Source organism: Chaetodon auriga, chromosome 3 (genome assembly GCF_051107435.1).
Source record: "Chaetodon auriga isolate fChaAug3 chromosome 3, fChaAug3.hap1, whole genome shotgun sequence".
Taxonomy (NCBI): domain Eukaryota; kingdom Metazoa; phylum Chordata; class Actinopteri; order Chaetodontiformes; family Chaetodontidae; genus Chaetodon; species Chaetodon auriga.
Genome location: NC_135076.1, coordinates 14620480 through 14739258, shown reverse-complemented (window position 1 = coordinate 14739258; position 118779 = coordinate 14620480). Strand labels below are relative to the sequence as shown.

Here is a 118779-nt window from a genome sequence, read left to right as displayed (position 1 = left end):
TGGACCTTGGGTTTAAGACTAAACTTTAACATTCAAGTATAGCAAAATAATGGCATCACAGACTGATTAATACACTACCTGATCTATTTCTTTAACCTTCAGACATTAAATTTGTTTCTCCTGGCCCCTTAAGCTGATCATGTACCCCAACTATCATGGTCAATATAATAGACAATGTAATTTAAAGCAGTAGTATTTTTTTGGACCTCAGCCTTTAATAAAGACACCACAGTGCACCACAGCAGTGATTAAAGAAAAGACTGTCCTTCAGCTGGACGGCATGGGTTGAAGACTGTGGACAATTCCTATATGTAAAGAAATTGTCTTAGATTCACAAGAAGATCATTCAGAATGCATCAAAGCTACATTTATTCCATAAACAATATAAAAACTTTACTGTATACAAACCAAACTAGAAGTTAGTTGCGCCAGCACAGGTATGTTCAAAAAATCCCACTGTGTTACTTTTTGCGACGGTCGTGTTTCCTTATGATGTCTAATAGATTGTTCTTAGTGACCAGCACGTCATCAGGCCCGTGCTTAGCTTTCTGCCTTTGCCTCCTCTGCTGCTCATGGAGGTGGGGTGAGTTGAGGAGCTGAGGGGGCAGGATGGACCCTGTGGGTTTGACCCTGTTCACCACCTCCAGGAACAGCCGCTTGTTGTTGTTGTTGAGAAAAGTGATGGCTGTCCCTCTGTGTCCCAGCCGGCCTGCCCTGCCCACCTGGATGGGAAGAAATGAGGAAAAAATATAGTCATTTGCTTTCTTAAAAAACATCCATTTGTATACAATATATTCTGATTTAGCTGTGAGTGCCAAATTATTAGATAATGGAAAATGGGATTCAATCTTGCTCTTTATTAATATGCTAATTAGTAAGAAGCTTCATTATTGCAAAGTGAAAATGAGGTTGAACTTAACCACTTCATCCCTCTCTACTTTGGGTATGACTAACCTGATGGACATACTCATCCATTGTGTTTGGCATGTCAAAGTTAACCACCAATCTGACGTTGACGAGGTCCAGTCCTCTGCCTAGCACACCTGTACTGATCACCACTTCAAAGTCTCCGTCCAGAAGACCCTGAGGAGGCAACAGAGCAAAGGTTACGCTGTCAGACATGTTTAGCAAACACTATGAATGACCTAATTTTCACCAAAACAAAACTCGGTTTTGGGGTTGTGGTCTTCAAGCTACAAGTTATTCAGGAGCAACACTCCTGGACACCAAACATGGGAGAGCTGCTATTCATCCACTTGACTGTGCATGTTGTGGCTGCCGCTGGCCTCACCCTGAGGATGCGGTTGCGTTCCCACTGGCTCTTGTCAGAGTGGATTGCCACAGTCTTTAGGCCTGTCACCTTGGCGACCGCCTCGCACAGCAGATCAGCCCCCAGTTTACAGTCTACAAACACCACCACTGGAGGCTGGTACAGCTTACTGTCCTGAAGAGCCACACAGAAAAACATAGGAGCGAGGTGAGATATCCTTTTTTTTTTTTTTTTTTACATTTTACAACATTTTTATTAACAGATAATAACACTGCATAGATTGAGCTACCATGTACATTGACTGTGTGATTTTTATTTCTGATTATGTTCTCAAGCTGCAAGTAAAGTTAAAATTGCTTTTGCTTTAAAGTAGGCTGTTTGCATCTGTCCTTTAATCTCAAACTGAAATAGTTATTTTCCACACTGACTAATGAAGGAAAGTAAAGGATGGGGCTTCTCTCAGCTCTTGGTCTATCGCTCTTTTTCTTATTCATACACCATGCACCTCATGAAAAGACTGTTTCAGATGATTTTCTGAGTCATGTCCACTACAAAGGTTTGGTTTTCTTACGGGAGGCCCATCCAAATCCCAGTATAATAGCCCTCCAATTCCACAGGCCTCCTGCTGGAGCCACCACTTCTCCCTGTTCACAGACAGTAGCCTTATTCTCTGAGCTGCATTAAATAACAACAGTCATGACTAACCTGGCTTATAAACAATCATCATCACAACCATCCTCTACACAGAGAAGTAGCCCCTGTTATTCACACAGTGGTCTAATGACACTTCTTCATCAGGTTAACTAAAGCAGACCCTTCCCGTCCTGCCCTGTATTAATGGTGTAAGCCATAGCTGGGATTCCTGGAGTGGAGCCATGGCTCAGGGCCCACCCATTTCCTCCAGACAGGGGCCGGGTCTGCAGCAGTGGCTATCTAAATATGGTCTAGAGAGGAGAATTGTCTTTGGAGCTTAAAGAACTGCCCAGTTAATGAAATAGCGAGCTGGTACCAGTGCGTATCAACTGTAAGCGATAAATCTACTATGAATTAAAACTGAGTTCATATCCCACTTTCTGGTTCTGCAGAGGACAATTAGACTTGGTCTCACACAGAAAAAAAACTGCTGACCTCTTAAAGAAAGCCTATGTTGGCAGTGGAAGTGAGCTTAAAGTGATACTCCACCCAAAATATATCTTTCAAGACTTTAAGTGAGAACCAGACGTCCTGAGAAAAAGGAGACTGTGTGCTATTTAAATACACACCTACAAGTCACTGTTCAAAGATCAAAACCTTAAGTCTATAACCCACATTGAGAATCTCAAACAGCTTCTTCTTCTTCGAGGGTTCCTCTACCCACAGCAGGATCTGCCTCACGTTGGCACAGGGCTGGTTCTTCTCCCCAATAGCGATACGGACAGGGTCACGTACCAATCGGCCGGCCAGCTCCTCCGTCCCTTTTGGGATGGTGGCTGACGTCAGCAGAGTCTGGCGTTCTTCGGGGACTTGCTCCAAAACCTCCAGTACCTGCTGCTGGAAGCCCATCTTCAACATAGTGTCGACCTACAGGATACAGCACAAATACAGGTGGACTTTTCAAAAGTGTAACATTTCCAAACAGTAACCCTGAACAGCACAGAGCTGCATACTTGATCCCACTTAGAGACAAAATTCAAGGATTTCTCACAACTACTATTATGTTGTTTGGTAAAATCCTCAATTTTACAGCATGTTTAGGGATATGACATAACTTAAGTTGATATTAGCTATTATAAAAACCCCTTTGTTTGCTCATCATAAATGTCAAATTTAAATCATGGGGAAATTATTTCAGAACTTCTGCTGCATCACCATGAATAAAGCTTTTCCAGAGGGTGTTGAATGCTGCCGTCTTTGGTTGATACATTCTAATTTGCTTAAAAAAAAATAAAGCTAGTTTTAATGAATGCATTAATTTGACCCGTTTTTCCCTCAAAGCCACAACATTACAGTTTTTTTTAACATTGGAAAAACTTTAAGGGCTGAACTTAAAGGGAACTGTCTGTCATACCTCATCAACCACCACAACCTTCACTTTGTCCAGCTGCACTGCCTTCTGCTTCAGGATCTCAAGGAGTCGCCCAGGGGTGGCAATGACAATCTTAAAGGGGATTAACAGAAGAAGAACATGATGATGTGGAAAGCTGTAGACTCAGAGAGATGATTTGATTGGGAGAAGGAGGAGGAAGCGACTGTAAAAACAGAGAGTGTACTTTGATGCTGCTTTTGAGGCGATGGAGTTGTGGTGGAAGCGGCATGCCGCCCACCAGCAGAGCGGTTCTCATGTTGGGGAGGCCCATCACCAGCTCTTGGGCCTGTCTCTCTATCTGAATGGCCAGCTCCCTGGTGGGGGTCAGGACGAGAGCCACAGGGCTACACGCACTGTGTGCTGGTTTCTAAAGAAGAAAACATACAGCATCTCAAGACATGTGCAAGCCAAACAGCCATTATATGAAGCAAGTGAGTCCATGGCCAGAGATGTTTTGTGAACAGTGAAATACTACTAATGTGTTTTAGTGATACTAAGTTGTTCCCCTTGAGAAGAAATTCATTCTTTTGAGTTGCTACAAAAGCAGTCTGAATACAATCTTTCAGTTTACCTACTTAAAATGCAAACACTCTCCTGCAGAACAATAATGATGATCATTCTCTAGACTTGTAGGGTCCCTTTTGACTTTGCCCCCCCAATTCTGAAATTGTCCTTTCCCAGGACAGATGTTTAAAAAGTAGCTTTCTCTGGGTATGAATGGGCAGTTTCATGGTGTAAATTTGAATGAATCAATCTGGTGTTTGCTGCATTACTATACCTCCAGTGCCCTCACTACCACTGGCAGCAGGAAGGCAACAGTCTTGCCCGAGCCTGTGTCAGCGCTGGCAATCACATCCCTGCCGGTGAGACCAACAGGCACCATTTGCATCTGGACCGGCGTGGGCGCCTCATAACCGGCTTTTTTCAGGTTGCCGCTCAGCGTGGCAGGGAAGCCGCAGTGTTCAAACTCAACGATGGGCCTCCTGACATCGCTCCCCTGGGTTTCAATGCCCAGCTCCTGTTTAATCCGCTTCACCTGCTCATCTGTCAGGCCTGATATGAACCCATCTTCCCTGTAGGAATAGCCTGCCTCATTTTCACACACTCCCCCAGTGTCAGCTGCCGGCTGCTGAGTCCTTTCATCTCCATTTTTGTCCTTGTGGTCAAACACATCTGCCCCTGTCCCCATTCCCATTTGGACCAAATGTTTGGCTTTGCACTCAAGACTGCAAACGTCGTTGTCCGTGCTGTCACAAATGTATTCCCCATAGCGACCACACATGACACAGACAGGCTCTCCTGGCTCCGGCCATCTCTGGTTCTTTTTGAATGATTTGACAGGCTCCTCCTCCTCCTCCTCCTCCTCCTCATCATCATCATCATCACTTGAAGCAGACTTATGTCCATCTTCACTCACTGACCGCTCTGTCAAATCAGCAGAGTCTGCACCTGCTTGTACTGTCTCATCCTGAGTTCTGGTGTCTTCACCTGCTCTCTCCTTCTGAAGAGGTGTCGCTGAACTGCCTTCATCTTTTCTCTCCTCTTCATCTACTTTGCGTTTCTTATTCAAAACTTGGCTGGAGCCCTGGACAGGTCTCTTCACTTTCAGGGCTCTTGGCATAAACATCTTTGATGGATTGTTTGTTAACCTGTGAGCATCAAAAAGGCGGATGTAAACGTCAAGTCAATGCCAAGGAGGGTTCGTCGCTTTAATGGTAATAGCAACTTTTTCAGAATGGTGAAACTCGTGCTTGTGCTTGTACAGCATAACGTCATTTCACAAAAATAAAATATTTCCACTTTAATTAACTGTTATTGGCTCAGAATAATATTCTCGGAGGTAAAAAGAACACGAATTCCTTCCGTAAACCGTCTTTTTTTGAACAGCAACGAAATTACACTCTCACAATGACAGATATAACGTTAATTCCTGGTTGCAACTGCGAACAAGTCAGGAACCTTCACATTTTCGTGTAGTTTGAAACATCACTTGTCAAACTACAGTTCGGCCATAACTGACTCATAAACGCAGGGACGTATCTTTGCCGAATGTGACAAAAATGAACACTTACCTCCACGAATCATCTTCCAACGGTTCAAAACAATCACCGACGCAGACTATTGACGCAACGTTGCGTTGCACGTCGGGATATGTGGTTCGTAGAACAGCCTTTTCCAGCTGTACCCCTTAGTAATTCGGCTTTATAACAGGTTTGCTTGAAGTATTTTTGACTAATCTGCTAAAAATTATTGTAAATTTTAGCTTTATATAAGTTATTCATCTGAGGCCATGTTTTACATCGTGGGTGTGGGGTGTGGCTGGAGAATTGAACAGGGCTGTCAATAATGTAACTACACTGCTGGAAGAAGTACGAGGACGTTCAAACATCAAACTAAGCTGTGCTGTGTTACGATTCTTCAAAATTAAATTAGACTGTTTTTATGGGATAAATATGTCACAGAGATACGATGCAGATCCCAATAATAAACCACTTGAAACACAGAAAAAAAATAAAATTAAATAAATACCAGACAGGGCCACAGCAACATACACCGTAAACAGAAGTGTTAACATTCCCGACAGCATTTGAAGGTACACTCCGCGCATGCGCATTGATAACAAAGGTGCAGGGCTTGGAGAGCCACAGTGCGGCACGAAAACCGCAGCACAGCACCGAGAGAGGGAATAGAGGGAGGGAATGCTATATACATAAGTTATCCATTCAAGAATAGATGGACATGAAAGAGAGAAGCCGTCTGCTTCCAGAGAACCAAAAGAATGGAAATATTTCTGTTTTCATTCCAGCTGAAGAGCACTTTTCCCCCTGAAACCCAAGGAAACCTTCCCAGCCTGGTCCGACGAAGCCCATTTCAACTGGTAACGTTAGACAGCAGAATGGATGAAAAACAGCAAGACTAGCGGCTCATTGTGTCAACGAGTCTGAATAAGACGAAGAAAAGAAACCAGCCTAACATTTTATGACTGAAAGAACCTGTAAATAGTCTCCGGAAAGACATCGCATCTCATCATTTTACAGCCGTGTATTGTTTTCCACGAAATTCCAGCACTGGGATGCTTTCGCGTTGCGTCGCTGCTTCGTAGGCTTGAAGAACACGATTGAGGGAGAAATATGGGTGAAGTTAAGGACGTCAGGGATGTGAAGAAGACCTTCGTTGCTCCAGCGATAAAGTCTTTTGAGCACTATGACTTCTCCCGAGCCAAAATCTGTTGCAGCCTCACATGGCTGGTGGCCAAAGCGTACGGGACAGGTAGGTGATCACTGTACCTGCACGGTTACCTGCACGCTGCATCAGTGTGATGACCCTGTTTTGTCAAAGACATACATGGATTATTACAGAACCTGATGTAATAAATGCATAATATACCAGTGGTTTAGAGAAACAAATATGACTCAAATCTGCCTTATACTGTGCAGACATCGTAAACTATACAGGTTCACTATGGAGTCATCATTGATTGATTGGCAGCGCTCTCTGCTAGGTTTCCTTGTAGAAATATCAGTGATTTTCCATCAGAGTAAAGCCTGTTTGGCTCACAAACGCCGTTGTGTTCTGTTGCCGTTGCCCTTTGCAGACCGTCTTAAATGAATTGCCTATTGGAAAGGCAGTAAATTGTATCCCAAGAGGGCAGATAAAACCAGTTTCTGGTGCTGGATCGCAGTGATCGATAAATGTGTCGCCCAGCTTAATGGAAAGGGAGTGTTGAGTGTAATAACACAGAGGTATGAAAGTGTCCCAAATGATGTCACCTTCAGGGCTGCTACTGCATCCAAATTTAGAAAGAGAGGCATCACATGTGAGGTTTTTTTATGCATTGCCAGCACATAAGGAGTAGGCCTACTGGTTCACAGTAATGTGGGGTAAATGAAAAGGTTTGTAGGCTTTTACCACTTGGTTCTTATATATGATGTGATATTTGATGGACTGGGTTTACCTCAGAGCATCATATCAAAGGGGGAAACCTGTTTTGTGATGCGAAAGTAGTCAGAAGTGGTTTCACGCTGCCTTTACTGTACATTATTTTCACGTTTGATGGAGCTTTCATCTTCAGGCGGGGTGTGCATGGATGTCGCCTGACTCGAAATTGCCACCCACGTTTTCAAGCTGTGCAGTGAAAGCAAAATGGCATTTCAGTCTGCTGATCTGGCCGGTATGGATAATACACAGACAGATGGGAGGGTTGGAACACAGCGGCTCCCCTCGCAGAAGATCTTCTGAGGGTCCAACAGGGCCGGTTTGTTCTATGGTTGTTTACCTGAGATGAATGATCCCGTTCTTGTCACCACATTAAGTTGTTATTGGCAGACTGTACTGCAAAGCACTGATGCCGAGAAAGCACGCAACATGCATTCATTGCACTGTGAATAATTGAAAATGATGCTGTTATTGCTCACAATTGATGGATTTGCAGGATTGGGAGGCTACACCTGCTGGAATTAAAGATGTTTTGTGTAATGAATAACATCTTATCACCCTCTGTTGTCCATCAGTCGGAATTACAACAACATGGATTTACATCGTCGGTGAATCGTCTCCTCATGCCGACATCTCTGTGACAAGCCCTCTCATGTCACGGGGACTTTGAGCTGTGGTGGTGTGTTACTGAAACACACCTTTAAGCCACATTTACACAACACAAACAGCAGGGATTCAACAGAACTGTCTGCTGAGGATTCTTAACCATCAGAGTGGAAATGTGCGAAATTGCGATGTCTGTCACCGTGTAATGGCTTCATTTTACACCTTTTATTAGCCTATTTGAGGGCGGTCTGGAAGTTTTTTGCATTTCCAGAAAGTGTGCAGACTCTTAAAAACTTGTGCACAACTTCACGCTATGCTGTGCGGTGGTATGTGACAGAACCGGGCCTGATAAGGTGACATCAGAGAACAGAGAAGCAGAGCAAGATCCCTTTACTTCCAGACCATCAATGTGGAAAAACTTGTATGATGCATGGCCGTAGAGCTGTAATTAAAGCTGCAATGCATGGCTGCTGGCCAAAAGTTAAAGAAAAAATGGCATATGCATACAAGCTGAATTAATCAAGCTGAAGCCTTAAAGCATGAAGTAGCTCAAAGAGAATATCTATGTGTGTCGCACTGAGGCCACTGTCACCGTGTACAAACTAAGGCTGAGCTTCCCAACACTGATTGTGTCCCAATTTTTCTTGTATTTCCCATGTGACATGTGAGATTCTGAGGCACGTGGCCCACACGACTGTATATGACCTTATTTCAATGCTGCCCTTAAAGTAAATGGAGTTATAATTTTCCTTTAATACAACAGAAATAAAATACGCTGCACTAAAAGTAATGAGAAATGAGCAGCAGTTTGGTCTTAAATGACAGCCTGCTCTATGGATTAGGCCAGTCTCCATTCACTTACAGTGAAAACGATTTTGGTTTAACGCTGAGTTTTAGAAAAGCTCGCCTCGGGAGTTTCTTGCTGAGGGAAACCACTGTGTGACAGCCCTCAGACGTGCAGTACAGTCAGTGCGCAAGAGCAATTATTAACCATGTTTCAGTGATACGCTTGGTTATTCACTTTCAGCGCCTGAATCATTCTAACGCCTTATTTGTCGTTTGCTATTAGAGTTTGTTGGCCCTCACTCAAAAGCCTGTTTCCCGCAGGTAGAGGGAGTATATTTGAGATGCATGGCCCTTGTGGCGAACTCCCGCTGTTTGGGAAAACAGCTTTACATTCACAAGCAGACTTCCGATCAGCGGGGTCAGTTTTCCAATCTGCCGGTTGTGATTGCATTCTGTGTGACTCGCATTTCCGACCAGACCTTTGAAAGGAAATACAGATAAAAGATCATCCAAAACACAGAACATCCCATTAAATCAGGGAGTCGCTGCACAAAGTGCACAAAGAATCAACAACAGGGAGACGTTCTTTTTCAGTTTGATTGCATTGGTGCAAACAGGCTCAACAGTCATAACTCAGTAACACAGCGAATCTGTTTTCATGAATGCAAAGCGCAAGATCTAAAATAAACCCAAGGCAGTCCGTCTATTAGATTCCTCTCATTTTGATCCTGTAAGGCTTTAAACACATCAGCACATTTAAGAAAATAACCCATGCAGCTCCGTTTGTCTGAGCGGAGCAGGCAAAATGATATTCCGGTGCTGTAGCCACAGAGCAGAGCACATTATTCCTTGTACTGTGTTGTAATAGCCCAGCAAACATGAGATTCCTCGCAGATCCTCTGTGTATTTTCAATCAGGACTGATAGAAGTGGGCTGATTCCAAAAATACAGCCCTCCAGAGAGAGAGAGAGAGAGAGAGCGAGTGAGCGAGCAAGCAGGCTCATCTCCAGATCCCTGCCTACGCTGCTCTGAATACTTCACATGCATCTGCCTCATTACACCAATGCAGGAGAGCATGAGGAATATGCAGTCTGGTAGATACAAGATGTAGCCTATTCGACAGATCATCTGCTGTTAGAGAACGCTATCAAACACTATCAGACAGCAAACTGATACCAGTGTTTAGTGTGTGCTACAACTCTGGTTTGTAAGCAAAGCTCAGAGGTGATTCATTGACTGCGTTTACATGCACACTGATGTTCTGCTGTTATTCCAATGGAAACAGCATATTCTGGATCATTTTTCTTATTAAGACATGTGGGATATGCAGACGTTATTCAGGTTTTGGGAGCATTATTAGGACGTGTGTACAGTCCATCCAGAAAATGGGTTTTTACCTCAGTTTGGGACGCACTGTCTCTCGCCTGTTAATGGTCAGCTCTGTGCATTGACTAGCCAGCAGTTTACAAGGCTGGGGTAGAGATGCATGTACAAAAGAAACCCCACCTCTCTGGTTTGGAAGGAGGAACACACCTAACATTATGAAGACTTGGGTGTCAGCAGGTTTTTGGATGTGCACAAATACCACAAAGCTGACGTTTTCAAGGAGATGGTTGATCGAATGTAATAGCGAGGTTGTGTTTGAGTACACACAGCTGCATGTAAACAGGAATATTGGTGGAATATTCATTTGCATTAGCCATGTAAACAGCTTTGTGGGAATAAGGGCAAAAACTGGAATATTTAGCACATGTAAACAGTCACTGTGACCAGAAACTGTCCAGTTTGAATACTGGGGAAATGGCTTTGGTGAGTCTCTCCACTTTCCCTTAACAAGTATTCAAGTAGTACTAGTAGTCAGCAGTTGAATACTGGAAAATTGTGAATGTGAAGCAGGATTTCACAGAATTCCCTCCACAGTTGGCTGCTGAAATACAGCAAGAATAAGTAATAAAATTCTAAGTTACCGGAGCAAATGCTGACCTGCTATCAGCGACAGGGATGTTGTTGTGTAGCTCAGCCTGACCTCTGACCACCCTGTGGAGAATGAGGGGGGAGGGCCGGAGAGAAGATTCATTTCTTTGTTGGGATCAATAATGTGAACATAGTATTTAGAGGAAAGGCATCGAACCCTGGATATCTGCTTCTGCTGCCGTCTGCACTCCTGCTCCGTAACAGCACAGAGTCAACCTGGAGATGACCTCGTTGATAGTGGGCAGCTAAGCAGGTGATTCATTGACTGTTTGGGGTGGTTGGTTGGGGTTGGGAGGGGGGGTCGGGGAGTGTAAACCCGTCCTCACACGCTGCATTTTCTCTGCATACACTCAGGCCGTTGTCAGAACTTCCATCTGTTCGCCTGCTGTGGACGCAGTGATGAGCTCTGCATCTGGAGTGTGTGTGCACATGTATTTTGATGCTTTCGCGCAGCAGCAGTGTCTCATTTGAAACTAATTAATCGCAATTTTTGTCGTTTAATCAGCGGCAGAATAAGAGGCTCGCTGATGTTTTCTGTACAACAGCGTGCTTTCTGTTTCAGGAAGTGCTTTCTAAAAACGCTTCCCACCTCAGCAAACACCGGCAAGAAAAGGTAGAAGACAAAAGCAATAAAAAAGCGCTGGTTTTGAATTATTCGTAGACTATCCCCGTGCAGTGGACTTGCTTGAGGTGATGCACACACACACACAAACACACACACACACACACACACACACACACACACACACACACACTCACTCTTTGATGAGGCAGGCAGTGAGAGGGGTGTTCCCAGGGAGCTGGAAGCTGCAGAGATACAGACTAGATGAATCGATCAGGCTCCGCTCCTCCTGCAGTTGCCATAGCAACGCTGAGGTCTATCCACACATATCCGTGTCAAGATATTGTCAAAGCGTGGCAGTGAAAGGAGGAGCAGGCTTGCCAAATAAAAGTAACGTCCCAGCTTCTGTGCACCGAGCGCCGCAGATCTGGAAGAAAGCCGTCGTCTCTGTGCACCAGCTCGCCTCAAGTTCACCCGGTTTTCACCTTTTTTCATCCCGTAGTTTTTCTGCAGAGTTCAAATCATCTTTCCTCGTGAGAAACGGGTGAAAAACATGACAAAGTTGCTCTGTTTTCCATATTTTAGCACAGGAATAGAAAGCCTTCATCCCGCTTCCCCTGCCTTTATCTTCAAGTTGCACCTGAACTTTTCTTATTTTCTTATATTACTGTATATTTTGTAGATGCTGACGGTGATTTGTTGATGCAGGAAATTCAAAACATGCTACTATGAAGGACTTTCATTTTAATATTTAAAGTGAAAAGGATTAAACACACTGCTGCCACGTAGGTGTGGGCGATGTGGCCCAAAAATAGCATTCAGGGTATTTCTGCAGGAATAAGATTCGAGATAATGTTACAACATCCTGAAAGATATTTTTGGTTTAGGATTTTTTAGCCAGATCTTTGGCTCTGCTCAGACTCAGCTTGCTTGAGGCGGTGAAATAAGTTTGTTGCATTGCCCCCTTCCCTCGTTACAGTCACTTCTTACACATTAGCGTGGTTTGTTGTGCATCGCAACAACAATTATCAAATTACAAATTCTAGCAGTATTATTGTGAATGATATGATATGGTGATGCTCTTCTTATTGAGCCAGTGTGGAAGTCAGTTGAATCTCTTACCCCAAATCCCACCCTCTCCCCTCCACCAAACAGACAGCATCCCGGCAGACTTAAAGGACCCCTTCTACACAGACCAGTACGAGCAGGAGCACCTGAAGCCCCCGGTGGCCAGCCTCCTGCTGTCCGCGGACCTCTACTGCCGGGCCGGCAGCCTCATCCTGAAGAGCGACTCCGCCAAGCCCCTGCTGGGCCACGATGCTGTCATCCAGGCGCTGGCTCAGCGTGGACTCTACGTCACCGACCAGGAGAGGCTGGTCACCGAGAGGGACCTTCGAAAGAGGCCTCTGCAAATGGTAAGAGAGGTTTTTGAATCCTTTTCTTGAATTTAAGGGACGCTGGTGAGATTGTGGTCGGGATATACCATAATAACTGTACACAAAAACTCTCAACTTCCTGCTTTGTGGGCATAAAGTTGTTCTCCTCCAACTCTCTTCTTTGAGTATTCCCAGCAGTCGAGTCCCGAGTCCTGAGGCCCTTAAGCGTATTTCATATGCACAGTCTCTTTCCTCATTCCTTCATTCCAGCAAGCGTGTCTTCTAAACTTTAGTTAACCAGGAAACAGAGGACATACTGGACTAGCAAGGCACAAGAACAGGAAGTGGTACCTGCATCCTAACTGGACAATATGCTCTGATTGCATGATGAACATACTGCTTATCTAAGTTTTACACAGTAAAGTCTTATCATCACAGGGATTTTATTTTGAAAAGTTAGCTCAGGTATCTGTAAATAGAAAATAGATGTCGAATTTAATCAGCTGTAATAAATGCACAGTCAGGCACACCGCTGACAGTGATCAATGCAGTTATTCTGCTGCTATGATTTGTAAAATATTTATCCCCGTGGTCACTCAGTTAAAAGAAAACAGTCACTGTAACAGTGTTTGAAATCACATTGTCTCTTAACGGCCCATAACTGCAGATAATATCAACAATTTTTATGTTACACGTGGAATTAAAAAAATAATACAAAACCAACAAACCAGCACAGCCACAGTGCTGAGACAGAAGGGGCGTTACTTGTTCAGCTCTCCCATACCAACCTAAAAAAAACAAACAGTACAAGCTGATTTAGACCTCCAGGCATCCTCTGCCCTGCGTGGATCTGTCATCTCTCACTGTCTTTATAGCTCGTCTGTCTCTCTGCACACATTGGAGTTCACTATAGAGATGGCTGTGCAGGAATCCTGTAGAGTGAGAATGACGGATCCTCATTATTTGGGCGCTCAGTCTCAATAGGAGGCTTTATTGCTTCAGTGAATTGCAATTGAGACACAATTAGCACACAGTTTGCCTGCAGTCTGTTTGTAGAGTCTCGCTGGTTTTAATTTCCCTTCTATGCTAATTCAGAAATTATTTAAGTTTTGTGGGGATTTACATTTCAAGCGCTTTGTTTTGTGAAGGCGACACGTATTTTAGCACAAGCCGACGGTATCTCACGAAGTACCGCTCGAACTCTGTCATTTAAAGCTGAACTAAGTGGGATTTGGTGTGGTCCTGTAGGTGTGCCTGCAGCCTGTGCTGTGAGTCTGAGGGACTCTCGTGTATTTCTGTCTGCAGGATTACCACTCGCTTATTTTTCGACTTTATTTTCCCGTCCAGGGCTGAATAAGGGTTTTACACTTGATTTTAACCCGGCACAGTTTATGACTGAATGGTTTGCCAGAGAGCGGCAGTGTGTGTGTGTGTGTGTGTGTGTGTGTGTGTGTGTGTGTACATGAGCAGGTTACTGTGAATGTGAAAATGAGCAGCCAGAGGAGTGTGAAGCTACCTTCTGCTATTTCCCTCTCCTTCTTCCCTCTGTCCTCCATTGTTCTTCCGTCTGACAGTCTTCTCACCGCCCTGACATCGTTTTCAGGTCACTCCTGATTTCTTGCTATTTGTTTCTCATTTATCAGGAGATGTACTTCATCGCGGTCTGAGAAAATGCTGAAGGCTTAATGAGCTGTAGGGAAAAGTGTGCAACATATTGTTTGCTATGAGGACATGACACGCTTGAGACAGTGCATGCAGATTACCTGCTGTACATTGGAATGACAGCTCAGGTAGGGGATCATTTATTATTTAGAAACTGCTTCAACATCAAGGGTTGACAAGGTGACCAGAAGCTGCCACAGTATGAGCTCTGTGGGGCCGTGGAGAGTCTGCGAGAGCGGAAACTTCCTCTGGAAGAGTTAAAGAGGGTTGTTTCATGGCTTGATAATCTGCCCCGTAAGCAAAACATCGCTGGTTTTACCCCCGAAGCAAAGAGACTGAGCACCTACCTGCCGTTCCAACTGTAAGCCGCTCTTGATAAGAGCCAGCGATGTCATTAAATGCTGCTTCATGGCATTTCAAGCTGAGCTTTTTTTTTTAAACTCAGCAGTTTGCATAAGGCACAGTGGAAGAATTTTCAGAATAAGCATCTTTAAGGGACGTCGGAGGGAGCTTTAGTAGGTCAGCGAGCAGCAGAGTTAGATGCGGCCGAACTTCTGTCTGACACGCGTCATGACGGAGCACACGCGCTGACATTTTCACAAGGCTGTCAAACTGACGCTCGCTCTTCCCGTCACTGTTCTGCCCACTCACCCCTCTGTCTTCAGCCATGTGACAGATCCCCACATGTGAAGACGCGGGATCGGACTCGCCCACTCAGTCGCCCACACCGCTCCGCATCGCTGACGCTCTCCTCCACCTGTGGCACTCACAGCGTGAGGGAGAGATGTGGATGTGGGCTGAGGAGCTGAAAGATGATTCCAGCATTACACATCACAGCCTACATGAAGCACAGCTGCTAGCATGATAATAGCTCAAATTCATTATCAGAAGGCTTTCAGTGCCAAGTTCCTCGATTTGTTCTTTCCCAAAGGCTGTGATCAGCTTTGTTCGCGGTGACTGACGCACACAAAGGAACAATCAGCTAAATGTGGACAGTGAACTCTCCCAGTGAACATGAATCGCATGGGAGAAAACCTAATATGAAAGTCAGACACCATAACCAGCAGATAAACGTTATTGAAGTAAAGGCTGAGATCTTTGCTTGATGAATCGACATCCTGATGTAAAGGTTAACCCTGCTGCTGCGGAGACGTTTAACTGAGTGGGACGAGAACGACGCCCAAGAAGCCAAGGTGTGTAGATGACCAATGAAGATATGTTCAGTCCTGTTATGCCTGCATGTGTTCAAGTATTTTGTTAAGTGCATCCTGAGTGTGTGTAGCTGTGGGATACGACCAAAACCTGGTTATTTCTTATCCAGATAGTGGTGCATACCATGGTATAGCACAGTTTCTGTAAATTCACTGAACCCTTTGTATGAACTAACAATGGAACGACCCATTTCTTATTACATTCTGAATGGTATCCTCTATAATATGTAAAAGAGTAATTTCTACTATAGAAAAACAGTTAAATACAAAACACTTTTCAGCTGAGGTATAATTTGCAAAGTGCAGTTTTCTTGCACGTTTTCTTGTAAGTACGAGTTCCTTGTTTTCTCTTGGCTGGTCGGAATCCGTCTCCTGTTCCGAACGACCCTTTTCTGGGGTTTTTTCACTCTCCTCCACGTTTGTTTGTGTTGCCTTCATGCAAAGCATCCTCCGCATGACGAGAAGTAAGGCCGTAAAGAGTGTGATTTGCGAGACAACAATGCAAACAATAGAGCGTAATATGAAACCACAGACGCTTTTCCATTGTCACGTAATATCATCTCATTGTGGAGCCATCCAAGGACCTACCTGCACCCTGTGGAGTGTGTTTAACACTTAGCATTTTGCTTTATTCATTCCGAGTACTTTCAATCAACATGAACACTTTGCAGCAACGCTCTGCTCCAGATTCATACAGAGCAGCCCTGCTGGTGCACTGATGCTTAATTGCCTTGCTCAAGGGCACCTCGGCAGTGATAATGAGAAGAGACAAGCCTTCCTCTTTATCTTCCCTGGCTTCATATAACGGTAATCGGCTTTGCAGAAATGCAGGATTATTGTTACAGATTTCAGTCGATGGTACAGGTGTTGATGGAATTTTGTCCGTCCCCTGAGCTTCAAGGACACGATGGTAAATCCAGCCTTTTCTTGGGACATCAGAGCAGGATTTCACACAGTGTTGTGCCACTTTGGAATAGAGACCACAACCACGGACATCATATAAGATTTAGAAAATACGTACAAGAACAGACGCCTTATTTCAGCCAACGACAACGTGTAGCTATTCTTTAGGCCTTCTTCTTCTGAATAAATAAAATCATGTGATGAAACGTGTCAAAATCAAACAGTTTCCTGGCGAAAAGCCTGCAGATCACCCACAGAATAGTAACTTGGGGGTGTATTAGATGCCGAAAATATGCCCGACTAGAATAACCTCAAACTCCATACTTCCTTAACCTCACCGTGGTGAAGGTCGAGGTTCCTCCAGGCTGCCGAACCCTGAATGTCATCGCTTTAATAATTAATAAAGCTGTAGTTAATAGCTCCTGTTGCTGCCAAGAGTTTTAATGTGGTGTATAAATCAGACTCCACCGTGGCTCTACGCTGCGAGCTGTACGCTGGGAATACTGAGAGCACAGCACCGAATAAGGCCAGTCGCTTTACTGGCTGTGTGGGTGCTGTGTCTGTGAGTGTGTGTCAGAAACGCCATAAAACAGACAGGCTTATAGTCACACTTATGTTAGAGAGTGCTTTTAAATCCGGCCTTAATGGCGAATGCTCTTCTAATGTGTACATGAACACAGATTTATTCTATGGATCCTGATGAAAGCATGCTGCTTTAGAGTGAACGCTCACCTCACTGTCAGTCTGAGGATTTCTCAGGTAAAGCACCATTGTAGCGTGGACGCAAGAAATCCCTGTTGCGTCTGATTATGAAGCAGTTATTACTTAACGGTGTTATTACTTGTCAGTGTGACATTTTAAGTATGTCAGAGCGATTAGTATACAATGAAATGAGAAGCCCTGAAGTGTGTAACACCATGAACATGCATCGTATTCTTCTGATAACACACACTAACGTCAGTGTGTATCAACAGGAAAAGAGACAGAAATAAATGTAAATTCACAGAAATATGAAGCATTGACGCTTCTCTTATGTGTTATTTTTACACACATTTTTACCAAGAATGTAATTAAAGCTCTAGTCTGCACTTTCCACCTCCATCAAGCTAAATGCACCAGTTTATATTCTTCAGACATTTCTAATATTTTCTGTTGCATATGTAAAAATGAGTCGGAGCAATCGCTACATAAACTTCTGAATAAATTATTACATGAATAAAAAAAATGTCTGTCGGTTCAGTTTTTGCCATGTGACAGGTTGATTCATCAGCTCCTGTACAGGATGGATGAATAGAGGTGAACACACTTCCTCCTCTCTTCTGCTGCCTCCATCACATCCCCTATTGGGCAGGCGCTCCGTTTCCATGGTTACACTCCAGTAGGCAGGGTGTTGCATGCATGTGTGTGTGTGTGTGTGTGTGTGTGTGTGTAGGTGGGTGCGAGAGTGGGGGGGTGCCTTTGCCTCTGTGTCCTATGCGCAGTGTGTGCTTGCATGTGCAGCGATGTGCTGTGAGAGCGCTCTGAGGCGCAGAATACTGAAATGCTGGATTCACACAAGCAGGCAGGCGGCATTTCTAACGCACAAAGACGCACACGCACGCAGACATAAGGTCAAGTACAGAAAGCTTAGCTGAGTGCCAGGCAGGAAAAAAAAAAAAAAAAAAAAAGACCTCTCAACATCAAACTGGCTTCTTCTGTCCTTCTTCTGTCCTTGATCTTCCGAACAAAGACGAGCTGAAGCAGCAGGGCGGAAGGGAGGCCCGTCCAAGCACTGTCTGTCCTCCTCGGCGAAGTCACAGCCAGCATGTTCTGCTCAGTGCCAGCGGCGACTCCCGGGCAGCACAGTATGGATGGGTAGGCAGCGAGCACATCATGGGATGTCACGTGATGTCCTGAGCGTCTTTCTGCGCTGTAGTTAGACAGTGTTTCAGGCTCATATGTTTCGCCTGTTTGTGCTTTTAATTAAAAATATAGAGGTTTTTTTTTTTATCTTCAAAGAAAAGCCAGTGGGGATGTTTCTCTGCTCTCAACCCTGAACACAGCAGCACATGTCTAGAGAGGAAAACATGCTTAGCCTTATGTTCCATATGATCGGATACAACACAGGTCAGTACCAGTGATTGTTTTGCGCTGAAAAAAGAGCATCCGTTTGTTTGGTATGCAGGAATATTTTCTCAAAAAGACAGTTCATGAAGAAGCCTGTTGTAATGAAAGAGAGTGTGTGAGCCTGGGAGCTTTGTTTTCAGAGGAGAGAGCTCCAAAACAAACTGACCCACAGGTGAGGAGCCAGTCTGAGAATGATTCACAAGACAGTTCCTGGAGGGATCCGTGCGTTCGGTTGCAGGTGAGCGCCTGGTGGCTCAGACTGAGGGCGTAACCGGCTCGTAAAGCACCTGACAGGACGTCTTCTTCAGTGCAAGAGACACAACGCTTTCAAAGTGCTCAGTTTCTGTGTCTCCGTCACACAGGAGAAAGGAACATATCTCTGGTGAACGTGCGGGTTTTGAACCTCGTCGGTATGAAATCCTACATCTTCTGATCTGGTCTAATGGCTCAGTAAGCTTATTATTCTAATAAAGAAATGTTCTCTTTAGAATTTAGAGCAGGGGATTTTGTGACAAATCATCCTCGCTGCAGATGTTAAAATATTCACCTGGTTTTCCCTTATTGCTGACATTAAGGATTGGTGAGGCTGTAATAGCACTTAATCTGTCATGAATTAATGCTGCCACAGATTTGGCCAGGTGCACAGCTTTAGATAGGAATCCCATTTTCTGAGATGAAATTAAGAAAGTGTAATTATTCATTATGCTATTATAGCATGTGTATTAATTTGAATAACTGCGAGTTAGTTCTCATAGGTACAATAAAACATGCAAAATCTGAAGCACAACACAATAATGCAGCAATAACAGATTCATGATTTAAATGACTCCCATCAGAGAACAGTACGTTCACTGCGTTAGCTTTGATTGTTGCATGTAATTGCTCATGAAAACACACCAAAACTAACAATATTGAATACATTTCTCTCTCTTTCTCCTCACATAAGTAGATGTTCAGCACAGTCAGTGTGCAGCCAGACTGAGAGCCATGATCCTGATCTGGTGACTGGCAAAATCTGGCAACGCTCTGCAGATAATCTGCAGCACTGTGCTCTGCTTTGTTGAAGACCCAGTTTCAGGGTTGGCTTGCAATGAGATCTCACATAGTGTGAAATGGAGACTATGACATAAATAGAAAAGCTGGGTTTTTTTTTTGGACAAAGACGGCGCCTAAGAGCTTTTTAGAAACAACGAGGAGTTGTAACACTGTAACATTATTGCAGCGATTCATTCTGAACAGCAGGTAGATGTCCGCCCTGTTTCTGTAAGATGAGCGGTATTTCCCTTTAAACGAAATGGAACGCTCTTTAATCACCGTCTACACATGAAACAGTTTCGACCCAGCGGGCCTTTTCAAACACCATGGACGGATTTGGAGTGCAGGCGTATCTCCAGGCTAGGTCAGCTCTGGCTGGTAGCCATGATCGTGTCCCCAGATAGCGTTCTAAGGTTAGCTTTGAGGTTTCCATATAATTGCTAGGTTGGGGTTGGGAGCATATGGAGGGGGAAGGTATACTGCTTAAAAGCTCCATTCCCACAACTGATGCCAGACCTCGCAGTTGGTATTTTGTGTGCACGGGCATGGTTACAACTGTGTGTGAGAGCGTTTTTTATTTCTGCTCACAATTGGGCAAGCTGTTAAAGGAGTTATGCCATGCCTCCGTTTGAAAAGGAAAGGCTGCAGAGGAAAAAGAGGTTTTTCATTTCCAAAAGATTTTGATCAATTGGGGGAGAATTCGCCCAAATTCAAAATGCTGTTCTTGGTATTGCAAAGATTTAAGCTTAAAGGGAAACGTTGCAGGTTTGAGTCATTACAGTGTTGGTATTATGTGCAGATACAGTGTTAAACTTCCCTCAAACTGTCAATGTGAGCAGTGCTCATCAATCAATCTGATCAAGATTTCTCACCTCACATGTTTCCAGAAACATGTTTCAGTGGACTGCTGGGCTGTAATAGGAGAATGTTTGTAACCAAACACCACCCAGCTCGCAGTACGCTGCCCACCAGCGTTCGTGGTCTGGTTCAGCGCAGTGCATTCTGGTCGTTGTAGGTTTTCCACCTTTTGTTCAAAAGGGAATACCACAGCCCTTTTTCTCTGCTTCCTCTGGTCATGTAGCTCCAGTTTCAAAAATGTTTGTGTCTGTCTGCTGCATAGACGGTCCAGTTTTATGAAAAGACCGTCTTTCCAGATGTGAAATGCCGCTTTAAGGATTTTCTGCTTTTCTGGAGCTGAGGCACGCGTCACCTTGCTGCAAAGTTGTGACCAAGTGAATTAACTGCAAGTGTCGCTGTTCAGCTGAACTGCTGTTTTAGCTTCCGTTCTGTTGAAAGAGGGTTACCTCAGTCTCTACGGAGCATCCTGGTCCAAAAAAGGTTGAATTACTGTCATTTTCACTAAAGCAAAGACTATATGTTTACGTGACAAAACGAGGTACTGCTTTTCCCTTTAACTTTGCAGTACTTGTGCTGACCTTCAGAAGAATCCAGAGAGAGAGGTACAGCTGAGAGCTTTTCCATGTCCAACTGAGTTGGCGTGAAGTTACCTGAAGCAAGACAGATTCAATTTTTAGACATATGCCCCAGCGTGGAGCCTGTGGGCCTGGACAGGAGAGCTGTAATACTAAAAGCAGACCGCCTTTCAATATTACATCACCCCTGAGTTAATGTTGAATCACTCTGTGTGTGTGTGTGTGTGTGTGTGTGTGTGTGTGTGTGTGTGTGTGTGTGTGTGTGTTTCCTCAGACCTGCGGAGGTCCAGGAGACTGCAGTGCAGAAGTTTGGTGATTTACTGTAGGTTTGTTCAGTTTATGGCCTTTTTCTCCTCCAATTTTTCTGGTGGAAGTTACTTAAGAAACTTTGCGGATTATCATAAATAATCAAGGAAGCCTCGCTCGCCAATGAAAACAGGCACAGACTGATCATTAGCCATCATCCGCTGAAGCCCCTCGAAGCGTTTTACTGTAAGTTGTGCTAAAGACATTACTGTAGCCATTACCTCAGGTCAGGTCGTTGTGCAGTGGAGTAAAGCCAGTGTGTTGATTCTGATGAATTCACAGGAAGGTTTTTTCAGAGATCCTTTATGGTGACGCAGTGAAGTGCTGTGCATCTTCCCCGACCTGGTTCGGGCCACAACAAGCATCTCAGAGCCCTGACAATAGAGATTTTAGTTTACCTACAGCAGACGCACAAAGCCGAGGTGAAACGCAGCACACGCCATCTTTTGTCGGTCGCCGCGGTTTGTGTTTTTCGCTTCCTTTGTGCGATGTTAAATCGGGCTTCTACGGTGGATTTTCATCTCTCCTCTTTCTCCAAGAAGCCGTATTAAAGATGAATGGTGTTGGTCTCTCTGCCCGGGTGGAAATACAGGGAGCCTGCAATGTAGCAGCACAATAAAAGCAGGATATTGACCATGAAGGAGCATCTTCTTACCTCTGGAGAAATCAAAACAAGATTTATAGACGTAATCAGCTTAGATGAGAAAGCAGAAAATGTGTGTGTGTGTGTGTGTGTGTGTCTTTGTGTCTACAGAATGGTCCATGACTGGATGAATGTGTGCATTTCTATCATCAAACGTTAGTATAGTTTTCATAGTCGGCATATAATAAAGGCAGTATCTCAGGGGAAGCAGGGACTAAAGGGACAGTGGTGGTAGAGAAGCGGTATCCATATCAGAAAGTCACCATTTTGAATCCTGGAAATAAGAAGTGAATTAGCAACAGTTTCCCCTGTTGCAGCAGTCTAGTTGAGGCATTCGATCCCTGAACGCTCCAGTGGAGCTGCTCCAAGCTATGGATATGTGCGACTGTGTGAATAAGAAGTACAACCACGCTGAAGGAAAGCAGCTCAGCAGCACCTGAAGGTTAGAAAACACGACGTCATGGGACATCATGGAGGAACCAGCCAATCAAACGGCAGGCAGGTCTGCACTGATGAGGCAAGCTAAACCTTTCTGTGGCCTCCTCCCTGCTCCCTGTTCTTCCTCCCTTCCTTCCTCCTCTCATTACTTCCGTCGAACTACCACTCAGCATCCATGCAGTTCCTGAAGCTGTTCTTCTTCCTCCCAGCTCTCCTCTGACATTTACACACGGTCAGCTGATCTGTCACCGACTGTCCATGTCTGTGTTATACAGTACAGCAGCTCTTACTCAGAATTAATTCACTTGCAGCACACTACTATTTATATATGCCTCTTGAGTGCTGAGTGCAGAGGACCTTTAAAAAGCCATTTTCCACATTTGTCTTGTTGAGAATTGTAGTGGAATAGCAGTGCTCATGTTAGTATAGTCAGTGTTGATCATATGATGCTGTGTATACTACTGCTATTAGTATGCAGCACTTTCAGTGTCCCAAGTGCCATTTTAGCCTTTGGACTTTCTACCCTGCCATAAAATCCAAGGTTCAAACGCTGAATATGTCAAGTTTAGTAAGTTTGGGGTTTAAAAATTAACACGCAGTAATATCAGCCTTCAGAAACTCTTGTCTGTTGCAGTATCTCTGCAGCGAGTCGTCACTTTGAAGTACAAGTCAGCAACTTGGGTGCAGCTCAAGCATTTTTCCTTTCTGATCTCAAGAGTCAGACTCATTAAACCCTTTAGTTTGATCCATAGATGCCTTTTGAGCTCTTTGGCACCTCTGTGATGCTTCTGTGAGGCTGAAAACGGCAAATCTGATGAAGTTTCGGCCCCTCAGGCTCAAGTGAGCGACACTCTTCTTACCCTCACACAGAAAATTGAAACAATACTTGCTTTTATGAATGATGCTCTGAATTGTACTTTGTTTCAGGATTTCTAGTAATTAAATGTAGCTGAGCATAATTAGACGTACCTCCTTTCGTCTGCAGCACTCTCCATCATCTTTGCTCTGCTCTCTTCATCCATTTAATTACATTTTTTTAAACCAGTGAAGTTTGCATGGAGGGAAGGAAACTGAGGGTGTCACACTTTAAGTGTTGTGTCAGAAAAATCTGGATTAAGTGCAGAAAGATGTTTGTGGCGTTATAAAGTATTCATGATCCCAGCGCCAGAAACACCAGAATCCTGGAGCGAGCATGTGGTCCGACGCTAACCTCTCCCCCCCCACACACTGGCCTGCTGTCGTTCAATATGGTAAGAGACTGCAGGTCTGCGGTCTAGTAAATACGGTTAGCTCCCCTTGTTGTCATTTTATCTCATCAGACCACAACAGATCCAAATCAATATCCTCAAATTGCTCAGCAGAGAGGAGGAAACAGGAGGGGGAAAGAGGCCTTTGAGAAATGACGCTGGTCCCTTGGCCTTTTTAAAATTGCTCTTGTCTGGAGTTGATCATTTGTTGTGGGGCTACAGAGCGGATTTGTTACCGTGCTCTGTGTGTATGTGTGTGCATTTGGTTGTTTAATGCTTTACAATGTTTGGACAGGCTAAATGAAGGCCAGTAGGAGACGTCTTGGCAGTGTATTATTAAATGGGATTGGTTTGTTGCTGGCTTGCCTCATCAGAGATAGTGGAAATTAAGCATTAAGCTAATGCAGTGTCACACAGCAAAGTATTCTCAGAGCTGCAGCTGCACTTACAGCGGCCAAGCAGAGCGACAGCACAGCTCTTCAACATCGTTCCCACCATAAAATCTTCAAGTGATGTTTGACTCCGGTGCATTGCAGCGGATCTTCGAGTGGTCACTTGAACTCAACTTTAACTTTGATTCATTGGGTTAGCTCATGGAAAAGCTGCCACCCAAGTATAAATATTTGGTGGTTTGATTCCTGGGTAGTGTGTGGTGGATACACAAGACAGTATAGACTAATAGGGAGCTAAAGGTAGGAGCCAAGAAGTAAGATACACATATGACCAGGGTGCCATGAAGACTTGATTAACCTGCTGATTATTTCATGATAAATGGACAGAAAAGCCACAATTTCCCACATTTAGGCAGCGAAACAGTGTCTTGCTTTAAATACGTTCATGTAAACAGTATGTGTGTAAACATGAGTACAGAGCTGATAGGACTGTTTCCTGACTATAGGGGTTTTAGGAGCTGTGTTCGTCTGGACTGGTCTGTTCTGGTCTGGAAAAATAATGTTTTTATGCTAATTCTAAATTATTCTGTTCCACTTTGAACTTCGTAACGCAGCATCTGTTTAATGATGTAACATAGCTAGTTAGCATGGGCTAATTGGGTATCAGTCCTCAAAAATAAACTTAAAAACTAAATATGAATTTAGATCCGCAAGCAGCAGAAGGGGTCCAAGCAGAAGCTCATCAGTTCTATTTTACACTGGTACAACAGGGACTAGCCCCGCCTCTGAGCCAGTCTAATTATGCATGTAGGAAACAGGCTGCGGTTGTGAAGGGAAGGAAGATCCCGGTCACAAAAGATGAGTCGTAGTTAAAAGAAGCAGTGGTTGACTGTTGGGATGAGTGAACACCTGTCTCAGGTGTCAGAGTCATGTGCACTGATCCAACACCACAGCCTCCTCCCTGTGACTTTCCACTGCAGTATGAGAACTATAATCTTCGGCATGAATGAACACAAAGGTTGTTTTCATCCATTTAAATGAACCCTGTTTGTCTCAGCCGTCGGCCTGTGGAGGGATGAACCTTTTGCATTCACACACTTGAACAAAAAGTGTTGCTTTCGTGTTCAGAAGTCGTGTGCGTGGGTAAGAGTTGAGGAAGTTTTCACCCAAAAACAGGTATCTGCCCTTTGAAGGGGAGGTGTGGAGTACGCCCTCATACGCTCACTGCTGTATTAGCTTTACATACTAAATAGTGAACGTGATTGTGTAAACATATTTGCATACTGCAGCATAGAACTGGTAACCACACCTTTCTTTGTTCCGCCCGTTCCCTTCCTTTGTTTCCTTTAAATGTCAGAAAAGAGATTGAGATGTGATTTTTCTAAGCAGTTCCTTGTGGGAGAGGAGCCAAAGTGCAGGAGTCCTCCTGCAGCAACATGCTGCAAATACAATAGTTTGAGTCTTAGATTATCTGACATGTTCTACTTACTGATTGATGCCGCAGAGCTCAGTTAACTGCGGTCTTACCTAATGACAAGCAGGAAACGCACAGTAAGTTAGTTAAAAATGTTCACGGTGGCATCCAGTTAATCATGATTATGTATCCAAAAACTGATTTATGTTTGTGGTTTTTCAAAATAAAACCCTCTAGTCTGTGATAGTGATTAGTAGAGCGGCTTATGAAGCATGCCAATTCTATTAACTAGACTATGTTGTCAGGAAGATGTCTTATTCGGGCTTCTCAAAGGCTAACAGTCTCCTAACAGTGGACGATCTGGAGGCCTGGTCCGGTCCTGTGAATCACTGCCCTTTCACTGCCTGAGTCCCTACTCATTGACAGTATCATACTGTTGCTGTGATACTTGTTTACTTCACTTTTTTCAGTGCCAGGCTGGGGTTATTGTCTCGTATGTCACTCTTCTATCATAGACCATTTTACACTCGGCCAGGGTGTTGACCCCTGTGGACAGCTTTGACCTTTGAAGCTGGTGATAACAGGACTGTAGGCTTATCTTGATGCATTTACTGTGCTGTGCAGCGCCAGTGACTGACAGCTTGGCTAAAAGATGCTAAATATACAATCTGCTGGAACTAACAGCAGTCAATGACAGCATCACCCACTGCCTCAAAGCTAGCCGTTAGCACCCTCTAATCTCTCTCTGCACTGTTTCTTCCAGAGCGCCCACCTGGCCATGATCGACACTCTGATGATGGCGTACACCGTGGAGACGGTGAGCATGGAGAAGGTGATGGCCTGCGTCCGTCACTATTCATCCTGCGACCCCGAGGTGGAAGCGCCTTACGACACAGAGGACGCAGTGACCACCTGGATCAACAAGGTGGGTGATGGTACACGTTGCCTGTTAGGGCGCGGCAGTTAGACAAATTTTAGCGGCAGTTATGATTTTGGCTTCCAACGCATAATGATGCTCTTATTTTGTTTTGTGTTAGAAATCCAGCACACACCTTTGCAGCCAAAAAGAAAAGCCACATATTTTTTAATATGACAGATACACTGTGACTGCAGGGGCATATTGTTAGCTGCTGGTCATTGGGTTTGTACCATATCATACAGTTGAAGTAAGTCACCTTGTTCAGTATCAGGCTGCTGCTCATACTGTACACAGGTTACTGCACATACACTGAGTCAGGGTCACTTCACCAGAGCTGGGCTCAAAGAGCATGGCCTCTGAAATTCCACAGTGCACAGTGGGGTTGCAAGATATTCCACTCAAAACCACTGACCTAAATACTATTTACACCACTTCATCCTCATGCCCTAAAGTTATACCATATGACATGTACAGGTGAACTCACAGCACACGAGAAAACATCCTCCAGGGTATAATAAAGGAGGGATTGTCCTTTTTTTTTTTACTCCTCTCACTGCCTTTATGACCTACATTGGAAAATGTGGCCTAATGCCCACCGAACCTACCTGCACTGTGTAAATCAGCCTTTTTACATTGATACATGGTTGCTGCATGACCTGCATGTGCAAACGGCTCTGGCTCCTCCGCACAATGCTACAGGGCCCAGTCTGTTTACATTCTTCTAGAAGGACCACTGGGCTGCTGCCAACTCTGGGCTACACACACACACACACACACACACACACAATAGCTAACAGGTGTGGTCATGGAGTCCCACTGATCGGACATATGGCTCTCCGTTGGAGTCCGTTAGTGTTCCAGTGGTCCAAAATTCACCATCTCACCAGCTGATTCCTGCTTTACCGTCATCCATATGAACTTGAGGAGACATGCTGCAAGTTGTCCAAAGTGCAGGATTGAGTGAGATTAGATTTGATTAAAATCAGTTCAACTTGCACTCAGCTTGACTTCAGGTGGATTAAATTTAAATTTCAGTTGATTCAGAAAATCCTTCGAACGCAGACTTGTATTGTGGTCCTTTATGGAGGCGACAGTAACAAAAGCACAATGAAAAAACAAAGGATTCCTATTGTCACTGTGCACTCGTGATTATTAGATAATTTATTAGCAAACTAAACTAAATGCATCATTATTGTCCACATGCTAATGTCCCACATTTTTCTACTGTGTAAATTTCAAATCCAGCTTTCACACGATGAAGCATGGAGCCTCACATTTTAAGTGACTAAACAAATTCGATTTTGAATGTGAGAATATTACTTTTTGTGTCGGGCAAAGTGACCTGAACATCATGGTTTTGTCAGTCCATTTATTCTGTTGCTGCCGCCGCCTCAGTGAGTTTTAGCCCCGTTTTTCTCTCTCTTTCAGGTAAATGAGTATCTGAAAGACATCGTGACCCAGGAGCAGAGGAAGAGGGAGACGCCGAGCGCCGAGCCTGCTGGGAGTCCTCGGGTGGGTGTCCTTTCCTTTCCTGGAAACTGCACATCAACTTACAGATGCCACCAGTGTGACAGACAGTCTCAAACAAGCTGAGTGTAAATCCTGGGCTTACCACAAACATTCTCCTTTTGACGGACAGATATTCGTCCCAGACCTCGGGCGTCACTGTAATATCCGGGTCCAAGTTTCCTCGACAGCTCTTAAGCCCTTAAGACCTCGCTGCCATCGAAGAAAGTCTCACTCGCATATGTCTGAACTGCGTTTGTTAAATGAGAAAGAGAGAGAATGCCAGGCTGCATCTTCAACATCATGATGAGTTTATTTACCCTGACAACTGGAACGAGCTTCACTCACTTCATTTGTGCCATAACCAGCAGATCAGGGCTCTCTGGTCTAATTAGAGTGCGAGGTCACCCATGTTCAGGGTGCTGCCAGGGGTCCCTATCTGTTATATAACTGACTGTAGTATCAGCAGTGATTTCTAATGCCGCAAGACAGGCTGCTGTGGCGTGTGTGTGTGTGCGTGTGTGTGTGGGTCTGTTTATTTGTGTGTGCATTATGTATTTGAGTAGCTGGTTAATCTGTGGCTGGATTTTGTAGTTTGACTCTGCATTTGCAATAAATCATTCACTTATCCGCTGAATAATGTATTCACTCACTGGTGGACATAAATCGATTTTAAATCTCACAAAATACCACATTAAAGCTATTTATCGCCACTTAGAAATTTCACAGTCATGTCCACGCTCGTGTGTCTGTGCAAGTGCGTGCGGGCTGCGCGAGCCTGAGGAAAAGCCTGTGTGTTATGCATGCTGTGAATGTTTTGTAATGCGGTAATAAGACATAAAACAAAGGTATAATTATACAATTTTACTGTGCGTTATGCTTGTATAGACCATAAGCATAAAGAGCTATGTGTTAGCATTCCAGGCTAATTCAAACAACTCCTGTGCTTTCATTAGATTAGCAGTGACTGGGAGGTTTTCACTGTGAATCAGCTGCACACACAGAGCATTGAAATGTTTGACTTAGCCTAAATGCCAGTTTACTGCTTGATTAAACTTGGTCTGAGTCTGCATCTGTCCATTTCAGTTAAAAGCCTCAGTTTTTTTGTGGAAGAATCAGTTTGAAACATCGTACATTCGTGCTGTAATTTGACAGCAGTACAGCAAAGAGGCAGGAGATACTGATGTCTTTATGGATCTTACTGGAGTCCTTCATGGTGTGTTTGTTGTGGAGAGTCATGTAACAATAGCAATACAAGTTTGACACCCTTTGCAACTCTAGCGTGTGTGTTTGTGAGAGAGAGAGAGAGAGAGAGAATATGAGTGTGTTTATGACTCCACTGTGAGCTACCACAGTCAAGCTACATTTGGTATTATGATCTGGCAGTGAGGGTCAGAGTGACACAGCAGAGTGATGATTGGGGGAGGGGGGGGCGCTCATGTCTCCAGCGTCATCCTTTATGCTTTGATTCTGCTGCTCACCTCCATATCAGTTACAACGGGCAGTTTGAGTGGTTTCCAAAGGACCCCTGAAAGTTATGAACCCCCTCAGAGCATACCAGACAAATTTCAGCTCAGATTCATCACAGCTCTGTCTCCTCTTTCTTCTCTCATTAATGTCTCTTTTTCTACATTTCAGTGTTGCCCTGCCCTTGATCCTCTGCTCCACCTCTCTAAACTCTCCATTCGTTTAAACCCGTCCTCCTCACCCCCGCTCCGGGGTCATCCCTCCTCTCCCCTCTGTCACAGGTTATGTCAGGTGACACCCTGTGACTCAACTCTGTCACTGATGCTGCTTTGTAGTCATTTTAGAGAACTTTAGTTAGTTAGAGACTTCCAATGTGTTTTCGCCTGCGGAGAATCGAAATGGAGCACTGTAGTGTGTGTGTGTGTGTGTGTGTGTGTGTGTGTGCGTGTGCGTGTGCGTGTGTCTCCCATCCCAGTCCCAGGGCTGTGCAGACTTGCACTGTCTGATGCTGATCTGACCAGTCAGTGTGCATACACAGCACTGCATGCCTCAGCTATCCCTCATTAACACGCACACACGCACTTCTGACTGGTGAAGTTGCATCATCATTTCATCATTACATTTGGTTTTTTTTTAAAGCTTCCAAAAATGAATGACTAAACTTCAGCGGTGTGGTCAACCTGTCAGTCACTGAGTGTCTCACATGTGGAGCCACACTTGCTCGTGATGTGGGTGTTAACACATCCGTTTGTTTGGCCCTCAAGCCTGAGAGCTGGCCCTTCAGGAGCATCATCCCTAAGGTCAGGGCAGCTCAGGCTGGTGAGTGTGTGTGTCTGCGTGCGTGTGTGTCCTCGTGACAACCATCTCTCTCTCGCTCATGGCCAACACTGTTCCGGTCATTGGAGGATGCATTTCTGTGCTTGTGGATGAGTTAAAGTACACGTCTGTCAGTCAGTAGGTCTGCCTGCAGCTGCTCAAACAGACTCTGCTTCAGTCTGTGTTTGTTTCTCTTTCTCACCTCAAGCTTCAGGTCATATTAAGGATATCAGAAAGAACCGTAATGTGCATTGTCCTGTAGTGTATTGTGTTGTTTTGGCCCACTCTGCATGTTGTGTGGGACAGTTTTTGCATCATACTTCAAGGTCTTGCAGCAGACAAAGGCTGTGTGTGAGCATGATTTCTACCGACTGGCCATAAAATCACCACAGTGTCCTGGTACTCCCTCTGTCCCTCCTCTGCCTCCACAGTCAGCCTCAGCATTGTCTCGGAGAAATAACAGCATATGTTGGCGTTCTGTGTTCCTTACGACTGCTCTGCGTCAGAGAAAATCACTTATTTATTCCCTTTTTCATTTAGACCAAACAAAGCCAAAGCATTAGTGTCCAAAGTGTTTGTCTGCTGCAAAACACTTCATTAGCCCCTCCCTCGCGATAACATTAGTTGATTGGCCCAGAAAGTGATGAAGTCATTGGGGTCTCAGCCACAACACTCAATCAGAGCAAGATGAGGGATTTGGCAGTAATTAGCAATAGCATTTGTATAATTCGCATAAGCAAAAATGAGCGCAGCACTATTTTTTAATCTGATGTCTAGCAGCTCCATCTATCCTCCCTCCATCATTCCCCACCTCCCCTCCTCCTCCTGTCTTTGCAGTGTGACTGCAGTGTGAGTCACGCAGGCAGCCTCTGTCTCAGGCAGACGCAGGACAACACCGTGGAGCTCACCGGGGCAGCTGTGTTTTCTTATTTTAACCTACTGTACTGCACCTACCCAGGGGTGAGGGTGGGTGGAGCGTAGGAGGCGGGGGGGGGGGGGGGACTGCAAAGGCAGCGTCAGGACAGAGAAGGGACAAGTAATCCTTTTAAGTTGCAAAAGCTGAACTGCAGCTCAACCGGACGTGTCTGGCTTCAGAGGATGAACTTTGTTGGGAAGAGGGAGAGTCGCAGGATGATTGAAGTGAAGATGGATGGAGTGTGTGTGTGTATACACGAGCCAAGTATGTGTGTGTGTGTGTGTGTGTGTGTGTGTGTGTGTGTGTGTGTGTGTGTGTGTGTGTGTGTGTGTGCGTGCTCTTCATTGAGGAGATGATGGATGAGGACCTTGCTTCTCCCCAGGGGTTTGATTGGTGGTTGTACCAGGCTTTGGACTCTGTTTGACCCTGCTTAGCCCACAGTCTTAGATCATCTCTTTAGATGCAGACAGTCTTCATCTCCACCGTCTTACTCTCTATGTGGGGCAGCAGGGTTTGGAGCTGTGCATTCAGTTTGACTAACCTAATGTATTGCAAGTGTGTCCAGATACCATATGTCATAGATGATACAATAAACATGATGGACATGGAAGGAAAAGATTAAAAACAATGTATCAGTACACGGTATGTATAATTCTTATAGTAATGTTTGAATCTGCTTCTTTGGAGCATGTATTTCTGTTTATACTGGATCTATAGAGGCAGAATTTCAATGGCAGCCAGAGAAATGATCAGAACCCAAAGCCTGATCCCCCCCCCCCGCTCCGTTTCCCTCCCGTCAACCAAATGTTCAGCTTGGCCTTTAAGTCTGCGTCGACTTTGTGTGGTCATGTTTTGGAGAGATCAGCTTTTTAGCCGCTTGGCCTGGAGAGCTGAAGCCAGAGCAGAGTTTCCTTCTCTGTCTGCCTCTCTGCCGACACACACCCCTCACAGCATCACAGGCATTCAGCAGGCTACAGCCGACGGTGTCAAGTCCTGTTTTGAAAGACGTGTATCAGAACAATCGTATTTGCAAAAGTCCAGATGTAATTACACCATGTGTGTAATTAGGACAAGATAAGTGATGAAACATATCTGATTGAGCACATACACAGCACAGTGATGAAAGACGCAGAGCAGATGATACACACAGGATCACTCAAGTTACACACTGCTGAGAGAAATACACAGATGTGACGTGTTTCTGCAGTCCACTCTGATCTGACCTGTCCCTGCTCATTAAGGTGATTTCCAGCCTTTGGCAGATCAGTTCACTGACGAATACACACAGCTGATTAACTAATATATTGTATATTACTTCATTACATCATTACATCATGGGTGCTCATCTGGTGCCATTAAACTCTTACTCTTGGCGACTCTATCACTATTCAGAGAGCTGCGATATTAATCGAATTAGGAAAACCCAAGAAAGCTACAGCTGATGGTCTCGTCCTCCTGCCGTCTTTGTTATTTATTTTGGGGCTTTCAGAACAAAGCAGCTGTATTCTCTCCTGAGTCGGGGCTCGCCTTTGAAGTTGAGCACTTGCCAGCCATTGAGTGGCACTCACGCTTGGTTCTTTGATGCCTCAAGGTAATGTGGGAATTAGCTGTTAACTGAGGCAAGCCTCTCCTCTTTTGGAATCAGCTTACATTGTCAGTGGATAGCTCACAGTTTGGCTGCATGTAGGTTATTGCTTTGCAGCTCAGTGACTTCATGTTGTTCTCACGAACATCAACCGCTTGTTGTTTACTTTTGATGTCCTGAAACCTCTCATCAAGTGTCTGAAGGAGTTTTCACACTCAGCAGCATGTTCAGATGTCACAGCAGCTTTTGTTCTTGCAGAGCAGGAAAATGGAGTGTTTCCTCTTTCCGGTTGCTCTTGCTGCAGTTTTAATTTCACTTCAAACGGTTTTACATTTGAAAGCAGAGAGCTGAGAAGCTGCTGCAGCTTGAGGTTCAGCTCTGAGAGGTGCTTCATGTCCACCATGAAGGCCAAGTCACACAGACACCTGCTATCCCTGATCGCCGTGATGTATAGACGTGACATCGTGTTGCATTCAGGGACCACTGTTCTTATTCTGATTTGCATACATTTCCTGAACACTGGATGAAGCCGGAGCCAAAATTCTTGTTTCATTTTGTTGACAGATAAGAGTCAAAGGTTTATTCAGAGGGAATTTTGGATATCTCTCTTTGTCACTCCATCAGTCAGAAAATACTGTCGACAGCCACAAAAAAATCCATTTTTGCCTTGTTTTTAGGAATAAATGAGTCAGGCTATTGAATGATATATGAACAAACCCCTCTGTAAAAACTTTAAGAATATAGAGGGGAATAAAACTGGACAGTTCGGTGTATTTAAGGATCACTGAAGTGGAGATTTCTGCCTTCTGAAACAGCCTTCAGAGATATGTGTTGTAAAAGTCCGTTCACTGTCAGACAAAAGCTAAGACACTACAGCTGAATAAGGTAAAAGTACTATGAAACTTCCCCAGTTTAATCACATTAAGAGAAATAGTTTCTTTTTGTTTTGGTTAAATAATGATGGATTATTAAGTATGTGCGAATTCACAGAAATATGAACTAAAATAAACACCTAAATGTGCATTTAGGACGTTTTCTTCCAACTAGTCTGAAAGAATTCATGTTATTGAAGCAAAATAGCCCAAAATCTCTAAATGTTTTCACCTGTATTCAGTCTGGCCACAGATAAACTCTAACTCTTCCAATATATGAGCAGCAAAAAGCCTAAGATCCACACTCAAAACTCAACACATTACACCAAACTCAATTTCAGGGTTATTTGGATTGTGTGGGCTGCTTTTCTCTCGCGCTCTCAATAACACAGAGGTTCCCTTCGTTTGATCTCACAGCTGTCATGTCTTTCCTTTTATTACTAATCGCATTACTAACTAATCTCACTAACAGGTATGTCTTTGTTGTTGTTTGTCTTTTTTTCCTTTGCCGTGCTGCTGCAGTCTCCAACCAAGTGGTACATGAAGCTTGTGCCTGTAAGTGAACTAATCAGTGCTTCGCTCTTTCATCTGTGTTTCCACAGTGACCGCCTCCACTCCCCCTTACCTCTGTGTCTTGATTGCCATCATCTTATCTTACATGTGTGCCAACCTGTGACTTCACTGTAACATTAGCACAGCTTTTCTCTCCCCTCCTGTGTCCCCTTGTTCCATATCCGCATGATTTACTGTACAGAAAGAAATTCTGAAAATGCATCTCAAATTATTTGCCATTAAGATAAAGCAGTAGAGTGTGAGTTACAGTATAAATCAGTTCTTCTTTAATCTCTGCAGTCTCTGTTTGACATAAGGTTGTGTTTATTGAAATCCCTGCCATGCAGACTTTAGTGGATTTGAACTCAGATTCTCTAACATACTTAATTGTACTTGCTAATAGAAAGGTTCCTGTCGGTGGAACTAGACACCCTTGGGGAGTCACTGAAGAGTTCCCGAGGGATTAGCCAAATATAATGAAAAAAAGATTAATTTTATTACAATTTCATTTCAAAGATGGGATGTCTGGGAGCATGTGGCATGAAATTATTTCCCTGTGCCAGTTTTCAGTAACGTTGTCTCTTTTCACCTCAAACATTGTGTGTGTTTTAATGGAAAGTCGTTTGTATATTCATGCCACATAAAAACTGAAAGTTTGACACTTTTCTATTTGCAACACCTCATGTAGAGAGTTATTATTTGGTATTATACCACTAGGGCTAACAAGGATTATAACATCTGCAAAGATAATCAGTGAGCCGCCTCCGCTGTACTTGTGCAGCGCTGATATTTACCGTAGCGGGGTTTGTTCCCTCTCAGTGGGCTCACTACAGCTGTGTCTTTTCAACAGTCAGAACATTTTACTGCACATGCTGGAAGGCTCCAGAACCATTCAGTGTCTTCATACTAATAAAGCCTTGATGTGTTCCAAAATTTTGCTGTTTTAAAAGGAGAATAGATATACAGCTGTTGTGATGGTAGCGCAATTATACAGGACTAATTTGTAGTTGTGATTCATTATTTAAAAAGACGTCTGGCCCGATATGAACTGTGGATGCATGCAGGGTAATTTTGCACAGCGGTCTCTGATTTATAGGTATGTGCTTTATGTAATGCAGGCTCGCTACAGGAAGGAGCAGGCCTCAACCCAGTCGGTTCCCTGGATCCCCCCAGTGGACAACCTGCTGAAAGACAGCACGGACGGCTCGGCCCTCTGTGCTCTGCTGCACTTCTACTGCCCTCAGCTGCTGCAGATGGACGGTAAGGAGCTTACAGTTAGTGTGAGCTGAGGTTAGTGTGTGTGTGTTGGTTTGGGGCAGGGCGTCTGCAGGTCCTGCATCGGAGCACAAGGTGACCGTAATTTATCAGCAGGAGTTTAAGAGCTCTGTTGATCATTAAGCTGTTTCTGCCTGTTGAAGCTGAAGTGGTAAACATCTGTTTTCAGAGCACATTTCAACTACATGCTAAAAAAATAATGCTCATTTTCAAACCAGAAGAAGCAAATTCTGTCTTTTGACACATATTACTTGTTTTTATTCCTCACACAAAACTGAAAAGATGTGAGCTTTTATTCTGAAAAGCCTGTAGTTACAGTGTTTAGGGACAGATTTGTGTCCTTTGTCGCCTCCTTATTCAAAGATCAAAGGTCAGTCACCAACCAACAAAGATGCAACATAGTCACATCACATTGCTGATGAAGTGTGTTGATAGTGCGCCCAACAAACACACACACACACACACACACACACACACACACACACACACACATAAAGAATGCATATCCACACACACAAGCTGTGTGAACTGAATGCATCACCGGGACAAAAGATCAATCACTCAACACTAAATCTATTAACACATAGCTCCGCCCACAGGTTGATGATATTCATGTCATGATTGGTCAGTCAACACACTGCAGTCATCTCTGCTCTCAAACCTAGAACCACTGTGTTAATAACCAGAACTTCTTCAGTCCTCACACTCACACTGACGCCGCTGTGACACTGACACCCGATGGCTCCCTCTCCCCTCTCAGATGTCTGTCTGAAGGAAAACATGACGCTGGCCGATCGGCTGTACAACCTACAGCTCCTACAGGACTTCTGCAAAGACAACCTGAACAGCTGCTGCCACTTCAGCCTGGAGGACATGCTCTACGCCTCCTCCACCATCAAGGTACTGCTCAAACACGGTATACGTCTTGAAATTTGCTTGATGAGAGCGTGCGTTTCTGAGAAGCAGCTTGGTTTTGGTCGGGTAAATTGAGCTCGAGGCTGATTTTAAAGTTTCAGTTCAACTTCTTTCTAGTCTGAAATGTGCGACATTGTTACAGAACAGAAATCTCTGGAGTGTGTTTAAAATGGGAGACGCTTGTGTTGTGATACCGATCCGGTTTGGTCAGTGTCCAAAGCTCCTCTCTGCAAACTGATTCTCCACTCTGAAATTGCTTTTACAGTTAGTGTGTAATAGCCATTACAGTCTTGGAGACGCATCTGTCAGAATATAAACTGCTGAACTACTGACTTCTTGAAGCGTACCCTTTAAAATGTGCCAACAGAAAGAGGAAATGCCAACAGAGGAAAAAAGCCACCATCTGAAAAAATGTGAAACGGCTGTTAACATAAAATCCAAAGAAGCGGTGGTTCTCTTTTAAAAGCCGCGGAGAGTAATGGCACAACGGACGAATCAGGCAGTCGGGTTACACTGAAGCTAACGGTCGTTCCCATGAACCGATACAAGTCCTGTATGTGTTAATTCATTCATGAGTTTTTGGACTAAACAGATTAGAAAGCCATATGGTGCGGTGTCCAGTGAGAAAGGCTCAATGAAACAGGAGAAACGAGCAGCTCTGTAAGCCAGTGTGGTGAGTCATGCCGTGGAAAAACCATTCAGTCCAAACTATCTCCACCAACCACAAGCCTGGAGAGCTGCACTCGCCCCGCCGTCCCAACATGTCTGCATTTGTTTCCTCGTTCCCTCCTCACACGCTCTTTCCTCGTCTTTCTCTATTAATCCTCTTCCTTTTCTCTCGTAATTACATTCTCTAACCTTCTGCCTCTCATTCTCTTTCTTCCTTTTTTCGTTTCATTGTGACAAATTTTCTTCATTTTCTGACCTTTCTCAATCCGTCATTTTCTTTCTCTCAACAAAAAGTCTGGTAAAAAATAGCCGAAGGTGGCGGCATGTTGTTCACAGAGAGAGTAATCTTAAGTAGTATACCCCCTTTTTCTGGTTCTGCTCTTCATGTAGTTTCAGCTTCATGCTTTTTCATTTGGTCAGGGCCACAAAACCAGTGTTGCACTGCAGGATTTATGGGAAACAAGGTCATAATTTTGAGAAACACATGCTACGTTTATGCATTGCATCGGAGTGCACGGCTGATATTTTCTCTCTGTAAAAGGTCTGCATTGGCTCTAAAACATATTGTTCTAGTTGTGTGTTCATGTGTTTTTTGTCTGTGCAGAGAACCTTTTCATCAAATAGCCACAATGGCGACTGGAGTCCACACTTCCCACAACATCACAAAATAGCAACTCCCACCACTCTGCCACACAAAAGGCAGGACGGCTACTGCCGAGACAGCTGCCGGTCTGGTCTAACTTTGCGTCAGTGCGCTCTGTGCTTGGCCCTGATGTGTCCATCTCACTGTGTTTTGCCTGAGAGCTGCATAAGCAGTGGAAAAAAAAAGTTGATGTCTCTGGCTGACATTGACTTTGCCTCAGCATGTCCTCTGACAGAGAACTGTTGTTCTCAGCACAGAGCGCACGCAGGTCGCTGAAAGGACAAACATCAGTGGACTGTCCAAAGGGACTAAACATCAACTTTCAAGTCACCATAAACTTAAAAACATGCTGTTTACAGTGCAGCAGTGGCTATTTTTTCCACACTAAATCAAATATAGTCGTCGTTGAATTGATTACGTGGACTTTCTAGACACTGATACAAGACTTGGAATAAACCTTCAATATAGAAAAAAATGGATTTTTCATATCCTGTGCTTCCATCTGAAGCTAAAAGAAAGAGAAAAAGTAGAAGAATTTCACAGAGATGTGGAGTACTGGAGCCTGGATGTGAAAATAGAGCAGTGCAGGTGCTCAGTAAAAGTAGCAGCCGCATTGATATTTGTACTAATAATATATGTATATGTATGTAATATGCATAAAACCTTATAAAAACAGTCATTTTCACATTATCCATCTCACACTCTCAGCAGCCCAAAGCTCACACGACTTAACGCGCCATCAAAAAGGAAATAATGGAGTCTTGTGAACCAGCCAGTAGTATTTTGCTGATGCTGATTTCACGAGGGATGAAAAAAAAAATCCCAGCAGGGCAGAGTTATTGCCTGAGAGCAGCAGTGCAGCCAGAACTGCACACAGAACCAGTTCGATTGAGTAACCTTGACCCAGTTTCCAGGCAGTCACGCCCTCAGTAGCTGCGCGGCGTGGGCCGTCATACTAATGGAGACCTTATTATGGAGACTGAGCTGAGACGTTTAACGGGGAGGGGGAGCGAGAGAGGTGTTGATGTGGAAGAAAATGGAAAGAGGAGAGGAGAGACGAGGAGGAGCGACACTGACGCGAGTGTGAGAGTGAGACGGTTAGAGGACATGGAAGAGACTGGATGACGTGTGTGAATGTGCCCATCACTGACGCCTGAACGCACCATGACAAATATCACAATCAGCTCAAAGTGTTCTGCGCTACTCACATTTAAATATTCCATTTAGGACAAAGAACATAAAACCAGACAGACACCAGTTTCTCTGTTATGATTGAACCACATGGATGAAACAAATAAAATGATTCATTATCGATTAATCTGCAGATTCATTCATCGATGAATTGTCAGAAAAGTGGCAATTGTAATGTCCCGGAACAGAAGATTACGTATTGAATTGTCTTGTTTTATCCAACCAAAAACCAAAAATACTCAGTTTACTAGATAAGCTGTTACATGTGAGAGAAAGGTGACACATAAGTATTAAATGAGACACCTCAGTCCAGGTCAAACATGGCGGTTGGACTGTAGCTGGTGTGAGTGAGATGAGATATTATCAGTCATCCAAAGACATCGCTCTGCATGTGCAGCTGAGTGAGTGTCTTCATGCGAGCACACACAGACGCACATTACATAGACTTACATTCATTTCCTTTAGACTTACCATCACCTTAACCTCAGTCTTCACCCAAAAATTTAATTATTTACACTACGGGGACCTGCATTTTTTCCCCACAAGTAAGGTGAGACCCCACAATGTGACTGTGTAACAGATTTATGCCCCCACAACGTGAGTAATACATGGACACGCACACACAAACACGCACACACACCAGTCTGTGTGACATCCTCGTGTCAGATTCCTCTCGCCTCTTTGTGGCTGAGTGTGCAGAGTGCTGCGCATAAAACCACCAGAATTAAGGGTCTGTTCTCCCCCCTCTCAAGGTACCACAAGATGTGGGATGCAAGTCGACATAAAACACAACATTTTGTGTGTTTGGCTGAGTCCACTTTGTATTCAGTAGGTCTGGATAAGAGACAATAGACCAGTCTTCAGCACCCAACCCCCAAAGCCATAGAAGACACACATTACTGAGGACCATTCTCCCCTAATGGACACCAGGCTAGTAAATCACGTCAGAAAAGTCCCATTTACTGGCTCTTCATTTAATTAATTTACACACATCTAAATTACCATCTGTGGATCCAAGAAGGAGAAATAGTGCTCCCCAGCCTTGGTCTTTTGCCAGCATTTGCTTCTTCTTTAAAAGGTTTGTAGCAGACATGCTGAGGTTGCCCTGAGGCAATTAACACACTTTCTGGAATTTAAGACGACTTTAAGTCCGTTGATCATTTCTCATCATTTAAAATCAGCAATGAAGGAGGTGAGTTTTTAACTGCATTAAACACAGACTGAGTGTTTCACTAGGTTAAGTCTCAGGTCCTTGACCAGCATCAGGTAAAGAGTGCAAGGATGATGTGACGTTCAGGTAAATATTGTTCTTTTCAGTGTCATGGTATCCTTTCATCGGTTTTCACGTTCTAAAGTGGAAGCGTTGGTGTCTTTGTGTCTATGCAGGAGGTGGATTCTTCTTCAGATTTTGTTTTCTCCTTTTAGCCAGTCTCAGGGTTTTCTGCGGGCAGCTCAGGGCAGCCTGATAAACTTGGCGGTAAATCAAGAGAGTGGGTTTTCCAGATTGGGGTGAATCTGTCTGTCTGGCTGCAGGACCTAGATCCTTTAATCAACCCTCCGGCCCAGTGATTGTTGACATTAATGCCCAGTGGATGCTCAGTGTGCGTCCAGGCCAAGTGTTCTGCTGAGTTAGATCGTGTAATTTGTGTACGTGTGACCTGCCGTGTGCATTTATATGCATGCTAACCTGAGACACTGCCAGGGCATTTTAATGTTGCACGGGCCATGTGTGAATGTGTGCATGTGTGGTACATGCAGGGCGGGCTGTTTGTGCCCATCCCTGTAGAGTGGATTAGCTCCGTCCACCCCCACCTCCCTCAACCCCGTGCTCTCTTCTAGTAATCACCAATCAGGTCCCTGTTTTCATCCTGAGAGTGACACACACTCAAATCTCCAAACAAACAGATCTGGCAACGCTGCAGACCTGGCAGAGGGAGTAATGCAAGCCAGTGGGGAGGTCGGCGGAGTGGTGGTGCGGTGGTTGGTGTTTGGGGATCTGTGTGAGTGCGTGTGACTGCTGACTGGTGGTATTAAGCGATAACACTCACACCTGGTGTGTCAGTGGTAGTCAGAAGGACAGATGGGAAGAGAGAAGTCGGGTTGGGCTTTGTGCCACCAATCCCGGCTGAGCGGACAACAGGAGATCTTTGTCTCTCTCTGTTTCTTTCTTTCTTTTTTTCTTTCCTTTTGGCTCTTTCTTCTTCTGTTCGTCTTAACCCATTGAGGAATGCTCCACATGCTGAACACACCTAAAGGTAACCAGCACTTTGTATTTATCTGTGGTTCTGTAGAAAAGAGCTATTCAGTGTCAGAGTTGTAAAAAGGGCAACACATGACCATTTTGACTGATTGATAAAAAACTAGAGTAAGCAAATGTTCAGTGTGTATGTAAAGATGATTTCTCTGCTTTAATTTGGTAGCTATGTGCAGTACAGATTGTCACACCTAGACTCACAGCAACACACATTTTCACACGTTTGCAGCTCTACATTTTATTTTGTGAGGTTAAAAGGGAAAAAAAAATGTAAAATGCTGCCGTAACAGCCCAGGGGAACCGCTGCTACTGGTGTTAATTGCCTCTGCCCCTCCTGTTGTGCTTTTGGGCTGCAGTCGGGGGGCTTAAGGGGTGTATGTGTGAGGTATGTGAGTTCGCTAGTGTGTGCTTGGCAGAGCAAAATGTTGCTGATGAGGTGAATCAGGTATCTTTAGAGCTGAGCCATGCAGCATTGTCTTTGTCTGGAGACCACGGACTGAGGGCGGGGAGGGGGCTTGTTTCCTCAAGGTCGTCCCTGCCTCACTGCACTCATTTTGCATATGTATGTGTGCGCACATGTGAGTGCCAGCATGCTCGCTTTAAAAAAACATCATTTATTAAATATTGATGCTTGAAATACGCAAACGTGGCAAAAATCTGTCTGCGTTGAGTTCACAATGCAAAATAACTTGTTTTTCATCAGAGGAGTTTGACTTATTCTTTCCTTTGTTTCGAGGGGATGACTGTGTTTAAAATGTGTTTAAAAAGTTTTTACTTCACTCATGATAGCGCAAATCTTGACTTGTTAAAAATGCAGTGTCTGGACTGAATATGAGACTGAATGGATGAATTTCAGCCTGACTGGTTGGACCATGTGGTGTTTTGAGAAGGTTATATGTTTTACCTCTGTTACACAGTGCAGCTCTAACAGATGCATTTGTTATTCGACACATTTATCCTTTGTGGAAAAGGGAAAAAATGGATTTTGGAAAACGTAACACTGAGTGAAATGACTTTATAAGAAGGATATTTTTGCAGTGTCCTCAAGCAGTTTGACCTCCCACTGTATGTTGACCTGATTCAGACGTGGACATGGTCCGATGCAGCAGTGTCAAAGATCCCTCCTACATTTATTACCCGATCTAATTCAGGTTGAATTGCATGCTGGTGATTGAGAACAGAAAAAAATAGCTGACCTCCATTTTACAAATCAGGTTAATACCTTAATCACTCCTGTTCACTACACAGGTACCATTGACATTATTATGTAAGTGGAAGATTAGCTCGTCAAGCATGTGAAAAGCCATGATGTTGGTTACACTAACATAAGTTCTTACAGTGTCAGAAGTCGCACTCTTAATGAGTGAGGAAAGCCGTTTCTTAATTTCACTTAAATGAGACTCATTTTTGAAATTCCTTGCTGAAAAGGAAGATGACTGTAGATCTCCTTGTAAATCACTCCTCTTTAGGTTCAACTATGAAGCGTCTTTCTCTTAAGAGGATACTCTGTGAAATGGAGTAAGATTAGTGAATTATTTATATGCAGACTGGAAGATACCAGTAATATTCATCGCCTCAGGTTCTCTGTAAGGGTTAACAGAGACGCCTGCTGGAGAACTTGGTACAGTGCAGTTGTATGGCAGGTGGTGTTCTGGATGAAGTGACAGCAGGACACAGAATTTGCTCACTGTAACAATCATGTTTCTCTTTGAAGCATCGCTGTGCTCTTTTTAATCTTTCCCCTTTTGAATGTTTCCACAGAATAACTACCTGGTGTTCATGGCAGAGCTGTTCTGGTGGTTTGAGGTGGTCAAGCCGTCTTTTGTGAAACCAAGAATGCTGGAAAACGAAGGCACAGGCAAGTCTTGAATTCGGTGCCGGAGGCAATGGTAGTTGTAAAGGTACCAGGAGGTGTATTTTATCTGAAACGTGCATAAAGCAAAGTAATTATGGTGAAATTGAAGTACACTGTAGTGTCGCTATCTGTTGTAAAAGCACTGTTTGGTCATTTTGTCTCTGTTGTGTCACCTCAGAGCCCTTGTCCTTGTTGAAGAATGTCCCGGCCATCCCCATCTCCAAGGCAACCAAGAGGAGCTTCATGGAGAGACCCCCAAGTCCTGAAAGACCCAGGTACGCTAGTCCAAATCATGGTATTCAGTGTGATATGTGCATTTCATGAGTACTTAAAAAAGTGCGTGAGCAAGGTTTTTCACTTCCATACAGCGTTTGGTGGGCAGTTTACAGGTGTGAATGTATGGGACTGATAATCCAGATCAGATCAGCTTGAACAGCAAAATCCTTATCTGGACAAATTAAAGCTAAAAGAGATAATGAAAATATAAATTTTAATGTATAACATTATGTTATCACATCTCAGATATAACATTTTCTCTCTTTCATTCTTCAGTTTGCCCCTCCGACCCCAACCTCGAAACTCAGGTGATTTATTTATTCATCATTCTTTATTTATTTATTCCCAAAATTGTAGTATTAGGTATGACTCACATCCTCTGTTTTGACTCTAAATTTGCTTACTTACGTCATCCAGGAGAGATCAAGAGGTCAACCTCAATGTCCTTTGTCGATGGCAACCTCGGCACTTGGCCCAAAGAGAAAAGGTTTGTAATACCGCAGTCTTGTTCGTGTGCTGCTCATTAAAAACATCCAATCCCAAAGAGAATTAATTATCCCACGGGGATTAAGAAAAGCATGTTGTGATGCTGCCAAAGCAGACTTTCCTCAAATAATCTTTTACAATTTCTTTGGAGTACAAAAAAGTGAAGTGAAAAAAAAAAGAAAGTGAAAAGTGAATCTGAAGTTTTAATGATAGTTTCTTTATTGTTTTTCTGGTAAGGTCTGGGCCCTATGGAGTGTCTTTTGACATCCCCTTCGATAAAGACGACTGCGCCCCTGGCCCTCTCTCCTCCACACGTGGCATGGTCAGGTCCGTCAGCACTGACGATGGATCTGGCTTCAAGGTCCAACACCTGCCCCGTGGAATGAGGCGTAACCTCTCCTTCCAGCCAGTGAATGGTCAGAGTGTTGGCATTGAGGAGGAGGGCTGCCCAGACAGCCTGGCTGGTATGGAGACCATCAGGCGCGCATACCCCAACGGACATGGAAGTGTTATGGCAACAACTCCCTCCATGGAGGAAGCCCTCCACATTATCCACAGCCCAAGTAGGCCCCCACTGGAGGGGATCAACAATGGGTTCTTTCTGCACAGTCAGGGCCACGGGGCCGGTGTTGGTGGACTGGAGCCAGTGTCAGAGTTGGACTCCAAAGGGCCTCTAAGCACCACAGACACCACCGAGGTGGACACTGGCATTCACATCCGAACAGAAGACATGCTGGATGAGGATTCCTCCCTGAAAGACTGCTCTGTGAACATGGACCTGGATATGGACACACCAAGCCCCTGCCCGAGCAGTCAGAGCAAGTCTCCCTCAGGAGTGAAGATGACCAGCTTTGCCGAACAGAAGTTGAAGAAGCACAATCCGTCAGCGCCAGACTCAGGGAGATGCAGCAGCAGCTCCCTCAAGACCACTCCTGAGGGTTCTGAGTTTGGCCTCCCATTGTCTGTGTCCTGGGCCCCCACCCCTGAGCACAGCCCCATCCATCACCAAACCACACCAACCTGCACTGCTCAAGCATCATCCACACCTGTACAGCTTCCACCCAACGACCCCGCTCAGGTCATGGCTACAGAGATGGTACAGTTGAGGATGAGGCTGGAGGAAAAACGCAAAGCCATCGAAGCTCAGAAGAAGAAAGTGGAGGCTGCTTTTACGAGGCATCGGCAAAAGATGGGTCACTCAGCATTTCTCAATGTGGTCAAGAGAAAAGGAGATGGGGCCACTGGAGAGGAAGGAGCAAAAATCGAGGGAGAAGGCAAAGTAGTAAGCACAAGTCCCATTGTCAAATTTGGGAGGAGCAAGGCAGACACACCTGATGGGGCAGAGCAAAGCATCACAGGTTCCTGTTGGACGAAGTCACCTGGTGCAGGAGAGGAGGGCGGGCAAAGTCACGCTCAGCTAACCGAGGTAGATCTCACCGAGTACACGCGTTCTATCGAGAAACTCAACCATTCATTAGCCTTCCTTCAGACTGAGATGCAGCGACTGGCTCAGCAGCAGGAAGTGATCATGGCCATGAGGGAGCAACAGCATCAGCAGGCCTGGGTCATCCCTCCTCCACATACAAACCCATCACCACAAAAACACAGTCGAGCCGGAGCTGTCACTCGATCCTCAGGACCCTCTTCTCCTGCCGACTCACCTCGTTCCACCCACCGCTCTCCAACCAGCATCAAACGCAAGTCAGCCTCCTTCCACTCACGTAATCCTCGCACCGCTCGGCCCAGCGAGCTAAAACTGGCCCCCTACAATCGAGTCCTAACTGCCCCGCAGTCTGTCGACAGCATCCCCAGACTACGGCGATTTTCTCCCTGTCAGCCTTTGGCAAGTTCCTTTGTTTACATGGGGGAGAAACCAGAACCTGCCAATCTAGCGACAGTAGCCTCAGATGGAGATAAAAACAAGGAGATGGAGTCAATCCTTTCCCCAGAGAGGGAGCTTGCCAGTATATGTGTAGCCAACTCGCCCCCCAGTTCCCCCAACCTGAAGAACAAAAGAGAGCAAAAATTTGAATGCCATACCCAGGAAACAGAACAAAACAGCCAGTCGAAAACAGCTGACATGGAAACAGATAACCAGAAAGTTCAGAAGTCGGTTGCGGATCTCAAACCTACCGTAGCGTCGTCATTTCCCGAGGTTCTTGCCCACCCTGTGGTCGAGACCTTCATGGTGACACCTACAGAGATTCCTCCCCAGCCAGAAGCCTCAGGTCAAGTCAAGAGCAGCTTGATCGAGGTTCCTCTGTCAGTCGTGAAGTCACGGGATGATCTGACACTGGATGATGCTTTGGAGGTGCAGCAGGTCAATGAGGAAAGCTCTGATTACGAACAGAAGATATGTCGTGGTTTTTTCTTCAAGGTAGGCTGTTGATTCAAAGAACTGTCACCGTATTACGCAAAGAAAAACAAGAGCTCCTTCACTCATTTTCAGTATCATTCATCTGACCTGTGTCTATATTTTTTAGCACTTTCTCTGGTCATAATCAGAAGAGTTCAACAAGATTTTGTATTTCTTTAGATGCCATAAGATAAGATGTACTGTATTTGTCCCCAATGGGAAATGTGTTTGGGACCCTGCACTGGGACTGAAGTACAGTGTCAACAAGCATCAGTCATAAAGACACATCAGAACAAAGAAACATACATCATTAAAATCACAGCATGCAGTGTCGAGGTCACAACCACGTGGCACCTCTGGAAGTCTTGAAATGCAGTGGCTCAGTTCTTGAGAAAACAGTGGTTGCATTTGAACCTGGGGCAGCCATTTTTGTTCCTAACATGAGATGATGAATGGTTCAGGAAACATGAGTACAGCATCCTCTTCCCCTCTGGAAGATAGCTTGCGAGCTGTAGTCTGGGCCTCGATGTAGGTCATAAAACTGGGGCTGTTGTGAATAATTCAGGCACAGCTGTGGAAATGCGGGGTTGGAGAGGGGTTGAATAGATAGTGAGGGGCGGATGCAGATGGATGAGCAAAGGATGCTCACATGAAAGAAAACTCTAAATGAAACCAGTTTGTACAGAAATTAGCAGCCTGGTGGAAGAAAATTCAAACTGAATTTGTTATTGTTGTGGTGCTGTAAAAGCACCATTTATAGCAATACATTCTGATTGTGTATAATGACCTCTGCCATTTGGCAAACCACATTTTCAATAGTCTCCTGCTCTCTTGTTATACTTGAGGTTTCATTCAAGTTATCATAACTGCAGTGACATGTGGATAAATATCTGTAACATACTCAGAAATAAGATTTTTTAAGGTGTCTTGCTGTCTCATAATGAATGTGGATAGAAACAGAATAATAGTATAGAATTGTATAATAAAAGTAGCTTATGTAGAACACAGAGGAATGTAGCCTTTCTGGCCCAGAAAAAAAATCCTCTTCATTGTCGCCTCTGCCAGCCTATTTACTGTCTCATTTAATCACACAAAGGAGAGCTGACCTTTCACATCAACAGCTCAGGTTCTGGATCATCTCATTCATTATATCAGAGTAGATGAATAGAAAGGTGTAAATAGTATCACACAAAAATAACACTCAGTATGCCTCTGCCTCTTGATCTGTGTCACAACAGTAAAAGGTCAACTTTGCTCAATGATCAGCGGCTACAAAACACTGATGAATGACATTCGCTGAATGTTCCTGGATTTTCATTTACCTCAGACAGTGTGAGGCGACTGACTCTGTTTCCTTCGTGACTCAGGCTGACGGAAAGGCTGAGGGGAACATGGCTCAGAAGAGGGCTGCCCTGTTGGAGAAGAGGATGAGGAGGGAGAAGGAGAGCCAGCAGAAGAAGATGCAGCAGGAGGCTGAGCTGGAGCAGAAGAAGGAGGAAGCTCGGTGCGTTGGCACATCTGGAAAATAAGTCATTACACATTCCCAGAGCGCACAGGTGTAGGACAGCAGCGCTCTTTACTTTAGTCTGGCAAATGTTAATTTATTCACAAACACTGTTATTAAATTAATATTCACCATTAGAATTACTGGACAAATATTCTAAAGGTCGCTTGAAATGATACCTTTATATTTGTCTTTTATGCTTCAAAACAAAGTGGGCATCTCCCTAACCAGAAACAGCCGCTATATTTCGCTATATTTATGAATTTAGTGAACACTATGTATTTTGTGCAGCGTATAATCACCTTTTCTGAACAGAAAACTCTAACAGTGTTTCTCTGCACTGACGACCTCTCACCCCTCTGTTGTCTGTTCAGACTAAAAGCAGAGGAAGAGCGCATCAGGAAGGAGGAGGACAAGGCCAGGAGGGAGTTCATCAAGCAGGAATATCTCAGAAGGAAGCAGCTAAAGCTGATGGAGGACATGGACACCGTCATTAAACCTCGATCAGCCGGTGGGGCCAAGCAGAGGCGGGGCCGCCCCAAGTCCATCCATCGCGACAGCATGGACTCCCCCAAAACCCCTGTCAGAGCTGCCACAGGTAACCATGGAGATGACCCCGACTCAGAGAGGTCAAGGTCATCCCATCCGTCTAAACTGATTCCTGCTGCCGCTTTGCTTTGTGCCACCTGTTTTACATAGTGAAGTAGAAAAATATTTATCTGATTCTGGAAATTTAAGCTTTGAACTGTGTGAATTGGGGTATTTGTATTATACTGGCGTTGATATTACCTTATATAAGTTAAAACATTCTATTCATAGCCTTATCAATACTATATCTAACAGGAAATAATAGTAATCAACATGTTTTTGTGTTGTGTTTAATGTCTAACAAGCCAGAACGATACACTCATACACTGAAGTTCATCTGACATCCTGAAGGAGCAATGCAGCACTCGTGTTTCTATGTGTTTTAATATTAAATTAAGCATCATATAATATATATTAACACATACGTATACATGTTTTTTTGGGTGCGTCCATATCATTTTGTCTGATTTTCTGCATGTCAGAGTTGTTTTTAGTCCTGACACTGAGGCTGCGTTGCTCTGTGACAGCGCTGGCACAAACACAGTGGACAGCCGGGTGTGGTTGTTTCTCGTGGTGTCGGTGTAACTGTGTCGTGCTGTGCTGCATCTCATCTCACATCCAGGTTCACGCCAACGTGTCTTTTCAGTCTCCAGCTTGTCCCTCGCGTCCCTCAACCTGGGAGACAGCGACAGCGTTCACTCTGAGAAGAGATCGCCAAGGTGAGGTGTTTTAAGTCTGTAAAATGTGAAATGCAGTATTTGGTGTAGCCTTTAATATGAACTTAGATGCTTTCAGGGGATTTCATACTATATTTAGCAATATGGCAGTGGGACATGTAAAACAAGTGTGAAAACCTCTGTGCATTCAGGCCAGTGTGTCGTTTGCTTTAAGAGCAAACATGGCATCATAATGCTAATGCTTATGTTGGGAATAATTCATCATTTTAACCCAGTACGCTTGCTCAAAGAATTACTGTTCCTAAGCCACTGTAAATGAGCCTTAAATCCATGTATAATATGTAGATCAAATGCACACTGAATTACACAGAGCACAAAATGAGTGCTGCTCTCTTCAGGCTGAATTCTCAAGACATTTTAACAGAAGCCTTTAACTGTCTGTCAAGTGCGGTAATTGTGATCATTTCTGACCTTTCTTTGTTTTCTTAAGGCCAACCTCGCCAGACTAACTCCAGCTCTCAGGTCTAACATTTGTCCTGTATTCTTCTATCTTCCTCCTTTTAATACTTTCCTTCCTGCCGTTTCACACGTGTCAGAAGTGCTAGCTTAGCCTCTGGCAGTCTGTTCTACTTTCTGAGGTCTCCTAAACTGAGAAGGAGAAGGTTAGTTTCTGCTTAAACCCTTAAGCTTCACGCTGCCCTACGCCCCGTCCTGCACTGAAACCCCGTCCCCACGCTGGATCCTCGAGCGCTTGAAGGAAAAGCAACGTCTTTCCTTAAGAGTCACTTCCAGGCACTTGAATACTGCTTCGCTTTTAGGAGCCTCACCACCACAAAACAGGCTTTCTCCACTTACCTCTCTGCTGTGCCTTCCTCACCAACGCACACTCACGCTCCGGCTTTGTCTCACTTTTCTTTTCTTTCTTTCTTTGAAAAGGAAATTGTTTGTTCTCAGATTCACAGTTCTGTAGATGCATAAAACATCCATCTTATCAAGTCATTTAAGCCTATATTGTGTCTTACAAACAGCCAGTGAAGTGTTGAAGGTAGACAGTTAATACCAGGCGTTATAGAAAGATATGAAGATATATTTAATCTAAATTAGACATTAATTAGAGTGAATTTCCTGTCGCTGAAATGACTTGCTAACATGGAAAGTTTACATTCACAAAAAAAGCACTAAAGTTTGGCTTTAGTTGCTCTCACTGTGCATATGCCCTGCTGGATGACTTTCACATAACTACAGAGGCAGAATAGTGTATTTTATAAATACATTATAATCCCCGTGGAATAAGCAGTATTCTTTCCGTATATATTTAGAAATTGCTTGTTTGCCAACGTATAGAGGGGACACGCACCACAGCTGCAGTCCAGAAAAAGAGCGAGTAAATGCCAAGTGCTGCACTGTAATTGATTGACCTCTTTTATTGACCTCAAATGCGTCAGACTGCTCCACATCACTGCACTCACTGCCTGTGCTTGCAAGCTTTGCTCCTTCACTCGTTACTGTAAGGATGCACAACAGACTCAAACTGCGTGCTGAAGTAGTGCACACGGCTTCGTCCGCAGTAAAGGATGAATCTATGCAAGCATGACGTAGACAGGATTGGAAAATGACACCAGCCGGCAGCCTCATACTGCGGGAAGGATTCATTTTTGGAGATTTACTTATTTCAGGATATCTGTATGGCTTGTATAATAATACAGTACTTCCCTGCTCTGCCTTTTGTATAATTTAAATGTTCAGGAGCTGCGCCTGTGCAGAAAGGTGATCTAACACACTTCTCATATGTGTGTGTGTGTGTGTGTGTGTGTGTGTGTGTGTGTGTGTGTGTGTGTGTGTTCTAGGCCAGATTCTGCAGATGGCTTCCTGTCCCCGAGTCGCTCCAGCAGCAGGAATGGAGAGAAGGACTGGGACAACGGATCCACAACCTCCTCTGTTACGTCTAACACCGAGTACACCGGTATGACAGCTCAGCACGCATCATCTGCAGCACAGGTTTTCAGATAGTTTGGAGAATAAACATCTCTTTGAATTTTTTTGATATCATAATTAGGCTAATGTGTAAAAGCTGTGTTCAGAGCTCACAGTCCTTTATCTGTCTACGCGCCAACACATGGATGTGCTACCAGTTTAAACCTTCATTCATGATTTATCAAAAGAAAGAGTAAAAATAGGGAGGGACGTCTTGTCTTTGACAATACTGGAGGGGTTGCCATGACGACAGTCTCAGCCTGACGTTCTCTCCTCTGTTCTCGTTCAGGACCAAAGCTGTACAAGGAGCCCAGTGCCAAGTCTAACAAGCACATCATCCAGAACGCTCTGGCCCACTGCTGCCTCGCAGGCAAGGTTAATGAGGGGCAAAAGAACAAGATCCTGGAGGTAACAGCGTGGAGCTTTCAACATATTGTTTTATACACTTGCAGGCGTCCGGAGTGTCCTGGTGGCTCTATTGATGATGCACGCCACATACTTCAACACTGTGGATTAACAGCTGACATGGGACTGCTTTTACTAAACAAAGATGAACACTTCCCAAAAAGTATATACTGTAATTGCTCATATAAAAGCAGGTATTCAAGTAATCAATTACATTCAACCATATTTTGAAAACCCATGTACTCACACTTCAGGCAGGAAGAACCTCAGAACCTCGTTAGCACCATGCTGTTCAAATCGTACTGCCTGTGCGCATTAAGAAGTGCATGACTGCATTTATCGACTTTATCGAGCATAGTCCACTATACTTCATACATACTGGCTATTAACAGCATATTTACCAAATAAGGATATGTACATAAGTGGCTCTGACAATACATGACCTTCATACTGTATCTCATGAGCTTTTCTCTCCTGACCTTAACAGGAAATGGAGAAATCTGAGGCCAACAACTTCCTGGTTTTGTTCCGAGACGCCGGCTGCCAGTTCCGCTCTCTCTACACTTACTGCCCCGAGACGGAGGAGATCAACAAGCTGGCGGGTATCGGCCCCAAGAGCATCACGCGCAAGATGATCGACGGCCTCTACAAGTACAACTCGGACAAGAAGCAGTTCAGTCAGATACCAGCTAAGACCATGTCGGCCAGCGTGGACGCGGTGACGATCCACAACCACCTCTGGCAGACCAAGAAGCCAGCCACCCCTAAAAAAGTAGTGCCTGCCCAGTCCTAATGGAACTCGACACCCCAAACATCACCATCTCAAAAGGAACACACCCCTTTCAATTTGCACTTCACTGTACATATCCATGAAGATTCAAGCACCTGCAATGCCAGTTAGATTGAATGCATATTTGTCTTTTTTTTTTACGTTTGTTCGTTTTCCCCTCTCATCGCATTCCTGTCCTTGTTTTTCCTTCTTACTCTGGACTGGACATGATAGGACTCAAAGATTATGAACAACTGGAATGTATGCCACTGTTAGAGAATGATGTAAATGCTTCTGGATTGTGTGTTTTTAGAGATTGTCATGTTGAGTCTGTTCACGAAGGCTTGTCTGAGTGTTTGTTTCCTATGTGCCAAACGTCAAAAAAGAGACAGTATGAATGCCCGGACAGTTTATTTGGGACACTGAAGCACTGAATGTTTTTAATTCATGTACAGATTGATTTGTGTTTGCATTCTCCTGTTGATGTGTGGCCTTACGCACACTTTGTTTTAGCGTGTGAGTGCCATGAGGTGATTGTAAAACAGCGTATTACAGATGGGAGTTTTTTTGTATTTGGAAGAACCCTGTTTTCTTCATCTCTGCGGGTGAAACAGTTTGTATATTAAGGTACGTAAAACTACAAAGGGCCAAAAAAAAAAAAAAACTCATTGCATACAGCTAGTGTCAGCCACACAGTACATGTGTGTTCAGCTCAACAAAGCCAAGCGGTTTCAGCTTTTTCAGAACCCTTTTTTTTTTTTTGAGGAAGTGATTTTAAAGAATGCAGGACGTTACTCTAGATCACTGGTTCTCAACCTGTGGCTCACCACACCTGCAGCTGTAATGTATAATGTGTGAAAAATATATTTCTAATGTACAAATATGCTGTCATGTTTGTAACAGTCGTGTCAAATTCCTGTGTCTTGTAATATACAGAAGTAGTTGCAGCCTCGAGACGTATTCCAATAGCTAAGCTAAATTGTGAAAATGAAAATCATCCCCCGGGGATCAAAGTTAGGTTTGTTAACATGGAGGCGTTGCTTCAGCCAAACAGGTCGAGAACCAGTGCTTTAGATCACTTTGCCGCTGGTTCACGGTAGATTTGTGAACAAATAAAACAGCTCAGTATTATTTTCTTTTTGTGTAGAAATGCTGCCAACTGCACCATGTAGGACCTCTGCAGTGTATTCATACAATGTACGATTACGCTCTCACCCACTGGTATCAGGAATAAGACTGAATTCCAAGACTAAGAAGTATTCATATTTATATCAGTATCAGGATTTAAAATTGTTGTTCTAGTATTATAAATTCTTCTAGGTTCACTCTGGGCCTACTCATCTGAACGAAGTCTGCACTTATAATACTGTTAAGACACTTTTGGTAAAAGCAAATGCCAAATGGTATAAACATAGTGCATATACAAAGTTCAGATTGAACTTGCTATTTAAAAAAAAAAAAGCCCGTCATTCATCACAGCAAGTATTGCCAATTGATTAAAGCGGCCACACCGTGTTGTCTGTTGCTCTTACATAACACAGATATATGTACACCCAAACTAAAGAACATGTTACGCATCAGCAACATATTTATCTATTTTTCTGTTATTAGGAGAATGAATTTCACTCAATGCGAGGCAGAAAGGGTCAGATCTTTGTCGCTGCATACGGGTAGAGACTCACCACAGAGTTTCATTGGTGTCAGTAAGTTTTGCCACCAAATGTCAAATCAACGCCATTCGCAGGTTCCAACAAAAACATCTGCTAACATGGTGCTTTGTTTTCAATCGGGGGGGATATTTATGACCAAAAGAGAGCATGTACATGTCTTTGAAAATGTAATCTAGTGTGACAGAGTGAAGAGGTGTTTTTTTTCCATTGTTTCTTGAAAGGATTTGTCCACAGAAGCTCTGTCCACATGCTTTTGGCTGCTATAGGCCAAGGTCAATGATAATTTAAACTGTAAAGATATTGTACAGTGTGTTCATGTGAGCTCATACCTATTCACTATGATGACTCTGTTTCGTTTGTCAGACGCTGTGCTGTCATTCAACATATTGCTGGACATGTAGTTTCATTTTTCTTTTTTTCTGTTTTGCATTTAATAAAACTCAGCATGGCCTCAGCATTTATGTGATTTTACTTATACAACAGCATGTATCTTAAAGGAGGAAATGGTCTGTCAATCACCACAGACCAACTGAAAGAAAAGTCAGGAGGCCTGATTTGGAGGGTTTTATTTTTATTGACTTACAGAAAAGAAACATGCAACATTATTTTATCCTATATCCTGAGAAAAGAGCGGGCTTTGGGTACACCTTGGGGTATACCTTAACAGTGTTTGGTAGAGCAGGAGATGAAGCTTCCTAATGTAGAGATGTAACTGGTCAAAAGCTATTCCAAGGTGCAGTAGTTCTTAATGTGGTTAATTGGGATCTACATTGACCATGGTGCTGCACTCAAGACTAGTTGGATTAAATGGTAATCTCTTTGCAAAAGCGTCACAGCGATCACCTCTTTATATTATGGGATTATTGTGGAGTATAGTGAGGTGTGAATCCACTCAAACTCAGTATGCATGTAGTTGAACCACTAGCAAGACTGGATTACCAATCAGCCAAAGTTTATAACTGACCCCAGATCTTCAGGGCCCCAAAAGTTCCAGGTTCAGTGGGAGTCAGTTGTATGCACAAATGTAGGCTACATTTTTGCTGAATTTGTACCACAAACATACAACATAAACTAAATGGGATCCTGCATTATTGCTAAATCTTGCTTTGAAGTGGGGCCCTGTGCCGGAACTAACCCACCTACAGAAAACCTGGGGCCAGCTGTTCCAGCACAAGGGCAGTTTGATTTCTGGGGCTATCGCCAAATCATGAGGCCTCCATTTCTGCTGTGTGTGCTGTACTTGATTGGAACATGGAGGAAACATGGTACATACAAAACAATAGGGGGTCAACAGGGGCCCATAACAACTTTTTGCCCCCTGCGGATGAACCAGCCATGTTTCTAAATGGCCAGAATTCAGTTTACCTTGGGAAACCAACCATTAGCTATATGCTAACGTTCAAGCTAAATGCTACTTGAAATAGCATAGCTTAACACATTTACCAAATCAAGTGACTAATGTAGTTAAATGTCTTGGGAGAAAACACAACACACATGCTACTTTTCCTTGTAATGTTTTTATTGTTATTTAGCCACGTTTTTTTCCTGTCTCCGGTTTAAAGTTTTTCCGTGGTGGTGTTGTAGGTGTGACCACGCGGCGTCATCACCGCAGCTGATTGGTGGTTGGCGGCTGCGTCCGCATGGCAACCGTGAGCTGTGTACAAGAAAGAAAGAAGGCAGGAGTGTCGCTGGCTGGGATTTCAGCATCCAAACACCGCTTCTTATCCACCTCTTCGCGGATACTGTCACGTCTGGGGGCTGCAGAGCCACTGGAGCGGCTTTAATGCGGCGTGCTGCCGGCGCAGACTGACAGGTGAGGACTTGGCACGGATTCACGGTGGCGGGTTAGCCTGTACCACCGGTGTCGCCTCGCGCGATGTCCTGCACGTCAGTGGCAAAATGAGCGACGTTGTTATCTCCTGTCTGTTGTACATGTCAGTTCCCCCGAGCGGCTGTGAGCGTGTGCGCAGTGTGCTGCCCCGCTCCACCAAACGAGGTGTGTCTGAGCGCGGACAAAGTGCTGAGGCTGTCAGGTTTGGGCCGCAGACCTGCTGTCACATCCAGGACCAGAGCTGTTGTTTGTGTGCACACGGTGGGCACAGGGCGGTGTCAGCGGCTGCTCTGCCTCCAGCACAGACCCCCGGAGGCATCGCTGCACTCTCAGCCTCTCAGGGCGAGTGGATCATGCAAAATGAAAGAGCCCTTTATGTCTTTGTGTAGCAGCCTGTGTGGTGCTGCTGTGATTAACCATTTGCAGCCCAACCCTAAAGAACTGCATCCTAAGATATAAATCATATAGATCAGGAGTATTAATGTGCAAAAGGTCATTTTAAAATGTTTACTGTAGCATAGACACTGCAAAGAGGCACACCAGAAGCTGCTGTAGAGGGGTTGACACTGAATGGCGTTTAAAGCATCAGGCCAGTGTTAGACGTCCCTGCAGGAATATATTGTAAATGGTCCTCAGTGTGTGAATCAGTGGGCGTCAGTGTGGAGCATTTGTCGGTGTTTACATCATTAACATTGTTTTTCTAAGCTGCCTGCGGCACCCTCTCCTCTCCTCTCACACACATCTCTGTACACACAGTGTCAGATGATGCTGTATATCTAAAAGATTAGCTTCACCTTTCATACCATTTGTCAGCAGAACATCTAAAAAAAAAAACATGTAAAAAACCAAATTGGTCTTTTGTTTTTTGGTTTAACCTCAAGATATTTAACAGAAGTAGGTTGCATTTCTCTAAAATGTACCATATATGTACGTTAATTTCAAAATGAACCAACAGCATAAGCATCTTTCTTTTTTGCTGCAACTTTGTCAACATGTCCATCTCCTCATCTCCCCCTCTGTCTGTATTCCAGCCAGCTGGAAGCTGCCACCACAGATCTGTAACAATGACGGCAGAGGAGACGATCGGCATCAAGGAGGCAGAGGTGATCAAGCTGATGTTGGACTTCCTGAACTCCAGGAAGCTGCACATCAGCATGCTGGCCTTAGAGAAGGAGAGCGGCGTCATCAATGGACTCTACTCTGATGACATGCTCTTCCTCAGGTAGGGCTGTGCAAGCAGACTCATGCGGCAGATGGAGAAGACCTGAGAGGGAGGATTAGACTTGTTAGGATCTGGGTTTGCACACGTCTCAGTCTCCACAGGTCCATGTTTCCATCTCTCTCCTGTCTTGTGTTACGTTACTTTTGACAGGCCTGATAGCAGCAGCTTTTCAGAGGCCTCTTAAATTGTTCATTTGCACCTTTCAACAGGCAGCTCATCCTGGATGGCCAGTGGGAGGAGGTGATGCAGTTCATACAACCTCTAGAAGGAATGGAGAAGTTTGACAAGAAAAGGTGAGAGAAATAATGTGTGTGCGTGTGTGTGTCAACTCTTCTTCATCTGCAGGACGTGCTGAAGAAGTGGCTTTTTGAGGGACAGCCAGAACGGTTTTGATGTATTCTTAAAGCATTATGAGGAGAACACAGGGCCTCACTGAAACTTTTTGAGACCAGCTGAAAAATTTCTTCATTTGAATGCAGTTGTATTGCTTGTTTGTTCATATTTCAAGTATAAAGTGCAGTATTCATGATGTTTCCCTGTACTGGTGACTGAGTTGGCCTTGCCAGTAAAGCAGGAGACTGGTAGCTTAACTAGGTCAGGTCCCAGTGCTGTAGTGGCATGATCATGTCATATTCCTGACAGGCTCTGTTTCCTACAGCCACCAAACACTCACCACAAATAACACATTTCCCAAACTGATTCAACCCAGGAAATGTCCCGTGAGAGTTAATCAATTCATGTCCCATAAAGTGTCTTTCCTAATATTGATATTTGTGTTTCCAGGTTCCGTTACATCGTTCTGAAGCAGAAGTTTCTTGAAGCTCTGTGTGTAAATAATGCCATGTCTGCAGCTGAAGACCCTCAGAATGTATGTAAAAGTTTCAGTAAGGAAATCAGTATGAGTGTTATAAAAATATTCTGACTAGATGAGATGGACAAAGGCAGCGTGATAGTTCTCTGCTCCAGTGGTCAGGAGAGGAAGCCTGTGATTGACATGAGATGCTAAAGCAGCGTGTGAATACGAAGTGTCTCCTAAAACGTCTTGAAAACATGAGGTTATCATAAAATTGTCAGGTATGGTGAAAGAAGAAGCGTCTTAACAGCCACATGCTCACCTGTCCTCTCTGAATGTTCTGCCAACCACAGCTGGAGCTCACCATGCAGGAGGCCGTCAAGTGCCTCCACAGTCTGGAGGAGTACTGCCCAACCAAGGAGGACTACAGCAAGCTGTGCCTCCTCCTCACCCTGCCACGCCTCACCCACCACGCAGAGTTCAAAGACTGGAACCCAAGCACGGCGCGTGTCCACTGCTTCGAGGAAGCCTGTGCTATGGTAGCTGAGTTCATCCCCGCGGACAGGAAGCTGAGCGAGGCCGGCTTCAGGGCGAGCGGGAACCGCCTCTTCCAGCTGCTCATCAAAGGCATCCTTTACGAGTGCTGCGTCGAGTTCTGTCAGGTAATGTGACCGCTGACTGCTTTAAAGGGTTACAAGAAAACTTTAGTGGCTGTTAAAAGGCTCAAACCTTATGCTGCCTCTCCAAAATCCTTTAAAAGACATTCTCATGCAAGGTGACCCATTGTTTGCTGTTACAAAACCCTGGCTGGTTTCATCTAATGTAATCTTCCTATTTTAGTTTTAAAACCTGGTAGGTAGGCCTGATTGCACTCTTACATTTATTTCAACAGTTTCAGTCATGATTGATGTTCTGTTTTCTAGAGTAAAGCCACCGGTGAGGAGATCACAGAGGGGGAGGTGTTGCTCGGCGTGGATTTGCTTTGCGGTAATGGCTGTGATGAACTGGACTTGTCACTGCTCTCCTGGCTGCAGAACCTCTCCCCGGGTGCTTTCTCCTGCGCCTTCCAGCAGAAGACCCTCAACATCCACGTGGACCGTCTGGTGAAGCCCAGCAAGGCCTGCCACGCCGACCTCCTCACTCCGTTAATCAACCGCCTGTCCCCCTGCCCTACCTCACCCTTCCGCCAGAGGCCTCATTCAGCGGACACCTACATGTCCAGATCCCTCAACCCGGCTTTGGACGGCCTGTCCCACGGTCTGGCGGCCCAGGACAAGAGAAGCATGGAGGCGAACATGAAGTCTGCCCTCAGTCGGAGCCTAGTGGAGAACAATGTGCATCAGCAGGATGATTCGCCTGAAAGGTAAATCGAGCCAGATGTTTAGCAGATGTTAACTTCTGTTTGAAACACTTGAACCAGGAGTTTGGTTTGATAATCATATCTAATATGTACATACTGTATATGTAGCATATTTTAATCAAATCAAATCAAAGGAGGTCCTTACAGAGAATTGAGCTGCATTTATGGAAAGCTAAAAACTGCTTTTAGTTCTATAAAAATATTGTGATATACAATATGTAATATAAACAATGACTGTCTTGAAAGATGGCATATTTCACCGACACCTGTATTAGTCATCTTGGTCCTGATGAGAGAACTAAATCCTAACCTTCAGTTTTCTATTGAAATCCCCACGGTGTAAAACGGATGCACTATTTTATTTATTTATTTATTTTTCGTTGTTTAAATCTTGCTGGAGCTTTCTTACCAATCCTGCCTTAGCAAGTGCAAGTGCATGTGGAACCTCAGGTATTAAACCCAGTGGTAGATCTTGTTGTATGACACAATCTGTAGCTCCATTAATCCCATTAGCCCTGCTTTAACAGAGACACACTGCCTGGTCTGTCATCTCCTACAGTGCTGCACAAACGCATATTAAACTGCAGCTGAGCGTTGATGGATGCAATATAATCTAAATCTTTCAACTAATGACTCATTATTGAAAACCATCATACTGATCCTTATGATAAGTTAAGGCTGTAAATTACAGTTGCTATTCCTTATGGGACCTCTGCCTCCTCCTTTTACACTTAAGTGGACTGAAGAGCAGATTTTTAGTGCTTGGATGTCGTTTCACTAGCGTCTCTCTGGCTCATTTGGCCATTGCTGCAGCCTCCGGGTTCATGCCACAGTGAGCTAAAATTACAAGCAAAACATACCCACTCTGCCCCAAATCTCCCTCTTATAACTGCATCAAGGCACCTAAAAGACTCTTTGCTCTTTTGTGTTTTAGCTCTGTTTCCTTGATCTGTCTGTGCTCCTCCTGCATAGACAGATCAGCACCAGCTACAGTAAATGATGCTAATACAGCACAGGCAGAGCGTAGTACTGTATGTGTGGTCAAAACAGACAAGAAGTAAGGCAAGATGTGTTTAAGTCCGTCTGGTTATTAGAGGTGAGCTGCCAGGTGTGCTACACAGGAAGTAAAATGCTCTACCACTAAGTGGAAGGTGGAGACAGGTTCCTGAGGCTTCAAAGCACGTCTGTAAACTGAGCGGTTTGTAAGGCTGCTGAATGTTGCCAAGTGCTCTTTGGCTCCACCTGCTGGAGGCAATTCATGTGCACAGCTGATACAAAGTGAGATTACTGTGATCTGGGAGAAAGTTAAAGAGCTTTTTTAAGCCTGGCAGCAGGGTTTGCAGCTTTATACATGATTACAATCAAGCAAATATGCAAAACAACAAAAGTATATTTAACTGAAAACCAAGAAAATTTTATGGCATTGGCACTTGTTACTGTTGTTTGCTAATAAGCAATAATCAAATCAGTTGCCCACACTAAAACTACTTCTCTTCTTTTTTCCTCTTTCCTTGAGTTTAATATACATTCATGGTTTAGCTTTTTCAATTTGCATTGTGTTATTTTACTTCCAACTTCACCACAAATCAGTTCAATTTCAATCAATTCAATCAATTTGAATACAGGAAACACCCACAAGGGCTGGATGGACCCACGCGCACACCTCTGACCCCTGGAAAAGATGGTGGGCCACCCTGCAGCACAGAAGCTAATGAGGTAATAAGAACTGCGGACTATGGGCAGAGACCTTACAAAGACCAATGAGCGACACAAAGACATCTCAGATGCACAGGGCTGGAGTGTCCCACCTTTGGCTGCTCAGGCTGAATTGGTTTCATGACTCGTAAAAAGAAATGGCCACGGCTGCCTGCCTGGTCACTCGAGTCAAAGTCACTGTGAGATTTTCAGTCTGTCTCCCCTCCACGGTCATTACTCCAGATTTAAAAGATTCAGAATAGATTCCCCCTGAACCCCTGAACCACCTCGTCTCCACACCTCCACTGCTTCATAAATTCTTCCCGAATGCTCTACTACACCTGTCCAAGAGGCACGAGCGCCCTGCTGCCCCCCGTCTCAGTGAAGAGGGTGGAGGTCATGGACGCTGGAGGCAGATAATCTGGTTTGATGTGCGGTCACACCCAAGATGGCCCGCTGTTTCCATCATCGCTCATCTTTATGCATCCCAGGTCCCATCGAGAGGAGCAAAGTGGCTTGAGATTGGATTGCTCGCGTGTGTCTGTGTGTGCGTGTGTGCGTGTGTGCGTGTGCGTGAAAAGTGGTGAGATAGATGAAGGGGAATATACTGTAGACCCGCTGGATATGATGAGGTCCTTGAAAACTTTTTATGGGATGGATGATGGAGGACGAGGCCTTGGCAGTTGAAGAGTTGTCAGTAGTGGCTCTTTGGAGAGAGTTTGCCTATTATAATCTAGAGTGTGTGCTCTTGCATGTGTGTGTGTGTGTAGTGGCAATGAGTGCTGCCAAGCACTGAAGCAGAGATCACTGAGAGCCCATAATAAATATTCTGTCATTCAGGTTACAGGGCCTCCTGTTGAAAACAGCACAGAGTTTGCTTGTGAACGATTGCATTTGTTTCTATTTCACGTTTTACGCAGCGCCCCAACTTTTTTGTCTGTCCAGCGCCTTGACTCCACAGAACACATCCAGGAGTATTACCGGCAGCGTCTGCGTGTGCAGCAGCATCTGGAGCAGAAGCAGCAGCAGCGACAGCTTTACCAGCAGATGCTGCTGGAGGGAGGCGTGAAGCCACAGGACGAAGCCCAAAACAACCTCACAGAGACCTTCCTGAGCAGGTGTGGAAGTCATATTGTGTGGTTCAGTGAATGGAGCACAGCCCTGGTGCTACGTGGGTGAGACAAAGAGATCTTGTTTTTGTCCAGGTCCATTCAGAAGCTGGAGGAAATGAACGTGGGCATCGACCACAGAGGAGATGAGGTGATGCCACACCTGGGCCACCACTGGAACGGACTGAAGGGGAACACCAGCACGTCCAGTCCCAGGACCACCGACACCCGCCACACCCCAGACACCGGGCCACCAAGGGACAAGCCAGGTGGGGGGGTCAGCAGCACCCCGTTAAAGACCGGGAGCCACGGCTTGCCTTCCTTCAGCGAGTCCCCTGTTCCTGGCAGTCAGAGGTAAGAGTCTGCAGACTTTCCAAACGCTGTAATGGGATATCAAAATCAGGCTTTAGTGGTTTAATGTTGATTAGCTGTCTTTGTTTTATATCGGTGACTGATGAAATGAAGACGAGAGATAATATGAAGAAGTAAAATAATAATACTGATATGAATTTACCTTTCTATCTGTGTGTGTCTCTGTGTGTGTGTGTTATCAGTGCTGAGAGGAGCAGAGGCCCCATCGTCCAAGATGACTGTGGCTCTGCAACACGGAACTCACAGGAAGTACAGCAAACTGCTCAAGTATTATTTTTATGTTATTTTAATTTCAGTATTATTATAGTGTCTGCTGTTATGCTGTTAGCCTGAAGTTTATGCTGATGTACATGCAGATTGTAGTTCAAAATCTTTTTTTTTTTTTTTTTTCTTCTTGAACAGCCGGGGAAGTCCAAAACACAGTTTATTAAAGCCAACCAGCTTGAGGACACGCAGGCGGTGCGTGCAGTGGCCTTCCATCCCTCTGGAGCGCTCTACGCTGTCGGCTCCAACTCCAAAACCCTGAGAGTCTGCGCCTACCCGGAAACACTGACCACCAGGTAGCAATCATGCAAATCCAAACGTGGGGATGTTTTTACGAGATGATTATTTATACACTCGACAAAATAGATGCTGGCTTCGTTCAGTCATGGTGGAAGTATGGAGGTCACGGTAAATGTGCACACAGGCATTTGGGTGTCCCCAACTAATTTGCCGTTTGTTCACTCATAAAAAATAGTAATTTTCATTATATGTCATTTTAGAATTCACGCTGTTCTTCCTCCACATTTCATAGTCTGCATGTCTTTGTTCATTCAGTGGTTCCGGTGCCGTCAAGCAGGCGGTGGTGCGCTTCAGGAGGAACAAACATCACAAGGGCTCAATCTACTGCGTCGCCTGGAGCCACTGTGGACAGCTGTTGGCTACTGGCTCCAACGATAAATATGTCAAAGTCCTGCCTTTCAACGCAGACAGCTGCAATGCCACAGGTACCGTTTCACATGTTTTAGTGTCATGTCCGTCTTCCCAGCAGTTTCCCATGAACAGGGAAGGCAATTGATATTTCTCGTGATATTGAAGTGTGTTTCCAAATGTGCGGCTCCGATTCAGGCCCAGACCTGGAGTTCAGCATGCATGACGGTACCATCAGGGACCTGGCCTTCATGGAGGGCCCTGAGAGTGGAGGATCCATCTTGATCAGTGCTGGGGCCGGAGACTGCAACATCTACACAACAGACTGTCAGAGGGGACAGGGCCTTCACGCCCTGAGCGGACACACCGGTACGTCAACAACAGCTCGTCCTCTGCAGTTGTGAAAGAGACTGTGGAGATTGTAGCTCATCTTTTAGAATTATTATTTCTAAATTTTTCCTAAATGAGAAACCAATGAACTCTCAGGACCAGTACCACAAGATCACTAAAATTACATAAACAGGGCTTGAAAATACAACTCGGTACAACAAGGTAAAGACATTTTAATACAGTATTTAACCGTTTTAGGACACATTCTGACTCTCTACACTTGGGGAGGGTGGATGATTGCCTCTGGCTCCCAGGACAAGACAGTCCGGTTCTGGGACCTGCGGGTGCCCAGTTGTGTCCGGGTTGTGGGCACAACTCTGCACGGCTCAGGTGAGTGGCATCAGAAGCAGATCCCCATACAGATCACTGAGATGACACTGCTGCAAAGCCAAATCATACTTAGACAGGCAGTTTTAAGCTGCAGCCAATCACATCAAACACCTCATTTATTACCACTCCGTCTCACATAGGAAGTGCCGTCGCCTCGGTGGCGGTGGATCCCAGCGGCCGCCTGCTGGCCACGGGTCAGGAGGACAGTACCTGCATGCTGTATGACATCAGAGGGGGCCGCATAGTCCAGACGTACCGCCCCCACAGCAGCGACATCCGCTCAGTGCGCTTCTCCCCCGGCGCCCATCACCTCCTCACCGGCTCTTATGACAACAAAATCATCATCAGTGACCTTCAAGGTAGCAACACTCCAAAATGACTGCAGTTTGTGTAATGAAAATACACATACTGTGCACAAAGGATTGAAAAGGATGAACCATGAATTATATTTTTTATCACTAAGTCTAATCTGAAAATGTTAAACTTACTTGTTAGAAGGTACAAATATAGATGCATTTGATTAAAAATGCTGCCTGCAGTTACAAGACAACAGTGTATTTCTTTCCAAATCATGAGAAATGTTATATAATATCTGATCATTTCTGTTAGTGGCTGGTGTTTGATCCCACTGTTTTTCCACACCTGTGTGATATATTTTTTTTTCTTTTCTCTGACCCCAGGTGACCTAACAAAGCCCCTCCCTCAGACAGTGGCAGGGGAGCACTGGGACAAAGTGATCCAGTGTAGGTGGCACCCCCATGACCGGACCTTCCTCTCCTCCTCTGCAGATCGAACTGTGGTCCTCTGGGCACCGGGCCCCTGCGCTGCTCACTAGAGAAACACAGGTTAACAGCAGCAGCAGCAGGAAGCACAAGAACACAGTTTCTGCATACATCCCAGCATGGGATCAGTAGCTGCTGCAGGCTGTGTGCGTGTGTGTGTGTGTGTGTGTGTGTGTGTTTGTCGCATACATCGTGTGAGCCTCAAGCTGTTGATGTGCTGCTCAGTTTAGAGTTAACTGTGTGTATGTGTGTTGTGTGTGCATATGTGCGTGTATATAAATTGTGAGACGTGATTTTGAGGTCACTTTGAATATGATAGTCTCGGTTGTGTGTGTGTGTGTGTTTGTGTGTGTGTGCGTGTTTGCATTCACTTGTTATGTCCTTGTGAGTGTGTGCCAGTGTGTGAGAGCAAACTGAGCAATCAGAAAATATGTGTGTGTATTTGGCTTTGCAGCTTGAGTGTAATTACAGTAAAACTAAGTAAAAGAAACTAAAGCAAACATTTTGCAAATGCTGTAAAAAGAGGAAACATTTAATTTTAGTGGTGATGTTTCTATTCAGATCACATGTGGGGCTCAGTACCTGTTTAGGGTGCTTCTGCATTTGCTTTTGTAAGTAGAGCATAAAGATTAACCCTAGAAAGATGTCGTTAGAATATAGAGATGACTGATAATGCCTGTATTGAAAGGCATGAAGAAGTTCACTCCAAGCACACCTTCACTTTAGTTTAGTTCCTTTCTCACAATGCCAAACTACATGTTAATCAGCTACAGTCAGAACTTGGCACAAAACATAAAGTTCACATCAGAAGGGATGTCGGTGCCGCTCTGTAGGAAGCAGTGAGCTGGACTCTTTACGTAGTGGAAAGAAGCCACGTGTGGTTATGCATATCATAATGTGCCTTTTCGGAGCATTTGTAGAGATGTGTGCATTGATCGAGAGATTGATTTATTCAATTGCAGCTTTACTTTGATGTTTTCTCACACACTTTGTCATCTGTAACTTTTTGTAATGTCACTGTAATGCAAAAAATGATCACCCATTGGGATTTGTGCACACTTGTACAAGTTCCCAAATTGTTTTTCTCCCTCTTCTATTAGTGTTCGTAAGTGTGTCCAAAAACTGTCATTGAACTGCAGCTGGAGTTTTAGAACCCTGTTTCTGTGGATTGTGACGGAAGCACATTTAATGTGTAACATCACAGTTTGTTCTCATTTGGTTATTAATGAGCAGATTTTGGTCATTTAAAAAAATGAGCTCAGTAAAAGCAAAGCTTAGTGCAGGAGAAATAAGAGTAGATGTGATAAGAGCTCAATCACTGATCAGCTCCTCATGTCACACCAATAATGAGGCATGTGGTTGTTGCCCCGAAAACAACCCAGATTTTGAATGCAATGAGGGAGAGTAAGGACTCATGAGAGCGAGAGATCCGGAGGAGGTTCAGGGATGCAAAGTGAACTTTAAAATGCAGCATCTGTCTGGTACACAAACTGACCAAAGAAACGACGGAGCGCTGCTGGACTGCACAATGTGAATCGACAAATCCGGTCACAACTTTTACAAATAAGGATCTGATTTTATCCTCACTTTTACTGAGCACCTATGCAGGCGTTTGATAGATGTGACAGAGAAGAAGGTATGGGAAAGAATGTATGTCATGAGTTATCCTATTATGCCTCATATTTTGCATTATCTGTGACTACGGCCTACCTTTGAAAACCTGTGTGGCTTTGAGTGTTGTCAAGGGGTCAGTGGTGTTCAAACTGTTAAAATACAAATAAAAAATCGTGGCTGTCTAATACTAGATGTCCTTGCTTGAGAATAAATGAAGGTATTTTTTGAGTTAAAGACTTTAGAGCTGTAAGGTAACTGATGGAATAAAGATACAAAGTGCCATCACACTCGTGTGTCTGTTGCTGTTTTTGCCAAATAAAATCCAGCAATTAAAATGAAAAATGTGTTTTTTATGTCCGTGTGAGGGCCACACACCACACACACACACACACACACACACACACACACACCCCTGCATGCACACAAGTCGATGCCAGATGCACACAACTGCATGAGTAGCATATATGAGGGTGCAGGGTGCACAAACACTTACTTCTTGCTCCAAGCAGTCACCTTCTATATGTAGTTTTTGCATTGGAAGACTGCTAGTGCCTGTCCTGCCTCACTTCACTGCCATGACTACACTATGGGGGTTGGGCATTGCTCACGGCTTTTGGCAGAAAAGAACTACTGCAGGTGCCAGATATGATCAGCTACTTTTGAGAAAGTGTGGAGAAATAACATAGAAGCAAAGGAGTGAGAAGAAGTCATGCAGGGCACGAAGAGGCAGACAAAGTGCAAGAGGTTAGAGAGACAGATGGGTGATGGAGGGATGGATGGAGGTAACTGCAGAGAAGAGAGCAAGGGGGGGGGGGGGGTTACCATAACTCACATGCTGCACTCGATCATTCCCTCTTTTGTGAGGTGGACAATGAGAGCCAGGGGTACAGGGCTTAAAAAGGATAGGCACACTGTTACAACCAGCAACCCTGGAGAGACACCGGCCAAGCCAGAGGTATCAGGAAAAAAAACGTGGAATTACACAGAATCTGTTTTTGCTATTCTTCCAGGAAGATGCTACTTTCTTTGAGGGCTTTAAGGGCAAATCAGCAACTACGGACCTGTTTTTGGAGAACAAGCAGAACAACAAAGACAGAGCAGCTGAAGTTTGGAGATCTCCGTGTAGGGAAAGGATCTTTACAGCTAACAAACTGGGCCTGCGTCCATGATGTTTGCTCATATGCTTGATAAAAATGAGCTGTATAATCAGGTGTATGGGTCTAATTTGGGTGCGATTTGGGGATTTGGGCTGTTTTTGATAGCTGCAGTGAGGAGCATGGGGGTTGAGATCCGTGTGTGAAATCACTGGTTCGCTGGCTGTGTGACAGAGAGCAACACTGCTGACAGTTCAGTTGCTCGGCGTTGAAAGGTTAGTTTGTGGCGCACGGAGGGGAATTAGTGGCGAACAATGGCTCTGAACTGCCTGATAGGCAAGCTTATTGTCATGCAGCGGTTTGGCTCAAGTGCTTTGCTGGCTGCAGTTCGACAGCATCACTGAAGAATGACTCGCTTTCTTGTCTGAAGTGAGGGGAACGTATGATTCTTTAGTTTTTTTTGTTTATTTTTTTAATTAAAAACGCTTAATAAGGACCATCTGGTAACATTTAAAAACCAGAAGAAAAATGACTCCTGCTATTGTTTTTAAACTGTTCTAAAGGGTAAGAAGCGGTTTCTTCTTGGTCATTGAGTTTTGAAGTGTTTGTCTGGCTCAGATTGTTGAGGGCAGGTGGCAGGTTTGCAGCAGGTCAGCTGACCTCTGATTTTGACTTGTGGCACATCCAGGAAGCTGAATAAACTGTCATGACCGCTCCGACCTACAATAATTGAGGTCCCTGATTTGCATAAGGTTGTGTGGGAGTAGCAGGGTAGTAGCAAGGAAACTTTGTTAAAGACGATCTGCAGGATTTTCCTGAAATTCTACTTCTAATTCCACTTCTGCTGTAGATGTTTCTTCCATATGAGGCCATTTCTGGCCTCATATGGAAGAAATCCCTCTAAATCATCATTTATGACCTACTAGAAGTGCGTGGCAGTGTATTTATCTGCTCAAGGTCTGTATTTTTTAAACTTTCTTGTCATTTTGATGTGGTCTGGACATTTGTGGGCGTCAACCTTTGGGCAGTGGGTGTGTCGCCCCTAGCCAATAACAGGGTGCAGGTGAGGTCTAGACTTGAAAAGGTAGCAACCAGGTGCGATCAGCAAGATGCATCCAAGAGGAAGCTACAAAAACGGCAAAACTGTTTGTTTACAGACATTTCCTGCATACTGTAGGCTACCTTTAACTATGATATCATGAGCAGGCATGTGTATTGAATTGACGTTTTTTGGCTAAAGTGCCAGATGCAGACTTCGACGGTCAATTCGTTTGATGAGCAAAATAAAACGCCTCTAAAACAAAAGTTGACAGTCAACATGGATAAACACTGAGGCGTCCGTTCAGGGCATCAGTGAGTGAATCGCTGAGTACGAGGTCTAAACGATGCACCTTTCTCCACCCTGTCCTCTCTTCCCTGAGCAGTTGCTGAATGTTTAGGAGGACAGTGCTTCCCCCGGCTGCTCCACGATGCTGTATACTCTGGCGGGAGGAGGCACGCTGTGCGGTGTGGCGGCCCTCGTGCTTCTCATCGTTTCTACAGCAACAGACTTCTGGATGCAGTATCGATACTCGGGTAGCTCGGCCAATCAGGGGCTTTGGAGGTTCTGCATCAACCACAAATGCCACGCTCACACTATAACTGTAGGTGAGTACTTCAGAATTGGATGTTTTGTTGGTCGCTTCAGCAAACCAAACCACCTAAGAGCTGTTTAAATAATGATGTGTAGATTTACTAGTGACATCAATGAGGCTGTGTAAAAACATGACAACCTCACTTTTTTTTATTGATGGAAAGAAGATTTAGGAGAATTGTACCAATGGAGTTTGAAAGGGAACAAAAAGGGAAAGAAGAGCAGATTGAAGGAAGAGACTGAAATCGCAGTATTTTTGGCAAATCCAAGCCTAAAGTAAGTGTAAGTGTGTGTTGATGCTCATGCCGTCCTGACCTTTTTGCGTCCAGCCTTCTGGGATGCCACACGGGCCTTTATGTTGCTGGCGGTGCTGAGCTGCTTCGCCGGCGTGGTGCTCGGCCTGAGCGCCTTCACCAATGGCACCAAGAACAGGAGGGTCCGCACAGGTGGCATCGCCCTGGTCCTGTCAGGTACCACACACACTTCATTACAGGCTGACATGGTGGTTAGAGAGACTGCTCAGCTCATTATAAAGCTCACTGAGTAATTATAGGATTAAAGAGCAACTGCAGTGAAGTGAATAGTCAGTTCCAAAAACATGCGGCTGTGGTGGCTTGTCCTCTGCTCTGGACCTGTCTGGGACCTTTCTGCTGTGGGTTTACAACAGCGGCTGGTCTTAGATCAGTTGATGCCCAGGCTTTGGGTCAACAAGCCGTGCCATGATCACCCTTTTTGCATGCACGTTAAATGTCTGCTGACAGGTTAGTTATAGTTGACGTGTATCTGGTCTGCTTATTTCCTTGTTGGATTTTGAAAGTTTGCTCTTACCCTCCGTTCTCAGGTTTTCTTGCTCTGCTGGCTTTGGCAATTTACACCGGAGTGACTGTCACTTTCTTTGGCAAGCGCTTCTTGGACTGGCGCTTTTCCTGGTCCTACATCATCGGCTGGGTGGCCATCATTTTGGCTTTTGCAGCAGGTATTAACTGGATTTATTTATTTCTTTATTTATGTGTCCTGTTTATTTTGTAAAAGAAAAAAAAGTAATAAAAGTATCCAAAGGTGTGCACTGCAACAATATAGATCTCTTAGTACACTCACAGTTTAAGTGGCTGTGCCAGATACTGAATTGTGCATTTGGGATATGTTGTGCAGTTGTAAAGTAGAACTAGAGTAGAACTTCTCTTGTTTCATACTAACTTGAGTATTTAAAGCCTCCATGTATGAAATCCACAGCAACGACCTGGATGTCATTGAGTTAAACTTTATCCATTACATTTGGAGATTCCTCGGTTACTGTACTTTCTGAGGAGAGTTTTTCTGTCTTTGGTTTCTTTCAGGTGTGTTTCAGCTCTGTGCTTACCAGCGGACCACTGCAGAACCTGCCCCCTCAAACAGCCCGGACAGCTGAACCAGATGAACGCACTGATTAGCTCGAAGACTGTCGCAATGGATGTCGCTGCTGCTTCCTGAGTAGCTAGAGTGAAATAAAGAGAAATCATAGACTCCTGTGTGGTTTGACTGCAGCTCTGACTCCCTGACAACAACATATTTTTTTCATCTCGACCCCTCAGCATCTAGAAAACGTTTGACCTGTTTTCAGGGGTAATTGTCAGATCAGCTAATTTAACACCACACATTACTGAGAACACCTTATCACACCATTGACCACCAGACCCTCGAACTCTAAAAAACATCGTGACAAATTTTGTTTTGAAGCTCTTTTTATTTGCTCTAGCTACAGATGAAACAGTGGAAAGTGAGAAACATTTCATTTTCCTATTACTTTTATTTTCCCTGAATGAAATAACACATCTATCATTGATTTTACTAAAACATCAAATGACTTCATGTTAAATTCCTTGGGCAGTGTGTCTTGGGATGGGGGGCGGGGCAGGGGGTCTCTGATCAGAATTAAAATGTCCATTGTGAATGTTCTGTTGCTTTCTACTAAAATGTCTGTGTCAGAGATTGTCCACTAGATGGCGGTGTCCTGCCGCAAGACACCTCTGCTGGAAATTAAGGCCTGTGTGAGAGTGACTCCACCTTTCTGCTGTCTGACTGATCTGACTTCAGTTGCTCGCTTCACAACGAAAACTCCTGCTTATTGGTTTTTAAAGCTGGTTACCAGTTGGCTCATCAGCTCAAGAGTTGCAAGACAAACTATTGATTCCTCTGAGAATCCAGATAATTGATAGAATTCAAGTGTCTCTTCTGAAGAAAAAAGGAGTGAGAAAAAAGGGTAACAATACAACACCTGGAAGAGCTGAGTCAAAGGTATCGGGACTTGCTGCAAACTCTTTCTTTGGCTCAAAATTGAAAAATATTTTTGCATTTATAGAAGTAATGTCTTAGGGAATCTACAGCCTTTGACTTTGTACTTCTAAATAGTCTGTGACATGGATAACAGAATTTTACAAACATAATCTAACAATAAAGAAGCAATAGAATATAAAATAGTTTGCTCCAAGTCTTTGTATGTGCTCAGTAGATGCAGGCAGGGGTAAATGAATATATTCACAGTCTCATTATCCAGATTATCTGATTTGCAGTTGAGTTTTAATGCTCCATAAATCCATCAAATCAGATATTCAAAACTCCAACAGGTTTCTGTCAAAACCATGAATGGTCTGCAGTGGAAACACTTTTTTCTTTGTCAAATTTCCAAAGCTAATTTCATTGCATATAAAGGTTTGAAGTTGCTTCCTGTATTACCTCACCAACACTGACGTGAAATGTAAACGTGAAAGTGTTTCGTGAATGTTTGCACCGCAGCAGGTTTATCTGTGCCACTCCCAAACTTTGCACCCGTTCATTCAAATCTTAGTTTTAAGTAACAGCAAGTACACAAAACACCATTTACTTCGCAACATTTGATTTATTTTGAACAATAACAAAGTCATCTCACAGAGACTACTTTGAATTACACAGAATGCAAATAAATATATATATAGGACCATGGTAGAATTAAGGACATTAACAATTGATACAAAATTATGTACAACACTTTGAATAGTGCAAAACCACACAAATACTGCCCTCATCATTGAGATTCTTGCATTAAGTCCATTAAAGGACAGTGGATGTGTGTGCTGCCCCCTGCTGGGGGATCATAAGAACTGACAGGATGGTATGTTGACAAAAAACCTTGGCTAAACTTGAGTACGTGACCATCTTGAAACAGGATGTAGGAAAAGCGAACTCACTCGCTACACCTGGTCAAGAAGAGTGTCCACAGTAAGGGTGATGGTTCAGTCATTGAGATGTGGATATGCATTGTCAGGTGAGTTTAAAAAGGGTCATAAGAGGGGGGAAAAAGAAAAAAAAAAAAAAAGCATTTGGAGAAGCTGAATGCAGTTACATCAGTTAGTAAAGTCAAATGAATGTCAATGGAAAGTAGTGTTCTTTCTCAAAGGGACATCTGAGAAACCACCAAAGCCAAGACGTACAGAACGTGAACCCCATCACAAGCACGAGACTTTGAAATGACAAAGGAAAAGACGATGACCTAAAACCACGTGGCAGGTAGTGCCCACCACCCCTGAGTGAAAACAATTAAAAGGAAAAAAAAAGAGAGAAGGTCTTAGCACCGTCAGATACCACAGAACACCATCTTTGCCATTTCCCCTCAATCCAAACCTACCGTGTCTTGGATTGCGACAGGCACGACACATTTTTTTTTTAAAGTGCGCTCGCTCGCTTGAGCCTACTCCCCCCCCCCACATCTTTTTTTTTTTTTTTAAATTGTGTTGTTTTCTTCCCCACAAACGTCAAGCTCCATTTAAAAACAGCACACAAAGATAAATTACTTTTTTTTGCCATGCATAATAATTCGTTGCATATTGAAATTTCTTCTTGGGACCACTTCTGCTGTTGAAAAACTTGGACCTGACATTCTCCTCTTCGGGTGACGAGAGCGAGAACGCGCATACAGTATCAGTCAAGTGTCCATATTGCAGACATGTGCGTGAGCAATAGAAATACATTATCGGTGCTACTTTAAATAACCTGAAAATATCTAGAGAGCCGCTTGGTCCTCAAGAGGCCTGTCGAAGAGAGAGGTCTGTACTTTTAACACAACGTGTCGTGGTGGACAGCACACCGATGGACACCTGGACCAGACCAGTTTAAAACCTACTCCTGAAGACCGAAGTCATAGAAAAGTACACGAAAACACATCTGAGACGACCTCCTCGTCTCCTATTGTACTAAACGTTTGTGCATTGATGATGCTTTCATCCAGCTGAGACCGCAGGGGGAAACAACCTCTGAGCGTTGATCATTAAACTGGTTTAAATCATGCCAAAGACGAGGGAAGTAATACTGCAATCGTTGCTGGTTGGCGAAAGAGAGAAAGGACGAGACCATCGGGAGAGCGTCGAGCCTCCGTGGGCTGATCTGATTTGGAGATTTCAGCGATCATCATGTCAACCCACAGAACCATTCTGAAGAGAAGTACCCGGCAGTAGCTCAGTTTGAGGGCAGAGACAGATCTGCGCATACCGCTGAGCGATGGAAGGGCGAAGGAGAGAAATCATTTAAAAGTCATCTCTGTGCACTCATGCAAAAGATGTGCGTCTTTGGCTATGCATAGCACTACGTCTCCGGTGTTGAGGTGCAATGATAAGCGCTACAGCAGGCTAATGCTGACTGGTATAGCCCTGTTCAGACTGCATGCACAGGGAGAAGGCTATGGATACGAAGGACAATGGATAACACAAGTTCACAGGTGTGGATCAGCTCCCGACAGGAAAGTGCCCGTCGACTTGGCCAGTGTGGCACACATAAGTCTGAACCGTTCGACTTTGGTTTCAACGACAAGACACGCTGCAACCAGGCAGCGTGCGTATGCATTTTGGCTCGGCTCTACGTGACTAAGTCGTGGCATGTCCATTTGTCTACTGCACTAAGAGGAAGTATAGCCCTTCAAGTTTACAAGTTGTCTCTGAAATTGCACAGGTTGGCCATTTTTCCTGTAGCTAACAGCAGAGGCCATGTGGGGAGCACAGTTGGAGTACATGAAACGTCCCCCCCCCCGCTGTGTTCTGTAGTAAGAGGCCGAAAGAATCCTCCAGTCATGAGTCAACCAATCTCTCCTTCAGTCACCGAGTGTTATGTGTCTTGGTGGTACCTGAAAAGACAAGAGGGAACCAGTTCAGAGCGGTTTATCACAACCAACAATGTAATACACACCTAACAAGACACAACTATTTCATTACTTGGCAGCTAAGTTACACTTATTAGAGGAATTTGTTCTCTTCCAAGGAAAAAAGGAGGACCTTTTTTCCTTGGAAGAGAACAAAGCAGAGTCAACGCCAGATAAAAGGAAATAACAACGTAGATAATATGCAAAAAAACCTGCCATTATAGTGGCCATGTATGCTTTTTTGTGCCATTCCTATTGGCATGAAAACTTCAAATTAAGCAGCTTCTATGCCAGGGTGATTTACCAAAAGACATTTATCTTTTTAGACTTGTGAAACCAGTTCGCTTTATTAATCACAGGGCTCTTGACCGCTGACTGGCAGGGCAGTGTAGGTGTTTTTCTGGCAACCATCCAGTAAGGTGTGTTCATGTCACGCAGAGAGAGACAGCCACGGAGAATGAGAGACTCAAATCGAAAGGAAAAGACTTCTTACCCGCTCTGTAAGGTGAACTCAGGCAGTGCCCCAAGCGATGTCAGCTGTTCCTCCAGGGCCACGATACGTAAACCGATGTACCCGGAAGACAGCAGCAGCAGCACGACCCTGTAACAGACAAAGCAAAAAGGTCACATTCACTGCCTATTTATTCACTGTGATAACTGTTAATGACATCAGCTTTTAGCAGGTACGTGAAATGCTGTACGTGACTTATGTTGGCAATCCAAAACTGGTTTGCGAGAGCCCATAAAAAGCTGGCAGGGTTGGATTCATGTAATGAGATCCTACAAGAAGTTTGATACTCCCAGAACAGGTTTCTGAAATTCCTCAGTCTTTCCTTTACGAAGTGTGACTTTGAGAGTGAGAATCAGATTTAGATTCGTCTGTGGGACGATACGGCGATGGATTAAAAGGAAGCGAGGACAAGACAGAACAAGCTGTGGAGGAAAAATGCTACTTACAAAATCAAGTAAATGAAGAGTAGAGTGTTGAGGGTGCTGGCCTCTCTCTGAACCAGCAGGGACTTGGCCTTTTCTTTCACATTCCAAACCCACGATCCACCTGACCCCGGAAAAGGAAATGTAAACATAGAATAACTCGTGAATAGGTCTTGTTGGTGCACTGCAATGCAAACATTAACATCTTCCAACTAACACTTTCTAAACTTTCATTTGCTAGCATCTGTTTCTCTGGGGATCAAACACAAGCCCCTTTTCATTTCAGAGCCCTGAAGTGCCTAAAATGACAGTTGGCCACTGTGACAGACAAACTAGCAAACCACAGTCATGAGTTTTCCAGGACTTAGCTGGTAACTAATCTTTGTCTTACCTGATACTGACAGCTCCTCTGAGGACGAGCTATCGCTCTGCTGCAGGTGTAGACTCCTGAAAGCGGAGCCATTCCCATTAGGCACTGCCTCTGAAGGGGAGAGAGAGAGGGGTGGGGGCAAAGAAATCAATGTTAGCTTGCTGTTAATCCTTTTTGCATGTCAACTGGCTAGACCAGAAATGAGAATGGCACCAAAACAAACTGTCACTTTTTTTTTTTTTATACATCTACTCTGAGGATTAGTGCTTCTTTGAACTCAAAAAAAAAAAAAACCTTGCAGACACTACAACACATTGACATATAGTTTACACTTCTCTATATCATGATAATTCTAGGTACAGGTAACATTTGTTGCATTAACTAGGTTTGCTGTTCAGCACGTAAACAGAGTGTAAAGGACTAAAGAAGTGGAGTTGACCTCTCACCTCTGTGTGGTCTGTGCACACGCTGCTCCTGCAAAGTCTGTGACTCGCAGCCATCCAACTGGTCGAAGCTGTCGTCCAGGCTGGACTGGCTGGTGTTCTGTGGAGAGAAGGGAGCCAGGAATCACAAACTGGTCTGTGCTGAGATAAAAATCCAAGAATGCTTGAAAATAGGGAAAATAAGTGCTCCTTGGGAAAAAAAAAACTCTCTTACCACAAGTTTGCTCTTATCGAAGCTGTTCTCAGCTGAGGAGAAGACAGGGCTACTGTTTGTGCTGCCATCCTGCAACACAGACAATAGGTTGTAGGTGTTGAAAAGAAACTTTCATTTTGGTAAGTCTTATCAGTTCTGATGAATGGATCTGATAAGTGTGCACGCTATGAATCAGTTTTACAACTTTCTTGCAACGTTAGTGTGATGTACCGTTTCTCCTACACTTTTATCACATTTACCATTGCAGAACTGCTGAAAAGCTAAAAACTCAGTAAGATCTGACGTGAGGAACTCACCTCTATCTGAGGACAGACTGAACGCAGCAGCTGAAAACAGGACTCTCTGTTGCGCAGCGACACAAACAGGTACTTAACAATGAGAGGGAATGAAAACAATATTAGCCACAAAATTGACTCAATCACTGATTAGATAACATCTACAGCAGAGTTATTTGATGTGTGGCTGGAGGTTAGAAACCAACCTTGTCTCCATCTGAGGTGCGGATCGACAAGGCGTTGGGAACCAGTAAAGCCATCTTCTGCTTTTTTACTATGTGTATGGAGGAAACTGGAATCACTACCTGCGAGAGGACATGGCAACAAACAGAAAACGTCAGCAAAAACTCAGATTATTTTTCATGGAAGCACATATGGTGAAATACCAAATCGCAAAAAGAGAGATTTAAAGTGACATATTACATCATTGTAGATTAGATTAAAAAAAAAAGTATGACATAACAATGGTGTAATAAGTAAAGATAAGCCAGGGCAGAGCGGCAGCCTACCCGAGTGTCCTTGAGCAGAACTGAGGAGTAGAAGCAGGCATGGGTGTCCGTGATGTACAGCCGACCATGGTAGGGCACTTCCTTCTGCAGGGCACAGATGTATGCTGGGAGAAGAGAGGAGCACAAAGACTTTTAGTTCTACGTGGTTCACTCATTACGTCGTTTGCTCTCTCTTTCAGTTGTGTTTACCTACCGTGTATCAAGTCTTCACTCTTAGGAATGTCTGGAAACAACTGGTGGAATGTCTTGTTGTGCTTCATGAAACTCTAAAGAGAGAAGAACAAAGAAGAGACAATGAAGTGGTGAGCGGACAATGAGCCGTCAAGAGCGGCTGCAAACAAATGTGCTCCTCTCGTCTGAGGCCGCGCAGCCGTTTACGGAGCATGTTTTATCACAGCGCACTCAAAGCACCACAGACATCTGTATGAGGACTTACACTTCGTGTTCCAGTGCCCTCGGTCCTCTCGAAGCCTCTGTTGTCAACATCGAACGTCTGCGACCTGCGGAGACAAAGAGCGCGGCTGTCAGTTTAAAGCAAGTCAGCGGGTTGAAGATGATGTGAGAAGACGTGGAGACGTGACGTGACTGCGCACTTTCATCACAGCTCGCTCTAATCCCCTCTGAATTGCCAAAGTAACCCGCTGCAGTTGCGAAACGGGATGAGTCAGAAAGTATGTTGACACCAGAAGTGACTGCAGCATCATAAAATTTAGACGCCTGATCCTTGAAAGTCATTCAAGATGGAGAACCAGAGACGAGCATTTGATGATAAAATCGTTGCATTCAATGACCAGAGTGGTCCCAGAGGCGGGGTGGCAGAGTTCTTGCAGGGAAAAAAAACGTGAAAAAATTCCATTCCTTTCTAAACATTTCTTCCTTAACTGAACCGTTGTGAGCGTTAATGTTCCTCATACCAAAATGTCATGTAGGCAGCAGTGGGGATGAAGAATGTTCTTCATGCCAGCAAATACCACGAATCCACCTCACACATCTGAATCATGTGACAGCAGCCAGCGTCCACCGGCGGTGCAGTCATGTGTGTGTCACGGCCGAACAGCAGCTGAGCGTTCGGTCAGGTCTTGTGATACACGTTCAGTACAGCTGGGAATCTCTGCTATTTGATTTGATGCATCTCAAGACTGAGAAATGAGATTCTCTCCACGCCTAACAACCGTAACAGTCTGCACGGTTCATCGCTTACAGTTCAGTTTTCAGACTTTCATACTGAAAGTAAGACCACCTCTGGGCCTATCAGGACATAGATCTGCGTTTTGTGGCTCATCATGAACCAGCACAAAGCCTTCTCAGGGTTACAAGAGACATCTTACAGCATTTTGTATAATTCCCACACTCTGCCCATCTGTCCTACCTGATGGCTACTTGTCTGGTGAGGGTTTTGTGCTGTTGCTGGATCTCGAGCTGGGCCGCCTCCAAGCTCAAGGCTTTCCTCGCCTCCACCTTCTTGATGCTGCCATTGCTTGAGCTGCTCCTGCTTTTCTTCACTTTGGCTGGGAGCCCGCCACCACTGCTCTCTACTGGGTAGCTGCTGGATATGGGAAAAAAAAAACATGGATTCAGCAAAATGCATGATATTGCTGTACAATCTTGTTCATGTACACATGGGCGTGTGAAACTTCTCTTGAAAGAGTTACAGCGCAACAACATTTCCCCACAATGGGAAGCACAAAATGTCACAGTTGAAGCACCCACTGATAAAGCTCTTCACCTCTGCACATACATACATTCAGAGATGTGACAACATGGCACATCCCCTGCGCTCTATAGGGTGTCATCATCAGCCACCAAAAAACCTAAAAATTAAATACTCTGCACGCTGACCGCACGAATAATGATGATTTGGTGAGCTATCAATGATTGTTCAGAGTCTTATTCTTATTCTAAGTCCCTTCGTTTCTATTCAGGTTAAAAGCTACATGATGACTTGACTGACATTTGTCAGGCAGTGAGTTTATCTTTATGATGTGCTGGGAGAGATTATGCTTTAGCAGAAGGCTTTATTGATATATGTCCACGTTTACGTCAGCGCTCTGCTTTACAAGCTGATCAACGCAGACTGATGCTCCAAAACGGACATTCACCTACCAACATGCCACTTCAGTAAACTGCAAAAAAACTGTGCTGTTTATGGACGCCGGCAGGGTTAATGTGCTCTTCAAAAGCCAGTCCTTCACCAGGAACCGAGCCACAAATTCATTAAAAAAACGATCCAGGACAAACATGAGACTACACGACACAAGCTGACTGTCTGAGTGAAGCCTCTGTCTTCAGCTTCAACTTCAATCTACTAAAGACAAACAACAACAACACAGACCACCTTACCTTGTAAACTTGAACCGCTTTGATGAACGAAAACTCATATACCTACTGACTGTAGGCATTTCCTTTTTTTGTAGAAAAACAACTAAAAACTATTTTCTGTCAGCTACACTCACTGGCCTCAAGCCATCAAAGCTGAGACGTTCAAAAATAGAACACCAAGATAATAAAATGCCAGAAAAAATAAAGATTTTTACAGTCCAAGAGTAGTTGTCCCAGTTAAGTCTTCACCACATCCTGCCAGAAAAAAAAAACTGTTGCTGTGTTGCAGTATGAATGTGCTAGTAAGAGGAAGCCACTTTGTGTTGAGAATGGTGTGACACTCCGTAGAAGGTGACGTCAAACTCGACCACTCCCCCTGAGCCAAACAAGCATATCTCTCTTTCTCTCACACACACACACACGCATGCGCAAAGAGTCAACGGAGTGCAACACAGGCACTGACATGTTTAAGAAAACAAGGCCCATCCCATGAAATCTTCCACTGACTCCAATATCAAAATCCTGTCTTGTTGGGATTTGTTCTGGCGGGGCGACGCAGGATCAGAGCATTTTTAAAAAACAGCTCAGTGTGTTTGAGTGAGTGAGAAAGTGAAATGCTCGTGAGGCGTGCAGACCGGCCCATCTGGCCCGAACTAGGAGTGGCGCATTACCCATGTCTCCCCTCAGGCAATCATACCGTACAACACAACCTCGACTTCCTGCGTGAGTTAAAGGAAGACTTGTAAAAACTTACTTAAAAGAAGTGGTGCCTTTGAAAAAACAAAGTGACAGACTCTTAACGATCAACAGCATGACAGCAAAACAAACAGTATTTGGACAAAAATACAATTTTGCCTGGATTCATGGGGTTTGTTCAGCTTTCTTTTGACCCCGTCTGTAAATTGTCTGCCTCTCACATCTGAGTAATTGGGGTAAAGGTCAGAGAGTAAAAGAAAAACATCAAGTGCAGCATCAGATGGATACCGGCCCTGTTATTAGTCTTGGCTATTAAACGGTGAGCAGCGTTTAACCTCATCAGTAACAAAGAGCTTTAAAACCACTCAAGAGCTGTTTTCTTGTTTGTCGAGTGTCTTAATTGTAGCTGCAGGGACTGAAAGAGGTTATCAACCATTATACGGATATCCTATACTCTATAATATGAATTATTCTAAGTTTCAAAAGCAGTGGGTAAACAAAGCAAGCTTTGGTGGTTGGTGTTTAGACAGAAGCAACAAACCACGAGAACCGTTCCCAGCGCTGAGCTGCTGACCAGGTATTTGTCTGTGTTCAAATACGCTCACCTGACCCATTTCCTCTAGGCCGGGGGTTAAAGTGGCAGGGCAATATAGGCAGTGTTCAAAGGCTATCAGCTGTTTGAATTTCTCAACCACTTTGCATCTTTCCACAGGATTTACCATAACCATTAACACGGTCATGTTGAAACCGCTTCCTGTAACACTCAGGAAACCACTAGCGCTAAGTTGTGCCCCATATTTTAAAAAAAACAACAAAACACTGCATGAACAGCTCAAAAGTCGGGTTAAAGGTTGCAATTTTCCCACAGATGCTGTCCGGAAAAGTCACCGTATTAATCTGGTTAAACACAGAGTACAATTATCCGAACCCTCGTTAACACACGTCTCTGCAGTTATGTCAATACACTCACAGTCTATAATGTTTATTGCAGTGTCTGCCTCAAATGACGGAAAGTGAGTCAGCTGATAACGTTATAAAAGGTTCAAGGCCAAAGTCATAAAGGTGAACAGGTGCGTGACAATAAGCAGCCTTGTATATGTGTGTGTATTTATATATGTAGAAAAAAAAAACATTCAAATTGAACTATGGACTGTATTTGCGTAATGGGCATGTAATGGCCTTGACCTCGGACCTACTTCCTAGCTGTCATACCACCTGACAAAAATCAATGTTGGCCACAGCACGGCTGACATTTCAAAGCAAGCGTAGGCATATCAAATTCTCTGCAGCGGCGGATTAAAACAGACATGCACGAGGCTTCAGAGGCATATTTATCTGGACACGCTCCAGAGTACAATTTGTCTCACTGGTGGAAAAACTACAGCACATGTGATACGATGACACGTTCTGTGTAGCATAGAGCACCGATAAACACATTACAGTTTGAGCCGTGACTTTATCAGAGTTTGTTCTGGCACCATCTTCGGACACCAGACGAATCACTTCACCACCAAGTCTTATCGATCATTAGCTCAGATAAGTGATCACGACTATGCGAGAGCCTTCTCCTGGAATGAATGAATAAAATATCAGCTGAATATTTTCAGGGAAATGGACTATTGATCACGAGAAAAATAAGTAAGGCTGAAAAGTCTTGCAAACTCAACACCCTTTCCACGTAGTCAGCCTTAAATTTAAACAGGGTATCCGGTAATTACTGTTTTTTTCCCCCACCAGAAAAATCTGTTGAAGTCAGACATATTTAAGTCTCTCTGGTCACGTCTGGTAAAAATGATTCCCGAGCTGGATGTAAAAATATTCTGGTCTCCTCGCTGCCTGTCTGATGTCCACCCCCCATCCCTCACTCCCCTCCTGACACTTTCACATCTAACTTGGTGAATTAAGGGTTTATTTCCACCAAACCACAGATGGAAAAAAAAATAAGGCAAAAACATAGCCAAACAATTCAACTATATTTGCTCAGTGTTGCTCCATTACCTGAGACAGTTTGAGAAGCTCTGGCTGAGATAAGAAACTTGATTCCTTTGCTCGCCTTACCTTCCCACATCCTTCGAGCATTGAGAGTCGGCCACAGCGCCCTGGTTCGATGAGCCTTTTCCACTCTCCATGACCAACAGAGTTTTCCCTCCACGTAATCAACGATCTCTAAATGCTTGTTACCACCACCGGTCGACACAGCCAAATGAGGGAGTATGGCAGTTCCACAGCACCTTTTGCACTTAGACCCGAAGCACTGACAGTCAAATCAAAAGGGTGTAAAGGTCTGTTTTACTGCAGCGTTTTAACCCACTGAAGCGCTTAACATGAAGATAGCGGCAGAAACACACAGCGGGAAAGGGAACGACAAAGAGGAGGGTGAAAGGAGTAACAAAAAAAAGACTGGTTGGGGTTTAGTCCTGAAATGCCCTCCAAGATTTGTCCTTTCTGAAGCAGTCTCCGCCTGTGTTGTTGGGGAAACGGCTATCACAGTGTGGGGAAAATGGTGGAAATTTGGGGGTGAGAGAAACATTGCCAGGTTGTTCTCAGTTAAGAGGGCCCAACAACAACAACATTCAATAGCCTATTCTCAACAACAACAAGGAGATGGCTTTAAAAGCGGCCGGTGCGCTCATGCATGACAATGGTCAGCTCATACTCTTTGTGGATGGTGTAAATGGGGTCATCGCACATCAGAATATTTGCATTTGACCGGAGGGAAACGTGGAGAAAAGCTCGGAATGTATGTAACTAAATAAAATGGCTCATGCTGTGTGCTGAAAATATGAGAAGACTGAGAGCCGATGTTCATCACCAGTCTATTTCTATACCTATGACACACTGGCCAGGAAAGTCACACAGATAAACTCAAAGTACACTCGTGACGGCCCTAATTTAGCCACTCTATATCACTCCATACCTCTCCTCGCTAACCACCACCTGCCATGTTTTCACTGTAAACCTCTTGCCTGCGAGCTGCAGGACGAGCGCTGACAGACGGCTGCTTTATAAATAGACCTTGCCATCGTCAGAATGGCACAGGTTCGGCTCCTTCTACGAGCCATGTGGCCTCTGAGTTTCCAAGCCTTAACGCGAACCTCCTGTGTGCTCACCAGCAGACTACACATTCATCTTGTGTACCAACGATACAAACTGTCCACTGATGTCAAAGGTTCAACCGGGCAATGGGCCACTGTTCCATCCTTTAACCCTGCTACCCCGATTGCATCAGGCCACTTCCTAAATCTCCGCAGAGATTGTACAACCGCTCCACAACATTTAGCTTCCACGACGATTATCTTAATCAAGCAACTTAACTACTGCATAATGCTGACACCCAGACAGCAGGAGATCAAGAAGACACCTAAGAAGGAAAAGGGTGCCCAGGAGGTGCCTATTTTTGGCCGAGCCAGTTAGACCTTTACTGAATACACCACATTGTGAACAGAGGGCTATCTGAATCCTGGTGCTGCCAAGTGGACAAAAGGGGGATGATTATCCATTCAACTTACATAATAAATTCAACATATCCTGCCTGTGTGTGTGAGACTTTCAAGGCAGTTCTACTTTGTGTTTGTGGCTCTGTGTTATCTACAGATAAGACTTGCACAATGTGTGCGAGGAGGAGCACACGCACTTCTCGTGACAGCTATTAAAAAATACTCCTAACATCAAATTGGACGACTAACTTCACCACTTGAGTATTAACATGCAAAAAAATGTTGCTGAAAAATTAAAAGCATGTATACAAAGATGTCATGTCACTAGTGATTATGATAAATAAACAAAAATCAACTCTTTCTTTTCAATTATTATACTTTAATAATAAAAACATCAGCAGTAAGCTATATATTAAATGGGGACTGATTTCCAAAGCACAGGACATTCCACCCGGCAATGAAAATTCCTCTGGGTATAGAGTTATGATGCTTTCATTTGCTGTCCCGAGATCAGAGTGATGATCCCAGGGCTCTGCTGTAGACGTCAGCAACACGTCAGCCTGCCTTCAGCGCCAGTGTCCTTAAGACAAAATTCTGTATGGAAGGCTTAAGTCAAGGCTTTCTCACAGCCACCATTGCTGCTGTGACAACATGAGTCCAGGGTTCACATGTGAAGCTGACAAAGGGTTTACATCTGTGTAATCTCTGAGATCAGCTGAGATGTCGCAGAACCGGGTTGGGTGAGAGCACCATCTTCTGGGGAGCCGTGGATAATTTGTCATGTGACCAGCTGATTTGCTGTGATCCAATCAAAACCAGTTTAGTCCAAAACAAAACAAGAGATTGTTGCAGCTGTGCTTTATTGAGCCAAATGGTTTATGATGGTAATGTTTCTGCAAACCAACCAGCACAGCACAGCATCTGAGAGCACCAATCTGTGATAATCCAGTTGTAGCACGGTGTGCCAAAACATTTAAAACTAATTTCACTAGGGTTTAAATAGATTTGGCCTATATGACAACTAGCTTTGACTCATAACCAGAAACTACCAAATGATAGCCAAAAATTTAAAAAAAAGTAAAGACTACCCAAAATATTATTGTGGGTTGGACTGAAAGGGATTATGTGTCTGTGCCTGTATGTGTGTAAGCATCAATAGAGCAGTCAGAGAGGGCAGAAAGGGAAGTGTGCCAGTGGTCATGGCAAAATAACATGCAGTCTGTGGCCCCCGGCCAGGGCCAAGTCTGCATGAAAACTGCACGTGTGTGTTTGCCAAGTGGAACAGACAGTGCGCCTGTGTGTGTGTGTGTGTGTGTGTGTGTGTGTGTGTGTATTACAGAATAAGAGTGCATGTGTTTGAGTGGGAAGTCATGCGGCCTTGTGCGCGCAGCAGCTCCCTCCACTTCCTCTGTGCTTGCTAAGCACAGACACAGAGGGTCTTTCTTCAAGGCGACTCAGAGTACTTTCAGCGACCAGCCAAGTGAGCACGAGGGATGGCGTGGTTTGGTGGTGGCTGGAAAAATCCCATCTGACTTTCTAATCATTAAAACGCAAAAGCAGGCCACTCTAGTGTATACAAGGTAGGCTTGCATTTAATCTACAGTGGCATTTTCATGAACTCAGCTCTGAAGAGCAGAAGGCTGTCTGGGTGAACAGTCATATCCAAAACCATCACAGTTTACAGGTGAAATGGTACCCATCTTGCACACTGAGACTATCTATAGTAACACAGAGCAGCAGCATTATGGAGGGCAAAGTGTATGAAGGAAGTCCACAGCAAATCACCAATTAGTAACTTCCTGCTGAATACCTCCTGCCCATGAGTGCATACATACATCCTTTGGTAATGAAATTAATCAGTAATCAAAAGCTATTTAGATACCATGTGATGATTTGTATAAATTGGGTTTTGCCCCTTTTCTCTCATTATGCGTCCACACTGAGTTTGTACTGTGCTAGGAAAAGTACAAAAAGTCCATGGCATTCTTCACATGAAAAAAAAAGAAGAAGAAAAAAACTGGCTGATGCATTGAATGCATGGCAGAAAAAAAGTGTAGTGTTGTGTGAGGAGACAGACTTTCCTGAGGGGGAAACTTTTTGGATTGCATTTTTTTGGGGCTGTTACACTCCAGCTTTCAAAGAGCAGCTTACCTTGACAAATTGGTAGCAAGGCAGTGTTCCCACTTTCCAAAGGACTAAGTTTATCTTGAAATCATGATATTATTAAAAAAAAACAACAGTCATTTATGACCAAAGAGAGGACATTCTGTCAGCAAGGTACCATATCAAATGTTATCCTGGCAGTCAAAGCAGAGCATGACATTGACAAGCTAGATAAGCTTGCATATAGCCTCATGTGTCTGGATTTAGACTGACCTATGGCAGCTACAGTACCTTAGGTGAAATTCACCAGGCTACTGTGAGTACCAAACGGTGAAACAGGGAAGAAGAATATAGGCTTTTTCTTGGCTCTGTGACGAGGGCAGAGGAGGGGTCATTAGCACGAGCCTGACAGAGGCAACACATAAGTTCAACCGTGACCAGCTGGTTCGCACAAAACCCTTCATTTAGCGATAAACAGTCACGCAGATGTGGCTTTCATCCTCTAACTTGGGCTTTTCCTCTACGCCTGGACCACATCTCATAATTTAGACCTACTCCGGCTTAACTGGCCACATCGCCAAGGAAGCTCCGTCCTGGGAACATCTTCCTGGAGCCAACAAAACGCCTACAAAAGCTGCCCCACCCAGCCTATTCCAGGCTCCTCCATCTCAACATGCTTTGCAGCTATACCAGGATCTTCCCTATTGAAACAAGGCTATTCATATTTTAGCCACTGTGTGCACAGCAAATCTGTATGCAGAGCACCTAACAATGCGATGGCGAGTAGGTGTTCGGTGTTAAGGTGTGTGGTGTATTTGCTATCTTCAGCTGCTTGGCTACTCTGCAACACACTTTTGGGGCATTTTCATCTTCATAAGGACAATCTATGGGTATATTGTAAAGAGGAAACGGTCTATGGATGGATGCTGCTTTTACGTAGTCAGAGCCTTGATGCCTGACATTGTCACAACACTCTTGTGTGTGTGTTGTGGAACAGATAATCACCCCACATACCATACTACAGACACATCATAGCCATGCTGATAACCAGACGGCCAAGTCTGATTGGCAGGGCCCTTGCACTCCAGCAAATGGCTATCTATGGGGAGGTAAGTGAGAGGCAAAGCTCAGAGGACCAAGAGTACTGACAGTGAGAAACACTGAGCATTTATATAACACCATGTACCACCTGTGGTCAACTCATGGGAGCTAAAAATAGGATTTTCTGAGAAAACATAGTCTTGCTTGTCCCATGTGTGACAAGTGTGTGTGTGCATATCCCTGGGGGTTAGAGGGAAGCATAGCAAGTGAGTGAATGTGGTGGTGCATAAACACGCCTCTGCCTGGCTGGTCTGCTCTGGATCTCAACACGGCTGGATCATCCACAATCATGATGGAAGGACAAAAAGTGATAGCAATCTGACCCACATAGGCCAGTGGATGAAGTCATGGCTTCCGAGCAGGAGCCACGGGCCAGATTAAGAACCAACCAGATCTGGACTAGCTTTCCTTGATGGCACTCTACCACATGTAATGCTGTTTATTTACGCTGCCTGGAATAGATGCTGGACATAAACAACACACACATAAAGCCACACTTTATAAAGCCAATGTGGGTCAATCATTGTGTTCTTGGAAATGGCTCAATGAGGGGAAAAAAAGACCTCAAATGAAAGCCCCCTGCACCACACAGGAAAGGCTTCCATTAAAACAGGCTGGACAATCCTAACCCATGAAGATGTTTCCCAGACATATCGCAGACATATATATATAGCCACATTCTGCTAAGTGCATTTTACCAAAGAAAAACATTTCAGTCAGGGTTATCCAAGTCTGCCTTTAGCATGCTAAGTCAATGATGTCAGTAGCTTAGATCATCAACAGCTCAGTCAACGACTAGCTTAGCCAGCAACGTTAACGTTATGCTACAACACAGTGTAAACCCTCCAGTATTGGTTGTGCTGATGTGCAATAATATGGCAAATATGCCTCAAAACAGCCACCGTCCACAACTGCCGCCTGCTTTTTCTATTAAATTCGGAGGCCAACAATGACTGTGTTTTACGCTCTAATTTCAGTATCACTGAGCCTACTGTAGCACGGTAACGTTATCTTAAGTTAATTTAAATGCCAACGCATCTTCAGCCAGGCGGACGGCTAGCATGCTAGCAGCATCGGCACACTGACTGTATACTGTTCTTAGGTACATCTCCGTTAAAATCAATTTCTAAATACTAATCTCCTAGTTCGGTGTTAAATGGCACATATAGATAGGATAAAACAACCCAGTCTCATCGGAGAGAGTGTTGTCATCAAAGACATTCTAACTGATAGCATCCACCCTGTTGATGTTGCTCACCGGCTGATAAGTTAGCGGTTCGGCTAGCACCATTCATTCCGCTCACCTCTCTTTCATGAAGTGCTTGATTCTGACTATGGCCTTCTCGTCGATCTTCCTGAGGAAGGTTTTCAATCTCTCCCTCTTGTTTTCAAGCATTCTTCCCGTAGCCAGTGGTCGTCGGTTCGTGTAGAAACGACGCTCCACGCCAAACTCCACCGTTCTTGTTTGGCTTTTGGTTTTTTTCCTCCTCACTTCATCTACGGATGATTAAGATAATGAGCCTAAATCGGACCAAGTCAGCCGACCAATCAGCGTCGATCATTACTTGGGAAAAAACGGTCATGTCAGACCGAGTATCCAATCAGAACTGGGTAGTGCGCTTGCACCGACCGCCCATTACCTTATATGGTATCCGGGCAGTCCTTTTCTTGAGACCTATGAAAAGTAAGGCCTGCATTACTACATTGTCGTTTTGTACTTTTAATTAACAATTAACTTGGGGATTTAGCATTTCACGTGGCGACAACATGGGGAATACGCCTTGTGGTTTAACAGCAGTGTTTCATATGACAGACATTTTACTTATGTTAAAGAGAAAATGACTGGTCTGGTGCAGCAGGGTGGGGCTGTAGCTGGTTCTGTTTACATTCTGCTTTACATCTACATACAGAAAACTACATTTTATTGCATGAAGGTAAACCTGCTCCGTACCCTAACTTCAATTTTATACCAACAAATAGCACACATTCTCATTTACCTTTGATACATAAATATTTCTTTTATTTCTAAACCACAATTAACATATACATACAATATTCTTGTAAAGAGAGTAGTTTCAGAACAAGTTCTGAGTATTATGACTTGATGGGCTGCAAAAGATGGGACAATCCAGCAAGTTAGAAATTGAAATTACTTTAGTCTCATGAATCATAATGAGCCAGGAAACCCATGAGCATCCATTCCTCTTCTTATGAAAGGAAGTGGAAGCCAGTGACTCAGAAGACTACTGAACTGCTCAGTTGGTGGCTTTCATTCTAATGTCACAGCATGAAGCACTTCATTTTCTGCCAGCATTGTGCATGTAGCTAATGAAAAGCCAGTACCTCCCCCCTCGCCAGAGAAAAAGGCAACAACTGCAGCAACAAATGGCAGTCACACACTGATTGTACAATCAGCAGACAGTAAGGCCAAAGTGTAAATTGTCACAAGTCACACGGTTGTCACACTGGATGACTTTGTGGTTTACTGGTGACTATCCATACATGTTTCAAAAAAGTGTAAATTGAAGTGTCCTTGTGCAAGTAGTGTGAGGGTCTTCTATTGCTGATCCTGGGCCTTGACCTCCATGTGTACGCAAAGATACATGTCATAGATCATGTCATTGCTGGGAGAAAGACGTCATGTTTTGTTCATTTTTATGGCTGAAATTCAACTTTACAAGTTACTATATTGGCTCAGAACATTTTACACCCTTTTATGACAAACAGCTAAACTCACAAATGCATGGCTATCATGCAAAAAAGCTGCTCCTGTCAGTTCCTACGTTTGTACTTGAAATGCTTATGCATTTTAACAGTGACACTTCAGGGATGACATTCTTAGGGAGAGTGACTCTGTTAGTCAATTATATTCATTTTCCCAGAATTTCTCTTGATGTCACTTATACATCATATCATGACAAATCAATGAGTTACTATTAAAACGCGGTTCACTCTGAGCACAACACAGCTCTCTCAAGAGAATTTCACCACTCTATTGATAGAGACCTTGAACACCTTAAAAGAAGAGAGGGAGAAACAGTCATTATCAGGTTGCAGCAATGCACGAATCTGTGTATTTAAAGCCTCCTTTTATGACCAGGCAGCTCAGACGCTGCCACGCCACCAGGAACAGAAGAGGCAGTGTGCTGCCACATGACACAGCAAACACACCACCCTCACACAATCTGGCCTACACCAGCCAGCCTCCGGTCTTCCCTTCCGTCTCCTTTGCCAGGAAACAAAGCAGATAGAGAGGAGGAAATCACGCCTCATAAGGAACTACGTGATGCAATGAGGGGGTGCTGATGCAGCGTAGGCAATAGCCGGCTTCTCTGTGTTGATTCATCAGTGTGACTGCTGGATTAATAATTGGGCAACGTGGGGAACTACGCAACGATCACTCACAAAAGCCCTAGCTTCACAGTGTGTCACTTGCTTTGAGGTAATTTTATTATTCTCAGATTTCTCTTGGGAATATGAACCACGCATAATATTGCGACCTTGAGGCCCTGTCTTGTAGAGATGCACTGTGTGTCGGTGAGACGTGAAATTGACTTGAGATTCACATTAAGCGCGATAGACCGTCACTGCTGTACAAAAACTGTATTTCCAAATGCAAAAACAGAAAAAGAAACAACTAAGAAGATGGAGTAAAATAAACATGTTTATTTGTTAAAGTAAACACTTTTAGCCCTTTTGGACCTCACATGTAGCTAATATTAACAGTCTGAGTCATGAAACCTGGATTACTCCCTCTTGATTTAGTCAATATTTGCAAATGACTTGAACATCATTGAGAAAAAAACAAACAAAAAACACACCATCTGTTCAGAGCCAATGAGCTGAGAGTCACATAAGAAGGGCATACTTAAAATATTCTTTTGCAAACAGTAGAAACACTTTTTTTTTCTTAGCTTTTATTTACTGGCTCTTATTACTTTCATACATAATCACGTTAGAGTCAGGAAGTTTGGCAGACTGTTGCTGTTATGAATCTTGCATGTTTCATTAGTGTTTGCACATAAAGTTGCTGAGCTGTTCATATAAAGGTTCAGCTTTACGTGCATTAATCCCGAAAGATTAGATGTCGTCGTTACATTATCTACAAAATGTGCAAGCAAAGCTTTTGCCTTTAATCTGTGCTGAATCAGTAGCTGCGAATGACATAAGAAGGGTGTACCTTTAGACAAGTATTAGTGTATGCGTGTAAACAAATTAGATTTCAAATATTTCAGAATATGCAGAACAGGGCATTTACACTTCTAGAGACAACTGTGAGCTGAATCAACTTTTGTTCCTTCATGCACCAGTGAACAATGAAGACCTTTACGTTAAAATCCCGGTGGGTGGATGTCCTTTCCAAAGTGGGCTGCAGCCACTTTTGGAAATTAAGAACACTGAATAAAGGTCCTCTCTTGTTCAGCCAGTGTGTTATCTCAGATGTTGCCTTAGTCAGACATCTGTTTGCTTTAAAAGATATGTAGAAAGAGTTTATCATGTACTGTATGTGTCTGCAAGAAGAGGAAATGAGATGTCCTTTGCTTGGATGACTGCCTTTTATCTGTTGCAAAATGAATGTTTTGCCAGTGAGATCCTTATTATCAACTGCAGGAGTGACCTTGGAAGGCCAGCAATACCTTGGCCTGGAAAAATGAGGCTATGACGCACAAACAGCTGCAGCCGTGCACATTACAGCACAGGTGTGTAGGAATGCTTATGAAGCAGGGTAACAAGAATACATCACAGGCGTATCCCTACTGTGCAAAGATGGAGTGTAACTTTTTGGCTTAATATTATTCATAAAGAGGGGATGCATATCCAAAGCCCGATATGTGGTAGTATTAATCAGTACTACGTGTCAGAAATAAGAGAAATCCACAGATCCAACGTATTAAAAACAATAAAGCATTGTGTTATGGCAGCATAAACTGGCAAATAGGACAGGTATTTAAATCCGTCAGCTATCTGAGCATCTCAAACCTCAGACCTCAGAAATCTCGGACCTGTTTCAGTACATACCAGCTGACTGGAAAGAGTGTTTTTCTCTGAAGGGAATTACAATGGGACTACAATGCTGGTGACACATTCCCAGCTGGCATGTTCAAATGACATTTCTGCGGAATTTTCACATCCACACAGAGTGATAGCTTTTTGTGTCCTGACACAAAAACTTCCTTGATTTGCCTGAGTAATGCATCACATGGAATGAAGTGCAACGAATAAAACTGTTAAGGCCAACAGATCATCACGGTAGAACAAAATGGGAATATGTTGAGCACATTGTTAGAATTTTTGGGATGTTAATCCACTATTCAGAGGAAAAACAGACAGTTAACCAAACATTTTAGTGATTGTCTGGTTTGTCACCTGTTCAAGCTGTTGGCTGACTGGTGGAAATCCCCTTACCAGACTATCTTGGTCTCCTGTCTGTTTCAGTATCTGTCTCAGATACGGGAAATGGACAAAATGTGTGTCTCATCATACATTTTCCAGTTCTTTAGCCTTGATTTCATTATTTGTCACCAGAATATATATTTGTATATATAATATTCATAATTTCACAAAAGGGATGTTACATTTCTTAATAGTCAGAGCACGGTGTCTCAAATTTAATTTACAATCACATCTTTTATACTATATTTCCAACACCAAAACAGAGTTATTACTTCAATGGTTTTCCTGTCAAGTGTGCACACATTTGGATACACTGAGGGAGGAAACTGATATTTAAAAACATTGGCAGTATAAGAGTCACCCAGTACTTACATGAATTAAACATCTGTTTATTGGCTTTAGCTGTCATCCCTTGTGTCTTTGGGCTGTGTGTGGGGTCAAAAAGGTCAGTGCATCACCAAGGATTCACCACAGCAACCGCCAGTTTCATTCAATGAGGCCAGCAAAAGGGGGGGCTCCGATATCGTCTTACCTGTAGCACTGGGATGTTCTTGTCTGCGGCCGTCTCCGAGCAGCCCTACGTGGAAATCATTTTGCAGATATGGGGGCCTTTTCACACTTCATAGGGATGTTCACGCATTCAGGGTCATGTGTGTGCAACATGTCGCGCAGCCAGACTGATATGGGGGATTAGAGTCTTAGCAGCGTGTGTGTGTATGAAGAAACCTTTACCTGATGTGTTTTGTTTGTGTTCTCTGTGCGTGAGCTGCCAGAGGCTCAGGTGTAACACATACAATCCCCAACTCAAAGGGTGTTGGGTTTCTACCCAGCAGGGTCTGGCTGGCCTCTTCCAGCTACTGTTACCAGGCTACTCTCATCACTAATTCATCTTCACCCCAAAGATCTGGGTGGCTGGTTGGTTGGGTGGTTGGTTGGTTGGCTAAGCGGGGGGACGGACAGAGTTTCTCTTCTTTGCCAGAGCAGTGCACCACCAGGGCTCCCAGAAGAGGACCTGAGCTGGGGCCTGATGCAGAACGGGGAGGCTATGAGCCCACAGGACTCCAAGGCAGCAGGGGCTGAGGCCATGGAGGAGCAGAAGGCCCAGAACCAGAGCCAGAATCAGGGGTGTGTGGAGCCCACAGCACCTCCGCTACCTCCTCCTTCACCACCTCCACCAGGGCCACCAGAATACCCGAGACCTCGGCTCATCTTCCACACCCAGCTGGCTCACGGGAGCCCCACAGGCCGCATCCATGGATTCACCAACGTTAAAGAGCTGTACGCCAAGATCGCTGAAGTGTTCAACATCTCCCCGTCAGAGGTACAAAACAAACCCTGCAGTGAATGTGAACATGATTAGATGAAGTTACATTGCCAGTTTGGTGGAAAATGATGTTAAAAAAGGCACGATTCCTTTCTTGCATTTCTTGTGCAGCAGGGCAGCTGCAAATAGGTGTTAGGTTTCTATTCTAGGCTTTTTTCCATGATGCACTACAGAAGATCATTTGGCCTCACTTCTGTCTGCCAGACTTTGTACTCGTCTGGGCCTTGACCAGGATCAATAATGGAAACAAATAACCAGATAATGTTATCAGTAAACACCAACCATATAACACAACAGGTTACAGTAATGGTAGTGACTTCAGAGCAAAATAAAAACAGATGATGGCAGTTTTGCTTTGAAAACTATTCAAATAACAAAGTATGAGAAAAGAATAGATCATAGCTGCTTAGTTAAAATGATCCAAATATCCTTAAAGCTCAAACCTGTTTGAACAATTACAATTACTGAGCCTATTTTGCCTAATTCATGCTTCAGTCAAGCAGCACTTCATTTCAACTTAGAGCAACTGTTTTCATAGTCTAGTCCTCCACATGACTTGTAAACTCACCTTTGCGTGTAAAGATGGTGAAGTTGAAATACTCCTAGAGGTACCATTACCCTAAATATCTACTCAGATACTCAGATAACGAGCATAGCTGTAACAAGTGACTGAATTGTTTTATCGACACTAACTACTAAATTTTAGGACATTTTTTAGGTTGTTAATGTTTCCAAAATGGTTATACAACATTATGAGACTAAACAGTTATTTCATGCAGGGGATCACAAGGGTGGTTTGCAATCAGGCCACAGCAGGCAGATGCTGACAAAGCCAGACTCCTTAAGACGAAGTCTAGTCACTAAACCTTTAGTAGGTCAGGGCTGGCCAAACCACACCGCAGCCTGATGCTGCTTTCAGCACTCAACACAACCAGGAGACTGCCACAGGATATCACAGAAAGCCTTATCAATGGCTGACCAGACAGGCATTTAGATGACATTAATCCACAGCAGCTGGAAGCAGATACAACAGTAGAGGGATCAGAGAATGTGTAGGTGGAAAATGATAGTTGAGGAAAGAGTGTAGCAAGGCTTCAGGTGTAGGCCATCGATTTTCTGTCTTGTGCTTTTGCACATTTTGTCTGCAGAGATTTGTTTTCTGAACTAAAACGGGACGAATGAAACACAAAGCATTACTCAGCATATTCAGAACTGATATCACAATTTGAACTTTGTAAAAATGCTGTTCATAGTTCGCAGTTCATTAATGTACTTCTGTGATAAACTGTACAAAGGCTTTAATAAGGATGACGGTGGCCATGTATGCTGCTGTTCTGCAGCACTCCCTGATATGTGATGGAAATACACTCTGCAACAGAGAAATGAATATTCACCAATGGCCTCATGTAACTCTTATCTGTAACGTTGTGAAGGCCACCACGGAGGTTTTTCCTATCTGTGTGTCAGTGTGTGTTCAACACAAATGACTGGAGATGATGGGATATAGCCTGACATTTCACTGGAGCTCACCTTGATGATCTTATCAGGCAACTACCAGCCATGATCGTGTGAAATGTGTTGGCCTGTTTCCTTATGATGCACAAAATCCAATTCTTAAAAGGCTATTTTAGAAAGAAACTGTCCACTGATGTTCATTAACACAGGAAATTAAAATTCCACTCACCTCAACGATCTCCTTAATTTATTTTTTAATATTACATTTTCACTGTAGACGTTTATCTGATAATCTTACTCAGAATGAGTAATCTGACATTGTTAGATTACCCACACACAGCATGTTGTCTGGCTGTTACCTCACAGCAAAGTCCTGGCGCGGTCTGGGCTGAGTTTGAGTATCCTGTATGCAACTCTCAGGCATTCTTGTCCAATTGAAACTATGGAAACTACAAATTCTTGCGAATGTGTTTGTTTCCCCATAGCCACGCAATATCTTAGCTGTCCTGAGTATATTCTGCCCAGTGTGCGCCGGAATAATCTCCAGTAATCCTGAAAGAACAAGAAGGTTAGATAACAGTTAGATAGATAGTGAGCAATGCAAAGCTTAGGAGGAACACTTTGTATGAGCCGGGGGGGGGGTTAAATTACTGCTGTTAAATTACCCAATAATTGAATAGTTTTGTTCCAAAATCAGATAAAATTTAATTAATGTTTTTTTTTTTTGGTGGTGGTGGGTTTTTTTTAACCACCTGTACATCTACAAGACCTTGAACTGCAGCCAGACTTCCAAAAACAAGGCTTCTTATGGGAAATGTCAGACAATTAGTTGGTGATAAGTACAGCAGTACAGCAGTTTCCTTGACCTCCTGTGGTCTGAACAGCAGCAGCATAAAGTTACAGTACAGCCAGATACCAAGGAAGACCTTGAACTGCAGTCACACGGTTCCACCTGCCAAGAGAGTTACGGCAAGCAATAACTAAAAGAGGGAAGCAATTCAAGTGAGATAACCTGAGTGAACAGCTTATCTTGAATTTCCGATATGGGCTATTAAGTCATGCTGGAACTTGAAGACCAAATTTAAGGCTGAGAGAGATTTTAAAAAAAAGAAAAAGAAAGAAAGAAAGAAAGAAAGAAAATAAATGTTATTTTAAAAACAAAGACAGTTCTAAACTATAAATGAACTATGAAGAAGGATAGCCTGGAGTGTTCAGAGATGTTATCACAGCCACACTTTCAATGTGGCAGCATCAAATGAGCAAACGCTGCTCTTTGAGACACATTTGTTCTAATACATAGCTGATAATGGATGATATGATTCTGAAATTTAGTCAGATGTCAGACTGTTTCAGAGAAAAGGTCTTCCTCTTAAGTGTATATTACTATTATTTTATGAGACACTTAACTCAACCAGTAACCTTTGAAAAGAGCCATGATAAAAGTATTTGACTCCTAAAACAAACAGAGAAATGTCTGATCAAACAGCTTTAGTGCTTGCTTAAACATCCATTTTTAAACATAGAAAGGCAGTGAGTTGTCACATTCGTGGTTCAGAACAAAATGCCACAACAGCAAAATCAAATTGCTCACCTCTACTGCCCTCTGCTGTCTGATCTCTGTACAGCACAGCTAAAGAAACTGATGGGCTCCATTCGCTTTGGGAACGAAACACCAGCGAATGAAACGGGATTAACTCAGAAACTACGATCACATGTATTGTAAATAGGTGGCAAATGATATTTATAATCAAACTTTTAACATGAAAGGAAGATTTGTGGTGTTGATGGTAACTGTTAGGCCATGTTTCATCTCTGTGAGCCCTTTAAATTGCACATTATGCATTATTATATCCTTTATTCAAAATTTTAACTGCTACTTACAGTATAAAATCTTTTTTGTGACAATGGAGTATGCTTGTTTTGGCTTTTGGCAACAACAAAAACACTTGCATTTCAATTTCAAGATATAGTGTAAATAAAATGCAAGTTATTAATATCTTTCTAAATAGTTTCAGTGGTCACTGTTTGGACTATAAAGAAATGCTAATGGAGTCTTAAACTTGTTTACTACAGAATTTGGACGTCATATCATTAACAGTCCAATATCCTAATAATAAATAATATCTTATGTATTAATTCTTGGCCCATTTCCTCCCTTAGATCCTGTTCTGCACCCTCAACTCTCATAAAGTGGACATGCAGAAGCTACTGGGGGGGCAGATCGGACTGGAAGACTTCATCTTCGCTCACGTCAGAGGGGAGACCAAAGAGGTGGAGGTGACAAAGACTGAGGACGCGCTGGGCCTCACCATCACAGACAACGGAGCTGGATATGCTTTCATCAAGGTGAACGAGTGGCAGAGCAAAACAGAGGCTAGATTGTTCATCATTTATTGGCACGTGCAACTTTAATGCTTTAATTCATTTGTTAAACTCTTACTTTGCTGCTTCAAACCGCTTCTTCCAGAGGATAAAAGAAGGCAGCACCATAGACCGGCTGAAGACAGTATGTGTTGGTGACCACATCGAGGCCATCAATGACCAGAGCATTGTAGGGTGTCGACACTACGAGGTGGCTAAGATGCTAAAAGAGCAACCGAGAGGCATACCCTTCACTCTTCGCCTGGTGGGGCCAAAGAAGGCTTTTGGTGAGTGGAAAATGTTTCTCAAAGACTGGGCTCTGCTGTCATGTGCAGAGCAGATGACAACTGTGAATTCTAAGCATACCAAAAACGATGGTTGAAAGTGAACATTACATTATTTACAGCTGGGGTTCATCTTGTATATTTCTGCTTTTGGTAGGCAGGTACATGTCTGGAGTAAGCCTCTGTGCACTGATACCACTAATACTCAGTAGTCTTTGCACGCATCTAGACTAAAAATGTCAGGAACCATTCCTCCTGAATCCTGTAGCTTGTAATCACTCGCATTCTGCGGTATAAATCCATTCCTTAATTAAAAATGGAATGAAAACCAGCAGGGCTCTGGGTACAAAGAACCAGGAAGTGAAAACAGTGGAATATGGAGCATTTCTCCTATCACAACTCAGCACACATAGGAAGCAGACTTGGCTGTGATTCATAACGCTGACATTTAATATCATTAGCACCAGAATGTTCCCCCCAGGGTGTATTTTTTATGACAGGGCAGTGCATGCAAGGTGTAGTACCAGCAGCTGCTTCCTACTAATCAGGAGGTCTGTACATTTGCCCCCAGTGATTCATGGATTTCAGCATAGAACTTGTCCATATCTCACCAGCCAAACAGGGTAAAGAGACAGGAACAGTTTAGTGAGTTTCAGCAAATGAGCCCGGAGAAGTTACAATTAATTGACCAGCATTATAGCAGATTGTTAATCCTCAGCCTGAATGATATTGTGTGGCAATAGATGCACTAAAGCGGCACTGCGGGGACGAGCATGGCTCAGCTAGGATTTGATTTCAATAATAAAATAAAACAAACTATGAAACAAGATATTCACAGTGTGAAAAAGTGTGACCGAAGCACTGAGACAAAAATTAATCTTTTTTGGTTGTAAGTAAATTCAGAGTCTGTGATATTACAGAGAAACTGAAGCACTCTGGTCATAGTTTTAGTCAAAAATCAATATGCAGTGCATTGGAAATCAACTCTTTAATTCAGTTACTGAAATAAGTTTTCATTTTCAGCTGTGTACAAACAAAATTAAAAGGGCTTTGAGGGATGTTTCATCACATCCCGACCACAGGAGAAACCAAGGCTCTCAGAAAGCGGATACTGCACTGCACTGCATTTCAATACGCTAAGCTTTGTTTTAGCTTCTAATTCAACTCCAGGCGAAAGACACGCATGGCAAAAATGAAGGAAAGCTTTCAGGAGAATACAGAAGCAACCTGGAAGTGCGCACACACACACACACACACACACACACACACACACACACACACACAGACACACAGATGCACACACTTATACTACTACTGTACTTATGAGAGCATTGTATGGACTCACAATCCTTCCTTGGAGGCTTACTTACTCAATAACATCTGCATTCCTAACGTTTACCTTTTAACCCCAGAACCAAGTCCAAAAAATAAGCCATCAACCTTATGTGGGCCAAGTCTTTGTGCACAGATGGGAAGCGAGACCCCACAATGTAACTGTGTGAACTATGTTGAGGCCAGTGTGATGGAAACTAGCAATTCAAGTCCAAGTCCAATTTATAAGGTGTGCAAGTGGCTCATATAAACTTCCGCTCCATTGATCAGTATTTGTAAGATTTAGGTCACTATGCTATGAGATTAAGATGACCCAATCACAAAAAGGTTCCTAAGATCACGTAAAGTAACTTACAAAGAGACAAACAGTAGATGCTTCCAGAGTATCAGCATCTGTAAGTGTGACATATCTGATGTTGATCTCTGACCTCCCTCAGGACAGGGTTTATTTCCCCTTTGGAATCAGTCCCCTGTAATACTGAATACAGATGTGCATTTTCACATAGGCCTCAGGACATGTGTTTTCCCTGTTGCTGCTAGAGAACCTGAAAGACACTTTCGTTTGCATATTAGGTGACATCACCTGATATCAGATACAGAAAAAATAGAGCAAATTTTTGTGTACTTTCAAACTGTGACCTTTTTTTCAGAGCAGCCTCTTTCACCATGAGGTCCTCCTCCCTTTTTCCCTTCCACGAAATGTTTTACCTGTCAAATGGACAATAAGTGGGTTATTTATTGCGTTCGGTTTAGAACAGGGCGAGGAAAGAAGGAAGTCCTCTTTGCTAAGTGGATATAGCAGACTGAGCTGGAGCCCAGCTGTCCACAAGCTCACTTATCAGACAGGAAGCTAAATCCATGGTCAACGGGCTGACTTCCTGTTAGCAATCAGTATCATCTTGGTATATTGTTTCCATACCTTCTGATGTTATTGAGAAACAGCAAAATAGTAGACAAAACATGCAAAACACAAGCGCTTGTTGTTGTCAGGCTCAACAGAAATGTAGCCTGGCTAAAAAATCGTATTGCGTTTGGTGAAGACTTTGACTTAAAGGTCCTTAAAATAACATTAATTGCATGTATGTAATGATCTGGCAGGGTAAATGCAATAGCTTCGTCAACAGTTAAAAAAGTGTAGCAGTTTAATGTCTGGTATAAGTGATGATCAGAGCAGAAACATATCCCCTCATTTCACTTTATAAACCTGCCTATCGCTGTATTTGTGGGTGTAAATGAAATCTCTTAATAATTGAAACACACACATGATGGCTGGCTGCCAAACCTGAATAGGATTGATTAGATTTCATGAGTGAAAAGATTTATTGCACTAATTAACATCCTGAATGAAACAGAGCTGGGACTTCATTATGGCCCTAAATGTCAGCAGTATTAGCCAAAGAGAGCACGAGGCGTTAATTCACATTTGCAATTGAAACGTGGTTCCACTTGCAGTCAGATTAATTATAAGGCATGATTATTTACAACTAAACTTTTACACTTGCCACATTACATGATCTCACTGTGCTGGTGTCTGTGGGGTGGCAGCAACTGGACTGTGCGACTGTAAGTCCAATTTCTAAGGTGTGCAAGCAGCTCATATAAACTTCCGCTCCATTGATCAGTATGTTTAAGCTTTAGGTCACTACCCTATGAGATTAAGATGACGCAGTTACAAAAAGGTTCCTAAGATCACGTGACGTAAATTACAGAGACAAACAGTAGATGCTTCCAGAGTATCAGCATCTGTAAGTGTGACATAGCTGATGTTGATCTCTGACCTCCCTCGGGACAGGGTTTATTTCCCCTTTGGAATCAGTCCCCTATAATACTGAATACAGATGTGCATTTTCACATAGGCCTGAGGGCATGTGTGTGTTCAAAATAACTATTTGAAAAACATGTCAGAACAAGATTATGAGCTACAGCTACGCTAGTGGTGCTGTCAGCATGCTAATAACATCAGCATAGTGTTAGGGTTTAACATTAGCTAATTATCACTAGACACAAAGTACAACTAGGGAAAATGAATCCTGAGTTGGAACTGAGTGTCTGTACCAAATTTCATGACAACCATCCAATAGATGTTGAGACATTTCAACTTCATGAAAAGCTATGGAATCATCAAAGTCAGTAGAATACATTATCTGTGGTCCAATTCATTTAATGGATGTTTAGATATTTAGTCAGCTGGGAGTGCTACGTGAAAAGTCAGAGGTTACTAAGTCAGTAGGGTTTCTCTCAGATATTTTAGTCTTGACTAAAGTAGAGAAGCGAATGACTAACAGACTGGCATTGCCATCCCTAGAGCCACTGTGGCTACAAAGGAAATGATAATGTGGAAATATATTCCCATAGATCTCAGCAGCTGATCCACAGCCAACAACTTTATTGCTGACACAAACAAAGTCTGTCTTATCGGTTAATGGACAACAGATGGATTGGAAATCCATGAGTCTCATTAACTCTACTACAGCACGTCTCCTTCACTGGCTAATAATAACATATAGACATGATGGGCCCCAACACTGATCTTTCAGTAGATGGGAAACAACATCACAACTGACTGCACATTGAAATTCCACACATCAAGCATTACTTATTAAAGCCATATTTCATGTCTTAAAACTAGCAGCAGCATTTGAGAGACAAGAAGTGCACATCAGAACGAGGGAATGCTTCTGCTAAATGTGTCTTTTCCAGGAAGAAGCACATGATAGTTAGCAGCCAGAGTCCCAGTGGTTGAACAGACACAGGAAGGAGTGACACCTACACAAACTGAAGAATGAAGAGTGTGTCTTTAATTAGATTAATGGTAATTATTCTGTTTGTGTGTGTGTGTGTGTGTGTGTGTGTGTGTGTGATCAGATATGATTGGAATGAGGACCAGAGCGCCAAAATCCAATGAGGGTAAGATGGTGAACGGGAGGGAGACACTCCGTCTTCGCTCCAAGGGTGCTGCTACAGTTCAGGAAGTGGTGAGTTTCACACGCTCTGCAGGACAATGACTGCTTAACTTCCTGATGTGCACAGATAGTGACATGTATACACATTAATGTGCAGAAAGCCAAAAACACACGCAGAACTGTTTTAGACAACTGGAAATGTCTTCTATTACAGCCGATTTCATCATTTTCATCTTGTCTTTGAGGTTTTTTGATTTGCGGAGATGCTCAAAGCATTGAAATCCATGTGGGACACTACTTGACCTGAACTGAACTGAACAACCCCAGCTCACACATAAACTAACAAGCACACGCGGTCACACAATTTTCCGTTATTCCTTATTGAACAATGCCTCTCAGCTTCGTTCTGTCTGTAAACAAAGTGACTGTAATTTCCTACACTTCAGCGGCGGATGTTTCACATTAAACCATGAACGCACATTACTTTGCTTGGAAAAAGTTTGGAGGCTGAAAAAGTTCACTGTTTCTCAAGATGCCATGAATTTAGATCACTTGACAGGCAAACGCTTAACAGTTTCATCATATATTTATAGCACATCAAGATGGTGATAAACAATAGTCCTCGGCATGAGAAGATAGGCTCTTGTGGAGTTTATATCACCATATTTGGAGCATGAACACCCTTCATTTCCACCAACACCTGTCTATTTTCCTATGTGCTCTGCCAGCAGAATGAGTTTGAAGAACAGGCCACCAAGAAAGTGGACGACCTGCTGGAGAGCTACATGGGCATCAGAGATCTGGAGCTGGGTGAGACCACCCACATAATACTTGTGTCCTTAAAAAACAAAACATCACCTTTGAGTCCACGTTTGGACGTAAGCCACTGCTGAATGGATGCTCACACCCAAACCCAGGATTTAGAGGTGTTTACTGTGCTTCACTGCTCTGAGACAGAGCAGCCCACTTCAACCCTTGGATGGAAAAAAAAAATGCTCCTCAGATTTCATACTCACCACAAATCATTGATGATAGTATAATGTGCCTCCAGGGAGCTGCTGGGAGTGTGTTTATGTTTTTTTGAGTAGTAACTCTAAGTCTGAGTAACTATCTCAACATTTTTGACCCTTAACTTGGCTTTGAGAAAACTTTTAGAGAATAAGAGGTTTTAGCGTTCAGTGATATGTGGTGGCAGAAGCAATGGTAATAGCAGGTTGATAGAAAATAGACAAATAAATAAAAAATTCAATGCCCAAGGCCAGTTGATCAGCTTTCTGCAGTACTTTCATTTGCAACCTCAGATTTGCTAATTTGCCACTGAAATGACATCAGCCTTTCACCTGCTGAGGAAGAACATAAATAGAAGTCATAGTCTAAGCGCAACTACAGTATAAAGCAATTGGCAGCATCATTTGTTGGCATCCATCCCTACTCAATATCACCAGAACTGAATTTTTAAAAAAAAATTCTCTATGACAAAGTGACCTTGGAAGAATCAGGATTTTGTGTGGGATGCATACTTACTGTAGTCAGTAATATGAGTTTGTACTTTCCCACACCCAAAGCCAATGGTCTGACTTCCAAAAGGTCATTTGACTGTTTAGACCTCATTTATATTAGGTCAATGATGTCTACTTTCCCTTTTGTTTCCTTGGAATGTGTCCTCTCATTTTTAAGCATCATAGAAGGAAGATGGAAAACATTTGATTTTATTATGGTCAAGTTCTCTGTCCATAGTTTGTTGGGACAGAAAACTTACCAGGATTTGGTGGTAGCTATCAACAGTTAACAGTGGATTGATTCATATCTGTCCCATCCCTTCTGCTCTGCAGCGACCACCATCGTGGAAGCGGGCAAAGACAAGAAGAACCCTGACGACTTTGCAGAAGCCTTGGACTCAGTTCTGGGAGATTTTGCTTTCCCTGATGTGTTTTTGTTTGATGTATGGGGAGCTATTGGAGACGTCAAGAACGGTAGAATTTAGACATTTAAGGCAGTAAGAATGTTGCTTTCCCTGTCCTTCTATGTTTAATCACTCCCTTTAAAACCACAACAACCATTTCCCTTTGAACAGTCAAATGACAATAATTTGCTCATTAGTCGATCATCACTCTTTATGTTAAATCTTTACAATAAACACAGAAAACTGCAGCGTAGCTTTTAAATTAATTTATATTGATGTCAAAGATTAATATTAATCTTTATGGTGTAGGCATTAAGCTGATGATCCTGGAAAACACAGCCCAACTGTCACAATAAAATGTTGGCGTTGTACGTTTCTTCAAACCAAAGATTTGTTTCATATCCATCATATCAATGTTTCAATAATAATTATCAAAGCGATGTGGTTCCAGTTAGCAGTACATGTATATGAGCTGAGTTTTTCTCATCAGGAGAAGGACACAATGGTGGTGGCGTGACAGCGAGGCGAGACTGAATGCTAAGTGGCAGACCTACTGTTTGAGCCATGTTTGTGGTGACTACACCTGGTATTTTAAGCCAACACATGATCTTTCCCACCCAGTGGTTTTCGTGCTGAAACCTAAGCAGATCTTTTGAAAACTGAAACGTAAAGAGAAGTAAAGTTTGAATGTAAAGAACGTAAATTAATGTGCAGTGTCAATTTGTCCTTAGTTTGCAGAAAGGTACGATGCCAACATTTATTGTGGCGATTGAAACCAGTAGAGGTGGGGGACTCCAGGGACATGACTTGACTCAAGTCAGACTCGAATCGCTAATTTGAGGACTTGAGACTTCCTTGAGCAGAACTGATAAAAGACTCAAATTGACTTTGACTTGGTATTCATGACTTGAGACTTAAGAACTAAGTTGACTCTTTATGAAATATTCCCGTTTTTCAAGATATTGAAGCTTCATTTTGTTTTGGAAACAGACCGGGTGATTTCTAACGCCATGCGTGCAAACCTGGTTACTAGGAAATGGCAGACCAACGTGAGGCCAACACAAGAGGCAGCTATCGTGGAGGGGAGGGGGCTAGTAAAATATAGATTCAAGGACTATGTTGCTGATGACAGTACTAGACCTAGTGTATGCTTATGCATCATGGTGACTTGTGTAGTAGAAATGATCTGAAATGGCCACAGCATAATTTCAGAGTGGAGTCTGATGAGCTGACATGTTGCTGACTGCAGGTAGAAGTGGTTAATGAAGTTTTCCAAGCTGGCGATATAAACCACTTTTCCTCCAAACCTGCATTCTGTGGATTTGTTGACATATATCTGTGATTTGGTCTGAGTAATACTGGTTGTTTTGTTTGTTTATAGAAGTAACTAGCAGTAGTAAGCCACCATGATGAATCTCTGATCCCTCTCCTGTTGTTCATTCAGGAAGCTTGTTCCTGATTGCCACAAAATGTCAAATATCAGCAAGATTTACAGTATAAGGTGAACTCAACTTTTCATGACCAATGTATCCTAACTGCTATAAATGTGGAAACTGGTGCAGATCATCAGAATTTCGTACAGCTTGACTTGCCTGACCTGACAGGGACTTTACAGGGTCTCGACTTGAACGGTATGATTCTCATGACCGTAACTTGGACTTGCTTGAGACTTACTCCCACCTCTGGAAAACGGTGACAGTAAATTTACAAAATGTCTGGGGGGGGGGGGTTCTCCACATTGATGTAGAGCATTAGGGTGCAGATATGTAAACAACGTGTCAGGAAACATAACTGCAAAACAGTGGACAATCATGTGGCCAATCAAGGAAGTTAGATAAGCTAGAGTAAACATTTTCCTCTGATGAAGACCCACTGGGGAAAAACAGGAGGGCGACAAGGAGACATTTTGAGGTCACAAAGTCAGTATGTATTAGCCTACTTCTCCATTACCAATAGCCCACACAAGATAAAGATTTACATGCAAGATTAGTTATAAAATACTATATATTCATATAAGATTGGTTAACCTATTTTGAAATGCCCAAATGGCCCCAGTACAAATAAAACCTCAACACAGAAAGTACATTTTAAATATTCTCAGTCCTCTAAGTAGTGACTGATCTGAACTTAAAATTTTTTGAACTACTTAATCATAGTCAGTGCATTACCGACAGCGCTCAGCACGCCCCCAGTTTGGAGAGGCAAACACAATAAGCTAAGCAATCAACTGCTGTGGACAGTGTCAGCAACAAAACACATTTTAGCTACCTAAAAGAAGGTCCACCTAAAATAATCAATATCAGTTTAGGTATCTGCGTTACCTTGCTGTCAGAGAGCCCTTTCCTTTGGCACTGTAATACAGTGTGAGGTAGCTGTAAAGGAATATAGGAGTTCTACGTTTGAGAAAATGTAGTGCCAAAGGAAAGGGCTGTCTGACGGGGCACACTTTAACTGATCTTGATTTTATTTTGTTGCTGACCCTGTCTACAGCAGTACATTGCTTGCCTTCCATGCCAGTACTACTCTCCAAACTGGGGGTTGCTGACCACCATCCACTGTAGGTAATACACTGACTATGGACAAGTACCTCCTACAACCCCACACATTTTCCCACATGATCATTACTGTCAAACAGATACCAAGCCCATACTTCCCACAGTAAAAAATAAAAAATCTAGTCTCCGTGCTCATGTAAACCATTTCCTAGATTTTTCCTGAAAAAATGAAGGTCTTCATGGCCATGCACTATTAAAATAACATATCTCACTTGCTTCCAACTTTTGAGTTCACAGGAAACTTTTCTGGTTTGTTTCACAGAGAATGTAATAGGAGAGTAATTAGTGGAAAAAGAAGGAAGTGTCAAACTACATGTTGGAGTTTGTCACTTGTATGTTTTTTGGCTCACCAAACAATGTATTTTTACACATGTAAGCCGACCTGCCAAATTTCAAAATGTAGTTTGACTCGACTTCACTCACTCTGGATATACTGTTTCAGCTACATCAGCTTTTGTCTGATAGGTATGCTTTGTTTTAACAGTTTGTATACCATTGCACCTGGTTATGAAGACCTGAAAATGTATGGCAAAGTTCACATGTTGAAATTGTAAGTAAAAAGGCTGAAATCATAGTGGTCAAACCTGTGTATGTTTAACAGAAAAGCCCATTTATTTTACAAATCCTTTATTTTTCTGTATAATCACATGCCATTTCTGCCAAGCACGTTCAACATTTGCACTTCATTTTCACTGCAATGACACTGCAAAGGATGTTAAAGTGAGACACATCGCAACCATTATCAGTGATTGGTTCAGTGGTTTCTTTGGTAATTGAGTGACAGTCTGATTGATATAAGCAATAACACAATGAAAACAAATCATGTGCAAGATCAGCTGAGTGACTGAGTAATCAAGCAGAGCAAGAAATGCCTGTTTCAGTTTCATTACAGTATGTATTAGAATTAAAATATTACAATTCAGCTACAGCGTCATTACACTGTCCAAATCATCAGCCTGAATTTGAATTATCCAACAACTAAATCATCCCCCACTTGCTGTTCATTGTTAATATAAACACCATTTCAGTTTACAGCAAGTTGAAGTTTTAGTTAAACATCTCTGTGAGGCCTAGGTGATCTGTACAGAAACAACAACACTTTTACTGGCACTGGACTGTGGCCCGTGAAAGAGAGGAGGATCTGATATTAAGAACCCATATTAAGATTCTGTCTCTGCTTCTTATTCCAACGTTGCCCTGAAAAACATGAATTATTTTGAATTTTCCTACCTCCTCAGCACCTCTGAGTGTAAGAAATATTTGCATAATACTCTCCAAATGTAAAACTGAGGTAGGCACAGGCATATACACATTTAGATAAGAAAACTGTGCTTCCTCCAGATGGAAATATTAGACTTTAACACTGTTTGGTTTCCCCAGTCTTTTGCTTGATTCAAATACAAGCAACACACTTAAGGATGTTTTTAAACAGTCCATTCACTCAAATGACATGATACATATTTCCCCCCACTTACCCTTCATCACACTTGCACCTAACCTTATGCACTTACTTAACAATCTTTCCTCACTTAAACACATCATAATTGGGCAGTTGAAATCAAAATTATCTTCATAGCTAGATGCCAACAGTTGTAAATGAGAAAATATTTGCTTTCATATTTGAGTGATCTGACAGTTTAAGATGAGAAAGCTTGAAATTAAGCCAAACCACTCCAATGATACAGTGCATAAAGTGGTGAAATGGCTTATTACGTAATATATACGTGTGATAATATGATAATATGTTTGTCACAGATAGTAGGCAACATAAATCTTCATATAGCAACAATTAAACGTTCTCAGCTTTTTGTATCAGTGATACTCAATAGCTAATGTCAGACATAGTTTTTATATAGCAGTTTGGGAACTACTATGTAAATATGACATCTTGTGCAGCATAATACACTTAATACATCTCAAATAAATACTGTTATAATTTCGGTCACATTTCTGAAGTTGACAGTGGGAAAAAAATGTTTTACTATTGACAACATAAACTAATTATCAAGATCTGTGTCATATTTACAATTTAATTCACAATAATCACAATAATTCATCATTATTTATCTTATTTACCTTTTTGTTCATGGCAAAAAAGGATATGTCAACTAATGACAACTTGGGGAGTGAACCAGAGGATCCCACTGAGGGATCAGAAAAAGTCAAGTGGTCATTTCAAGGTCTGGAACGTTTGTTTTGATTTGCATGCGTCATCAAAACATTTAGCACATAGGAAATACATGCAGTGTAATGTATTGTATAAATACAGTCTAAGCAATATTTCAATTTTGTGATAGGATTTTCAATTTTAAGGTATACAAGTACCATCAGAAAAAGAACAATTAATGGTCAGTACTGGGTCTCTTGTGACACTCAAGAGCATCTGAGCAAAGTGTGTAAGACATAACGTCCTACTAGAATTAAGTATTTCCACTAAAACAATTGCATGAATGAGTAGAGAGCGCCCTGATGCACTGTAACAAAATGTTTAAACCTCAAATATCAAAAAATCACCTGACAGAGCAGAATGAACAGATCACAGGTTGTAAGTTTTCGATGAGCCCAAGCTCTCCCTTTCTACTCTAAAGTGTCATTGCTAATATTGCTTAACATTTCAGATTATTGGTGCAATCTTGCTATACTGGCCACAGTTAACATGAAAACTCATCAAAGCTTGAAAACACGCATTCAAACACAGTCTGCTGCAACAGCAGCTCAAATCCAACCAATCACGGAGATGGAGGTGGTGGTTTCAGTGAAGATGTAGCTGCTACATTTGATTTCTCCATCTCTGCTGTTTCATCTGAGCCCATGGTGCTCCCAAGTGAGGAGCGTGTGAACCTGCGAATGGTGTCGCTGAATGATGGGTACAATGTCATGATGGAGCCCCGAGACCACGGGAGGCGGGGGTAGATTCTCCTAAGAACTGACCTGCGAAACAGGATGTATACCCACGGATCCAAGATCTGGTTCCAGGTGGCGAAGCGTAGCCATAGGAGGAGGTATTTGACCTGGAGAGGACCTCCAGACAGCACAGTTTGTGCAATGAAGACCTGGTGGTGGAGAGAAGGAATGCGAGATCAGGACAGAGATAAAGGAAAGAAGAAGCAAGGACAGGAAATAAATGATGGACAAAGGAGTGTGAGAGGGATGAGATGAGTCAAAGTCAAACAATTGCAGGGGAGAAAAGAAGCAAATTATATCAGACAACAAATTATAGTTGAAAAAAGTGGGGGGAGGGGGTAGGAGTAGAAATAAGGGAGGAGAGGAGAGGGAAGAGATGAAATTGGTTAATATTGGACATGGACACACATGTGTCCATGAGGGAACGGCTAGGCTAATTTTACCATTGTCCTCCTGAGGCAGTGGCTGCTGTAACCCAATTATCCCCACTGCTTTAGTTAAGCTGCAGCATTTTATGTAAGGCATAGCCTCATTAGCATTAGCCCAGCAGTCTCTTGTGGGGGCAAAACATGCTAACAAGCTCCTTTAGGAATGACAAATTGTCTTATTGTTTTCTCTGTTTCAAATTCAGATGGTGTAAGGATAATAATAATAATAATAAAAAAGCTCCGGTGCAGCTTACATCCAAGCAGTGTGGGGAAGACAGTTACCTAAATCCACTTCATAGTAAAAACTGTTGCATGCCAATGTTGAGATGTTCAAGTGCAAACCACAGTTTTAGTTAGGCAAACTTTTCTCAGAGGCAGAGGTGAAAAAACAGCCAGTTTTCCAGGATGCATGTTAGCTTAGTGACTAACTTCCACTCTCAGAGAAGGGATCATTCATGGTCTTGGTAGTACCAAAGCTAATTCAAGCTCCTGTAGCTAGATTTATTTTTTCACAAGCATTACGATTACTGAGCCTCAACAACTTTCTCAATGATTCCCTCTTATCAGTAAGGATTTCTGCAGCTCTGCTTCAAAGAAAGGTTTGAGCTAAATAAAGCTACAATCTGCAGATCATTAAGCTATCAGGGTATGGCTAATAGAAACCATCTTGTGTTATTTCAGGGAGTGCAAGCATGCACAAAGGCAACAAACAAACATGACAAAGGGCTGAAACTATTTAAGTGAAATGCTCAGTAACTGGCAAGGAGTGGAATCAAGTGCACATAGCAGCAGCAAAAGCCAGGCTGGCTACACTATAAAGCATGCTGCCATTGATACTTAGATGCTATGTGTAAGGGAATGGAAGCTGTGAGGCATGGAGTAAACTGTGATGTACAAGTGAGTCCATCCATGAGTGTCACTGGCAGATGTTTAGGGCATGTGTAAGTAGGGGTCCAATCCATAGCCCAAAGTGATGATGGGGGTGAGCAGTAACAATGGGAAAGCTGTGTCATTGTACCTTTAGATGTTTTTGTCTTACTTTTTACTCTCCTGAGTCGGGACACTTGAAACATGATGTATATCCAAGGGTCAAATATCTGATTGCAGGTGGCCATTCGTATGTAGTACAAAACAGTTTCATCTCTTACAGGATCAGCAGTCACCACGCTCATCAGAATATATATCTGTGCAGGGCGTCACACAACTGAGGTTAGACAGGAGTTCAGAATGATGCACACAGTGGGCACTTATTAGGTACACCTGTACAATCTAATCCAATACATCTGTTCTGCTACAAAGTCAAGCACTGAGGTCATTGTAAATGGTGGTAGTGTACTGGACTGCATTATATTGACAGTTGTTTCTAATATTCTGCCCCCTGTCATTTATGCAAATAGGCAGGACAAAAAATTAGAAACGCCTTTCAATATAGTGTAGTCCAGTTCAACACTGCAAACTACAACCTCAATACTAAACATATAATTGAATTCCTAAAAAAGTCAAGAAAAACTGAGCATTTTAAGTGTTGTAAAGATAGAATGGCAGAGCTGTTGTCTTGAATTGCACTGGATCGTACAGGTGTTCCTGATAAAGTGACCACTGAGTGTATGTGCTCCAATCAGGTGGCCTAGACATTCCCATTCCGTTCTCTGCATGCTGGGCTGAAAGCAACACCCACTTTTCATCAGAATTGTCTCATTTTATAATAACAAAAACAAGAAAATTAAAAAGTATTGTTCAGTATTGTTTTCCCCATGGGCCCATATCCATTAGACTGAAGCAATAGATGAAGCCACAGAACAGATTTCCTTTAAAGGCAATGGTTTCTCCCACCCTAAAGCCGAGGTGTAACATCTCAACTAAGGCATTAAGGGGCTCTCTGATCAAGGGTAAGATCAGAAGCTGCATTGCTAAGGAGAAATCATGCATGTTGAGGGGAAGGTAGAAAAGGAGCTTAGACCTTGTGATGCCTCATTATGGTTCAAACAGCTGATGGGCAGTGCAGATAACAAGAGCTGGTAGTCAGGATCTGGGATTGGGTGCTTTGAGATACCTAAGGAATCCACAATTTGGTGGACATCATCATGACTGAAAGTATTTTTAACTTCCCATCAACAACCTTGCAAGCAGGAAAACATTAAGATCATCTGAACAGATATTTCCTGCCTGCAGCCAAAGAAGGCGCATTCGCCTATGGGTCTTGTCACCACACATTGCACACTGTCACAGACCACAGACTATCATTACAGAGGCCCACACTCAATCACAAAGGTTGAAACAGGGCCAGAGACCTTCCTGTGGAGTACTGGCCCATTGCAGCTGTGTCACATGGTTTAGGGGAAGCCTTACCTTAGTCCAAGTTCAACAAAAATTTGTAGCAATACCACAGAAAATGAATATTTTATGTATGTTTTGTAGTATGTCTAAGCATTCTCTAGAAAAGGGTCATTTACTATATTTATCTGCATAAATATCTATATTCATATTCATATTCAGGCAATGTATATGTAGGCCAACTACATTAATATTTTGGGTATCTATATTCATATTTAGGCTGTATAGCTTTATTTTGAGGACATTTACTAGATTAATCAGTGCAGACCTGTAATATCCTTATTTACTTGATTTAGCTTGAAATCAATCCTTTGATTTCACTGAGACCATGGCTTCATAAGCACATCAATTCCTCTCACTGCTCAAAGGAGGAGGCAAATGTTCTGCTTCAGTGTTTCAAAGTCAAGATGAACTAAGCTTCATGTGAACTACAACCAAAAACTGTGCAGAACATGAACATAGTCTCTGTGATTTTTTTGCGTAGGTTTCTGAAGAGACAATGTGAAGCTCAGTGACAAGTTGGCCATTTTAATATGGGGGTCTACGGGGATTGACTCGCTTTTGGAACAAGTCTCAAGTGGCCATTCCAGGAAGTGCATTTTTTGGCATCTCCACATCGGTTTCATTTTTCATCCCTGGAGGTTGCCACTTGGAATCCTGCTGTGACTTACTGCAATGGTTATCTTAGTTTGCTTTTCATTGTAGCTTTAGAATTTTCCACAAAACCAGACCTAAACATGCACACACACACACACACACACACACACACACACACACATATTGGGCTTATTTATCTAAAATGGTAAAACTCACCAGGAGAGGGCACCAGCAGATAGAAGCGATGACATTGATGAGGATGAGCTGAACCATCATCTCCACTTCGTTATCTCGGCGGCGCTGGGTACTGTCCTGTCCGCAGCACACCTTGATCAGGGTCACGACGCTCACCGTGTTCAGCAGAAATGACACAGCGATACATATCAACCCGACCAGGGAGAAGAGCAGGGAGAAGCCCAGATCGTTCCCCTCAGAGCTGATGTTAAAAAAACACCAGGAGCCGGGCATCTGCATGTGGTAGCTCCCAATGCCTGTTAGGGGCAGCAGAGCAATGCAGCCAGCGACCAGCCAAACCAACAGCACCATGGAGAGAGTGCGGGTCTTGGGCATGCTGGCTGAACGTGCAAATGGACAGTTGATGCCAATGAAGCGCTCTATGGCCATGGCGGCACCAAGCAGCAGTGGGCACAGTCCATAGAAGACCATGGACATGCCCATGAAGTTGCAGAAGTGGCAGTTCGGATCTAATTGACGCCAATTAAAGTGCGTAACATGGAAGGAGATCACAATGGAGCCTGTGACCAGAAGACCCATGAAGTCAGTGACCACCAAGCCGCCCAGGAAGATCAGGAAGGAGCGTGAGCGGCTATGTGTCCGCTGGAAGGACTTGAGGAGAACTATGAAGGCGATGAGATTGGAGGTGAGACCCAAAGCGCTGAAGATGGATGAGAAGTAGGCCGAGGCAATGGTGGGGAGGTACTTGAATGGAGGACTGCTGATGGAGTAGCAGTGTGGGGTGTAGTTGACGTGTGGCAGCACCGAGGAATTCATGGTGATCAGCTGGTGTGTGGTCGTTGATTTCAGATGACTCACAGATGGAAATATAATACTGGTGTTAGGGATTTTATTCCTCTCTTCATCCTCAAAAGTAAAAAGAGAAAAGGTAAATTTCAAGACATTTTTCAGGAAGGGAAGTTTGGCTTGCAGCAAGGCAACCATTAAAAATGCAATGAAACATATGACATAAATGAAATGAGCAAAGGGAAAGAACAACAGAAAGAACTGTCCATCCACTTTTAGAGTTGAGCTGGTATTGTTGCACAATTGTGGCAGCCTTCATGGCAACATACATGTGAAGCAGTACATTTCTGTTTACTCTTGGGGATACAATGCTAAATGGTGCTTATCCACTGCTGCTGGAAACTGGTCTCTTGTCAGCCATTCGTTGTCTATAAATGCTTATTCTATTTAGTCATGTGAGAGAGATATTTAGAAGGACCATATAAACCATATCCAGTCAATGTAACAGCTCAGATACAGCACACACATAACACTCACACAAGCACATACAGACAGTGGCATTATAGGACGGAGATGGAGAGTGGCACAAAGACCGAAATAGACACATATCCTGGCAGGAAATGCAGTTCTGTGAACAGTACTGACAGAGACACCAACAGGAAATAAACACAGTGTCACAATCAGTCTATGATGTTGTCCCTCCTGGCCTGCGCCCAATGTCCGCCATAGTCAGACAGTATTAGACCAACTTCAAGCAAAGTTGAGTTACACGTTAAGCGGGATAGTAATAGAATCAAATATGGGAAATAAGTATTTTTCTGTAAACAAAATATTTATTTGACAGGGTATCATGTGGGCATCATCGTGAAATATTATAAATGAATGAAAAGGAAATGTAAAAATTCCATGATGTTTTCTCTCATAAAGGACTAACATAATACTGTATACACTAATGTTACCTGACACCTTTAAGATACTTAATTACCATTAAGTAGGTGGATCAGCAGAGCTACAAACACTGATCATATCATCGTGTGGGTTTAACTTCCTATGAGCACTGATTTTATCAGTGTACAAAGGATGTAAGGCAGCATACGGTAGGCGTTACGGCGGTGTAGGTAGAACATTTTCCAAAATATGATAAAACTTTAAGAAAGGAGATAAAAAAGAAGATAAATAGGAAAAGTAGATGAGAGGTAATACACAGAGGATGAATAAACAAATAAAAGGATTCTGTTTAATAACTTGGGCTGATAGTGATGGAAATATGGATCAGAATAAAACTGAAAGTTGTACAACACTTTGCATTTTGGCAGCAGTGAGTTATAATTGTTCAGAATATTCAATAACCAGAAATTGTGTCATAAAAATAACTATACAGGATTTTCCGGCATATGGAAATATTTGTCACTCTTCCAGACATTCTCCTGCAGTCTAGTGATCAGCTTGCATACTTTGACCGAGAAGAACAGATGCTGGACCGCACTGAACAGTGAAGGTAACAAGTTTAGTAAGTTGACTCCTGCTGTTTGCATTGAGTACACTTCATGACTGCTCTCACATTTTTCTGTACTATTAGTGTTAAACTTGAACAAGCTGAAGAACAAACTGGAAAGAAAAAAGAAATTTGGCCAAATGATGTGTGAAGATGCAATTGTGCATTGCTGCATTGCACGCTTTCACATGCCGTGAGTAGCACACACAAACAACAACTACACCACAACAAAACCAACAAACAGGTGTCTTTTTTTAGCCTTTCCCACCCATGAATTTACTGAGAAACAACAGATCTACCATGGTGCAGGGCAATGTCTAGAATCCTATTTAGCTTTTCCAGCTTGTTAAAAAAATGAAGAAAAGGTGAAATCTACCAAATCACAGCTGAAATTATATTTGTTTGCTTGTGTTATAAAGAGTCTTTCCCCTCTAAATAGATTTGGCTGCTGCTTCATGTCACACACTACACGCTGTGGCAGATTCATACCTGAGTTAAAATCTTTTCACAGTCCTGGAAATTTTTTGCAAATGATTGGACATCCCCTGATGACTGAACGCCCCCACAAAGTAAGGGGTTGTTTTTATAACTATCAGACGCATTTCTGGATAAACTAATCTTATCTTTGATTCCATTTTTTTTTCTTTCAAAATACATGAATCATAACACCCACTAGCCATGACTGCATGTTGTCACATTTTCCGAAAAAGGCAGAAAAACATAAAGATACATGAATTAAGAGAGACCTTTGGGTCTTCCACTAAAAGCTAACTATACTATTATCAGGTACTTACTTCCATCCCTTAGAGAATATTAGGATGAGACAGACGGTGCTTGGCGCCAGCTCGTGTGACCATGAAGACCTTTTTAGTGTACCATTAGCCAAAAGTGCCCTTTAAAATCAATAAGTCACATTCAAAATTGCTTCACTGAGGCAGTCCAGTGGTTTCCTCTTCAAACTAATGGGAAACCACAGAAACTTAATTATGAGGTGTATGTATTGTACAGAGAATGCTGTCTGTGCAAAATCACATCTTTTCACATGCTGAACAAGTTGAGTCCACAAGACTCCGTCCTCTGAAATGGGTTTGTGGTGTGAAACAGACTTTACCTGCGGCTGTTTGTCTGCTGTCTATCCAATATCCAGATCAATCCACCAGTACTCTGCAGTATATGATGAGTTCTTTTCCATGTTCATATTGCTAAATTTGTTTTCCATGTTCATATTGCCGAACCTCTCCGTAACATTTATTTATAACGCCCCTTAATAAAAAGGTTGTTGTGCCTTACTTTATCAAGGCAGAAAAGCACGTGAATAAGCACGGGCAATAAATATGGGGGATAATACAAACAAGAAGAACATGATCAACAAAAAGGAATCTGGCTCTCTGCACCGATGTCACCAAGCCAAAGTCTGTTGGTCTACTCATCCAGTAAAACAGTTTTGGCATTGTGCTCTCAGTCAAGTAAACAAATAAAAGAGAAACTTCACAGCCAGCTGGTTTAACTGGGTCTTCTTAGAATTCATCACTTCACATAAAAGGCCCAGAATATAGCTGGTGTAAATGTCTTGAACCTGTATATGAGTAATCTTACCAATAACAGAATGATGAGTAAACATTTAGAGGTGAAACCATCAGTGAATTGATGTGAGGTATTCATTTTTTCGCTTCCTGCAGAGTTGGTGTGAACTGGTGTGAGAGGGAGGAGGGAAAGTTGCTTTACTGAGGAGACAAAAATTGTTGTGTATGTGTATGCTGTCAAGAGGTCTGAAAAGTTGTTGATGCTGCTGTAGAGCTAAAAATATTCCTTTTTGTTTTGGAGCCAGCCCTTGTTGACTTGATGTACCTAAAACATTCTCAAGAAAAGGGTGGTGTAGGCGATCAGTGTTATTTTTTACAGGTCAAAGAAAATCAAAGAGCATGGATTGCATATTGTTTACCGCTGTATGTGTTTAATTCATGACTTCCCCAGTCCATATTTCAAGCAGTATCATATGCCACACTAAATGTATGGGTCACAAGGCTGCGGCTGGTGATAGCACACTGACAATGTGCTGCTGTGCTTCACTGATTCTCACAAATGAGGAGGCTTCTTCTGCAACTGTGTGAAAACAGAAGGCCATATCCAATAATCTAGGGTCAAATGTTTTGTTTTCAGGACGTGGTGTCACGTATAACCCACTGAACTACACAGGAACAATATCTGCAACACCAAGACCACTGAAAGTTCAAGTAAATGCTGAGTTGAAGAAAATGTGGCATGAAATTGCTCTTTAGCTCATTTAGACAAAACCACGGTCTGAATGATTGCTCTTTAAAACGTTGAAACAATATTCTATCATTACATTATAGTAATCCTAAGTCTGTGTTTGGCCATATTTAATGAGCTGTGAAATGAGTTAGTGCAGCTTTCTCTCAGTGGAAGGATACCGAAAGTCTCTGAGATATGACATAATGACAAATGATGTGATGAGAAGTTAAACTTTGCTTACGGGTACATTTGCTAAGTGATAGCAACAAAACAGAACTAAACCATTAAAGTTGACTAAATGCAACTTGTACTGGCTGTCCTGGGAAATAAGAATCCCAGAATAACGCTATTTATTCTGAGAAACTGTTGCACTGTTAGTCAGAAATGTACGGAAAAGGGTATGCTAAATATGTAAACAATTCCTCATCCCTAATTTTTGGGTTCCCCTATGGCTTAGATATGGCAAATATTACACTTCAGGTGTGTTTTAACTGGTCCTGTTTCCAAATGTGCACATAAAGTGTCATACATAGTCTTGTTTTTTAAAAGGTTGTTCAGGACAAACAGTATGTAAATTCACCAAGTAATTCAGGTTTGTCTTACCACAGAAGTCCTTTCAAGTTCCAAGCTGACTCTCAGTTTGCACTACTCAGTCCAAAGCATCTTTCTGCTCTCATGAGATTAATAATGACAACACAATTAATAATCACAGGAAGAGGTGGGAGAAGTCCCACCTGATGGAAATAAAGTCCAACATAAAGTCCCAAAGCAGGCTGTTAGCAGTAACCCCCGCTCATCTCCACTCTCTTCCCCCGGTCTCTCCCACAGCAGCTTTGATACTCATCTCTCCCCCTCCAGACGCTCTTCCTTTTGCTCGGCTCACCCCTCCCCGGAAGACAAAGGGGAAGGGCTTGGGGCACCCACCACATAGTATTTTAGGCAGAAAAGGGAACAGCAGAGAGAAGTTGTTAAGCATCAAGCTGGATTTAGTAAATAGTGCACAGAGGAGAGAAAGGGCATTTGTATGTATGATGCTGCTTACTCAAAAGGCTGCAGGAAGGGGTCAGTGGAAGATTAGCCAACACACTGAAACACAGGAGTTTCTTTTTTGCACCAAAGACATAGGTGTATGAACAGCTACAGCGTATATCTGAAGCTTTCCTCAAAATTGTTGCATAAAATTAGTGGAAAAACAGTGTGACAATAATGCTTTGAATGAAAATTAATGACTGGAGAGCAAATGGAATAATGAACCTACTACCAGCTAATTTAAGGACACTAACACAAGATTCAAGACTATTCTGGAACAAGTAATAAAAGCCGGACATTCCATCCACAGTTGTTTTTCATTTTTGGTTTCAGGCTTTATATACAATCTGACTTTTACACAGTTTACATAACTGAATAACTTGTTCAGATAGACACGTGCAGGGCAGATGTGGCCCACGACGGCCAAAAACTTTCAGCTAAGCACAGGTCTGTAAATCAATTACAAAGATAATCTACTAGAGGACAGCGGCAATAAAGGTAAAAAAAAAAAAAAAAAAAAAAGAGAGAGAGAGGGATTGCAACAGTACTGACGATAAAAGCTACACAGCTATTGCTTGGCTTATAAATATATACAATCCACAAATGGGCATTGAAGAAGCTTGAAAACTTGTTCTTGAGAAAAACAGTCTGTTTACTGCAACTTCTGAGCAAAATGAGTAAGCAAACAGTGCTAAAAGAATAGTCATGAATTTGCAGAACTATGGCCCTCTTGCTGAGTGTTCACTGAGAACATTGATACCACTGTCGTGTCTGTGCATTCCTTATTATGCATTATTATGATTAAACAAGCTATATGCAGCAAGTACATAGTGGGATCCGGGCAGTGATTAGCTTAGTTTAGCGTAAAGACATAAAGGCTTTCACCAATAGGCAGGAATTAGCAACTCTTTGTCTCACTGTTTAACACACATCTTGTTTGTTTAATTCATACGCAAACCAGAATGTAAATGCGTCAAGTTGTGGTTTTAGTGGGAGTTCGGTGGTCCAACTATTTATCAAGGAACAAGGAAAAGAGTGACCATCATGAAGACGTTGCCATGA

The 118779-nt window shown here is 43.3% G+C and overlaps 7 protein-coding genes across 16 annotated transcripts; 4 read left to right on the top strand and 3 right to left on the bottom strand.

Moving 5' to 3' along the window:
* Positions 1-345: 345 nt before the first annotated feature.
* On the bottom strand, positions 346-5476 carry ddx59 (DEAD (Asp-Glu-Ala-Asp) box polypeptide 59). Its single transcript, XM_076722115.1, has 8 exons — positions 5408-5476; positions 4114-4984; positions 3520-3702; positions 3318-3407; positions 2579-2830; positions 1292-1444; positions 955-1083; positions 346-722 (listed from the first exon to the last, which is right to left on the bottom strand). Exons 2-8 carry the CDS (start codon positions 4960-4962, stop codon positions 462-464), a joined length of 1917 nt encoding a protein of 638 aa, XP_076578230.1. The 5' UTR covers positions 4963-4984; positions 5408-5476; the 3' UTR covers positions 346-461.
* A 474-nt stretch (positions 5477-5950) lies between these two features.
* On the top strand, positions 5951-53962 carry camsap2a (calmodulin regulated spectrin-associated protein family, member 2a). Of its 7 annotated transcripts, none has more exons than XM_076725542.1 (19): positions 5957-6605; positions 12355-12614; positions 26129-26290; positions 27713-27796; positions 33969-34001; positions 35117-35258; positions 36034-36173; positions 42707-42803; positions 42979-43075; positions 43353-43384; positions 43494-43563; positions 43800-45939; positions 47286-47422; positions 47797-48020; positions 48657-48729; positions 49284-49349; positions 50535-50650; positions 50951-51069; positions 51554-53962. In XM_076725542.1, exons 1-19 carry the CDS (start codon positions 6467-6469, stop codon positions 51857-51859), a joined length of 4437 nt encoding a protein of 1478 aa, XP_076581657.1. In that variant the 5' UTR covers positions 5957-6466; the 3' UTR covers positions 51860-53962. The 7 variants fall into 7 exon arrangements, with proteins under 7 accessions (XP_076581680.1, XP_076581695.1, XP_076581665.1 ...); XM_076725534.1 differs by having other exon boundaries at positions 48633-48729; XM_076725565.1 differs by lacking the exon at positions 49284-49349 and having other exon boundaries at positions 5951-6605.
* Positions 53963-55130: 1168 nt separating this feature from the next.
* LOC143318756 (WD repeat-containing protein 47-like) lies at positions 55131-66202 on the top strand. 2 transcript variants are annotated; one of them, XM_076727234.1, is made up of 16 exons: positions 55131-55318; positions 56368-56558; positions 56768-56851; positions 57342-57426; positions 57705-58013; positions 58275-58714; positions 60337-60427; positions 61352-61524; positions 61612-61869; positions 62070-62154; positions 62290-62447; positions 62707-62876; positions 62998-63168; positions 63388-63519; positions 63660-63878; positions 64200-66202. In XM_076727234.1, exons 2-16 carry the CDS (start codon positions 56401-56403, stop codon positions 64352-64354), a joined length of 2688 nt encoding a protein of 895 aa, XP_076583349.1. In that variant the 5' UTR covers positions 55131-55318; positions 56368-56400; the 3' UTR covers positions 64355-66202. The 2 variants fall into 2 exon arrangements, with proteins under 2 accessions (XP_076583349.1, XP_076583351.1); XM_076727236.1 differs by having other exon boundaries at positions 55180-55318; positions 62070-62136.
* Positions 66203-68478: 2276 nt separating this feature from the next.
* Positions 68479-70050, top strand: lim2.2 (lens intrinsic membrane protein 2.2). The gene is made up of 4 exons (XM_076727107.1): positions 68479-68656; positions 68972-69112; positions 69484-69618; positions 69980-70050. The coding sequence occupies exons 1-4, from the start codon at positions 68479-68481 to the stop codon at positions 70048-70050; spliced, it is 525 nt and encodes a 174-aa protein (XP_076583222.1).
* Positions 70051-71501: 1451 nt separating this feature from the next.
* On the bottom strand, positions 71502-87735 carry LOC143318631 (GRAM domain-containing protein 2B). 2 transcript variants are annotated; one of them, XM_076727070.1, is made up of 13 exons: positions 87490-87735; positions 77899-78075; positions 76966-77029; positions 76723-76795; positions 76530-76633; positions 76227-76325; positions 76042-76113; positions 75746-75814; positions 75535-75631; positions 75110-75199; positions 74743-74842; positions 74279-74386; positions 71502-73770 (listed from the first exon to the last, which is right to left on the bottom strand). In XM_076727070.1, the coding sequence occupies exons 1-13, from the start codon at positions 87579-87581 to the stop codon at positions 73752-73754; spliced, it is 1164 nt and encodes a 387-aa protein (XP_076583185.1). In that variant the 5' UTR covers positions 87582-87735; the 3' UTR covers positions 71502-73751. The 2 variants fall into 2 exon arrangements, with proteins under 2 accessions (XP_076583185.1, XP_076583186.1); XM_076727071.1 differs by lacking the exon at positions 87490-87735 and adding an exon at positions 78870-79128 and having other exon boundaries at positions 72381-73770.
* A 4871-nt stretch (positions 87736-92606) lies between these two features.
* Positions 92607-103222, top strand: gipc3 (GIPC PDZ domain containing family, member 3). Its single transcript, XM_076727044.1, has 6 exons — positions 92607-92900; positions 96519-96704; positions 96826-97006; positions 101201-101310; positions 101967-102048; positions 103071-103222. The coding sequence occupies exons 1-6, from the start codon at positions 92607-92609 to the stop codon at positions 103220-103222; spliced, it is 1005 nt and encodes a 334-aa protein (XP_076583159.1).
* A 3094-nt stretch (positions 103223-106316) lies between these two features.
* tbxa2r (thromboxane A2 receptor) lies at positions 106317-117486 on the bottom strand. 2 transcript variants are annotated; one of them, XM_076726412.1, is made up of 3 exons: positions 117292-117486; positions 112176-113060; positions 106317-108749 (listed from the first exon to the last, which is right to left on the bottom strand). In XM_076726412.1, the coding sequence occupies exons 2-3, from the start codon at positions 112968-112970 to the stop codon at positions 108426-108428; spliced, it is 1119 nt and encodes a 372-aa protein (XP_076582527.1). In that variant the 5' UTR covers positions 112971-113060; positions 117292-117486; the 3' UTR covers positions 106317-108425. The 2 variants fall into 2 exon arrangements, with proteins under 2 accessions (XP_076582527.1, XP_076582530.1); XM_076726415.1 differs by having other exon boundaries at positions 112176-113053.
* Positions 117487-118779: the final 1293 nt, after the last annotated feature.

Coding starts and splice junctions, on each gene's coding strand:
- ddx59 (XM_076722115.1), bottom strand. CDS start 4,962: ATGTTTATGCCAAGAGCCCTGAAAGTGAAGAGACCTGTCCAGGGCTCC. Junction 2,831..3,317: donor AGGTTGTGGTGGTTGATGAG/GTATGACAGACA, acceptor TGTATCCTGTAG/GTCGACACTATGTTGAAGAT. Junction 1,445..2,578: donor AGCTGTTTGAGATTCTCAAT/GTGGGTTATAGA, acceptor GTGGCTCTTCAG/GACAGTAAGCTGTACCAGCC.
- camsap2a (XM_076725534.1), top strand. CDS start 6,467: ATGGGTGAAGTTAAGGACGTCAGGGATGTGAAGAAGACCTTCGTTGCT. Junction 43,076..43,352: donor CCAAGTCCTGAAAGACCCAG/GTACGCTAGTCC, acceptor TTCATTCTTCAG/TTTGCCCCTCCGACCCCAAC. Junction 51,070..51,553: donor AAAAGAACAAGATCCTGGAG/GTAACAGCGTGG, acceptor TGACCTTAACAG/GAAATGGAGAAATCTGAGGC.
- LOC143318756 (XM_076727234.1), top strand. CDS start 56,401: ATGACGGCAGAGGAGACGATCGGCATCAAGGAGGCAGAGGTGATCAAG. Junction 60,428..61,351: donor GCAGCACAGAAGCTAATGAG/GTAATAAGAACT, acceptor TTGTCTGTCCAG/CGCCTTGACTCCACAGAACA. Junction 61,525..61,611: donor ACAGAGACCTTCCTGAGCAG/GTGTGGAAGTCA, acceptor GTTTTTGTCCAG/GTCCATTCAGAAGCTGGAGG.
- lim2.2 (XM_076727107.1), top strand. CDS start 68,479: ATGCTGTATACTCTGGCGGGAGGAGGCACGCTGTGCGGTGTGGCGGCC. Junction 68,657..68,971: donor CGCTCACACTATAACTGTAG/GTGAGTACTTCA, acceptor TTTTGCGTCCAG/CCTTCTGGGATGCCACACGG. Junction 69,113..69,483: donor CATCGCCCTGGTCCTGTCAG/GTACCACACACA, acceptor CTCCGTTCTCAG/GTTTTCTTGCTCTGCTGGCT.
- LOC143318631 (XM_076727070.1), bottom strand. CDS start 87,581: ATGCTTGAAAACAAGAGGGAGAGATTGAAAACCTTCCTCAGGAAGATC. Junction 78,076..87,489: donor AAGCACTTCATGAAAGAGAG/GTGAGCGGAATG, acceptor TCCCATATCCAG/CAGCTACCCAGTAGAGAGCA. Junction 75,632..75,745: donor TCGATAAGAGCAAACTTGTG/GTAAGAGAGTTT, acceptor TTCTCTCCACAG/AACACCAGCCAGTCCAGCCT.
- gipc3 (XM_076727044.1), top strand. CDS start 92,607: ATGCAGAACGGGGAGGCTATGAGCCCACAGGACTCCAAGGCAGCAGGG. Junction 101,311..101,966: donor CTGCTACAGTTCAGGAAGTG/GTGAGTTTCACA, acceptor GTGCTCTGCCAG/CAGAATGAGTTTGAAGAACA. Junction 102,049..103,070: donor CATCAGAGATCTGGAGCTGG/GTGAGACCACCC, acceptor TCTGCTCTGCAG/CGACCACCATCGTGGAAGCG.
- tbxa2r (XM_076726412.1), bottom strand. CDS start 112,970: ATGAATTCCTCGGTGCTGCCACACGTCAACTACACCCCACACTGCTAC. Junction 108,750..112,175: donor TCTGCTGGTGCCCTCTCCTG/GTGAGTTTTACC, acceptor CTCCACCACCAG/GTCTTCATTGCACAAACTGT.